Source organism: Centroberyx gerrardi, chromosome 11 (genome assembly GCF_048128805.1).
Source record: "Centroberyx gerrardi isolate f3 chromosome 11, fCenGer3.hap1.cur.20231027, whole genome shotgun sequence".
Taxonomy (NCBI): domain Eukaryota; kingdom Metazoa; phylum Chordata; class Actinopteri; order Beryciformes; family Berycidae; genus Centroberyx; species Centroberyx gerrardi.
This window is the reverse complement of record NC_136007.1, coordinates 27,537,451-27,681,629: the sequence shown is the minus strand read 5'-3', so window position 1 is coordinate 27,681,629 and position 144,179 is coordinate 27,537,451. Positions and strand designations below refer to the sequence as shown.

At 41.7% G+C, this 144,179-nt stretch overlaps 2 protein-coding genes across 2 annotated transcripts; both read left to right on the top strand.

Moving 5' to 3' along the window:
• The first annotated feature begins 32,238 nt into the window (after positions 1-32,238).
• Positions 32,239-110,955, top strand: LOC139931375 (kin of IRRE-like protein 3). The gene is made up of 16 exons (XM_071924865.1): positions 32,239-32,272; positions 37,487-37,636; positions 44,083-44,232; positions 60,105-60,262; positions 73,304-73,454; positions 83,102-83,207; positions 95,296-95,444; positions 95,840-95,967; positions 97,115-97,241; positions 99,866-99,966; positions 101,339-101,537; positions 102,874-102,981; positions 104,087-104,155; positions 106,197-106,306; positions 106,492-106,578; positions 110,479-110,955. Exons 1-16 carry the CDS (start codon positions 32,239-32,241, stop codon positions 110,953-110,955), a joined length of 2,304 nt encoding a protein of 767 aa, XP_071780966.1.
• A 19,309-nt stretch (positions 110,956-130,264) lies between these two features.
• On the top strand, positions 130,265-135,043 carry smfn (small fragment nuclease). The gene is made up of 7 exons (XM_071924860.1): positions 130,265-130,608; positions 132,451-132,534; positions 132,618-132,695; positions 133,473-133,584; positions 133,768-133,876; positions 134,429-134,482; positions 134,695-135,043. The coding sequence occupies exons 1-7, from the start codon at positions 130,300-130,302 to the stop codon at positions 134,822-134,824; spliced, it is 876 nt and encodes a 291-aa protein (XP_071780961.1). The 5' UTR covers positions 130,265-130,299; the 3' UTR covers positions 134,825-135,043.
• Positions 135,044-144,179: the final 9,136 nt, after the last annotated feature.

Sequence of the window (144,179 nt, the reverse complement as noted above, 5' to 3'; positions counted from 1 at the left end):
CAATTGATGTTAGAAGAAAAACATTGTTACTACTACTTGTGCCTTTAAAGCCTCACACAGCCGGTGTAGGGTGGTGTGATGTCACTACCTTTCCTAGTAACGAGCAGTGTAACAAATTACAATTTCAATTTCAGGGCAAATATTAGTTTCCCAAGTTGTTGCTTTTGTTATCACCTCCTCTAAATATCAGATTGGAGTTGAATTATCTGAAAACAGTATGCCACCTTCATCCCCCGGTTCATTTTCTTCATAAATAGTCGTCCTCTAACCCTGAACTAGCTTAGATAAGAGATGGTAGAAAGGTTTACTTTCTTCTGGTAGAAGTATTCCCACTACTTTGATTTTTATCAAGGATGACAAGAACATTGGACGTCAACGCTGTTTGATTTCCTGATCATTCACAGGAGAAACTGAGTTCTCCTGATTTCTGCAGGTAAGAGAGGCTGCAATTGCCAATTTTGGGGGTTTAACAGAAAAGTAATTAAATGAGATGTGTAACAAATTGCTAGTAATAAGGAAAAGTAACAAGAGGCATTTGAGCTGCCTAACGTCCCGCCATAACCACCACAATATATTGAGCATAACCAGTTATGCTAATGAGGCCTTTGACATAATGTCCCACATACCATGTACTATGGTGGTAGGACATACTAATGTTACTTTTGAAATGTCATGAATAATGTATTGCTCTTTTTGTATAAAAAACCTGAGCATCTTTCCAAGTGTTGATAGACAGACAATGGATGGCAACAGCAGCAACTATATCACAATATCAACAGTCTATTTTGATGTTCTGTGTGTTAGGGGTGGAGTTGTTGTCCTTTGTTCATTACGTTTATTGATAGCGGAATGAAAGTCCCTGATGTTTCGCCCGTTCCTTAATGGAGTGAATCTGAATCTCTCTCCTAATGGAAGGGCTTCTTATTGGTTGATGAGTGGGAGTGCAATGTCCTCAGCAATATCGTCGCTCTTATTGATGCCTCTTTCGCTCAAGATGGAAGGCGTGCCCTCACTCGATGTTAGTCTCCGACCGCCACACGGCTGCGTTATCCGTGTCGCTGTGAAAGAAAAACGGACGCATTATTGCAGCAATCAACCTCTTATTGTCTCTTTGAGAGTATTTTCACCTTTCAGCGTGCATAGGTTGTGAAAGTCTCTCTCTGATTTATGCCTGGATGTTATCTACCTGTATTAAATTAATCATTCTTGTAAACCAGCCCTCCGCACACATTTGTCACTGCGCTGCAGCATCTGAATTCATTACTCGATCCACTACGGATAAGGCTCATTTGGTCATCCAAGGATGAAATGTCTCTTCAATCTGTCTCGAGCCAAGCACCTGATGAACAATCAGTATATTACATGTAAGGTCTCCTGGAGGGCCCGAGCCTTGTCTCTGTGCAAATTGGACCGTGTGGGCAGCATACAAATAATTACATGAATAGGTCGGCTCCACTGTAATTAACTGCAGAGGGGAGTAGAGATTTGTTTTTATCCTCTTCAGAGGAGATTCTGACAACTCCCGGAGATGTAAGTCACGGCCACGGGGATTGGATAGGTTGGAGGCTGATTGAGGGGTTGCGGCAGCAGGGGTAGGTGACTCGGGCATGGGGAGGGTCGGTGGGGATGTGCAAAGGCAGCGCAGCGGGCGATGCCAATGAGGCTCCTCAGTAATCATGTTAGAGTAGCATGCCTCCTATCCAGGCCAAGGCACACAGCAGCCAATATGTGGTGCTGGAGTTTGCAGCATACTAATTTGGAATTGTGGAGGTTCACTTTAACAACATGGCTGATTGGTATTGAGCAAGGCTTGGAGGAACAATTGCATGCTGAGCAAAACCAAGCACAGTGAGAGGAGCCATTGTTGCACAGAGAATAATATGCTATTTGCCTATGAAAACAGCTAGTCATGCAGCACAACTTCTAATATTAACTCTGGAGGCAAGCAGACAAAAGAGCATGTTCTCATTTACAGAATCAGACCAGCGGTAGTGAGCGGCCGGGCCAATATGACACAATGAGACACAACACTGAAAATAAAAAAGTAGCATGTTTGTTTTCTTTGTAGGATTTTTCGAGACAAAGATGATAAAACACAAAAGGCTTAGATTTTCTACTTTTTGGCGGTAGCGCTACTTTGCAAAGTAGACATGTCGGCCAACCAGATCCTGGAAATGAATAAATAAATACCACCTGGACAGAAAGAAAGAGAGGAATCGATATAAATAGATAGAATCATACATACAGTACATGCATGCATGCATGCATACATACATACATACATACATTCATACATACAGACATTCATACATACATACATACATAGACATTCATACATACATACATACATACAGACATTCATACATACATAACTCTGAGCCTGAGCCATACTCAGAGTTGCCATATGCATGTGTTACAGTATACAGTATGACCAATTCTACTGAGTTAGCTGTAGATACCAACAAGCCAATTTGAGTGTTTTTATTGGTTTCCAAATGTATACATGACTATAAGTTTTTACTAATTGTTTAATACATCTAAAGCAGTGATCACCAACCCTATTGAACCAGAGATCTAGCCTAAATATGATCTAGTCCATATGCAATGCAAAGTGTAAGAGCCCAAACTTGCTGGAGCCAACATAAATATATTACTATAACATCTGGTATAAGTATTTGAATAAATATTGATGAAATTGAACTTATATGTCATTTAAAAACTTGATGCTTATCCATTTGTACTGTTGTACTGTCAATACATCAATACAACACTACTACTACTACTACTGTTATTACTACTACTACTACTACTGTTATTATTACTACTACTGCTACTACTACTACTACTATTACTATTGCAACTAAAAAAGCAGAGTTTACAATGCAACCCCATACAGTATTAGTCCAGTGATCAAGTCAGTAGGAACATGACAAGTCAAATTAAGTCAATTTTATTCATAAAGCATTTTTAACAGAATACGTTCATCAAAGAGCTTTACAGAGCAACAAAGGACATAAATACAGATAAAAACAAAAGAGAACAAACACATCGCAGTTTTCAGATATGCGGCCAAGTCTTGTGTATGTGTGTGGGGATGCATGCGTATGCATATCTATGAGCGAATATATGAGATGTAGCTGACATCAGGGCAGTGTGCACAAACAATTAAATGACAGTCTAACAAGAGGAGCAGAAAGACTTCTTAACACTATGAGAGGCAAATGGATTTGGTGGGGTCTAAAAGGAGGCCAACAAGCCATCGATTGAAAGGGATAAATAGTATTTCTCAGCATTTGCACAGAAGTTGCAGCTAGGAAAAGTCATGGAGGGGCAAGCTGAGATGTTTCAATGCTAAAATTCAAAACAGCTGTCAATTGATGGTGGCTTGGCCTCTCGTTTTTAGCAGGCGAGGAGGGGAAGGGAACGCAATGGCAGGTATAGTGGGGTTAAGGTAGATTGGGAGCTTTAATAAATAAATGGGTTTCGAGTCTGGACTTAGACGCTGAGACAGTATCTGATTCCCTGACGTTGGCAGTGAGCTGAAACTGGCGATTTTGCTGACAAATTGCGCGTACACAAAACCCGTGCTAAACATTATGCGTGACATGTAGGAAGCAGATAATGTCAGCCGCAGAACAGATGCCGCCAGCGCTAGTGGCGGTTAAGTGCTTCGCTCGAGTGCGGCGCGGCGATAGTGTAGCATTTTCACAGGTGACATCAGCAGTCAGTTTATAGCCCGCTACTTTCAGATCACTTGGTTTCTCCAGGAATCAGCCCAGAGCGGGCACTGGTCCGCTTCGTTGATTTTATTGTATTTCCCATTTGCCGGCTCTGTCAGACCTCACTGTCAGTGCCAGCGTATTCTCTCCACACCCTGAGCCGGTGGTCCCAGGGATCGAACCAACTACTTTCCAATTACTGCTCTGTCTACTTCTCTAACCGTGAGGCTGCCCACCGCCCCCGACAGTCATTAAAACATGACTTTAAGGAACGGAGGAATGGAGGCAGGAACGAGCCATTAACATAACGCTGTTGCGCGCATAGCTCAATAGCAAAAAAAAAAATACAATAAAAACTTCACTCCGCTTCATGACCCAATCTAGCCATTCATGCCTGTGGGTATATTGGCAAGCAGAAGCACATGTGTGGGAGCTGACCAGCGCAAACGCAGGCCTGCGATGCGGGCCACTTAGCAGCTCCACTGGAGCAGTTGGAGAGCGAACACCTGGCTCAAGGGCTCGCTGTCGGTAGTTACAGACCGAGAGGAGAGAGGAGAAAACACTTGTTGACGGGATTTGCCAGTCGGTGCGGGAGCTGGCAAGCGATTGGCTGAATTTGCTTCCCTAACCTTCAGACTACCGCTGCCTGACAATTGCAATTCTGAGCCTCTAGCTCAGGGAAGAGCCTGTGCTGGACTCTTGAGAGTAAGAGAATAATTGTGGGAATCATCCCAGTAGGTTGTTTACATCAGTGGTTCTTGACCTTTTTCGTATCAAGGACCCTTAATTTGGTACATACTAGGGCCACAAATCCCCATTTGATGAGATTTTGTCTCTCAAACCCAAATCTGAGAATATTTTTTATTGTTAGATATGATTTTGTCCAGAATTCCATGACTAGGAAGGGAGATAACAGAGAAACTATGATCAAAATAGTCATTCTTCTACATTCTCTAATTGTGTTAACTTCTTATAAATTAAATAATTTTGAAGTTTAACAATTCATCAATTTGCTGGGGACCCCCTGGAACACCCTCAAGGACCCCTGGTGGTCCGCCGGACCCCATGTTGAGAACCACTGGTTTGCACGCATCGCAAAAGAAGGCTTTAATATTGCTGTTTTCATGCAATCAAGCATGCATTGATTTAATGTGCCTCCTCCCCTATAGGCTGCAGACGACGTCAGTCATTTCCCTCTCGTTGATGAACAACTCAAGGTTAAGTGTCACATGTTGTGGAACCTCTGGCTCGCTTAGAGTGTGGTGCTTAACATGTCCAAAGAGTCACTATAATTATGTGACTAATATTCATAATCACAGTCTTAATGCTCCAAATATGATCTTAGTCAAAGCAACAAAATAACATTAAGAGGAACCTCTTCATAGGTATTTAGAACAGCAAATGTAAATGCTTTCATGAACTGGCTATAGAATGAATCACTATTGTATGGCATCAATTGGCAAAACGGACATTTATTTATATGGAAATGTTGAGGATTATTACAGCAGAGTGTTTATATGACCCATGTGTTATTGGCAGCATTTTCATAATCACATTAAGATCTAAGTATTGGTGTGCATACAAATGTAACCAATGAGTGCTGCTAATTTTACATTTCTCCCTCACAAAGACATGGTCTGCCTGTGACATTTCTCTATGTAGGAATACATTTTTTGCCCTATTTAAAAGCCATTAACCGTGAACGCTAATGCAATACCCCTATAAAGGCGACAGGCCCTTATAGTACTTCACAATGATACAATTAGCGCGGCTCACTGTGGGTAGAGACGGGCAACAGCTGGACCTGTCAGCTGAAATATCCACTGTTGCCGCATGAGTCAGCCAATGGTCTGTTCATAGTGCCACACGGCTAGGACATTAATTAAATAAGCTTCTCTATCAGCCTGACATCAGCGCTTGCTCTACAAGCTTGGTGTGAGATCCTTGATGGCGGTACAACTTCTTGGCTGGAGGTAAGACATCAACAGACAGACTGCCATTTTCTCCCCGCATGAGAAACAAAGAGTAATGGGGCCACTCGCCGTCCGACGTCAGCGCGGGAAATAGCAGAGAGAGAGAGAGAGCTCTCCGGCGGTGAAGCCTCGAACCGAAAAGTCGGGCTGCATCATTTTGCTCTGACAGTAATCTATTAATTAAGCATGGTAATGGCTGTAATTGTGACCATTCACCGAGCCAACCTTGTGGGTAATGCTAGGTTTGCTGTGGTTGCCAAGCATCAGCTGTCTCTGAGGTGAGTATACTTGACTGCTCGGAGGGCCGGGGAGGCTGCGGTGGATTGGTAATAGCTCACATTTTGCCTCCTGCTCTGAGCAGATAACAGCTGCTCCTTGCAATAGGCTCCCAGTCGCTTTAACAAAGGCCTCACCTTTTGGGGAGCGGAGAGTAGGTGCTTCACATTAGCCGGCTTGCTGGCACCCGCCGCAGCCCTGTATACAATACATAAACAGGTGCAACAGAAGCACAACGAAGCACGAAATGCCACTTTGGCAAACACAGCGAGAGTGTACAGTACTTTCACAATAGCATGGCTGTTATTATAGCCATAGTGTCCAGCTGGCTCCGGGTGCTGTCTAATCTGCATTTTGGCACCGCCAGCCCAAAATGGCAGCATGTGTCGTTCTGGGCTCTCCTCTGTCCTGACTCAAATTAACTCGGAAGTCCAACAGATATCAAAGGATTTTATGGGTGACATGAAAGCATGCCAGCCACTTAAAACGTCTGCAGTCCTGCTTCATAGGAGCTCTGAATGCGCTCCCTCTTGAAAACATGCAACCCTCCGTAGGATTTGTTAAATATCCCTGCCTTGTGCATTCACTGCTTAAGCGGTTCTATTGAATAATGAATGTACCAATAACCACAACCACTGCTGTGGAATATTTCGTGCATTGTTTCAGGAGAGATAGCGGACGGATGAAATGGTTGATAAATCACCCAAGTCTGCTAGCCAGCGTAATAAAAATACCACTTTCGTGTCATATATGAAGAAAACCCAGACAGCAGCAGGCGGGAAATAAATGGAGTAGAGAAAACACAATGTTATACGGATGAGGCTCGGACTTATCTCTCGGTTAAATGCAAAGATCTCTTGGCTACACTTTCTGTGAACTCAAGTAGCTAATGTAGTGGATGAAACACCACGGACTGCGTAGTGAGCTTCTTGAATGGCTGTGATTCGATTCGCTAATGGACTCCGGAGGCTGTTTTGTTTAACAACGCCTTATCTCTCTCTCTCTTTCTCTCTCTCTCCCTCCCTCCCACCTTCCTCCAGAACAGCTCACACCGACTCTTTTTCCCAGCATCGTGCCCTGGTGATGCTTCAGCGTCGGGCTCTGGTGTGCTGTGCACATAACAATGGCTGGCGTGATTGGGAGAATTATCACAGGCGGTGTCCATGAGGCAAAAGTAAATGGGAGCTATGGGAAAATGAGAAGCGTAGCAGGTTCTCTTAGTTGTGCATGGGCAGGCTCAAATTAAAGGGGCAATAAGTAAGGTTTTTTACTGCCCCCATAGCACAAAATGACCATAATATATCTGCAGGGAGTTGATAGGCTTGTTGATCGATACCAATGACTCAACAATTACTTAGCCAGGTGCTGAGATTTCAGGCGTCACAAGACATTTCAGCTACGAAGGCTAAAAAGCTTCACTCTCAAGCCAAAAATTCAAATGACAAAGCAGTATTATTATTCCGATACGTTGCATGGTGATATATCACCTCTTCACTAGACGTTTCTGTTGGATCTATACTCTAATTACCTAGATTTCTCCTCTATTGTGCATGTGACTTTGTTTTTGTCAATTACAGGCCATCGTCACCGGGTGCAGGAGGAGACGAGTTCTATCGATGTTGTTGTAATTCCTACTGGTCGCTGATAGAGGTCGATAAGGGTCATGGATTACTTAGTGCCCCTTTAAGATTGTCTTACGAAGATAGTAGCGGAAGGCAACGTCCGCCACATTAAAGCGGGGTGAACGTTGTGATATCAAGGCATCACTCGACCTGTTTTTTCACCTCGACAATCGGCGCGAGGTTCCATCAGGTGAAGAAACTCAAGCGCTCCCAGTCGAGACAGACGTGACATTCATCAGGGTTCTTTCATATCGTTAAGGACAACTGGAAATAGATGCGGTAAAATGAAGTGATCTCACCTCTCCGGAACATTGCGATAATAACAACTTCATCTATCGCAAATTGTTTGCTGCTAACAAAAGGGTTTCTAATTTACACTCAGCCCTTAATTAGCGACAGTTTGTTATTGTTAATTTTGTGAGAAAAAGCAAGTAGCAGAACCACCTCTTTAAGCACGCCCTGTGAAAATCATCACCAACACAATCATCACTAGGAGTGTGTGATTTATCAGCATTGAACTGAATATATTGTCATTTTAGCTTCTAAATAGATCTGATTATCTTTCAGACATCGCCTTCAACTTGTTTGACAGCCTGAATCAAACGCAGTCAACCGAATAACATACACTTTCCTTAGTTTGTTTTTGACTTTGTCTGGAAGGTAAAGGCCTAAACTTGCCTCTCTTACTTTAGAAACAACATTGTTTTCGCTCTGTGGCATCTCTTCTCCTCTAGGCGCTGTGTATAAGCATGTGTGACGCAACTCTTAGCTTGTTGTTGCTTTTTTACACAAAGTCCATGCAAGTTTCGTGATCCATGTAACACAAAATACTTGGGATGAAACCAGCAACTTCCAGCTTGCAGGAAATATAGTGTATTGAGGTGAATGAGGAATCTGGCAAATCAGGCTCTTATTGGTTAAATTAATTCATGACCACAGGCTGTAAACAAACCTTGAGACGTGTTCAATGACGTGCCGTAACTTCAGTGATGTATTTTAATTTTTTATGAGCTGTTTGTATTTTCTCACCTATGTAACAATTACTTTTTAGGAACTTCACTGTGTTGATTATAAGCTGAAAATGACTGCTAAAGGGAACCAAAGGGATAATAGTGGCTGATAATTGCAGTGCCTATGTAAAATTAATCTACCCATGCTAGATGAAAGTGAAGTGCACCGCAAACACTGCCGTTCTTTCATGTGTGAGATGACTGTGATGAGTATTTGCATCATGTTTGTTGGCTTCACTCGGTGCATTACGACTTGGTCTGAACAGTGACAGCTGAACTATGGGCTTTTTGGTCCGGCCGAAACAGTTCAGCTCATGAAATATGTATGGGTGCATTAATATTTTAGATTTAGATTTCCACAGCCAAAAGGTTTAATTTGTTTAAATACTACTTTATAAGTACTGTGATATGTTTAAAAAGTTAAAGCGCAGACATGGGAGAGGTCAAAAGTTAAATTTATTTAAATACTGCAATGTTAGATCTATATTAGGTCTCATTTGTTTAAATACAGACATGAAGCTATTTGTTCCAAACAAACTGGAAATGTAAAATGCATCTTCCAGAAGATTTTTACTTTATATAGCGTACGGCATTATTAGAATCACAATTTAAAGACATATAGGTTGCATTATCAGCATTAAATAGAAAAGTTTGATAAGTTATAGCCTAATCTAGCAAGTTGCATTGAGTCAGTGGTGCCTTTCTCCTTTCTCCACAAATAGCCACTGAATTTGAGGAATATAATCATTTGTATTTTGTTGAAATCTGGATATTCGACCATTATTATTGGAGCCTTCTGTTCTGGCCTTGTAGTTCTCAAGCATCCCAGAGTATACCTTCCCAAATATCCTGAAAGAGATGCAAATTTGATCCTATTTTTAACGTATCAACATCAGGAGCTGCCAACAGATGGCTGATGGACCTGATGGCAAAGCACATGATATATGCCTCTTAACGACGCCGTTTAGACGGTCTGAAATCAGCGTAAATCAGTGCGCCAAGTGTCTTATTGCGCTTATAAAACAGCAGAAACACACCGTTGTATTAAAGAAGAACGAATCCAAATGTTCTAAAAATCTTTAAGCTGTTGATAAATGAACTGTTATGCAGTCACAGATGTGTTTTACATAATATAATTTATATTTATGTTATGTGGTGGAACTAGCCATTTTCTATACACTAAATGACAGCATTTGGATACATCAAACCACCGAATAAATCAACTGTCATTGTAAGCTAAGTTCAATAATAGCTTCGTATGTCCAAATAATTTGTATATGCCACTTTGCGGGGCGACTAGTCTGAGTTTGTTTGATGTGTGTTTGGGAGGGAAGATGGAAAGGCAGGAGTGTGGCAGGCTGGCAGGCAGCAGGAAGCAGCACGCTCCCAGACCCTTGAGTTTCAGGACATGAGACCTTATAAGAGGAAGCTCAGCATGGGCTCTTGTACTGATCAGGCATGCCCTTAGCTAAAGATGTTCATTCTGAATGCTGGTCTTGAGGGATGAATACATAAAAAAGCACATTCATGGGTAAAGGGTCCATATTGCACAACCGCTCTTTTGAAGGCAGCCAGTGAAAGGCGAGATAGGAGGAAGGAGCTTATTAGGTGGCAGAGGACAGGTCTCATCTCCATTTGTGGAGTGCGATCTCGGAGTATAGCTCGGGTTGTTAAGAGGCATTGAGTCACCTCATTATTGACCGCCACACACTCCTCTGTCCTTGCAAGTCTCATTAAAGAATGGCAGTTCCTGTTCATCTGTCGGGTTCAGATGTTATTCTATCAAAAAATGAAGGCATGCGATAGGGAATAGACACAGCCCATAACAAAAGGTAGCGGAACATGTGTAGTAGCGTTGCATTTACTCCGTTTTCAAGCATCACACTGTTAAATGTCAGTCTCAAAAGAAAGTTATTTTCTTGGTTTCATTTAATTAAATCCATTTAATTAATTGAATTCATTTAATTAGATTGCTTAAATAACTAAAACAATTGAAGAAAAAAAAACAACTTTGCTGATTCCTTAAATAAGGAAATAATGAATCAAGCAAATCAATGGTCTGGTAACTTTTCTGACTTCAATGCAACGCTGGGATTTCATCTTTCATCACGGCTATTTTCATTATAAGAAGTAATTCCATAATTTGTATTAATAAACAGCCAATTTAATGACCTGGCAGCTATTGATTTCACAGAGCTGTTGGAAAGCAATAGCTTTGGTTCTGCTCCGCCGCTGAAGCCGGCGGAGGGAGAAACGAGTAGAGAGCAAGACGTGTTGCGGGTTCCTCGGCAAAAATATTTTGCACGTGCCAAATAAAGGGGATCGATAAGTTTGCCCCCCAAACGCCCTCCGCCCCCCCTCCTTCAGGACTTTCCTATGTAAACACAAATTAATTATAGAAAACAAAACACCTCACATTGCTGCAGCAGCTCATTCAAATCGCTGACGACTCGGCCCTCTTCACTCAGGTGACACACTTGTTGAAGGAGGGACTCGTTCTCAGTGTCACACCAGCCCTCCAGCGGCGAAATCAATGGGCTCCCCTCTAACTTTCCCTCACTGTAGCTACAAAGTTCTGCACCGGGCATGTGGGGCTCTGAAATCAGCTGATCGATCAACGCAGTGTTTACACCCCCGGTGGCATTGGGGGGTGGGGGGGCCTAAAACACAAAATTGGTTATGGTCTGTTTTCATCCGGGACAATTGTAACATTCCCTTTGCTGATTACAGCAATCATTGCACTCACAACCGTCCGCACACTTAGCATGCCAAAGAGCTTTCGTCACAATGAGACATTCTCCTCCATTCATCTTTAACTTAACTTTTGCAGAGATGCAATTTTAGCCAAGTACCTTGTTCAAACACCTACCCTGCGATTTTTCACCACTTACCTTCTAGAAAGAATCCCCCTTCGAAAAGCCCTATTGCTTATTTTATTGCATTTTGTGCCCCGCAGTTTCTACAACTGCCTGAAAGATATCATTATGCACCTGCAACCTACGCTTTTACATCTCCCTCTCTGTTCTCCTCTACTCATCTGTTACTGGAGCTGGAAAACCTCGCAGCGGGAAAAAAATGTCAGATGCCTACTCTTCCTGAGACCCAATTGATTGACTGATTGATTGATTGATTGGTTGGTTGATTGATTGATTGGCTGACTGCTTCTCGGGCTGTATTGATAAAACAAAAGTGCTGATCTAGAATCACTTGATAGGTCACATGGTCTCAGATTAGCATTGTTGGTTCCCAGAGTTGCCATCACTGAACTCATTAAAAATAATTCTTATGAAAAGCCATGGCTAAATTGCTTATATAATCTTGCTGTAACACACATGCAGCATGGACAACTCGCAACACAACCTACATTGGCAATGACTGCATGAGTTGCATTGTATTCAAATGAGATTTATATTATAGTAATTGAGCCTCAAACCAGTAATCAGACCCTGATCTCCAGAAAATCATCCCCCATACTGTCATCTTTTCTATCTTTTTCAGTTCATTCTTTATGGAATGGTGTACAGTACATGATGGTGGAAGTCACAACAAACTCTCCTCTTATGTTTCTGGCTATAGGAGACATTAGAGAATGGTCACAAACACCAAAACACAATCCTAGACACATACGAACAACATTTTTCAAAGCCAAAATTCCTCGGTATTGCCCTTTAAGTTTCAACCATGGGTTCATTTCACTTCAATGGCCGGCTATGAAGAATCCAATTATTTCAGTGGAAAGTGAGAAGAGGTGAAAGGTCTTTAAGTGCCTTCAAGCTTTTGCGCAAGTGAAAGAAATGGGAAATGTCAACAAAAGTCAACAAACTTGGGCTGTGCGGTGTGGTGCTGTAGCTTCAGAAACATTTATTTCTTGACGCCCGCTACTATAAATTTGGCTCCCTCCGACACCCCCCCCCAGTACCACATGGAGGCTACAAGACACCACTGAAAATTAGACCAAAGACTGTCAATTAGGGTTAAGAGGCCCCAAATGTGGCAGGGGGTTGGCCAGGCGTGCAGTGCAGCGCAGCATGACACCTGAAGGCTAATGGAAATTGACATTCCTGCTTGGTAGAGTCATGGACTGGGGCCACACTGGCAGTCAAGTGGAGTGGAGCCCGGAGGGGGAACGAAGGCCCATTCCTCCAGGCGTCGTCTCCAATTAGCCAGGCCATGCGGCAGGCCTCTGTTTGTTCCCCATTAAAATGTTAATCAAATGGAACAGCAACCTGCCTGTGGTCAGCATATCCTCCCAGCAAAGCCTTCCACAAATTTAATTAAAAAATCTGCATGTTTTACCGTCGTGTCAGTGTCTCCCTCGCTGCCTCGCCGTACTTCAACGGGAGCAGACAAGAGCGCCGATACTTTGGTGTCAAGAGTTTGAGCGGCAAGCAAGTTTACGTAAAAATGGGTCAGACTTTAAACCGTAACTTCACACAAAAACAGGCTTTGTTAAACCTTTTATGAGCGCTTTAAAAACAATGTTTTTCTTGACAAAGGTTGCTATGTATAAGGATACAAAAAAAAAAAAGAGAAAGAATCTGGGAGACGAGCAATGACTGTATCTTTGTAAAGTTGACATTCTCTGTTTGCAGCTTTTTCAAGACGCGCTTGCCTCCCAGATTCTCACTTGGCTGTCTTGGGTGGGCATGCAGACCGGAGAAGCGCTGTGATACCTTCCAATTTTTTTTTTATGTCGCCGTCGTACAAAGGGGTTTTAGAAGGTTTTTGTGAATATCATATCAATTCACCATCCGAGAAAAACGCACAGGGTTCCCAAGGCAATGAGTGTGAAAGAAAGGCAGGGGGTGAGACCAGGTCCTCGTCTCATTCCTTTTCCTTCATGTAACCTCTGTTGTCTTATTAATGATGACGACCACGGCATCAGAGCCCAAAAGACCTCAAGTATCCTCGAGTCTCTAGTTATTTTTCCTCACGCAACACCAGTCCCCGCCCTGTCAGAGAGACAAACCATTAGAGCTTGAATCTGCCGCCACAGTGTTTGAGCTACACTATGGCCCCGATAGAGGCAGTCCTGTAGATCTGATATACAGCTCTTTTATCTCTGTAGGTGCCCTGGTGCATCAGTCACCAACAATACGTAAACAGGATAGGGGCATAACAGCCAACACTCTCCTAAGAGCCTCCTCTCCTGGATTGTCCTCTGTCATATCTCGTCTCTCCCGCTTGCCTGGAACCACTACAGCTTAACAGCAGGACAACTTGAGCCGTTTAAAGGAATAATCTGCCACATTTTTAATATAAATAAATGTCCATTTTGCTTCTTGCTATTGCAAATGGATAAAACACAATAGTGATTCAACCTATATCCAATTCATTAAAACTTTTACATCTGCTGTTCTAAACACCCAGTGTCTGGTGGGTCTTTCCTGGGAAAAAAGAAAAGAAGTGGTGATGTGTTTTATGTTTCCGGTTTGTTTGGAATAAACAGAAGAAGAGCTGGGTAGTTAGCATGAGCAGTGATAGCCACCATGGCTGAACAGACAAAGAAAAGAGAAACTCAAACTGCATCAACAGAAAATCCAAGGAGAAAGACATCACAGCTCTGCCCACACTGTTTGATTGACAGGGGGTCTCTGGGAAGTGCAGTGCAGAAACACCACAACAATGAGCGCTGAGCAACAAAGATGGAGATATCAAAGTACAAGGAACTTGCAGATTACCAATGCACATCGTCTAAGCTAAAACAGCTTTTTGTCATTTCGAAAAAGATTTTACAATAATCTATTGCCAATAGAAGCACTTGGACCCGTATATAAGGAGTAGCGAGAATGTAGTGTAAAAGCAACAAACGTAGAGTGTTCAGTTTAAATTGCTCTCAGCAGTCACCCTGCGGCACAATGAACATAAAGACATGGTCCATTTTCCACACTGCCTGTCAAGTCAGCTACATTAAGCATGATGCATGATGGGATCAACATGACGTGAAATATTCTGCCAAATGGTGAGAGGGGGACGCGTCTGTGTGTCATCAATGAAATACTTCATCGCAATCCCTTACTTCTCCGATACTTAATTACTGAAGTACAAAGATGAAAACAAAGGATTCCGTCGTTACTCTGTTTCCGTGGGGAGTTCAGACACAGACTGCATATAGGTGACCGACAGTAGAGCTCAAGTCTATGCAAATTTCAGGCGTGCGGAGCGAGCGTTAACAAGTAGAATGGCAGATGTCCGTTTGATTAATGTCTTTTCACGAAACGGCCCTGTCCAAGTTTTGCTTCCTATAAAAATCTGTATTCTCTGAATTTCCTCTAAAAAAAATATCAGTCTTTGCAGGGAAGGCATTTCATTCAGCCTTTGTTGAACTTGTTTCAATGACGATTCTAGGCCTCCAATCATACCCGCGACCCATTACCTTTTTTTAATTAAAAATGAAAAAAAATCTGATAACCAACTTGCATGTATTTATAAGTGGTATTCAATCGAGATTTTTTTTACAGAATTTGTCTACATCCATGAAGCGCCAAAATGTTCAAATGCAGCGTTGTCAGTGGACATTCAGTGTAAACTAAGTTACTCCTTGACTCTCGTTGTTGTATCTGACTCGCTGTTGATGCTCTCCCACCTCTTCCTCGTTCAAACCCCCTTCAATCACCTGCCCAGAGCGGCTGTGGAGGCAGCAGCACGGTGAGGGAATGAGAGGGTGATGAAGGCTGAATAAACGTCCCTGGAAATCCCCGAGTGACGACCGATGAACTGGCGATAACAAACGGCGCCGCCGCCGAAAGCGAATGGGAGTAGGCTGGGTTAAATCCCATATGCGGTGGCTCTCGAGCAATGTTCGGTTTGTTCGCTGGCCCTTCTCCTCTGCCCTCTTTCTCTCCCTCGCTCTGCCTTTACTGGAGGTTAGTGCCAGGCGAACCGCAGAGATGAAAGCTTGGCTGTAGATTGCATCAGTCTTTTCTTAGTCCAGGCCTGGCACCCCGCCTCAAACCTACAGGGCAGCGCACATTCGGCTGAGCTACCGGTCACAAAGTGGGGTTAATATTGGATCGATAGTAGGCTCTGGAGGGGAAAAAGCCCCACTGTTCTTATTAAAGCTTTTCATTATTCTTTCAGCGTAGTGAATTTTTAAAGACCTCTTTAAGGCTAATTTCCCAGTAGCTCATTTCAGAAGTCCAAATCTTGAGTTCACATTGCTTCCAGGGTCTTAGAGAGTTGAAAGGAGAAACTAAGCCAAGACTGTGAGGGGACATAGACATAGCACTGCACAATGTAGTAGATGTGGTTCATTCATAATCAATAATTATAAGGATATGATTATGATTATGCAATAGAATACTGAATTAAATCAATATTAACATGTGGAGAAGGGCAATAGTCCAACTAAAGAGGCTGAACGCTCAATGCCATCAATGTTGATTGGACAAACTTGTAGCCTAATTGTCAGCTAATTTCATTTCGGTGTCTTTATGTTCCCACAGGTCAATTAATTAAGCAGCGGATCAGCCAATACTAATGACATGAAACTAAATAAACAACATATGTACTAAAAGCAAGATAGTATTCTATAATTAGATATTCAGAAATGTCACCGGCATAATTAGAGTGATATTCTAATTGGAGTATTTATGGAGTTTGGGTACCTCTTCCATCACTGGTTAAAATGATTTGGTTTGAATTTCAAAACGGCTGACTTTAAGAAGAATAATAGGTAATAGGAAAATGTAATTCTAACCCTAACCATAACCCTATTATCTTAATCTTCCACTGAAATATGAGAACATTTTATGCAATAATTCCTTTTAGTTTTGATGCTGAATTCCAATGGCAAATACATTAATAGAATTTTCAGAGTGCAATTCTCTCAGCACATTTCTCCATTTATTCATGTAGTGGATTTGTGTGGTTCTGAGGAACTTGGTCATTTTTTGAGATATGTCTCATTGGTAGTTCAGTCTCACATATCATACTTTACAATGAACATGTGTACTTGGTAGTGTTTGCATTATGGCTTCCACTTTAACCAAATGCCATACAGTAAAGCGCGCATTCTAGGAAGGGATTTTTATCATTTGTTTAATCTACCATGGGAACACATGAGCATGCCACACGGACACATGCACGCATCTGTGTCAGTCAAGTGAGAGAGTCGGAGTCAGCCAGTGTAATATCTGTGATCATCCCCCCCACACACATCCCCCCCCACCCCATGTTTGGGCTCCCAATATGCACCACTCTCCCTCCTGAGCCTAATGCCATGTGGCAGTGCTGGCACCTCTCTGTCCAAAAGGATCCATCATGTCACACACAAACACACACACACACACAAACACAAAGCCTCAACAGTCTTGCATAAATTCATTTGATGTGGGAGTTATTGAGAGTTATAGAATTTGAATCTGTGAACCTCCGAGTGTTGACATCTGGAAGACAGTTATTCCACGTGGTATTAAATGCAGCTCAGTAAAATGATAGAAAAATTTTAATCGTGACTGAGGGATACTGTTGGGGAAATATATTTTTCCAAGTTAGTAATCAGGAATTCAACTGAAAACAAAGCATTGCAACCAAATATCCAATAAACTATATTGCAAAAACATTTTGTGGACAAAAGAGGCAGTTTAAATGTGGTGTGGGAAAAATGCCCCTTTACCAATGATACATTTCAATGGTCATTTCAATATTAATAAGATAAATAAGCCACTAGTGAAAAAGGGAAATAGAATATCTTGTTCCTACCAGTCGCGCGTTGTTCAAACCACATGTTCAAACCAAGCAATAAATGCTAGGCAGTCCTGGCGCTTCTGGACATTGACTTTAGCCTTAGCATGGGGTTCAAAAGCCTGGTCTTTCTAGTATTAGTACCTTGAATATAATTCACGCCCATAATACACCCATAATCCACATGGCATTCTTACCTAATGGAAAGGTTACGTCTTTACTTCCAGGAAAATAGCACAAACCAAGCTAGCTAAGCCAAACATTATGCTAGTTAGCCTTGTTGCTAGCCTTATTGACACTCTCCCAAACAAAATATATGCTGTCTCCCACCATATCAAGAACAGCAGCATTGAGTGCTCAGCTGGGTAAATATAACTAGTTTTCTGTGGAAAGTATTGTACTTTATCATGTAGCCTACAAAAAAATAGTTAATTGAACGTAGAATGCTAATGGAGAAACGGGCTCACACCAATTTTGGGAGTAGAAGTATATTGATGAGACTGCAGATGAAATGAAATCACAACACAATCAACAGTCACTACACTCTGACTTTGTAGTTCTCAACAAAAACCTGGCTCATTTCCCCCAAGCTCATTTTAGCAGCCCCCCTTGGAAAACAGCTGCTATTTGGAGATGATCTTAACCACGCAATTTGAAGGGTTGTTTTGATACTTATTGAAATTGTTAAGCCTTATTGCACCTCACTTATGTGTCTTAAAGTCATTTGATGAAAGCCTTGAGAAGAATTTCATTCCGCAGTTTCAAAGTGAAGTAGAGTGAAGGAGCTAGATACTGTATGTCTTGCAATATGAGCTTTTTTTTTTTTTTTCAGTTTTCAAAAGAGACACTCTATGGTGAAACAGTAGCGAGTGCTCAATATGATGTAAATGTTATTCAACATAAGATCCAACAGATAGTCAACATAAGAGCTTTATGTAAAGTAAAAATGATTACCTGGTCTATTACGTGGCTTCTTGTTTCACTGTTAGATACATGGAAATCTATTCAGCTGTTCACTGCACTTTGCAATGCTTGGGAAGAATTGCACCAGTGAGAGTACATCAGCTCTAAAATGGATTGAATCTCTCTTCTCTCTTTAAAACAATACCACAAATCCAACGGAGGCTACGCTTGGCTCGCTGGGTAGAAGTTTTTAGACCAGCTTAGCCATGCATTTCTTTATCATCTTACCCTCTTACGTCACCCGATACAGGGAAGGGCAGCCAAATGCTGCAAATCAACGTGTACCCCATGGGCAAAATCTGTCACCTAAGTGCCAAAGCTGGCCAAGCTATGTGGCTGAAAATTAAAGATGTGAGAGTGGGAATATGCTGACTACAAGTTAAAAATCAAATGCAATTTTCACAGCTCAGGTTTGCTTGATACTTGTAAAACCACAGGATCAATGCGGTTTTATGAGGATGCAAAGCTGGGAGGAGAGGACAGGATTAAAAGGCATTTCCACCCTAAATTTATAATTTGCTCATTTCAGAGAATGGCACTCTAATGTGCTAAATCCATAAAAAAAAAAAAATAGTAGGCTATATGTGATATATATTGTAATTCTTGCTTAGGGCAAAGAAATATAGTTTTAAAAGTAATCCTGAAGAGCAAAGCATAACATATAAATTGTGTTTATGCTCTGTGTATTCAAACAACAATCTAATACGCATTATTTGATTAGGAGCATGTATAGTCATTTGCATGCTACTTTGCCTTGATTATTTTCCTACCAAGTGCATTTCTTTCTTTTTTTCCCTCTTCCTTCCATTATCTCTTAACTGTAGCTGCCCATAGGCATAGATTTACAGGTACTTATGGATAGTGGTGGTATTTCACAATCAAGGGGGAACGGGTGAAATATCCTGACCAAAAATGTTGATCCAAATTAATTCTTATTTATTTCTTATTTCTCATTTTCTCCTGTTCCTTTATACAGGTAGCATTTCAGCATCAACATATTGATAAATGGGATTCTCAGCGATATTTCTAAAATTTTACATTTCACAATCTTAATACAATTTTCACAGATTAACTGGTATGCCCACCGGTTCACCAAAACCCAGTTTAGATAAGGCTGCTTCAGATAAGGAACGCATTTTAGGGGATGCAGATCTGCAATATCTGCAAAGCAAACCTCGTGGAGTTTTAGAAGCTAAAGCCCTTAGGTGTTCCCTCAATGCCCTGCAATTTTTCCTCCTCTCATCTTGATATTGACTGTGCATATTAATTTCTCATCATTTTGATAATCATCAACAGTCAGGACTATTACCTCAGGCACATACACTTCATTTACTCTTTTGTCTGCCCTGCACCTCTTTGCAGGCGTTGCATTGTACAGGGACACTGGGTGGATGATGGAAATAAGGTGCAGTATTTGGTTTGAGCCAGATGTTTGTATGCTTTTCAAAATCAATGGTGGAAAAAGTACTCAAATCCTTTACATAAGTACCAATACCATAATGTAAAAGTAAAAGTCCTGCATTCAAAATGTTACTTAAGTAAAAGTATGTAAGTATTAGCAGTGAAATGTACTTAAGTATCAAAATAAAAGTACTTATTCTGAAGAATGGTCCCTTTCAGAGTGTTAAATTATTGAAGCATTAACCTGTAAAGTATTTTAATGTTGTCGGTCTAACTGCTCCATATACTGTTGGGGTGTTTAAACTCTAACTACAGCCATCAGATAAATGTAGTGGAGTAAAAGTATAAAGTCTCACAAAATGGAAATACTCAAATAAAGTGCCAGTACCTCAAAATTGTACTTAAGTACATTACTTGAGTAAATGTGCTTTGCTTTCCACCTCTGTTCACAACATAAATGGGTGCCAGATGGGGTAAATTTGCACTTTGGGGTAAAGCCTCACCTCTGATTGCACCAATTAACACTGCTATACAAAGGTCGTGGCTTTATTGAACGTGAGTCATACCTCCAAAAGCTGGTGTTTTCTTCTAGTTGAGATTTATAAATTTTTTTTCCATGACTTGGTCACGTATCCTCACCTTATCACCGAACTTCGGCACGTCGGCGCCAGCTCGTGCTGGGTAGCGACGTGCTGATCATTTGACTCGCCCGGTTGCCGAGGCTCCTCTGGTGAAATCTGTATTTTTTTTATTTATTTATTTTTTCTCCAGCCGTGACATTTACTCTGCACAATGAAATATGTAAGAGCATGTAAAACATTCTGTTATTTTGTGTTGACAGCTGGGAGCATATAAAACACAGCAGCAGGAGGTATGAGAGGAGTATGCTCCTCTTGCATCAGTCAAGTCCTTGCCCATAGTCACCAGATAGTTTTCAAACACTCCGTCTACGCTTTGAAAGTTGCAGGAGGTTCACCAACACTCTAAAGAAATGGAAATGAGCGTAACAGAGCAGCATACTAATCGCTCCTCTGTTGTGTCTTGATAGTGCAGATAAATGTTAAAAAGTTCCATTATTAAGCGAGGAAATGAACAGAGAGCATGGGAACAGTGTTTTATATCAAACAAAGAATATTGAGTTCTGTTATTGTCAAAAGAAATTTACTGGGAATAGAATAAAACCCTGCAGAAAGGAACAGGATAGGCTTCTGAAATGACTAAAAAAAAAGTGAGTGATGATTTGGTGAGTAAAAAAGTAAAAGTATGAACTGCCACTCATCCCACAGCTGAGCATTCTGACATTGATGCTGCAAAAGATCAAAAATCACAGCGATTTCCATATTGGTTTTCAAGACAGGAGAGGGAAACATTAAGTGCGTTGTCATGGTTTTTAGGTCCTTATGTTCATATAGAAACAGTAGAAATATGAAGCTCATGTTCTGTCCTTACAATCAACATTTGCCCGTCCTAATTAACAGGCTTGCATTTGAGCCTGACAGAGCAAAGACTGATTGTCAAAATGTCTGCGTAAACCTCACTGTTTGTCCTCTGAAGTTTATTTAACTGAACCGTACTGACAGTGTTCTTTGCAAAAAGCATAAAGACCAATTGACATTAGCCCTTGAAATTACCCATGCCAATTATTGCAAAGAAGAATTTTAATTAGTCTTCCACTGATGAAAAAACGCATTGTGTTGTATATATATTACATCCTCTTTCATGGAAGATATCTTGATTGATACATCAGCCAAGGTGCTTTGCTTTGTCGCTTCATATGGTATCTTAATTTAAAGCAGGTTTGTTCGAGTCTTTTTCCGGGTGCTAGGAGAGTGAGGAATCAGAGGCTTCACGAAACCCATTGTGAGATTCCTGCAGCCTGTTGAGCTGCAGTTAATCACCAAAATGATGTGCCTAATTTGCTCATTTGCAGTCCCTATTAGCATACCAGCCCCGCTCCCAAATTAAGGGGTTCATGCAGACCTCCAGTCACTCATTTCCTTTTCATCCCATTTTCTTCCTGTATTACAATCATTCTGTCTCATTCTGTCAGAATTTGATTGAGGTGTAAATTGGTCTGCAGATTTATAGTGTACGAATGTAATGAAAAGCTCACCAAATCCCAACTATGTGCAAATGTTAATAAAGGAAATAAAAAAAACTAGCTTGTCCCCTAAATGCCTTTTCAATGCTTTCTGCTTCCTGTCTCCTATTTGCATGCTTTTCAGAAAAGATCCATCATTTTCCTATAACAATCCATCTGTAAGTCCCCTTTACACATTATGCATTAAGCCCCATTTGCACAGGACTAGAACTATGTGGGGACCTTAGTTAATTAATGAATTACAAACCCAAGATTTGTGTTTTGTGAAAGGCATTCGCACCGGATAATGAAATTCACTGAAATCGCCTGTGCCCACCAGTGATATAATTGTATAAGGTCAAGACTTTACAATTTGTCACTTCTGGAGTTAGCAAAGCAAAACTTTAAGTGTGTGCTGTCCTCTAGAGATTCCACTACTGCCTCCATTTTTCATGACAGGTGGAAGATAGAAATCAGAAAAAAAAAACGTGCACTAAAAACAAATTACAACTGAAATGACCAAGAGCTCGGTTTGCACAGGATTCATGTTGTCAAGGGACCTCTGTCTTCACCAAGAAACAGTAGTTAATTCGTGCAGTTCATTAATGACAGACTTGGCCGATTCGCACGGGATTAAAATCGCAGACGATCTTCGCAATTATTTCAACTCAGCGGACATCCCCGGGTAATATCAGTCCTGTGTGAATATAGCTTTAGAAGCAGTGGCAAATGAAGTAACAGATGAGCTGTTGGAGGAAAGCCTTGGGAGGAACGAGGAAGAGGAGTTGTTCTAAGCGGCGGTGCTCCTCCTAACACCCTCCACCCGGGCGGCTTGCGAGGTTGTTGCTGGTTGTTGCTGTACGGCCTCCTACACCGCTGAGGATTGTTTAATGAAGCAAGGGCAGGCTCACTGACAAGCATGGTTAGTGAGAAACTGACAAGTGTGGTTATGACATGCCTTGTCTTACCTACCTTGTGGGAGACGAGGGCAAATGGGCTTATTCTTTTGTGCGGTTGTGTGTGTGTGTGTGTGTTATGTGTGGGTGTGTGCGTGCGTGCGTGCATGCATGCGTGATTCTGTGTTTGTGTAAGTTCCGGAAAGGGAACGACAAGGGAGGGGGCTGGGAGATGGGGAGGGGGCGGGGGGGGCTTGCAAAGACGGCGGAGTGTTTACGAGTCTTGACATTTCTATCCAAGAAAGCCTGGTCATAACTGGTCAGGTGTGTCAGGGTGAATGGCGCCTGAGTCGGTGTGCCCACATCTCAAGAGGACATGTTACTTAACCTGCCTGAGTGCCCCCGCTGACATTGAAGGAGCTCACGGCAAAAGGCCGCAGCACTCCACCTAAGATTGTTGTCTTTTCTCCCATATAGTTGTCCTCGTTCACCGAAAGACCTCACAATCACTTTTTTAAATGGGAATTGTATGTATTTGTTCATCATAGAACTTGAAATTGATGTGAGAAAGTTCCCAGTTCTATGCTATTGTAGCTCTTAACATGCGCTCTTTTCATTGGGCGACAGTGGAGAAAAGCTGCGGATTACATGTGGAATCTTTTCTAGAATGTACCGCTGCGTCGCTGGCAGCGAGAGGCAACTGTTTGAATAATTTGACTTCAATACCGAGAAATCTTGTAAGGTGACGTCAGTAAAGTGCACACAGTATGCTCATGTTGACCAACCCGGCCGGTCTAGGATGCTTCATACCAAAGGAAAGCAAAGGGACGAAAGAGGCAAAAGATCTTAGGTGACGGGCCAACTTTTGCTGGACGGAGTGCTCGCTTGCTGCTGTTTGGGAGAACGTTTTCGCTCTTAAGTTTTGATTCGTCACTTCTTGTGGGCAGAGGAGATTTCCCACCAGTGTCCATACCCGAATTTCATTTGAGCAAATAGGGCTAATCTACAGGGTCTCATTGAGGGAGAATGCGACGCTCTTCTCTTTTGCCCCACTTCACGATTTAAGCCGATGCCAAAAAATCTCATTCGCCAAATATGTTCGGAGCTCACTGTTGGCTACAAAGTTTGCCATTTCTATTGCGTGTTCACCGTCCCGTAACAGTGCAGATACAGCCCCGTCTAGTCCGAGAACTCTCCAAAGCTATCTTCGTATTGCTGTCCGGACTAATGTCTCGCTCCCTGCGATGAAATCAATGGGTCATCACACCGTATGAGCCCCGCGGTGACCTGCTGAACTTGTCGCCTCCGGGGTCGTTTCACACCCTCCTCAGCCCGCCCACACCCTACTACCTAGGTGTGGAGGTGACAACAGAGACGGCGGTGGTACATTAGTGCTGATAAGGTCAGCCTGTCAACAGTAGAGTAGGCCATAATCTTCCCTGACTTGACCTTTCCAACATAGATTAACTCCATTAGCCATGCAGGAGAGCCACACAGATGAGCAACCTGTCACCACAGCAATACTTTCTAGTATTGAAGGAAGGAAATGGGATTGCATACATATATATAAATATATGAGTACAGGGATTCAGGAATGAAAAGCCCTTGAGCGTTGCGGCTCTCTGGCAGGCAGAAATAATGCAGTCACACCGATTGTGCAGAGGCCTCACCCTAAGGTATGCCTGGATGTGATTCATGTGTCACAATGAGTCTGTGTGATTTCCACTACATCAGCAGAGGGCTTAAATTTACCTGATTTCTTTGCTGCATTCATGCACCTGTGACTCACAGAACCAATGAATGGTCCGGGAGACGATGAGGAGGAGGTCAGGGAGGAAATTTTGCATCTTGCCTCACAGCGGGGGAATTATTCGGCTTCACAGGAAACGAGGGAGTATCTGGGGCCTTGTCTCAATGCCATCCATCTCCGCGCTTGCTTTGACAAGCCAATCGAATATTTCCTCCATGACTACAGTGCATTACGAGCTCTGATTTCTTTTCGGAATTCTGATCGTTGCCCAGAATGTGCTCGAAGGAGCCGCTGCGCAAATGCAATGATACACAAAGCCAACATGTCACTGAGAATAATGGAAAATAGATAGGCATTCTGATTTATATTGTAAGCCTAATTTGTTGGATGATTGGGTCATGCTCTTTTCATCCGCCACTCTTGGCTCTACCTCCTGCTTTAATTTATTTTTATATCTCACTGCATGGTATGTCTCCAGCTAAATGGGAAAGCTCCACCAAAGCGTCTCTCTTCCTCTTTCTCTGTCAGTCTGTCTGTTTGTCCTCTTCCCTGTGGTCCAACACTAATTGCCTTGCCCTGTGTCTGAGTGAGTGTCTGAACAACAGCAGTGTTAATGAGATGGGACTCGCTACTTTACTGGTGTCTCAACCCAACGTTAGTGTCATAATGGCAATTACCACCTGCCACGTTTATGTGAGACAGCTGGCAGTCTCTCTGGGCCTGCGCAGATGCGAATCAACGCGGGCTGAAATTCTCACCTCCGCCATGCGTGTTTACACCTCATTTCCAGGGATCATGAATGGAGTTGGCGAGGTGCCTGCGTGTTTCTTGCAGTGGGGCCATCAGACGTGCATTGTATACTGCAAGAAAACCCTACTCGCACAATGTGTGTCTACGGGTGCGTTCACACTATTCCACTCGAACTGTTACCGTCTTCCTTTCGTTTAAAGATAATGGGGAGCTGCCTCACGGCGGATGGAAAATGCCCGCTTTGTTGAATGCGCTCAGCTTTGCCTCCGTGTTGGCATAGCAGAGCACTTTCTAAAGTTGTGTGTGAAGTTCAACTTTGTAGAGGAGTGCACACGATGTGGACCGCATTTTTTATGAGCTGACCAATGTCAGTGAAGAAGTGGCGGGATTTCACGGTACTTAGGCAGCTGATTGGCTCATCTACCTCCATTGCCAAAGCCAGCTCAAGCAGTCCTTTCTTTGTCATGGTAAAATACACAGAAACCCAAACCAGTGGTACATGCGTGCATGTATCAATTGGTGGTTGTGTAGCCTACGTCTATTTTATTATGGAAACACAATGCTACACGCCATCAGCAGCTGAATAGAACTTCTGACAACCTGCTTTTCCATATTATCAGCACAAAATGCGGTTGAGGCAGCGGTTTTCCGACAAAAAAAGTGCAATTGTGTAAACACCCCCGGTGTGTGTATATGTGTACGGTCGTGCATATGTGTGTATGTGCATGTTTATGTATGTGTTTTCAGACCTGCTGCATTGGGCAATAGTTCACAGAGAGCCCAGGCAATCTAAAAAGCTGGAGAGTGGCCTTTGGCAGTGCCATAGGCAATATTCCCCTTAAGGACAGAAGGGAGAACAGACGAGCATGCAGGAGAGAAAGAAGAGCACGAGGGGAGTAGATAAAGAGGAGCTGTGGGAGAGGAGGAATGGGAGACGGGTAGAGTGAGGGGAATAGAGAGGGAGGGCGGTTTTTACCTGCAGCCTCAACTCTCCTCCTCCTCCTCCTCCTCCTCCTCCTCCCTCTCCTCCTCCTCCTTTTCAGAAAGTACTGGTGCTCCCAAGTTGACAGCTGAGGTCAGACAAAAGACCCAGCAAAAAGCCCTCCGGCATTCTCACCGCGTGCTGCCCGTCAAAAGGCCCATGAAATAAACACAAACATGAATGAAACACTGAAAAATAGAAATCAGCTAAGGCTGGGGGAGCGGGAAGCCTTTTAAACAGAGAGAGAGAAAAGACAGAGAGAGAGACGGAGCAGGACAGCAGGTCGAGGCTGGCAAAATGTTTGTGTAATGGCTGATTCCATTAGCTGCGTGCGCATTGTTAGCGCATGGGTTTTGAACTGCAGAAGTTTGATAAAAGCATTTTAGAGGATGCGGAGGGTGAGAGCAGATGATAGAACTGAATGTACCCAACTAAGTTTTTGAGAAGTTGGCAATGCATTGTGTTTTACCAAAGCCATTTTTCTTCTTGTGTGTGTGTACGTGCGTGCGAGTCCGTGTGGGTGTTAATGTGTGTGCATGCATTCTTTTCATGGTTGAAGGAACAAGTAAATGGAGTTAGGGCCACAAGTCATATAAAGTGTAAAAGCAGTTGCCTTGAATTTGAATTCGCTCGCAGTCCTGATATTGGAATACAAGAATGCATTTGTGGTTAGTCCTTAGAACTTGTCCCCACTAACTCATCAGCCAGGGAAATAAAGAAAGTCTTGCCGTCGCATTGATCTAGGATTGTTTTCTGTGAAAATACATGAAGAAAAAAAAAAATGGAAATGTGTGAAGCACTTCTCAGAAATTTCTCAGAAGATCCGAGCAGGAAGAGCACACAAAACAAACAATGGACAGTCAGGATGCTCATGGAGGGGGAACAAGCGAGGCGAGGCGTTTACTGTCAATTTCAAAGGACGTGAATATTATGAGAGGTGATAATCTGCGTTGTGTTGAGGGAAAGAGAAATCGGACTTCATTGTGTATACCAGAGGAGCATTTTAAAGCTACAGTGTGCTACTTTTTTGTCTTTGTGTATAGTCCCGGCCACCTTCTCCGCACTTGGTCAAGTTCCTACCCCGACACTTGTCACTCATCTTGATGCGCTGTTGTCTAGCCTGAGGCTGAGGTAACCAGCCTCTGTAAAGCCTCTATAGGTGTTGAAGAAGCAGACGGCAAACACAGGGAATCTGCAATGAAAAAAGCAATGCTTATGTTCACGTTCATGTTTTTTTTTTGGGTCTTGCCTGCCATACTGTAGCTCTGCTGCTCTGTAGCACTAGCCTCACTTTGATATCCACAAGCAGCTCATCACTGGCCACGCCCATAAGAAATAGTATACACCCCAAAATGGCTCCAACATCACTGAAAAGGCAATTTCAAGCAAACGGGGGGGATTCAGGCATGAACACACAGGGTCACAAACATTCACGGTCTGATAATGTATAATATATTCTATTTATTTATTCTTATTTAAATGTCAAAAAGTTGCATATTGCAGCTTTAATGCCAGGTGTAAATATTACCCAGCTGCATCAGATCTAGACACAGTGCGGATACGAGGCGCATGTTAATGCAGAGTGCAAAGGGGGCTTCTGATGGTCTTTGTGGCTCAGAAGATTACTAGTGTACCTAACCCCCGCTTGGCTGGAGCTGTCCAATACACTGCGCGCTTCCAGTTACATGATGTACAACCCCAGTTACTGTCTGCCCAGCCATATGACCTCTTTCTTACCCCTCGCAGATCAGCTGCGCAGCCTGCCGACAGACCGCAAATGCAGGACCCGAGCCACCGTATCCGGAACATATCGACGCTCAGTGGTGTAACACAATAGCGTCCCTGTTCCCCTACAAATAGCTGTCCTTCATCGACTGTCATGTTTTCAACACCAGCAGCCGTTGCAACACAGACATATTTCAATCCCAATGTCACAACATGACGTTTGAGGGCACTGCAAACTGTATGCCAGTCCTTTGCTGAATGTTAAGAGGCGGTTTTCTTCCTTTTTTCTGTTTTTGAAATGATTTGAATGTTCTCCTGTTCATCAAATAGTTTCAAGGCGTGAATTATTATTTTCAGGGATTGATAAGTCACAATGCAACAGCCATACTTGGTGACAATATCCTTTTTGATATATCACTAAGACCACTGTATGTGACCTCTATCCAAACATGAGAAAGGCTCTCTCTCTGCTTCAAGAGCACTATAGGCTTGACAGCATCCGTTTTCGTCCATCACCACAACAGTTGTCTTATCAATCAGAGTGACAGACACCACAGGCGTCGGCTCATGGCTTCATCATCAGTCACACCGGGTTTGGATGAATGCGCGAGAGCGAAGCCGGCGTGTTTTCTTCGCGGTTGATTTTGCCTGGGTTTCCTTCTGAAGAGTCTATTACAAACGGAACAGGATTCATGTTAGCTCTCACCCACGGCAGTTGCAGAGAAAATCTTGAATTTTGCAAGGGGAAGAACAGGAAATCAGAACAACAGCGGTGTGCGGCTGACGAAAAAAAAAGTAATTCATTTCGAGCTGATCTTTTTAGTGGATTGGGGGTAATGATTGACCCCAGTGACTCGTAATCAAGGGACTGAACAAGTTATTAGGAGAGTTGCCAGATAGCAGATAAGTGCTGTGAAGGGTTGTGTTGGTTTTGTTCTATATAAAAGTGCAATGACATTATCTGTTTATTCACTTCATTATTGTTTTTTTTTTTATGTGACCACAAATCAAGCGGCCCTGACATTAACACGAATGTACCAACAGGCGCACAAGCTTCACTGACTGAAGATTTTGATGTCTCTGTCTGTACATTCCCCTCCTCTGCTCCTTCTTATCTTTATAAAACAGGGACAGATTTTCTTTCAATGAATGGAGACCATGTAGGCCCAGCGACTCTTGATTCTTACTCACCATCTCCTGTTCTGTCTCACATCAGACTCTGCCCCGCATTAGGCAACGGGACAAAATAAACATCCAAAATTGGAAGATTTGCTCTTGTTCTACAGTACAAGCGAAAACGAATTACATTTTCCGGCACAAAAGGAATTATTGTAGGGGAGACCGGAGCATGTTGTCACACTTTTTACTCATTGGTGTATTTCTCAGCAGTGCCTAGAAGATTAAGGTCTTCTCTAAAAATGGCATTTTTACATTTTGATTAATTTACTGGAAGCAAAAGTTATTACTTGTGACAACTTGCCCCATGTCAGGGCGTGTGTGCTGTGTTCATGCACTCAATTCCATCTCCTTTTAAGTATAAATACCATAACAACATGAAAAACATATTCTTATTCATATTGAAAACAATATACTTAATCTCAGAAATGGACATCCACCACACATCAGGTACAATAACTTTTTTAGTTTCAGAAATAAAGCCACTGAGACAACTTACCCATGTGACAACTAGCCCCACTCTCCACTACTTTGGCACCTTAAATTTGCTTAAAATTACTGAGATGGCAATTAAGTAAAGATTAAATGTAGGACTCCATTACAAATCACTATGAATCTATTTTGCTTAAACATTGTTAACTCATCTTATATTGTATATTTCAAAAATAAAGATGGTTTCATATTCCTTTCATAAGCAAAGGTTTTAAGGTATATTCATAATAATAACTTATTCAAAGTTTGAAGAAAAGCATAGCCAACTTTTTTTGTGTGTGTTTTGCTTCATTTCATCTGCATTATTTTTCCAATATTATCAAATATGAAAAGAACACAGTTATGTGTTGCTGACATCCACAGGGAACCCCTCGGCAACCTGCATCTCCCAAATACATCAAATACCTCCAATCCAATCCAAACTTTAAAAAGTATGGTGAATTCACATTCATTTACTGGGAAACGAAGCGGCAAGATACACACAAGTCAGAAAACGTCACTCTCAAAGCTCTAAGTGAAGCTCAAGGCTGTCATGTCCACGCTTTTCTCCTAAACAAAGTAGTTAATCTTAAAGGAAGTGGTTGGCCATAATTGCTGTGAAATGTTGTTCCACTAAGATAACAAGAAATGACAACAGATATGGACACAGAAGCGGCTTTTGACACTCCATACAGCAGGCTTGGTCTTTCACTACATCTCATGGGCGAGATTAGTTTTTCTCCCCTCATCTCCTTTGGCAATCAATCCCACCTTGCGCACGTCCCCACATACAATCTTTCCATTACTCCCGGTCTCCGATGGTAAAAGTTCGGTGTTGTGAAAGAATAATGGAAAGGGGCTTCAAGCATTCAATACCTCTCTTTCTCTCTGCACACTCTGTAAGCACAGTAAACCTCTGGCTTCGCAGCAATAAAGGCACCAGTGATGGAAGCTGCGGCGCTGCAGCACAGTGTGCGAGCGCAACGGCAATGTGGCTGAACACAGAGTACGCCGCATTAAAATTCTCCTATTGCAATAGAGCGCAGAAGTGTGTGCTTTTCATCTGGAGAAGTTGGGAAGTGGAATTCATTTTTTGATTGGTACTATTTGGGTTTCTTACCCCCCCCCCCCCCCCCCCCCCCCCCCACACACACACACACACACACACACACACACACGCACACACACACACACGCACGCACCTCCGTCTTGTTCTCTGCCTTAGGCTGTGCTTGCGAGCCTTTTGTTCATACAGAGAAAGGATCAATCCATGAATCAAAGATCTTCTAGATCCATTTTCCCTCCCCTCCTTTTTTACCCTCTACCCTTGTCGAAGCCAGGGAAGACACATTTATTTTCCAGTGCGGGGAGCTGAGAAACTCAAGAGACCTGAAAGGAAGGACAATTTTCCACATTGTGTCTTTTTTCAAAACCCACACTGTGATCTATCAAGGCCTGTCTGCGACATACAGTAGCAAACAATTTCATTTTTCACAGGGAGACCCAGGGGAGTCAGTACACAGTGTTTTGTGTTTGTTACGTACTGTATTCCTTTTCTTTATCATTTTTACAGAAGATTAGAGGGACTTGGCTGTTTTTTTTTGTTGTTTTTTTTCCTATCTATCTCAACAGTTTTCGTTTAGCATCCGGGGCTGCGTAAGGTCGAAAATCCTCCGCAGATATTTCACAGCACTGTGGAATGCTTGTGGACCATTGCAATCCGCTGTAATAATTCTATTATGCACGCTAGATTAATTCAAAACCGGTTTGTTTCATTTATTTCCTTCTCATAGGTAGACTTTGATTCTCATCTCACAATAACAATAATAGGGAAGGCGGGAATGACAGTGAAATGTAATCCATTTTGTCACAGTTGTTAACAATTCTCAAATTACTGACAGCTACTGAACAGAGGTAATAGCACATTGGTTTTAACCCTGCGCTCATATCCCTTTAACGGCCCTCTCAAACACAGTAGAGCTCACTGTAAGGATTAATTTGTAAGGAGTAATGAAAAATGGTTATGAATGGTTATGAATGGTTATGTTGTTAACAGCCCTTTCAGAGTGTATCTGGCTTTTCATATTCCCAGGCTCTCTCAGACAGAGTGACTCAGGTGAAAACCCTGTAACTCCGATTTCATCGATTTTCATGTTTTAACTTCATTGGAAATGTGGGTTGAGATTCTACCATCCTTGGGCTTACGAAGCCCTTTCAAAAGCTTTTTGATCGCCTCAAAAAATGCACAGCGGTAAAACTCAAATCGAGGCTGGTTTCCTGGAAAGTCGGCAAGATACAAGGTTTTCACCCGACAGCGATGATAGGCTCATATGATATAAATGGGATACAGACGAAGTCAGTAGAATTAGCTAATTTACTCAACAGTCTTCGACAAAAAAAATAAAAAATGAACAAAATAAATCTCGAAAGTTATTATCTGGGGCACCAATGAAAGGATTTTTGGAGGTAAACTCATTTTACTCAGGCAATATATCTAGGAGTGACTGAATGAAATGTTCACTCCACTGCTGCACTGCCTACAATGGGAACAGGGATGCATGACTGTCCTCTCCTGTGCCGTAGCTCATGGCAGTGCTGAGTCTCAGCAGAGCTCTATGAAGCGATGGCGGAGTCTGCTAACCATAATGAGACTAAATCGCTCTCAGCACTCTTTTGCTAAATTGCTGAAGCTGTTTAAGGAACACATTTCCATCTCCCCAGCAGACCTTCCACAGACCACAGTGGCATAAAGCTGCCAAATGGCCCCCGCCCTCGCCTCAGTCTTCTTGGCAGGTAAGGGAATTGAGAGCCCCTCATAAGCTTAATTGCGTTTCAGTAAATCCGCGAGCCAATGAGAGGATCGATTCCCCCATCAATGGCTTGCAAATTGAGCGAGCAAACATCGCGCCGAGTGCGCCGCTGATCTTGAGATGTGTATGAAGCCGAATTAAGATTTGTCGAGGGATCTGCCCTTCAATTTTCCGAGCAGATCCACATAAGTAGACTACAGTTTAGTTACTAGCAGGCGGCTTTGCCTGGGCTTTCTTTATTATCTGCTTAACCCTCAGTACACTCTGTTGTACCACAGTCATAACCAATTATCCTCAGCACAATTATGACTCAACATGCAGTGCGACACGTAACTGCTACTGACGACCTGAAATATCATTCACTTTGAATAACGGCAAGTTATATTTTATTTTCCCCTGGCAATCTCAACATGGCTGGAAACTTGAGGTTACCTTGGAGTAGTTCTGCTTCAAGTGGCTCTCCTGCTTACCAAGACACTACACTGTTGTCGTTTATCTCTAAATTGCACCCATCTAAGCTGTCAACAATCTCCAAGTCAACAACTAGAAGAAACTATTTCTACGCAGGCACAATTTGCCTTTGCGCCGAGTGGCCCGAGCAATTTGGCAACTTGAAAATCGAAGAGTAATGGGAGAGACCTCCAGGCAAATGAGGGGAAAGCAAGGTGAAAATATCTGCAAAGAGATATGTTTATTTGTTTTGATTTGACTGAGACCGTCCTCTCCCACTGTGAAGCTGGGAGATGTAATGATGAGATTCATTTGTTCTATTCATCCTCCCATTAGTGCTTGCCCTGCTGTGCAGACACACTGTTGCGAAGACGCAGTGGAAAAGACAAGGTTAGATTGTCACATTACAGTGCGCCCCATAGAGATGTACAAACTTAATTTGATGGAAGGATACACAGATATGTACATATATAGATCGCCCCCCACTGAAGTCCCTGTTGACACTGTTTGCTGCTTCCGCGCTTATTGTGATCCTCTGTTTTCTGTTTGTGTGCTGAACCCATATTTAAAACCTCACAGACTTGATTATTCATATATGTATAGTGAGAATGCGGGAATTGCAGCCCCACACAGTGTCAGTGTGAATATTGCTAATGATGCTAATGCTGGCGGAAGCAAAGCGGCGGCGCATTGTTTATCAAAGACTGGAAATGGTAGTAGAAGGATTTCAGACAGTTTTTTTGGCTCCTGCATGTAGGGCAAAGGAGACACATTCCCTGCAAACGTAGGACCCGGTATATTAATCAACTATTCATGACACACTGGTAAACAGGGAATAGACTGCTTTATAGACCAGCAAATGTTGTTGTTATTGTACAGTACGTCCTTAATTTCTCCTGAGAGCCCGAGACCTCCCCTAAAGTCGGATCCACCTGAATAAATGTTAAGTTTGCTTCTTTGGAAAAAAATAATGCCACACAGAGGCAAGTCATCATCACACCCTATTAATTAAATAAGGTGCTGTTCAAAACAAATACGAAACGCTCTAGTGCATTACTAGTCAAGGACCTAAGGAGGAAAAACAAAATGAAGGTGCTGTAGGGAGATAAAAAGCATGTATTTGCTCAATGGAATGGATGAATCACGGAAGACCGTGGCAAATACTTTACCCGTTTCTTGAACATTCCCGGAATTCACTGTGGCTTTATCATTTATGCGCTATTATACTGATTCAGTAAACATTAGAGGTCTCATCGGCAAAACAGCATGATTTATCAGCACAAGTGACATTCAACATGTCATCCGTCTTCTAACCTGAAATTAGCTTATATGCTTGTTGTGCAAGACTGCTATGAAATTTCACTCAATGCAAGCAACAAGAAATGAGGAAATACTGTAATGGTGAATTTAAGCAATGGTTATAACATGGATGGAAGAAGCAACATTTGTGTTTGGGTAAATATAGAGACTTCTGGCACAGTCAGTTTGTGGACGGAAAGCCGGTGACAGGGAAATAATCTTGTTCACCTCAAATATTACGCCATGTTCCTCTTCTCTATGCTTCCCTCCCTTAGGAATGATCAATTAATTTTCAGTCTAGGTGTTTATGGAAGCCTCTAGCTCATAAGTTGTGGTGCCTGCAGAATTAAAAGACCAAAATCAACCAAAGATGGGTCGAGCAAGGGGTTCATGAAGAAAATACAAATAATATCTCAGACTGGCGGCCTCTGAAAAGCCTTTTGGACACAGTGTACTCTGGATGGTAATAACCTTGAGAAAAAGTTTTTTTCTGTGTGACTTTAACAACTCAGAGACTCCTTGAAAGCATGTTCCTTTCTCCACGAAGGCTTTCCAATTTCTTCTCTGAGACAAAAATGTTGGTTTGTTTTTTTGTGCTGGCCCCATTTGAAGAAAATCAAAATGTACTCTGTAGCAAATACTAAGAGTGCTCTAGCATTCTCAAGCTGTGACACTGTGTCCAGTACAGTGGCTAACGCTAACGCTAACCCTTTGAATTCTGATGCAAAGACTTGTTTTTTCATTATTTAACACAACATTGTTAGCTAATCAAGAGCTACCTGAAGCTTGTCTTTATTAAGTACAATAAAAAAATTTAACTAAAGGCTTAAAAGGCTTTACAAATTAATTTACCTTCCACCTAGTGAGTGGAAGCTAACAAATTATACTGAGAGATATACATTTCCCCACCATGAAAGTTTCTATTGTGAGTGAAGTTTTAAGTTTAAGCTAGTTTTTCTAGCTTACAGCTACAAAGTTTCTGCTGTGAGTGAAGTTTTAATGTTAAGCTAGTTTTTCTAGCTTAAAGCAAAACGTTTCTATTGAGTGAAGTTTTAAGTTTAAACTAGTGTTTCTAGCTTAAAGCTATAAACTGCGCCGCCAACAACTCAATAAGCTACAACTCAGAGTGTTTTGAAGTAGACACTAGGACTAAAGATAAGACAGTTTACTGTGTATGGTTTTCTTAATCCCGCTCCCGCCCGCTCCCGCTGGATTTCTGACCATTACCGCCCGCTCCCGCAATGTGTGTGTTATTGACCGCCCGCTCCCGCCCGCAGCAACGTTAAAACCGCCCGCTCCCGCGAGATTTGCGTTGGGTCCCGCGGGACCCATGGGATCCCAATCCCAATGCAGTCCTCTACTGCAAAGCCTCAATAGTGACAGAGGGACTTTTAGTAAAAGAAAATGTAAAGTGTAACTACTTTCATGCTTCACCTCACTTCCCCTGCCAGCAGCACTGATGACAAATACAACTGGGAGCTGGGAGCTGGGCTGGAAGGAGCCACACAGCCACAGCTGACCTCTCCATCAATATTTATAGAAGACTGTCTGTTTACCTTCAAGCGGGAGGTGCTGGCTTTGCTGTTAAAGGGGGGCGGCAGTGTGGCCTAGTGGTTAGAGAGACTGTCCTGTAAACAAAAGTCCTCAGGCTCAGTCACATTGGATAAGAGCAATGTAAATGTTAAATCTCACCACCCAGGCTCTAGCAATGGTGAATTCTTTTATCAGTTCCTCTGTGTTCCTTTTAAATTTCTACTCTTGAAAGATGTGATGGTCAAACACGACACAGTCAAAATGACAGAAGAGCAAGTAGTCGTCTCTAAACAGTTTTAATGCATCAATTTATTCAACTTTATTCTGGGTTGCACCAACTACTCATATTTTCATGATGATACTGCTGCTTGTGTGCTTTGAAATGGTTCCTTATGTTTTTTATGTGCACAAGCCATCTCTTCTCTGGTAAACAAGCCCCAGTAATTTTCTTCCAAAAGGTGAAAAAGTAAATAACAGATTTAATCAGCACATTTAGAATGGATTAGTATGATCTTCTGACTATTTCTTATATCTGTCAGTTGTAAATGTCTTTATTTTGAGGGAATGCAATATTTTCTAATCTGGATTGGCTCTATTTTTACAAGCTGTCCTGTCTTGTTGGTCTTGTCTTCTGATTCATTGGCAATGTTACCTTTTTGGAAATTTGTTTAATTTAAAAATCATCTATTCCATTTTTGTCTTCTTTTTTACTCTGCTTTGGGCATTTCTCGTTTCTGCACACGAAGCACACTGTCAAGTTAGAATAGTCCATTAAATTGAACTTATAGCTGTTTATTATTATGACAAGCTCAGTGGAGTACAACTGACAAACAAAACTTTCCTTCCCAAAAAAACTGGCACCTAGTCTACTCTTATAAACTAATGGCTGGCATGGAAGTAAAGCATGTTGCAGGTTACTGTTAAAGTTACTAGCAATATTAAGATGTGATCATAAAATAAGACTGTCAGCCTTTTTATGGATGATTATCCAATTCTATGGATATATTTACTTTTTGGAGACTTTTATCCCCAGTACAACCTTGTTAACCTTGGTCCCCTTGTCCTTTAATTTCTGACATTCAAGCATCTCATCCAGTTCTTACTGCTGCTGCTCAACTATACGAGTGTAATAAAGTTAAAGAGGGGTGACTGAGGGGGAGATCAACCATTGGCAGGGGACATATAAGGCGGGCCTGAATATGAAAACAGGAGGCCAAGGAGAATAACTCCAGAAAAAATTAAATAGGAACAATTATTTGAACAAAATTATGTGAATTCCAAAGGCCTATGATGCCTTGTGGCCCCAGGCAATTGCCTGGCCAGCCATATGGACAGTCTGCCACTCAACATGCCTCCTAAATGGGGTTAGGATCTGTCGATAACACACATTTCTGTGAGTTTCCCTCCAGTTTCCAGCTGCAGGCCAATCTAGTGCTGCAAAACACTTCTGTTTCCCATGTGCCTACAAATGAAGTGTTGATTTATGTGCCTTTCAGGGGTGGGAATCTCACCAGAGGGCTCCTGATAAAGCATTGCCGCGATGCAACAATATCACAATTAAATAATATTGTGATTCTTAATGTTCTGCAATGTTCTGGTGTGAGGATATCAACTTCTCTTTGTAACAGCGGTAGCCCTAATGATTATACTGTAGGCTTTCATTTGGCGGTGTTGAATTCATTAGGTACTATTTCCTTCAGTGCTAGAGGCAATTTTACAAGCCTGACTTGACCTAACAGCTATGTAACAGTGGAGTTGTCCAGTGTTTGTGTAATTTTTTATCAAGGCTACAACCTTTTCTTAATCAGATGCTTACAAGAGCTTACCTGCTGCTTGCTTGGTGTCAGTTTTTGTCCTGATGATGCTGTGTATCGTATGAGTTGAGCTAATCACTCCATTGTTTTCACTCTTCCAGGGAGCAGCGCTGTGTTCACCCAGCAGCCCACGGACTTGGTGGTGGTGGCGGGCCAGCCGGTCACCCTGCCCTGCTCCATCCCCGGATACCACGGTATGGTGCTCTGGCTTCGGGACGGCATGGCCCTGGGGGTTAACAGGGACGTGTCAGGTAATGTCTCACAGTTCATCTGTGTCGTCTGACTGGCTGCATGTGCATGACTGTTGGTTTGTCTTGCATGCTTGTAGCAACTGATAAAAACATTCCAATACACAAGTCAAAAATGTAATAGAACCTGTCAGTGTAATAAATTGCCATTGCCAAACACACACTCGGCCGTCTCCGAGATGTTACACCATCTTGCACATTTGATATAATATTATTGCAACAGTTGTGAAGGCATCAATTTCATTTGAGATGACGGTTTGAACCACAAGCAAGCAAAATAATTCTATGCAGCATTTTAACGATCTCGGAGACGCCCGAGTTTCTGTGTTTGAGATGAAAGATTATTGTGATTTACCTTGATTTTCGCTCATGTCTGCGGCCACTGAGAAGAATCTTAACCTGCTTTTTGCTGGAACCTTTCAGCTGGATTGGGAAACGTTTCAATTATTCATCCCCCTCCGATTTTACTCCCTGAACACCGCTGGGGTGCGTTCCAACACTGCTTACAACATTACTGAATTGACCTTTACCCACACCACAATGATCTTGTCCAGGTATCTGCAACTGCAAAGCCTCTATAGTGATATCTAGTCGTCTGACTTCGAAAAACTGAATTGACGCTTTTTTTTCTCCATAGCATGGCTGACCCTAATGTTCCCTCATGCTGATTATGTACCTGCGTTGTGGGTGTCAGTCAGTAACCCTAACTCCATATTATAGCCTGATCTTGAGTCAAGCTATCTTGTTAGGCTGGAACAACTTGCACCCAGTTGTGCACACTTGTTAAATGGTCCATGTTTTCTGTTTTTCTTGAGATTCTGTTATTCTGCGGATAAATTCAGATAAAAACCCATAGTGGATATTTTCTTGTTTGGTTGCATATGTTGAATGACACTTTGCCAGGTGCCTTTATTTGAGCGGCGTTCGTCTGGCTGAGTGTGTTGGGGACGTATCGCACGTTGGGAACGCGCTCGTCCTTCATTTCTCCACGCAGCAGACAGGCGTCTCCGCGTCTGGGTGTGCAGAAATGTGGAAAACCTCCTCATCAGTACGTCCAACTGGGTTACAGAAAGTCAACATTTGAAAGTTGCAATTTATCACAACATCTGCTCCTCTGGCAGATGGTTAATCGTGTTTTGCTCATTTTCCAAACCGCCCGCAACTTCCTCCCCCCTCGCCCCCACCCCCCATCTTTCCCCAGGCTGTTTTGAAGACCAGAGCTGCCTGAGGAAATGATTCCCTCCAATCAGCCTTCTGAGTGGAGTGTGTTTGTCTATGTGGAGGGTTAGGTCAATAACAGCAGACCTCATCTCCAAGTTTGCCAGCTACAGCATTACTGGAGACACAACACACACACACACACACACTCCATCGCTAGGGCGATATAAAAGCAGGGAAATTTCTCTCGACGCTGCTTCTTTGAACGCTTTGAACAGTGCTAGGTATGCGTTGTCATGCAGTCATATTTTAGCATGTTAACATGATGTATTCCCCAGAAGACTCCGTCTGCCTTGGCCTCTTTTCTCGGCTCCCATTTTGTCATAGGCAGTGTTCCCCTAATTGGGCCTCGGAGGACAATTCCCTCCCATTACATCTCTTCTATCTCACTCCAGGGCCTTTCCCCGGTGTCACTGAAAGAAGTCATAATGACCGGGCCCCCAGGGACCCACCGGTGCCTAACCAAACATCACTATCGACTTAGCTTGGCAGAGGTAGACAGACACACAGAAGACAGGAGCTCTGTGTGCGTGTGTGTGCGCGGGTCGGTGCGCGCCTATGTATGCATGTGCGTACATGCATTTGTTTGTGCACATGTGCATGCCCGTCACGGAGTAAACAGCACTTCATTCTTGATTGCACATCAATGACAAGGACTTGTGTGAACTGGAAAGGCTCTCTCTCTTCCCCTTGAACTGTGAGTGTTTGTTTTGAGGTGACAGTGTAATTGGCCTTTTTGCCAGGACAACAGATGAGAGCCCTTCCTGCTGACACCGCACTGCTGTTTAAACAGGTTATTATTATAACTAGCCTATTGGAACGGGAGAAAGGGAGAAAAAAAAATATGACCCTTTTGGATCTAAAAAGATATTAGCACTAAAAGATAATAGCACTTGCAAAACTAAACACCATTGACTGTATGGGCACTGAAGTAGCATATTACAGTAATTTAAATTAGAGGCTAGAGTCAATGAGGGAATGAAGATGGAAATGTAATGCCAGCGCAGTGGAAATGGGCTCTTGAAGGGAAGGTGATGGGGGAGAGTTCAACTGTCATTGTCATCCTAGACTCAAGCTCACTCAGTCTCCCAGCATCGTCTGCTTTCCGCGATCCCGTCTCTTAATCAGTGTGAGGGCATTTTTCCACTTTGCGCCTGGCCTTTGCCTCCCCGGGACTGTGGCTGTGAGCTCCCTCCACTCAGCCCGTTCATTTCTGGTGCCTGCTATTGATATATCAGTTACACAGTAGGTGCCTGCACTCATCCATACCAGGCCATATCAGCAGACCCTGGCACAACTTTTGAACACCAAATCGCTGCAAAACATTCGATTAATAGTCAAGTTACAGCATTCAATAGCTTCTGTTGTTATCTTTATAGCTCTCAATATGAAATGCCTGTAAAATGTCAGATAGGAAAAATAGCCGACCTCTGATTTTCTAAGACATTACATCAGAGAATTTTTTCCTAAAGAGTGCATTCTTCATGGAAAAATGAAGAATGGAAAACTTTCCAAAAGATGTATTTGCAGTTTTGATACTTGTTGCTTACTTCAATCCAACAACGCAACAAGTTAGAAAGCGTACAGTAAACATACAGGCTTGCCCGTACAGTGAAAATGTGCAAAATCACCTAAAGGTGTCAACGTCATCATGGTGATGATGATAGTATAATAGAGGCTTTGCAGCTGTGTCACCAGTCTCCTATCAACTACAGTTGTTGCCATCATGGAGGTCCATTGGAGAATTGACTGTTCACAAATAATGGCAACATATACAACAACCAGGCAAGGAAAAAGGGAGATTTGCTTAGTAGACAATGTGCTCATTCGAGGGACTAGCTTCTGTGGCAAACTTTTTCTTGGTGCAGGTCCCAAAGAATTACACAAAACTATAAGCGCGGACAATTCATTTGAAGTATAGAGTTTTGAAGAAAAAGGGAGGTACCTGGAAAAAGATTGTTGTCATGTGATTTACCTTAAATACGCAGTGCCAACTGGGAAAAAACATTCACGTCAGCCCTCTAGTGGTAATTACAAGTAGGACATGTGGCATTTTTTTGTGGGCCCCCACTTGGCATCTCGAATCGCAAAAGTGTGTCAACACCAGCGGCAAACACTGCAGTGAAGCCACCAATATCGGCAGTGCAAGATAATAAAAATCTAAATTCTAAGTTACATTCACGCAAATACAAACAACTCTACATACGAGACACAGATAATGTCTGCTGCTTCGTTTATGGTTGATTTTGAATCCAGGGTGGGTGTTCCAACGAGTCAAACACTCTTCTGGCTTGTGAACACCTCCAAGTCGTAGCAATGAGATGTCATCCTGTTCTTTCTCCTCTCACAATTTGACTTGAACACGGCATTAATGCTGATATGCAACTACTCCACTAATAATACATTAACTAGTGTGCAAATCAGCTGTGTTAACAAGAAGACACACGTGGTTAGCTCACCTGAATATTAGCTAGCTAACAAGCTAACAGTAGCTAGAGACAATATCAATCACATTTATCAGTGAAATAGTTCTAGCACAATCTGAGTGTATCCTTTGTTTGAACAATGAATGCTTTGGAGGCAGGAGAAGTTTGTGCTACATTTCTCGGTGCTGTCCTTTTCCGGTATTATACCATTGACAGTTCAACTCTCCCCATAACCTTTCCTTTCAAAACCCATTTCCTGTGCGCCAGTATTGCATTTCAATCCCCAATCCTTCAGCTTGATATGCAGGACACGGGTCAACAACTCCCAATGTGTAAATGGTCTGTATCACTGGCGACTATCCTCCCTTCTCCTCTCCTCCTATTGCCTCTCCTCCCTTCTCTCCTCCTATTGTGTCTCCTGCCTTCTCTTCTGCAAATCAACACTGATCTAACACCGTCCAGGGAAGTTCTGAGAGATTCATCACCTTCAACAGGCGCTATTTCACATTGTTTGCTTTAATTGGCACTCCTCTCTATTTCCAGCCATTCGTTCCCACACAATCTCTGCTCCTAATGTTTCTCTTACATCTATTCAGCAAAATGTATTCCGATTACTTTGTGCTTTCCGGAGCCCCAAGGGGAAATTTACTTCCTCTCAGATCATAGGATGTGTATTAGCGATACTTAATGATGTTGCTTCACAGAAAATGCAAATGAAAGAGTTTATACAGGTGGAGTGTGTATAAGGCACTGTGGTCCAGACTGTGGTTTACCCTCAGTTCACTTTGTTATGCTAGACTTTCCAAGCTTGAGCAACCGCTGTCGTCGACATCCATCTCCTTCTACCATAAAACCTTGTGTTTTTGGGTATTACATTTTTAAGTATTAAGAATATTAAATCAACAGTATATAACCCACTAATATCCAAACAACAACGAAGCAAATTCACCATGAATTTACCAATGATGGAGTGTGGTTTTAGTTAAATATGAGCCATAAAAACGTATTAGCTGCTGTATTCCAAGGTAATGACAGAGCATTTGTCATAAGTCCTGTGTTATTACTATGGGCCAGTGTTAGTGAGGGACTTCCAAAGTGCCCTAGCCATTGATTGTTGGTCAGTAGAATAAATAGCTGTATTTTAGATGGAATCAATAAGCATTAATGTTATTTACTTTGCCCATTTGGCTTTAATGGACTCCCTCCTCTCCGCCTCCTCCCTCTCCCTCCATCTCCAGCTTGCTCTCTCTCTCTCAATAAGCTGACCTGCATGCATACTCATTCCCTCTCCTCCTCCCTCCCTCGTTCTTGCCACTTCTTTCATTCCTCTCTCTGACCAAGCACGCCATTCCCTTCCCCTCTGTCTGAACTGTATCCATCGACTGGACTTTGGAGAATGGAAGAGGGATTATCCAATTTTGTCAGTATCTCTGATTCTGAAAGGAAATTGTATACCTGTTCATGTGCTGGTAAAAGGAGGGAGCGAGAAAGAGAGAGGCCTGGTCTTCACATTGCTACCAGTCATCCCTTCTTTGATACAATAAGAGGATTGACACATTCATTTATTCTTTTAAAAGAGGATCTCCTACTTAGCTATGCTCTGGTGTTGTTTGTATCTTAGTATGGTTGCAAAGTAATCTCTGGAGTATCACAGAACATGTCTTTTTCTCTAACTAGAAAAACACCAGGGTTCTTTTACTATACAATAGTATAACTGAACGTAATCCAATAGTTCTTTTGCCACAAGTCATTCAGTATTTTCATTTTCATTCATGCTTTATTCTATTGCAAGCAGAACTGTAATTAATATTACACATATTATATTGCCATTGTCATTTTTACCTCTGGGTGGTATTTGGCATCTAATATCATCTGTTTTCTAAGGTAAATATACCCCAGACACTGTCCTTTCCTGTGATTATAGGAATGAAGGTGATGCAATGGCATCAGCTGCACTGAAGTACCAATCACAGCGCTGCAAGTAGTAGGGAAGGAATGTAAAAGAATGTCCTCAAGGACGTAGCTTTCATACAGCGGATACCACCACATGTATACCGTATGAAGTTTTCTTGAAAGAGGTACACAGTCGGTCCATACATAAGAATAAAAGGCAGGAGAAAACTAGTCCCCCGGTTACCACTAGAGTTGGCATAGCAACCAATAAAGCATGGCTATCTGTGCTTTATGGGAATTTCCAGCATGATTGGGACACATATTGGACCAGTCAGGTTGTTTGGCTGAAACGACCTGCTGTATAATAGAAATTAAGACTTGTTCCACATTAAGTTACACTGGCAGAACGTACTATAATTCCCGCTGCTGCGGCAATCGTTCAATTAATGCACAGAGGCAAATTAAATCATTTTATATTTCCTTGTTATTGGAAAAAAGAAAACTCTCTCTCTACCAACCAGCCCAACGCCATCGAACACAAATGTGGCCAAATGTGGAGGACAAAATAACAAGGCTTCACTCACTGGAAAACTAATTGTAATTCTGTATTGTGTTTCTTCTGCTGCTGTAGTGATATCTAGAACAAGTAGTAGCACTGTATGAAAAGACTTTGAATGTAATACTGAGAGAACTAGGTTTGTTACCCAATGACTTGCACTACTGTCACACAGTTGTGTTTTCTTTTTTTAAATCATTGAGTAGTAATTAGTAATTGCTATGCTTAAAAAAAATCCTAAAATATGATGTATTTGTGGATGCTAGTATGTGTATGTGTTGTGGTGCAAATATGCTTGTGCATGCATGTATGATGTGTTACGGCTAACAATGTGTACTCCAACCATGGTGTTGCAGGCTACCCACGGTATGATATTGTTGGAGACCACAGTAAAGGGGAATACCACCTCTTGATCCAGAGGACAGAGATGCAAGATGACGCTTTCTTCGAGTGCCAGGCCATCCAGGCAGCTATCAGATCCCGACCCGCCCGTCTTACTGTGCTGGGTAAGACCTAAGTCTACGCTTCCTGTGTCACTTCAATGTCTATGTGGAAACACAATGCTTCTACTGAATCATGAATCATCCCAGTCTCATGAAATTTTGTGAAATGAGCACGAACTCTGAAACGCAGATTGTGTTGTGGAATTCTGTGAACATTACGTTCCTCCAAACTGAATGGTGTGACAATGCGCTGAATGGTGTGACACACAATTTTCTATTGTTCGTCACGTGAAAAGATTAGTTAACAGTTAAGTTTAGGCAAGTAAAACAACTTTGGTTAGGGTAAGGTTTTGGTCAAATAAGAAAGACTTTGGCAAAAAAATGAAGACTTCACTCACAATAGAAAACTTCTTGGCATGAGTTGGGAATTGGACCCAGAGTTGAAGGCAAAAGTATCCGCACATCCACCACCTGTTTCTAATCGCACCTTCTTCACATAATCCTTTCATGGTTGGAAAACGTATTTCTCGCACTTTTCATAGACAGACAAGACATTGTGCTCATTTCACGAAATTTCGGGAGACCAGGCTCAGTTCTGTAACTCAGTGGGAACCATGATAGAAGGCATCATTGCATTCCAGGGAGAAGATTGGCATCTTTGCGTACAAGAAAAATTCAGCCGAACAGCAGACATGCAAAATAATAAAAACTGTATATAGATGAGGCAGAGATAAATCAGCGATACATGCTTAAATCAAAGGCTAATCTGCTAATACAAAACTCCTCCTGGATCTGTTCTCCATCAGTTTGTCATTTGGTCCTGAATCGATCGGAGCCCTCCAATTCACAAAAAAAAGGCTCTGCGTCAAAGAGCTGCAGCCTGTGGGCAAGCAAGGAGAACACTGATTACCATTATCGATCCAGCCCCCCCTTATTTAAAGCATGATATATTCCAGAGGTATCAGTTCATTATCCCACCACCCCTGCTCCAAACTCCCTCATTAGCTGCATTTTTACCCACTAATCTTAAACTGGTTGCTTAATGGGGAGAGCAATGGAAGGTGGGGGGGGGGGGGGGGGGTTAAGATGTTGGCGATTGGGGTCCATTAAAATGATTAATTATAGATAAGAGGGCTACCATTTGTTTAGATTTTTTTCTTCTCCTGATTAGAAGGTGGAGGAGACAAATCATTCAGACATTAGCCTGACATTTAATCCCAGTCAAATCAGCCTGCTTTGGGAAATAGAAATTGCACACAAAGCTACTGGCATTGTCCCAAGAGTGAGGTAATAGAGTTAATACATGAAGTGAAATGCGTTGCATAATACCCAAGACGCTGGAGAATCAACGTGAATGTGTTTTTTAATTTTGTAATAGGGGAAAAAAAAAAGTATAAATCTGTGTTCCTCAATTTGATTCAAAAAATATTCCCAAATGAGGAAATATATTTTGAGTTGCATATAACATGTAACAAAAACTCTACACAGTGACACGGCACATTCATAAATACTCACTCATTCCTTCAAGTTGAAGTTTGTTTATTTCTATAGTCCTTTATTACATGCATGTCTCAATGGACTTTGAGAGAATAAACAAGTAACAACAAATAAGCAGAGAATAAACCTAACTAGATCTAACTGATCAACAGTCTACCATAGAACAGAATGATACAGGACAAACATCAAGTACTATAATACTTATATACGTAGATGACATATGTTTTTTAAATAAAAGTGCTATGGGCAATTTCTTACTGAAATCATGCCCTGTAGTTCATCATGTGTTGTGGTCTGCTTGCCAGACATTGTGGTCTGAAACTACTAAAGCTGTCTGGAATTCTGCGCCTGATTTATCTGTCATGCAAATAAGGCTGGCACAATGTTGCTGCTTTCGGGGGCTTTGATTGTGCTTGAAATATTGCATGAGGTGGAAGTGAAAGGGGGGCAATACTTTTGGCCAAATTGAAAGTAGACATGTAATAATTCAATATTTAATTATCAGTTTTTGGGAATTTCTATCCAATTTTTAAAATGTATGTCAATACATATATATAATATTCATAATTAGCCATCAGGTGGTCGATACTAAAACTACTCTTTTCTTTACATTAAGATTAAGGAGGTGTGTTCTTTAAGCTTTATTAAGGTAATGATTTCATATCAGAATCTCAACAATATTGGATCCCTTTCTTTCACACATTTCTGCTCCTGCCCCTGACAGAGTCTGTGCATGCCACTGCCATAAGTACTTCTCTCGCCTTTTTAAATTATTTGCTTGACATCATTTTGGAAATGCTCAACCAAGCTAATATGATAGCGTTGAAATATAGCAATCTAGCAATACATTTCACCTGTCGTGACATCACAGACCAGAAATTAAAGTGTAGCTGATCGGTAATCAGCCATGGCAGAGGCAAAAGTTTTGCATTGGCCAGTTTGTTTGCCACTTGGATTGGAAACCTTCACTTGTCAAAGCCACGCCTCAACTGGCTGAAAAAAGAGCAGAGGACTACTGCCTAAAATAGTTCAGTATTCATGGTCAGTAAGTACAATGAATTGCTCCACTTTCCCTCGCTCATCAGCCAAGCATTCTATTTGCAGTCATTGAGTAATATCCCCAACAGCTCACAACTCCAGATAGAGGCAAGGAACATTAACACGGGCCCCGGGCCTTGGTGACTCTGCGCAATACCGCTGGGATGAGAATGACCTATGAGCATGGACCTGTGACCATTGACCCTTGTTTTAGTGTGGCAGGGTAATCTATGTGGCCTTGGAGACAGTGGGCCTATTGAATAAGGCATGAGATGGAGCAGGTAGCTGATCCACTAGGGAGAACCCTAAAGCTAATTAGATCCTCAGAAATCCTTCCTGTCTCATACATATATATGACTGAACTGTATACACACACACACGCACGCGCGCGCACACACACACACACACAGACACACACAAAGCAAATGCTTCCACAGTCAAGCAAGGTAAAGGCATTCAGTCTAGCCATTTGTCCAAAGACTAAAAAAGCATATTGGAGCCATAGGTCATTGCTATTTTAAATGGGCTTTAGTGGCTGAGGAGGCAATTCTCACAGTACTATGTACGGCATTTGGCTGCTGATGAATGAAGAAATTCATGGTAACATATCACAGCTCTTTGATCTCTTTAGTAAAAACTCAAAAATATCATATCATCACAATGATTTTTTTCCAGAAATGATTCAATTCAATTGTCTTCTCCTCCATTTTTATAAGCCAAAAGGACACATGGCCTTTGACTGTTCATCTCCTACCAAAGAAATTGAGCTCTTTATTGCTGGAACTTTTTGGTCATTGGAAATCCAAGGTTGGAGTCTGAATACAAGTAGCAAATGGGTTTCAAAACACCTTATGTATTTGATATGGCCCAGAGGGCAGAATGTCTCCACTCAATCGCATTTTAAGTGTTGATTATGAGCTCTTGTACTCACTCATGGCAGCTGTATCAAGGGCAAGGAGGGAGCCACACTCAACTTTTTCATTTAGCTTGCTTCTTTTTTGCATGTCTTTATGAATCCACACAAAGCAGAGTAGGCCCTGATTTACTGGGACTGCGCTGTGTGGGCGCATCGCATAATTCTTCTCACCTCAGCCACTTGTGCAATTAGCGCAAAGAGGACAGAAAGAGTTCACTAAGAACTTTATGCAAATCAGGTCACCAACAGAGCACTGTGCATCCACATGGACTCGCTCAATCACCAGTTGCATGCACAGTTTGTGCACGGTGTCTTTAAGACTAATCCACTTAGGGCTGCCAGCCATAAGTGCAATGTAGAGTTCAATGTCATCGAACAATAGCCAGGTTTCCATTGACATATCCAACAAAACATGGCATATTTTATGTGTGGCAGCAAACAACAATTGTATTTTAGTTTACTCACTGTAGTACTTCGGATTACTCAAAAAAAACATGATATATTTGTCAATAATTATTATTTGTTTTACCTGACCAGAAGTCCTATTTATTTACTGTGGCTGGCTTGACTCTGGTATTAGTTCACTTAACACTGAATCTAACCCTGCCTGGCAGGTTCACTACAATACCAATAATAATCACAAAAATTACAATACTGGGTCAGTTGCCCAGTTTGAAAATTAAAAACTATCTTGGTCTGCATCTTAATCTACAGTGGCTAAGTTAATAAATCAAGAATATGCCAGGAAATTATTACTATTAAACAAAATGCTGCGCAGCTTTTGCTGTTTTATTGGATTTGCTCATGATTTGTAGTTAACCTGAAAATCTAGCCTATGATAGTAGATGGTAGATGGTAATTTGATGACCGACTTGTAACATTAGGTATTTACTAACAGAGCATGTGACTGGTAAGTCTGAGACAGGGAGGTAATAAAATGACTACCATATAAATGTAGCCACACCAACTGGTGGCCATCAACTGGTAAGCACAGAGCTGCTAGATGAAGGATGGCTGGTCATGGACGCTCAGGCAGTTCTACCATAATGGTGTGACCTGCTGGGAAGTGCTGGATGAATAGGACTTCAATGTCCTCAGCCCACCTCAGAGTTCTTGCCTTAGCCCTTCAGAAGGGTCAGGCAGGCTGCTGTGGTCATGGCTGAGAGAACTGTTTCCATGACTTGGTCCACAGAGCCTGCACTGTTCTCTGAATTGCTGTGTCCATGACGTTTTATAGTTGCACTTCTGCTGGAAAAGTCTTGTTTGTTATGGTGAGGTCGTACTCAAAGAGGTAGCGCGTCTTCAAAGTACTTTGCTCCAGCACCTTGTTGTTCCAGCCTAGCACTAAAGACATTTTCAAGGATCTTGAATTGTGCTCTGGGAATGTGCCTGAGAGCCTTATTTAATACTGACAGAAGCAGTCCTTGGCCTTATTCTCTGACGGTGAGGTTGGTGCTTAAGCACTGAGAACAGTGGCAAAAGGTTTCTTGGCTGAAAGATACAGAGAGGCAAACTTTCACATATGTCGACAGGCGTTTCAGTCAGATGAGCATATTCTTGCTTGCTTCTTGCTTGCCAGTCCGACACCAAGACTAGACTTTCCAGAAGGGGATGTAGCCCTCTCCTCCTTCTTTCAGGGATCCTTTGTCCGAGTCCAGGAGGGTTCTGCATTTCAGGGTTCTACCGGTTTCAGTTTTTTTCCTTCTTATTTCATATGCAGGACGGAATGTCCTGATAGGTGTGGCAACCTATCTTGGAATGATTTGAGTAGGCTTGACTCGGGGTGAGCTGTGTGGTCTCTAAATAGGGTTGCTCAGTTACATAAGGGTCTGCCAAGAGCATCTGTCACTCAACCCCAGCTGCAACTATCCAAATACCTTGAACCACTGACACGCAGGGGTCTGGCTATAGGTCTTTCCGTTTTATTCAGTCCTGCATCCGACACCAGACACCTCATCGCCACCTGACTCTGAAGGCCAGCTCCAGACGTGACATCACCAAGGTCAGGTGTGGAGACCTGTCTATTGAGGTATCTTAGCACAGTCCCCTGTAGTACTGCTTTGGTGTAGGAGGGTGGATTCCAGTGGGATGTGGTTAACCCAAAAAGTCCATTGAGGTCCGCCCATGCTTTTCTGTCAGATATGCTCCCTTAGAATTTGGCCATTGGTCGGTTATTGCCAGGGTGTGTCCATGTGAGGTAGATCTGCACATCAATGCTGGGAAGCCCCAAGGCTTCAAGATCCTCTGCCATGTTACCATGTGTAGCCATGAGGAGGCCTAGGAATCTTGAAGAGGCTGTGTTCTGTCAGGGGAAGACACACAAGGTTGCTGCCCTTTTCACCACAAAGGAATTGCCACTGGCATCGGGGAAGATTGGGAATGTCTTGACCTTCCAATAGGCAGGGAGTGTTTCTTCCAAAACAGAGTACGGGCTGGAAAGTAGGTTCCGAAAGCCAGAAATCTCAGCACCTGGTGAAGTAATTAATTGGTATTGATCAAAAATGTTATTAAACCCACACAGATATACAGTATTATGGTCATTTTGTGCTATGGTGAAGTACATTTTTTCTTCTTGTGTCTATAATCTTCATGAACTTCCCTCCCTACTGTTTTCAAAGTGAGTGACTGGACTATTTCTGTGTGCTGTCTTATTGTAGGATCAGATACAGAAAGATGTCCATGCATAATGACATGCAATATAGAGTGTCTCTAGCTCTTATTCATGCTTAGTGCACTGAAAGCTCAATAGTTTATACATACAAAATGACGAGTGTAGTAACATTTAAAAAATGTTTGACAGGTTATAAATTACAATTTCAGGATAAATTTGGCATGCCATTCATATGTAATATGTTTTAATAAATATTGGCCATTGATTCACATGGGCAAGAACCCAGAATGTCCGCAAATTGTTTTTGTCCAGGTGTCCTCTTTGGCACGCTGTTAAACCTGCATGAAAGACAAAGAAGCTGTGATAAAAGGTTGTGTGCCTGGCTGAGCGCTGGTTAACATGGGTCTGCTCAGGGTGCTAAAGCCAGAGGGCTGAAATAAATTGTCCCTTATCTCCCGAGCACTTAGGCCGGTTACATCCTGTATCTAAAGTAAGCAGTTTAATTAAGTTCGCTGGCATCTCTTATCTGGAGAAGGAACAATCACTAATTTGAGTCCGTGGCAGACCAACTGGGCTCAAGTTCCCCATTCTTAATTTGGCTTGTTAATAATGGCACGCACGGACACAAGTGCAACGCTACTGCCACTAGTGCTTTGCTTATTTTGTTAATGGTAGGAACTCGGTGCTGGATTACTGAAATTGGGTTTGATTTATTTATTTTCGAAAAAGTAATTATCAGTTTGAGGTTTTGGGTTTGAGGTACAGGGCATTGTCAATGCAATTGAAGGTCTAAAGTGGCAGGGCTAACTAAGAGAGTTCCAGAGCTTTGTTCAACCAGCAGAGACTCACGCAGAATACCTTAGAGACCTTTTCAAGACGCACCACAAAAACACTAATGGAATAGACTGGCTAGCCGCAGTAAACACCTCATGGAAATTATACACCTTCCGGACAGGCACTGCAAGACGGCCATCTAAGAGCAAATCCAGGTCAATTCAGAATGATAGGTCACATTTTTCCTGACCTGCTTACCTTTCCTCCTCTATCTACCATATTTACAGCTCTGCCTTTTCCTTGTTTTTCCAAAATTGCTCTATCAGTGAATTATATCAGGACTTGAGGACTGAACCACTGCTGTAGTCTACATTAAAGTCACAATGAAATGACATTTTGAGAGCATCTTCTCTTCATTTGATGTATTTCCTGGGGTGTGACATAATGCAGGGAGGGATCATTCAAAAGTGTAAACCAATGGGATATCAGTTAGGGAGAGATAGGTGGTTTTATTTGATGGGAAGGGCGGAGGGGGGAAAAAGTCATTTTTCATTTAATTGTGACTTTAATACCCTATGCTGAGCAAGTCATGAGGTTCAATTGCAATTTGCTGACATGAAATTAATAATAATCAATTTTAATTCCATATTGCAAATGAAAAGAGTCGATTTCGTCCATTTTCGTCCATTTGGCTCATGCTGCGCCACACAGCAGTAGGCCACAGTGTCATAAGGAATAAAATTGAGTGTTCTGTGCCCTATAGGCTATAGGTGACAAATGGAATCAAATTGCAATCTTGCTTCCACTGGTTGCTTTCAGCTCAGAAAATTGATGATTCCTTTAATCGACTTGTAATGACTTTCGGCGAAGGGATTGTTGAAGTTGATCTTTAAAATGTGTCGTCTCAATATATTTGGGAAACAGTGAAATTTTCAAGAACTTTCTTGAAATGGTGCGTGAACTATGTTGTGAATTTTCAAGATCATTCGCTAGTGGGAAACTCACCCCAGATGTGTCACCAAAAGCTTTGGACGTCAACACATGAACATTGTTCCCCATGGTCAGAAAAAGTCACTAGATTTCGTGCTAGTCACTTTTGAGAAATAAAGTCACTGGGTGGGTGTAAAAAGTCGCTAAATCTAGCGACAAAGTTGCCAAGTTGGCAACAGCGAGGATGGGAGCTTCTGAAGAGTTGCTGGGGAAAAGTCTCTCTCTCTCTCTCTCTCTCTTGAATTCACTCTTTCTTTCTTTCTTTTTTTTCTCTGTCACAGAGGTCAAACACCATAGTTGATTTGGGGAAGTGAGTCCTATGAAATGAGTCATGGGGCATTACCTTTCCCAGTGACCCATAACAAAATGGCAGCTGGTACCTTAACCTCAGTCCTTAGTGACTTCTTGTTAACATAACCCAGTGCAGGGAGAGAACCGGAGGAATCACAAGGCAACGGAGGTCAAGTTTAAGATTTCCATTGGCAGTTGCTGTCACTGTACTACACTTTGTATAGGGTAAAACTCATTGAGTGAGCCACAGAAGGCAGCACTGCACAGATGGCTACTGCTGGAGTCTTGTTGAGTGTTTAGATAATGTAAATGTGCATGTATGTGGTATGTGGTTTCACAGTCAGCTGTACTGTGCATTGATTTAGCATCAAAGAGCCAGAGATATTGAAAATTGTCACTCAGTCAGAGCAGAGAGGGGAGAGCTTCATGATTTATTCAGAGCATCCAGAGAGACCGAAAGCAAACCAAACACATCTTGCCACCCTGACATTATTGCTTTCTTACTATTCTCATTAGTTGACAGAGTCTCTGTTATTATCTTTGCATGTTTTTACGCCAGCACATAATATTTGCCCCTGCCTTTCATAGCTTGGGAAGAGCTCAAAGGTTTTATTATGTATAAGATAAATATCTTCTATCCTAAAAAAAAAAAAAAAGGCATTCGTTGTAAAATTCATGGGACAATACACAAAGCTAAATTCATTTTAGATTATATAGTACTTGAAGGGATACTTTGACATTCGGGGTTTGTTGCTTTTTTTCACTACTTGTCACTTTTTGGGACAAAAAGTGTTTTCTACGTTGGTGCTCCAATTAACTGGAAATGGCTTTTAAACATTGTTAGTATCAAAGCTGTAACTCCACTTTTTATGTAACGTGTACATTTCACTTTTTCAGCACATATACATCTGTCGGAGTTTGTGAATAGTCCACCACTGTAGACCTGGAGTCACTAGCTAATACTCATTTTCTTTTGTTTTAACCTTAAAAAGATGTGAAAATCAGACCATTAATGCATTCCTTGTCAAGCTGTCTGTCAGCTAGTTATATAATTGTGTTAATACAGCCTTGCTCCCCCATTAAATGTAATTTACCAGGTTGTGTCACATATTGCGCTGGCAAAAAAGCTTAAAGTTCTATGGATCCTAAGTTCTTCTGGATCCTGAGTGAAACTTATGTTACAGGTTGGCCTTGCAACTTATTTTTGGGAGTATTTTTGGGTGGGGCTGTCGCTTAACATACAAATGTACAAAGAAAAATAAGTGAACAAATTAACTATTAGTAATTAATTAACCTAAATATTCTAAGAATAAAAGTGAGTTAAAGTTGAGTTAAAGTTAATTGCATTCTAAGTGTTTCACCAGGTTCTTAACAGGGATAAAAATAACGTAACTATGAATTGCACATTTCGTGGCCGGGGTGAAGGGTGATGGAGTGTGCTCTTTTTACTCCTTTGCTCTCAAAGCTCTGATAGCTTTCTTTTGATGATAAGAACACTGCACCGGGACTCATTCAAGGCTACAGAGCTTAATTACTACTTTGTGTGTGCCGTAATATTTGAGTTTTTCATCCCTATGTGCCAACTTCTCCTATCTACCTCTATTTCTCCCTCTAAACATCTCAGAAAGCATGGCCAGCGGGCGTCCAAAGGGCTTCCCAGCTTCAGAGTTAGACCTTTAGTTTTCCAGCTGCTTCACAGAACCTTTTTCCTTGAAACTGTCCTTGCAAAGATACTTATTTGTAACTTTATGCCCCCTAAAATCATTTTCTCTCAATGAATCAAGTGTCAATGCCAATGGGTTGGGAGGATTTCTTCCAAAACAGAGCATGGGCCAGAAAATGAATTTTGAAAGCCAGAAATCTCAGCTATCATTGAGTCATTGGCATTGATCAACAACCCTATCAGCCCCCTGCAGATATATTATGGTCATTTTGTGCTATGGTGCAATACAAATCCTACTTATTGCCCCTTTAACACAGTGATCAGATTGATTTCAAAATATTTTCAAAAGTTTTAGCCAAATATGAAAGTATTTGGCATATAGTTCCCTGCAGTTCCCCCAGTTTTCTCATGTCAAACTGCATGTCAAAATCCCCTAGTTAAATGTTTTCTTGCTCACCAGTAATTATACACACCTGTTAGGTTAAGACTTAAGATTTAAAACTTTCTAATAGTGTCCACTCTTTATTTTAGCATCCAATCCATGAATCCCATACAAAGAGAGGCAAGAGGCTGTATCAGGGCTAAGAAATGTCTAGCCATGTAATTGCTATACTCTATGGCCCAAATGAAAATTTTCATTAGCTTAGATTAGATTAGATGGAATTTAAATGGCCCCTGTGAGGAAATTGGGTCACCACAGCAGCAGAGAGGATATAGATAAGAAATAAGACAAACAGAGAGAGTGCTGAAGAGAATAGAAGTAGTTACACAATCAAATAAATGTAGAATAATACAACAAAGAAATGAATAAAGACAGTCTTTGTTGACACATTTACAGGTTTGAGGTGCATGTGCATCACTGACTGTTCACATTAACAGATTTTCTTTTCTTTTTTTATTTTCCCTTCTTTTTTTTCTCTTATTTTTTTTTTTAAGTAAAATAAATAAATAAAAGTGAACAGATGGAGGAACATATATAGACAGAAATGAATCTGGAAGTGCAAATGTGCATTGTTCGCATTTACAGAAGGCAGAAGCATACATACAGAGATGTGTGCAGAAATATGTAACTGCTCACATACAAAGATATACAGGAATATTGGTATAGGTTGAATCTCTATTGCATGGCATCAATCTGCAACAGAGTCGCCAAAGAGACATTTCTTTATATGAAAAAGTTGTGGATTATCACTTTAAATACAGTGTGAATTTGCTCTTTTCAAGCTTATTTTATGAACATAAAAAATTATTCTATTGCGCAAATGTCTTGGTGACAGCAAGATAAGGTCAGCAGCGAGCAGCGAATCATAAATGGTGCTATATTCTAAAAAAGATGAATTAACAACACTGATTCTTTGCTATTTTTGGCAAGTAGCCAATGTGCATAAAGAGCCTGTTTCTGCATTTGTTATTCACAAATATTTAGGCTTTATATTTTATTGTGGATGTGAAATTACTGACTTATTTTATGCTGACATGATATTGGTTAAAAATAATCATGCTCTTTCCATGAATCTGCTTGACTGGCATAAGTAGTAATGTAATCAGGGGAAAAAAATCTTATGTAAAAAAAACATTGCCCTTCACTGTATTCAAATCTAAAGTTTGGATTTGATTGGTGCATGTTGGTGAGGCGTATCACATCATGAATTATAATTCAAGGGGGGGTTTGCACTTTGTATACAACATTTGGTAAACACTTGGTATACATGTTAGGACTTTTATTTTGAAAGTGCTTATGAAATACATACATAGGCTGCAAGGGCAGGCAGGCATGTTGTTGCAGTCCTCTTTTCCATTTACCTCTCATAGAAGTTGATTAGGCCACAGCACATTCCTCCACTTCAGCCCAACAGATGAAATTTATTAGCCTTTCTGCAGTACTGAAATGAAAAACAGTCAAGCAGGTAAATAGCATTCATCATTTAAGAAAAGCCTTTAGTGTGTGGCCCAAATTGTGATGCATTTCCTTGGATGGACTAGGAAAATGCAGAATACACATCCAACATAATTTATGTTATTAGGATAAGCCTACTTTAAGCTCAGCCGACAGTGGTCATAAATTAATACTTTATCATGTCCATATATACTTAACAGTAGGTCAGCCTACTACAGTCACAAATGGACAAATATGCTTGTGAGTAGTTGATGTTTTGCATGGCATTTTTGTAAAATCTGATCTTATGTTTTAGCCTGTTTGCTACATTATTATTAGCTGTCCAATTTTTTAAACGTCCACATTTTTAGAATCAAACATAGTTTAAAGGCTCAACTTTTTAAAAGGGATACACATTGAAACCCCAATTCCACAAAAAAATAACTTCCCCTGGAAACGGCTTGTTCACATTTTCTACACTGTCCAAATTCAGAGCCAAGTAACTTCCCCAAAATGTAAATCTGTCTCCTCGAGGGGAAAACACACACATAAGTGATTTAACGAACACCCCAAGTGCTTGTCTGGGAAGCTCATGTAGAAAGGCCTCGTTTTGTGAAGCGTAGGTGCCTTTGCAGAGGGTCAAGGTACATGAAATCTGGGAAATGTGACCCTAATGAGTCCCACATAAGTAAGATATATACCATATGCATCATAACATCCTCCTCCAACACGGTCTAAGCAAAAAAGATCAACTGCTGCCGCTCATAAAGGGACCGCTGCTCTTTTATAGTGAAGCCAATAACGAAGCTGTATGTGTCTCTACTGGAGAGAGAGAGGAGAGATGAGCAAGTTAGAGATGAGTGAGAAGTCTTTTTACGTTTTGAAGGTTTAATTTCTACCTTGTGTCAAATGGCTTCGCTGCAGTGTGTATGTGTGTGTGTGTGTGTGTGTGTGTGAAGATGGCCACCAATTGCAGCTTGTCAGGAGGGGGCTGTAATCAGTAGAACAAGAGTGATGAGAGAATGCCATTGGGCTCACTACTATACCTTTGTCCTCTGTACACACAATATAGCTGGATGTGAGGCCACAATCAATACTGCCACAAGGATGTTAGCGTGAGAGATTACTGATTTGTCGGTAGCCACGCTTCCAAAGTGGCGTATTTATTATCCAATCAGTGCAGAGCACGCTGGTCAATGAAAGACAATATGACTGGTTAGAAGAACCAGGTTCTACCAATCAGATTTCTGCGTCTTGCCTCCTTCCTCGCTTGCAAAGCACTGCTCACGCGCTCGCAAATCGTTTCGGCTGGGGTACGGAGGGTAAACGCTGCCAAAAGTCTTTGCGCGCTTTGAAAATATAGACATCATACATGCGGCGATATCGCATCTTTTTACATTTTCGCAAATCACTTATTACACTTTTGAAACTAGTTCTTTGCGAGGACAAATCCATTTTTCTCGCTCAAATCTTTTTACACTTTCAGAAATCATCCGTTACACTTTTCAAAAATAGTTGTTTTTTGCGAATACAAATCCGTTTGTCGCACTCAGATGATTTTGGCACGGAAATACCTTAATAACAGTCAGTCTGGATCGGTGTCTGCCCTGAATTACCCCTCGAAAAAGAAAAAAACCCTTTGAGAAAACATTGTGCCAAATAAAGTGGAAGCTGCTGCTCCTCGCTGGCTGTGTAACATGGTAGCAGGGGTGTCTTCTCACTGTTTCATGTAATGTACTGCAAATGAAGTGCATATTGAGTTTTAAAGGGCGAGAGCACGCCGTCTTGAACTTGCGCTCTCCCTCTCTATCACTCTCTTACTCTCTCTCCTTTCCATTTCTCCCTTCCTTTCTTCCAAGCACTCAGGATGTGCCATCTGCATGTTGCCTTTGATTTAGGCTTGCCCCAGATCTGCTACCTAATGAGCTGAGTGCTCAATCAATAATTCACTCAAGTTTGAATAAAATCCAGGGTGATCAGATCCAGTTTCATACAAGAATGTAATCAGTGCCTTTCAGCAGCCTCGATGCTTCTTCTGCCATTAGCTTTGTCACTCTTTTTGTCTCATTCTTCGCTTTGAGTTTATTTCAATCTCTTTTACACGGCTTTCCTTTCACTCGCCTGACCTCTTTGCCATCCATGAAAGGAAACCGACAAAGTTGCTGGTTGTCTTCTTTTTGTTTTTGCCTCCGAGTAATGACTCACCTGTGGGAGTTAGCGGTGGCATACAGCGTTAATTTCGGAGGTGGAATTAAAATAAGAAAGATATCACCAAATGTGTGATGTCTCACAGCAGGGTTTGGGTCAATTCACTTTTCAATTAAATTCAGAATGTAATCTGAAATCGCAATCCACATAATAATGACGGGCTTCATTCTCAATTATTTTTCATAGATTGGATATAAGAAGCTGTTATGGCAATAGATTTGCATATTTTTTCATTTAGAGAAAATCTACTTCCAGAATTTACTGCATTGGAAGTGAATTGATCCCAGCCTTGGTATACAGGCTTTTTATTGAGCAACGTTTGGACCAGGGATGAAAAACTGCATTTGTATGCTACTGATAGAGTTGATCCTATTAAACTTAGTGGGATGTAAACCTTCTAATGCTTGCAACATAGTCAGTTTTAATGATGGAACAACTTAGTATTGCTCATATTATATATCCTAGTTATATACAGCTTATTTGCTTGCCATCAATGTGGAAATTAGCTGCAAAGACAGCTTTTATACTTGAAAAATATAGTTCCAGTCAAACTTAGAGGTAGCTCCAGCACAGTGGAATTGGTCTATGCTGCATGAGACCTCAGATGGAAATTGAGAATGCTCACAGTCTAATGGTAGATATGGGCAGTTGAATTGCTGTTGTGAATTGCGGTTTCTCTGTAAAGTCCTTTGAGACCTGCCTCTGATACAGAGCTATTTAAATAAATGAACTTGAACTTGAACTTAGTTTTCCTGAATTAGGAGGTAGTTTCTACTCAAAACATCCTTTTATACAGTCATTCATCATTTCAACAACAGCAAACCAAGCATGCATTGGGTGGTGTCAGACACTCCACTCCACAGTGATCACCATAGATAGAAAATGGAAAAAAGGCATTTTCATGGGTACAATACCTCTACAATTTTGAGCACAAACTGGAAATTTATATTCCATTTGAGGGGTTACAGCAAGATGACTTTCTTTGCACTTCATCATGCACTCTAACCAAGAGTTGAAATCATATCCATGTACCATTATGATACAGCTATTCTGGTGAGAAAAAGCATAGATCCCAGGATTCGTGCCTACATCTGTGTCTTTTCATTCCCAGAGAGTAGTGTGATAGCACAGCTGATGCTGACAAATGAGCAAATAAAGTTCTTCTTCTGTTCTAAAAACAAAACTCTTTACTGTAAACGACTGTTAGCTCAAGTGCTAATTAGATTACACTAAGTAACAGAGCCTTAGGACTCATACACACTTTCAGCTTTAAACAGTATGGAAAACCTATCAGCTCTAAAACCGTCAAATCCACACCTCAAGGGGATGCAAAATTGCGAACACCAAGTGTTGGAAATATTTAGAAAACTATTCAAGGATCTTAGCTTTGGGTGCATACAGTGAACAGTTATAGAGATGTTTTCCTCTGTATAAGGCTCTCTAAGGCTAGATTAGGACCCTAAAATCACAGTTCAAAGCCCCCTTCCCTCCAGAAAGTTGGCATGGGACTACAAAGACTACTTTTGGACTTTTTTAGACTGGGCATGCACCCAAGTCACCCTGATATAAATCTGAATTAGTATGGGTTCACAAGAAAATGATTCTTGACTTGTCTTTGAGAGGGCAAATTAACTGAATTAATTAATTGATTGTTCTATTAGATCACTCTGCCATGTCATACTATTGATAGGAACTCTAACCTCATATCGGCCTGGCTGACAACATTGTTATTGTTGTTTTGTTGATTATGTTAATATTGTGTATGTGTATAGTGCATGTGCACAGTTGCAAAATCATGAAAAGTATCTAATTAAAAAGTAAAAAAAACAAAAAACTTAAAAGTGTGTGTACAGGCTGAGATGTTTTTTAATTTGTGTTTTGTTTTGTTTTTATTTAGGAAGCTAACATGGTGGCTAGTTACTACCAATCTGGCTGTTGTTGGCATTTGAACATGCTTTTCAGTCTTGCTCAGTCATATTGCGTGTTACAACATTCATACTGTACTCGATGTCCACAAAATCATCAAATGTACTAATATTTCATTTAAACTCATCACAATCTCCCTCCACAGTTCCTCCTGATGACCCGGTGATAGTGGGTGCCCCAGTAGTGAGTCTACGGGCCGGTGATCACTTGAACCTCACATGCCATGCTGACAATGCCAAACCTGCCGCCTCCATCATCTGGATCCGCAACGGCCTGGTCCTGAGTGGTGCCATGTACTCTAAGGTATGGAACTAGAACAACACTGCACTTTTTTCAGTTTAGAAGATTTCTGAACGGTTTTCAAATTTGATGATTTCTGCTAGGGTCACCAAAATTCAATGTGATCTATAACTAGTGTTTCTGTGCAAAAGTAATGGCCACACCACATTCCATGCAAATGTACGCGCCTTCCTCCACGCTTGCCAAAGGCTCCTTTTATTGCCTTTTTGAGCAACAGTGTCTCCTTCCAAACTCCTTCAACCTCACCCATGCAAGCAACCGCCACCTGCAAGCGCCTGTTCCGCCTCCTCATCAAAGAGGATAAAGAAGAAAATCTATTGCAACAGCAAAACATCGGGAAAGCTACAAAGCCTGATGGAGCCTCACCAGGGAGCCACAGGCGGCCCTGTGTTCACCAGTATTTTTAACCAGTCCTTGTCCATTAGGCTAGTGAAGATCATTTCTACTTTACTAAATATTTCATCATTGTTTCTGTGCCTAAGAAAGGTTAAAGATAAGGGTGCTCCGATCAGGATTTTTGGGGCCGATCAACGATCACGGATCGCTGGAAGAGTATCGACCGATACCGATCACCGTTCACGGGGTCTATTTGAAGCCTTCTATTCATCATGTAGCATTATTTATTTATTTAACTATTCTTAACAACATTGTATATTAAGTATTAAAATTAAGGGATGAGAAAGTATCATGAATTGACAACTGTTTATTGGCAGGCAACATGTGCAACATATTCCACTCTCTCTCATAGAGACACAACTTAAACCAGCAGCCTACACTTGGTTATTGGGAGCAGCTTAGAGCTTAACAAATATAACTTCCCTGTGGAATAAAATAAATAAAACTTTAGAATAAAAGCTAACACAACACACCAAGTTAGAACAATAAATTATATATAGGCCTACTGAGGCAACAAAAATCAATTCCAATAGACGGAAAACACAGGGCCTTTATCAATTTACTCCAACTTTAGAGACTATAAAAACTGCAGCATAACAAAATATTTTTCAATATTAATCTGGATTGAGGGAGAAAACATTCAGGGTCAGAGTTAAAAAGTAAATATTAACGTTTTCAGTCCACTCAGTGGATACTGACTAGCACCTACAGTAGCCTATATACAGCTGATCTGCTAGTCTCGGAAACCCAGCTGTATTCCGAATAACGTTAATAACCCTTGGTTCTTCTTTTTGGGAATTCAGTCGGTCGTCTTCTTGGCATGGAAAAAAAAATATCCCTCACGCCCACGTGTGCAATGGGAGGCGAACAGACGGGTCCGGTGAGAGAGAGAGTGAGCGAGACAGACAGACCGAGAGAGAGAGAGTGAGCGAGACAGACAGACCAAGAGAGAGAGAGTGAGCGAGACAGAGAGCGAGAGAGAGCGCGACACAGAGAGAGAGAGAGAGAGAGAGAGAGAGAGAGAGAGAGAGAGAGAGAGAGAGCGAGAGACAGACCGCACAAAGAGACTACTTCTGTTTGGATCTCTTCCCAACTTGTCTCTCCCTAACATTTTTGCAGATTTATTGTCTTTTTCAGACACCTGGTAGAACTGCCAGACCGGTGAAGCCATTTTAGCAGCGCGTAGAGAAATTGTCTCGCGTGTTTTGCGTCATCTGATCGGCGCTTCTGATCGGCCTTTATAGAGACCACCGTTCAAATTATTTAGAACGAATATCGACCGATAATGATCGGTGGCCGATCGATCGGAGCACCCTTAGTTAAAGACATCAATGATTTCAGACCAGTGACATGGACCTTAGTTATAAAAAAGACCTTGCCTAGTACTATCTCGAATATGTCATAGATCCACTTCTCAGTCCCTTGCAGTTTGCCTAGAGGGTAAATTAGTCAATGGAGGATTCAGTCAACATGGGCCTATATTTTGTCCTGGAACACCAGTACACCCAAGGCCATGGATCCTGCCCCCCCAAGATCCTGTTTGTTGATATTATTTCTGCATTGAACACCATCATCCTGGAATTGCTACACAATAGATTGTCCCAAATGAATGACACTTCCTCAGTCTGTGGGAGGATACCTGACTTCCTGACAGATAGAAGCCAGTTTGTGCAGTTCTCAAGTTCCCTGTCAGACCCTCTCGATGTGAGCACAGCTCCACCACACAGATGTGTGCTGCCTCCTCTCCCCTGCACATCAATGACTGAAGCTTCATCAACTTGCTTAAGTTTTCGGACACCACAACCCTGGAGGGCCCAATCACCACCAAGTACAGGAAAGAGGTGTAGCGGCTCGTGTCAGGGAGCGCCATCAACAATCAAGAGCTGAACACAGTCAAAACTGTGGAGCTGAGAAGTGACTTCTGAAGTAGCCTGCTCACAACCCCTTGAAAATCAATGGCTCGACTGTGAACTCAACTGAGTTGTTCAAGTTTGCACGGCCCAACATCACCAACCATCACCTTAAATGGGAGGACAATTCCTGCTTAATCAAGAAAGCCCAATACTGGATGTTTTTCCTGCAGCAACTGAAGAAGCTCAACATCTCACAACCAATGCTAATCCAATTTTTACAGTTTAACAGTTGAAAGAATCCTCATGTCCCTTATCACAGTCTGGTTGCGTGCCACCACCATCTGTTCCAAGGACAAGATCCATTGTGTTGCCTTTACCATTGCCATTACTGAGTGGGTGATTGGCTGCCAGTTGTTCTCGTTAAAGGAATTGCATGCCTAGGTGAACAAAAAGGCAGCAAGGACTGGTAACAACACTGCACACCCAGGCAACCATCTGTTTTAAAAACCTTCGGCCTACGGACAGTGGTGGTCCATTAGGCTGAAGACCACCCAACACCGGATTGACAGCTTCTTCCCAAGAGTGCTCACCCTACTCAACCAGTGCTCATGAGACTCAGCCCCTGCACAACCCACCATCTCTAGACTCCTCCTCTCCACACTACAGATCTGTCTAAAAACCTTCCACTGTTACTGTGTTGTTGTTTTTTACCATACTATTTATTATTACCCTTGCACTTACATTGTCTGCACAGCTTTGTATAACTTTAAGCTTTGCCCAAAATGGAATGTTCAGCCTCAGGAATGATCCATGGCCTATAATGTGCATAATTTATTTCATCCTTCCACCTCATCCTATCCTGTTTAACTGCCTCATGGCACATTTGTCCAATGAACTACTGGACACCTCCGCTACAGCTGTACTCATACCGTGCTAACTGAATGCAAATAGTAAGTGAACGTTGAATGTATAATTTTAGAGTAATATGTGTAGTCTACTGTCTAGAGTCCTATTGTCCTTGTACCATGTCATTATTGCGTTACTATATAGATTATTGATATGTCTTCCCACCAGTGTCACTGAGACAAATTCCTGTACATTTAGGACATACAGTAAATTGAATGTGATATTGCAGCTTGGTTAATCACAGATAGGTTACAGTCTGGTTAAGCCTATGGTCTCGGATAGCAATCACCTCAAAATGTACACAACTTAATTACCAGCTAGTGGACCAGGCAGACAGGGAAGTAATTATTTCATTCTATTAAGCCTTGTAGCTGCCTACGTAGCTTGTCAAAGTAGCACTTTATGAATACATAAATTGGAAGCCCACCCCAAAACAAACTGACAGCCATTACTCAGCCATTACTCAGCATTACATAAAATGTACATGTTGATTTTCGCATTTTCATAATACAGTGGTGTGCAATGGCTTTTAGTAATAATAATGTGATATTTTATGATCCTCATAGTAAATTCTCTTTTCCCTTGCCCCCCTCCACAGGGAGGTCAGAGGTCAGGGTCAGCTACAGGACAGCAGTCCTGCAGCTGGTAGGGATTCAGTGTCTGGCTCAAGGACACTTCAGCAGGGTGGATGCTTGTTGAAATTGGGTCTGGTTTCTCTGACCATTAGATCACCCTGCGGCCCAGTGCCGATGCCCAACCAGCATCGTAAAACTGGGCCCGATGCGGCGTGTTGTCATATCAGATGAATTAGATGTTGACTTCAGTGAGAGTACTTGGAGTAGTGATGACACCACTCATGCAGAGAAATTATCCTCCCGCTGTCTCTAGTGGGGAGTCTATTGACAAGCATCTGTGTCTGTGTGTTTAGCTGTAAAAAAAAGAGTGTTGTCAAGACATCTAATCAATAAACTGTTGTTGACAACCATAAAATAGAGGGCAACAGCCAATCTATTTGCCTCTTCCTCATACACTCCACCGTGACACCTCAGCTTTTTAAGTAAAGGACAAAATTGGACATGCAGTATAATAACCATAAGAAATAGAGTTTGTGATTGAATTTGTTGGCTATTTGTATGTGGCTATTGCTACTATGTCTATGATATTATTTAGCTCTTAATAACGCTTCTTTCAAAATACCTCTATTATGATTTGATTTTTTTTTTCTCCATTCCACAAACACAACGAACAATGGCCACCAAGCAAGGTAGTTCACGATATAAAAGCATTCTATCAGTCGACAGATTCACAGCAACAACCATTCAGTACATTTAAAAAAAAACAACTTTAAAATATAAATGAATAAATAAATAAATACGTATGCTGAAAACGAATACAACCCTGCTTTACATCAATATTATGTATCATTTTGCTGTATTTCTGTTAGTCTGCCATTCCTTTTAGAGCAACAATTGATAATCTAAGATCTATATACTCTCATTTTGTAAATCATAAAGCAGGACCTACAGAGTAAACAATCTAAAACACTATCACGAAAACCCTTTCTCCCAAAATTTACCAGCTCATGCTACCGAAGCAGATGTTTGCCATGATTAACATGATAGTCATCTCTGATATATCAGTATAGAACAAGCACTTAAAATCAATTTTTAATGGCTTCAAATATTGGAAACTCTTGCTGGATGAGATCAGATAAGCAAACCAGATCAAGCTCTGGACCGGCCAACAAGGAAGTGCATTTGATTATAAGATCAAGTTTTTACGAACCATGATGAAAGGCAGACTCTCCTCCCTCCTTAAAGAGGAAACCGCATCCCTCTCTCCCTCCGCTGTTCCTTTGCCCTTCCTTCAAACACCTGTCCTCAAGAAGGTTTGCTATATCAATTTAATGACAGCTGAGATTTTTAATTTGATCCGCAGGGCAGGACGGAGCGCTCCCGTTATGCTTTAAACATGACAAAAAAATTGAGGAAGCGTTCCAACCTGCTGAATTATGGATGTCTTCTTGGGCGGTTTGTTCACTTTGTTCAATCCTGGGCTGGAAACAGAGAAAGTGAAGAGGCACATTTAAAGGCATATTCCCCACGTGTGCAATCTGGGTGAAATTCAACTCGCTCTGGGGTCCGCCTTAGCTGCGGCAGGTCACTGGAGAGCAGCCCGTGCTCACTCACTTGATTCATTAGAAGCCCATAAATTAGACAGAGTCCAGACACTTAAACATGTTTATTAAAGGCAGAGACATCCTCCCTCATTAATATTCCATACATGCCACTTTACATCACTCTGTATGGCAGTATGAACGTGCCATTTTGTAAATGGGTTGCTGGGAGAGTGAAGGTTGGGTGAGTTCTTAGTGCATTGGAGTGTTTCATGTAATGTAATGTATGCATGTATGTATGTATGTATGCATTTGCTCTCACTGATTAAATAATCATCTGAGGTTTGCAGAATGATAGATATTTGGGATCGAAATTGATTTTGCCTCTATTTGAGGAAGAGATCATTAAGAATTAAAATAGCTTGCTTCGTGTCAATCATTTGCCATATATAAATGCAGCCGTGTGCAAGAGGATCGCTAGAGGATCATGTAACTACAATGCATGCACTTAGTTGTCCAACTCTTTTTAGTGTTTGAGGAAATTCAAAATATGACTTGTGACCAGTTAAAAACCTCTTAATGGATAAAAAACATATTGTGTTCTACGGTCTTGTTGATATGTGGTGAAAAGCAACAGTATGTCCTCCAACAACAATTCTATTGCTGCCTCAGTGGCAATTTGTTGTCCTGTTTCCTGCATCATGCCAAGCCCAGCAGCAGCTCTAGTGTTTGATCTAAATCCTATCAACCTCTCAGTAGCCTGTTCAGCAGATAAAAAAAGCAGAGGTTTTTCTACTCCTTGATACCTCTGTTGTCCTCCGTCCAGTATTCTATCCGCTACTTGAACAAGTTTTTTTTTAGTTTAAATCTTGACTATGGCCTGGCAAGCTACAACTACGACTCCCTTTTCACCAGTTTTCTAGATTTCATTTACATCTGATGTTAAAACTGCATCTTAACTATCCACATGACCATACACTTTGTTTCACAGGAAATGCGTAATTATTAATCTTGTGTACAAAATGTAATCTTGCAGGCTGTAGTTCGGTGGTAACATTGCATTCACTTATTTTTATACTTCTTGTTTTACAGCAAAGAGTGTGTTCACATCTTAGATCCAAACTCCCATTGACATTGCATTGGACTGAAAAGGAGGAGTGCCAAATTAGCATCAGCGGTACATAAACTGCTCATGTGACCTGACCCAGATTTGAACTTTTCACCTATGATCACACCACTCCCCGAGGGGTAGAGAAAGCATTTTACTACTGAAAATGGGCAGCATTCCCCTTTAATTGACACTTAACGCGCTCGTCATGCTGCCTGAAACTAGTCAATAAAGGAAGGAGCACGGACTGCACATTAACCGAATCTGAGGGGATTCCTGATGCGGCTTCTTCAAACGCAGCGCCATTACCACGAAACAGTCGGAGGCAGATATTACGAAGCTGGAAAGCAAACATTTATGAGGCTGAATTATTTGCAGTAATCAGGGATTGTCATATGATAATAGAATTTAAATCTCGTCGCAAAGCGTTTCTGCCAAATTTGACTTGCTTAGCATTAGATTTGTTTGTGCACGCTGAATAAAATATATGTACCAGTGCATCCTCACAGACAACAGGGTAAAGCGGATGTAGGCTCAGACTACAGTAATCACACACTGTTATTAGCACCATTCATCACTTTGTCATTCTTTTTGTGTCTTTTCATATTTGATATTACACGTCCAGTCGTTCCGTTCCAGGCGTGAGTTTTAAGGTTCCAACCTGTGTGAAGTGACGGGATCAGGATCGGGAGGCAAGAGATTGAGTTCTTAACCTCTCTCACGTTGTAGGAGTATCTGTACAGTGAGAGGAGCTCCACAGATCGGTTCACAACCGCAGAACAAAAAGACAAGTATTTTCATGTCGCTGTCTCACCCTAGCATAGAAAATATTTCGGGGCTGGCAGCGAGTGCGCGCGGGGGGGTAAACTTCAGCAGCATATTCATGACCCGAACAAGAGCCTTTTAAACTGTTGCATGTCACACTCATGACAAGTGATGCAATCCTTGTGTCAGCTTCCATTTGGTATTCATGTGAAGGGGGAAAAGCATGCTGAAAGGAGTAGAAAACAAAGTGATGGAGCAGCAAACAGCATGTGTGAAAAGGCAGTTTCAAGTTTCATATTTGTACGGCATGTTTTTCAGTTTAAAAATGTCAACATCCAGCTGGACTTTTGCTTTGAATATTTTGCTTTATAAGCTGCACTCCTGTATCCCACATTATGAGAACTGATATAAGGCTTGAATCCGTATTCATGAATATGGCATGTAGCTGATACAAAGCTCTTGTTTGGGTGTTAGGAATGTGTTACAAACCTGAATTCGTGTGAAGTGCTACTGGACGGTCTATGGTCAGTGAAGCACCACATGTGATCACCACATGAATCACTGATCTCTTCACAGTGCTACTGGCTCCGGAGCGTTTTCATCAAATAGGCCCGATAACAAGATGCCGTGTCGTAGGCTGTGGCTGCACTGTGAGTTTCATCATACGCTCACACCGGGATGCATTAAGTGACAGGTCGGATTTTTTGCTGAGAGCGGGAAAAGTAGTGCCAGTACGGATTTGAACAAAAACAGTCACCCGAGACGCAGAACAGCCGTTTTCAGGCCGAGTGTGGACGCACAGCGATGTAATCTCATGAAATCCAAACTTAAGAAGCAGATCTCCGAATCAAAATGACAAGTGTGCACAGAGAGCGGCTCAAATAAACACACAGAAGAGGATGTGCTCTCTTGCCTCTCCATTCCCCGATGGCTTCTTCTGTCACACAAGGCCCTGCAAGTGATGAATGCTGGGGTGAATGCTCTCCCTTCAGGACACCTTCTCCCAGGGGATTGGAGCGGCTCTCAGATATGGACAGGCAGGTTGTAGAAATATTCACCATCAAAGAAAGCATTGTTCTGTGTTTTTCTTTTTTTTTTTACACTGGGCAACATAGATGCACCACAGGGAGTGGATGCTCATGCCCATCCATGCCCCAAAAGCGTACTTTATGCCTATTTTTCCCAGTGGGGCCGATTCAGCCCAGCCCATGTGGAAAAGTGTGTGTCAGGAGAGGCAGACCGTGATTATAGCGGTTCCCAGTTGGCCTAAGAATTCACGGTTATATGCGATAATTGCACTATCTCACAGATTCTCTATCTCTGCTTTGTTGCCCTGGCTTCTCCCTTTATGCGAAGATATTTCTGATTCAGATCCAAGAAGAAATTTGGTTCCCTAGATCAGAACTTTGAAACTTGTGGGCTTGGCCCCGGAAGAAAATGATCATTTGAAGGCAAAGAACTCGCCTGCAAATGGCATCAATATTGTCCAGAGTGCTTGTGTATCATCCAAGGTTATTTTTTTTTTTTTTTTATTTTTTTTTTGCACTCAGCGACTTATGAGAGACAGAGGCATAAGATCTGATGCTGGTGAGTCCGGCTTTCTCTTGTAGGAGACACTCTTGGATTTTGCTCTTTCAATTTGTTACTTCCCGTGGACAGAGAAGATTTCCCACCAGTGTCCATACCCGACACCTGAGTTTCATTTCAATCTACAGTGCCTCTGTTAGCTGGGATGGGACGATTTTCTCTATTGTAGCCTCTCTTTGTGATTTAGGCTAAGATCGGTGTATTTGTACATACAAATCTCGCATAGTACAACTTTAACTTGGAATATAGATACACCTAAAGTACCCAGCTTGTTCTATGAGGCGCCAGCTTTTAACTTGGATGCCTTTGCTCCTCTTCCTTTTATACCCAAGGAACAAAACATGCCCTCTGAACTATGCAATTTACACACATGGGAGGAACTCCATTCATACCGCCAGCTGTTTGTATGCTTTTGCCAAACCCGGCTAAGGGCAAACCCCTTGTCTAGGCAATGTCTGCCTCTGTAATTAATTCTATACTTGAATGCCCAGTCACTGAGAAGTCCACTTCCAGTAAGCTCTAGTTTGGACAGCGTCACATTGTTTGTAATTTTGGCGACCGCACTCTTTTGGATGTGCAATCGCTCCATAACAGCCTGTCCACTTCAATTTTCGAGTATCTTCAGCTATACCAGATGAACTACAGATAATGGGTTGTTTATTGTTTTGCTATTTATTTGGATCCCCACTAGTTATCACCAGGGTAACTGCTATTTTTTCCGGGATCCACAAAACATTAGCAATATTACAAACTTCAGATATATACGGAGTGCAAATGAGACCAAAACTGCACCCCACACACTGTACAGATCATACTGAGATAATGAGAAGAAAAGAATAAACACAAATATGTGGGGGGAAAATAATGAATGGCAGGTGATCAAAAACGCAACCGAATGATGCTTTTTCACCAAGTAAAAACTTTTCATTTGACTTATAATGGACTGATGAAACTATTTTCCATGCACAGACTGCTCAACGTATTACTGTACTACATAGCACAATTGTTTTGAGGAATAATTTTCGATCACTGGTGTTGGATGCTTGAGAAAACAAACACCTTGGAGTGCCAAAGCCCTTTTAACCCTTTTAACTCCCATTCTGATATAACATTCAGATTTTGAATATTACATGAGGGCATGCAGAGTGTGCAATCATCAGCATGCAGCGATAATTGCTTCATTCGGGGCTAATGAGTGATCATTGGTGGATGCTGAATAGAGCAAAGGACCAAAGCAGCTATCCTGAGGGACTCCACACTGTATATGTTTCATTTCAGAGAAACTATTATTGAAGCAAACAGGATGAACTAAAAGCAGTCATGTTGTCATTTTTCATGTTTCATGTGAAATGCTGTTCTCTAAATGATCTCTAAAAATCTGCAAGTCATACACATTATCAGACATCAGGTTTTTATGTCCACAGCCTTGATGCATTTCATTGTATCCATGCTTTTGCTGGGGCTTTAATATTGGCATGAACTGCAAATAGTTCTTTCTCCCAGCTAATTTCCTGCTGACCTCAGTGGGAAAATTAATAGAGAGAAAAGAATCATGAGACGCTGCTGGAGGAGCTTGGTGATTCAAAGCTGAATTGATAACACCCTTGTTTCCAATTTTTTTCTATTTCATAGCCCTATAGAGTCAAATGAAAACAGGTAAATCAAATAACGTGCACAGGATCAGGTTAATTGAAAGTATTTTGTTTTCATGTTCTGATGGTTGAGGTGAGATTAAACAGGAGCTGAGTTCTTCATCCATTGTGTGTATCAATGAAACAAGAAGCTGTTTCTGCATGTATCTATTAAGTCTTGATTTTTGCATACATCTACTACAGTGTTATATTTGATAGGAAGTGATTTTGTGCATGTAACAATTAGGCAAAATGTTGAGATTTAACAGAAGCTAGAAGTGAACAAAAGAGCGTTACTAGATTTACGAAGTTGTACAGGAAGATGGTTTTCTTGCTGCCTATCTGTCCCAGCATGGTGAAGTGAGTTCATGCTCCCTCTCTTCTGTCCACTGGCTCTCCTCTCTTTCTTCACCCAGCACCTATTGGGAGACTGTCCCGTCTGTCAACTTACCTGTCAAGTGATGAGAAGATAGACACCAAAATCATCCATGTGTCCCCAGTAGATCCTTCACTCTGCTGCTCCATGCTAACACTTTAGCATACATGTTGAGTGATAGTAGATTCCATGCTAACACTAGCATATACTATGTTGAGTGATAGTAGCCTCAATGCTATAACACTTAAGTATACACTATGAAACCTGACTACATCCTATATGTTGTTTGAATAAAGTAATCTTCAGGCCATATAATAAAAACCATGAACAACTTTTTACTTCTAAAAGGTAAATCTTCTTAATTTGGATGCTAGTCACTTACTATCACTCAACATAGTGTATGCTAAAGTGTTAGCATGGAGCACCAGGGACATGTAGATGATTTTGATGTTAATTTTTCTCAACACTTAACTTCTCAATGATAACTTGGTGGCAATCAACCAAAAATGTGCTGTATTCCTCGAAGCATCTCCTCCTTTGGGTTGTGACTGGTGTCTATGAATATAAAACACATTATTAAACATTTCACCCAAAAAGTAAAAAAAAAAAAAAGGGAGCTAAAGAGAAAATTGATTAATATGGTGTGCATACGTATGTGTGTGAGAGAGGATTAAGATTGAATATCGAAGGTTTCAGTCCTTGAAACTGATATGTGTTTGTTGTGTTCTGTGGAGCCCAACACTGTTGACAAAGACACATCGCATCCACTCTCTCCTCCTCCTTGGTGAACAGTTCAGAATGGCTGATGTCAGGAACCAAGTCTTTCTCTCCGTCCTCCTAATCCTGCTCTTCATTCACAGCCAGAGAGTCATTTTCTGTGGAGTCATAGCTCCCATAAGGATTAACACATAACCGGATCCATATAAAAAAAAAAAAAAAAGAACAGGTTTTCCTTTCTACTCTCAAGGAGGACTTATCTTTGACCTTTTGGTATTCCCGTTTGCATTTCAGAGTTTGCTGAGCACTTTCTTATTTCCACACGAAAACCATCCAGTTTATTTTGGGTGGACTTCTCCGCCCATGCGGTCTTTTGATGTCTTTCTTAACAATTTAAATGGTAGCATGCACCAGTATTAACTTGCTATCAAAAAGTATGAATTAGCTAGTTACCTTAGCGGTAAAGCAAGCACTTAAACACGACCCTTGGGGAAAAAAACAAAAAACATCACCATAGCGATGACCATTTTTTTTTTACACAAAAATGATACAAATTTCATTCTGAACTCAAACCCTGTTTCACACTGGAAACAGTTAACCATTTATTTACTTGACTTTCGAGGAGTAACTCTGAAATAGGGGCGCTAACGTTGCTCTGACTAACTATATTCCTTTTAATCCATTTTGAAATTGGAGTCTGTGAAACGCTTTTAAGGTGAGGGTTAAGAGCTGAATTAACCCAGATTTAATGGGACAGGCAACCCTGGGTTGAATAAAAGAATGTGCAGTATGAAAAGCTTTAAATTCTGAAGGATTTAAAGCTTCTTCAAAGACTATGGACAATCAAAGACTTTTTTTTTTTGTGTTTCGTTTCGGAGCAATTGTCCAGCACCAACTGATTAATTGTGAATTTCATTTTAACTTGGAATTGCAGAGGAATATTCAGTTCTGTACTGCATTAAATTGTTTACCATAACCTATGGCACCGAGGTGGTTTCTGCCTCAGCTGGCGGCAAGGTTCGTTCTCCTGCCGCTGCCAGGCTTTGAGGTGGATTTATTGGCTAAATGGTGTCTCCACTTTGTACACTTGTGATTATTATATGGCCAGCCCCGTTCCACGGCCTCGAGAGGGTTCAGTGAAGTGCAGGATTAAGCGAAGGGGAATAAGAACCTGTAAATGAAATAAATGTTTGAAGCACTTATGAGCGGGAGTGACAGTAGAAGACTGAGGTTCTACTGGCAGCTCCCAGGTACGAAAGCATGGGAACTACCCAGCTTTCCCCCGAGAATGAATAAACGATCTAGCTATTTAAAGCACGGCATTGCTCAAAAAAGAGCATGCACGCTTCATAAAACCTTCCCTGGATAAATAAAAATTAATTAAGAGACACTCAATTAACTCCGTTTCAATGGTCCATGACTATCCGGCGAAAATAAATCAGGTATTACTTCTCATACACCGCAAACTCGAGGTCAAACAGGCCATTACCAAAGTTGCTTGTTTACGCCATGAATCGGTGCTCTTGCATGAATTAATGCAGGAATAGCACTTTTTGAATAATTTGTTTCTTTTCTCCTTGATTCCTCAGACTCTGTTGCGCGATGGAAGGAGGGAGAGTACAGTCAGCACGCTCTACCTGTCTCCCTCCAACATCGAGACCGGCCAGCAGATCACCTGTCGGGCCTCAAACAAGGCGGCGCCTAACGGAAAGGACGCGACCGTCACCATCGACATCCAACGTGAGTACAGCTGAAAGAAGATCCAAATTTGAAAGAGTGGCTTTACTTGCATTTATTTCGTCATACCTATAGCAGTATGCAGACTTCTCACTCACACGCTGTACCTTTCACTACAAAAGGATGATTTTAAAATAGCCCAAAAAGCTCCAAAAGAACAGTGAAATTTGCAGTGAAGTGGAAGGAAAGTGCAGGAACACAATGGCACAGATAATTAGTCTGATGAAGATTACAGATGTTGTTATGCTCTCAGCCAATGACAGCGTACAATGTGATTCAACCTGTGTGCGCTTTGTTCATGCCTTTCTTTTCTCTTCCTCCTTCTACCTCCTCACAGTGGCATCCGAAAACAGAAAAGGGGGCCCCCTCTATGAATAATTAAATTGTCAGATGATATTATTTGATCACAAAAACTATTTGCCGCAAGTTATGGATTTGGAATAGAGGGCTTTCGCATCCCTCACAGCTCCTTCAAAGCTATTAAGTATGACTAATAAAGCAGAAAATGCTATTCAGAGATGCATTTCTCTTGACAGATCTATTCTTCCTCCTCATGCATTCTTTTTTCCGCTTTATTTTTGCCACGCAAAAAGGAATAGAGTCCATAAGCTATAGCTGGGAGAGACTGAAATGCGTGAGCTAACTGATTAACGGTGGTTGTGCTCATTGTCAGAGAGGCCCTTAATCCTTTTTTCATGCAAAACAATGGCAGCGCTGCCGTTTTTCATGGAAAGTCAACAGTTGAAAAACAAATGTTTGATACTACCCCTCCACTCCTCTGTTTGAGCAGCCTTGAACTACAGCAGCAGTGGTGGTAACAGAGCTCCACCGACAACGCTCCACAAAACACCTCCAGAGCCACTGAGATGTGCCTATCTTCGGGAAACAGCCAATCCAGTCTGCCTCCACAGCAGAGTGCGGGCTGTTTTGAGTAATGCCACTGCCATTAGTTTTTCACATTAGTCTAAATAATTTCCAATGAGGCGTTGGTGCCAGACGCTTAAACGCACCCCCTTTGTTCCACTTAACATGCACATACAGTTTGTGAGGTGAGAGCGGAGGGGGTGAGGGAAGAAGGATTAAGCCACAGAGGCAATTCAGCGAATTTGGAAAGGCAGCCGTGAGATCAACTGTTTGGCGAGGTGTGTGTGTGTGTGGGGGTGGGGGGGGTGGGGGGGTGGGGGGGGTGGGGGGGTGGGGTGGGGTTGACAGGTGTTGGATAAATAAGTGATGATGGCGCTGTCAAGGTGGAGAGGCTGCAGAGGCTCCTGGGGGTCCCGGAGAGCACGGCGACTCACCGCTGGGGGCACCCAACTTTAACCGCCGCCTGTTAATATTGATGGGAAGCAGCTGTTGCTCTCTCAGTGAACCGCTCCGCGCCCAGCACCCAGCACCCAGCACCCAGCACCCTGCGCTGCCCCCAAGTGCACCGGGCAGAGGGCAGGCAAACACACAGGGTTACTATGGGACTCGGGTTCCCAGGCATGACTGCCATTGGTTGCCTAGGCTGTAACTGGGAATTAGCATATGCATCAGTGCCCCCCCCCACCACCACCACCTCTTTTATCGAGTCTCTGACAGCGATATTTCTGCTCCAGCTCAGCCATACTGGCCAAACTGGATGAACTGGCCAAACTGGAAGCACTGTTCCTCTACCACTGACAGCATCAAAATAAAATGTGAAAAACATCAATTTAAACATAATCCAATCTGAATATAAAAGGCTGCATTTTCTGTGTCTGCCAAAGCAACACTCAACTTACTGCTCTCTTTTCGCTTTTTGTTTTTAGGCTAAACAAATCAACATGGGAGTAATTGTCTCATATTACGGCCTTGTTTGGTTAGCACATAGTTTAGCACGCTGCCTAAACGGTTGGCCTTCACTGGTCTTTCCTTTCTTTTCGTGCTCTCCGAGCAGGAGTACTGAATTATTACTCCCGCTATCATTATTAAGTATTCCTCAAATAAAAATCAACTCCCGCGAGATAAGTGTACACTCATTGCAAATACAATAGCCCTGCTGAATGAATGACTAAACAGAGCTGAGTTCTATGAGGTGAAGCCGTGTCATGTATCCTTCACTTCCTACATTCCGGTAAATGAGCACACCTAATACATATGTATGGCAGATCTATCTTTTATAATGGAATATGAACTGCATCACAATTAGTCCTGAATCCAGCGTAACAGGTCCGGCAATTAAAAAAAGCTTGTTATTTTTTAGAGGCCCTTTAATTTTCAATGGTTCTTCTTCCGACGATAAGCCGTAGGAGTCAGGGCACAAAGGAGCCACGAGGCGGAGGCTGTCCCGGGGTGATTGTAAGAGAAGGAGAAGCATGGAGGGTAATTGCAAGAAGAGGAGGAGCATGGGCCAAATAATGCACTTTTTGTTTGATAATTAATAGCCAAATGCAGATGCGGTGTGTCCACAATGCTCCCCACAGGCATCATAGGAACACAGACACACACACACACAAATGCTAATGCGCTCACGTGTACACACACCGCCGAAGTAAAGACACCTTCCGTGCAGCTCAAGTAAAACACAGAGCGGTTTATCACGCTGTTCTCCCAGGAGTCTGATTTCTGTGACAGAGCCCCATATTTTTGCATTCATTGTACAGGCTGTATCTCTATTAGGCTGTGCCAAGCTTCACAGTTTGCGTTGATGAAAGCCACAGACCAAAGTTAATTACGTACAGTACTAGAAGAGGGTGTCTCAATGCACCGTGGTTGCGTTTTGAGACTAGGAAAAGTAGAGCACTAAAGTTGAGAACTCCGGCAAGATAGGAAAGGTACAGGACTAAAAAGCTGCAAACAAAGAAAATGAAAATATGCATGGATACATAGACAGATTTTGTCTGAGAAAACTGTATGCATGCAGACAATGTCTAGACTAGCAACTTCATAATTAGCTATGAATAGTCGCTTGGTGGTGGCAAGGCTTTTGGGGGTGAAGGGGTGAAGGGGTGTGTAGGCATGGTGCTTTCAGTCTCTTAAAGTAGGAAGCAACTAATAGCAGTTTCATATAAATAAATGTCCGTTTCATCCTTTATCACTGATTGATTTAACACAACAGTGATTCAACCTATATCCAGTTCATGAAAGCTTCTACATTTGCTGTTCGGTGTCTGGTAGTGATGCGTTTTATGTTTCCGGTTTGTTTGGAATCAACAGAAGAAGAACTGGGTAGTTAGCATGAGCAGTGATAGCCACCATGGCTGAACAGACAAAGAACAGAGCGCCACCTACAGACACTCAAACTGCATCGACAGAAAATCCAAGGAAAAAGACAAGCACAATCACAACATCGCCCCCAGCCCCTTAATACCACCGCCTTTATTAAGAGGAAAAGCAAAGACAGCCCCATGCATTTTTAAAGGTTTCTAGCGCATAACTAAACAAATGATCCAATCCAATCCATCTCCTAAAACACACCCCAAGCCTCCTTAAACCTGAAAAAGTCATGGGTGTAAAAAGTAGTTAGAGGTTTGATTTGCTGGGAAGCTCAAAGTAAACCCAACTGAAGCCAACGATGAGGACCGGCTCGCTTGTTCTGCCCGCGTTGACCTCGACTGTGAACTTATGCTAATGTTTGTTTTAACGCCGCATTTATATGCATTCAACTTCTCATTCGCCTCATGCATTAAAAACAGTAAAAGCAAAAAACATAAAATTTCAACAAGCTCGACCTGTGGATTTCAGGTGGATTTCATGGCAAAACTGTGGATTTCATGGCAAAAGAGCAGACGCGCTCTGTTACGATGCAAAGAGTTCAACAACTGCATTTCTTATTGATAGCATGATCTGTGCTATTCTCTAACATCCTGATGTGGTTTTGGGATACACTGAGTGTTTTCAAGGTTCCATGCATGAGCCGTTATAGTCAATATCTGTTGTTAGCACTGTGATAATGCTTTAATGCTATTCTACAATAGATTGGAGTAGGATCCTTGTTGTAAGAAGTGTTCTGTGGTCGGAGTTGTGGCAATTTTGTCACATTTAAGTATCTAATGTCAAGAAATTATAGTGTAGATTTCTAGTAATTGTTTATTGGCATTTACACCCTGCAGTATGTTTTAACATTGGAGGTAGATAAGAACAAAGAAGATTATTTGATGGAAAGTTTTGTTTATTTTAACATGAAAGTAGTTAAAAAAAATCTTATGATGTGCGCCTATGAATGGGTCATTGTCATTGATTTATCAGTTATTTTAAAAATACTGAATTGAAATCATCAGGGTGTCTGAATGTGATAACACTTGGTTACCACATCCATAATCTATTTTATAAATAAGAACAAACATCTTACAATATCTTCATTTTACAGCCCCAATTTGCCACTGTACATTGACTTCAGAACAAATTTAAAATGTGTTTTTTGGTGCCTATACATCCATAGGATGTTATGAGAATATGCAGTATTATTCTATCATACTGAAATTGTTTCTCTGAGCAATTATGTCAATCATTTTAAATTCAAATGTCACATCCTTAAGGTGCAACTTGCCCAACAAAAGGGCAATCAATCAATCAATCAATCCACACACTATATGTTGAAGTCCACAGTGCAGCGCTGTTCTTTTTCTGCAAAAGGTGTTTCATTAGGCAAGGTGCCTGCTGCACGCACTTCACTCCACTGTAGCCTGCAGCCTCATTTGGCTGCACAGTCAGACCTAATTCAGTCTAAACTCCCTGGAAACTTTATGAGGGAGAATGAACAAGGCCGGCTGTTTTACATTCTACAAGTAGTCAGTGGTCCAGCAAACATTACTGATGAGTTTTATAATAGTCAGAGTCTGTGGGTCATCATTTTAGCTGATGTATTAGAGTTTTGGATATTGAACTGAATTAACAAATTCAGCCAAGTCTCTATGAAGATGTTGCAGCACAAAGCCTTAACAACTGCTTTCCTGTAATGTAGTGAAACTATGTACAGATGCTCAGTCACACAAGCTGCGAAACTGCTCTGTGAAGTCTTGAGCTGTGCGAGAACCGCGGCCAAATTATACGGCGACGCCCAATTTGGGGCGCAATAGCGCAGGTGAGGAACGGCGCAGCTAGAGCCTTGTTCTCACAAACAAGGAGCGCAGCAGCTGGATAAAACACCTGCTATCCTGACTGAAATACGCCTTCGAGCACAGGAACGACGTCAGCGAGAGCACGGCAATAACCGAAGTCGGCCACTGTGAAAACCCACCAGCAACACTAATGATGATAAACCATTTGTGATGTGGATGTAACATCTGCATCGACAGCAGACTGTCTGACTGCCACTTTTAAATCACTTCTTAAAACTTGTATGGACTTGCTTTTATGTGATGTCACTTACGCTGTTTTTTTTGTTTTTTTTACCCTCTGTTCTTATCCTTTTATCTTGTGGTGCCGTCTTGTTTTACTTTCCATTTCTACATTTCTCTCTAAAGCCCAACAATTACATACCAAGAATATAATCACAAAATGGGGAAATCCACCAACTGAAAAAAGTGACACCTTCTCTTGCCAAAGCTCGCCTACTCTTACCTACGAAATTGCTAATAATGGAATTTCAATTAACAGTTTTTTCATAAAACAGGATCATTTAAAAATAGACACCACAATGGCTAACAAGAAAATAACTAATATTCCTATAGGGATTTATAGTGTGTCTGTGACTGTATCTGTACTAGTGAGTGACCTTATTGAACTTTATATTTATTTATTTATTTATTCATTTTTTTTTAATCTCCTATAGTATTATTATAGGATTTTCTGTGGTTCAGTTTTGGCTGTGATATCTGTATATTTGCCAGGAATTTATTTTGGGAGTTTTTTCTTTCCTGTAAGGGATACCGTCGCACATTTCAGTTATTAATGCGGCGTCATTCAACATTAACTTCTCATCTAAAATGCAAGAGTTGAGAATATAGGGCCCGGCGGTAGCCACTCTGACACCGGAGAGCAGCAGCTGGACTCGTTGACAGCTGAAAGCATGAGGAGTCACCCAAGGGTTCCTCACGTGTCTCCCATCTACCCCGTCCCGTCCCATCTATAGCCGTGCTGCTATTTTGTCCTGCTGGAAGCCCAGTGGGAAGCTCTGAAGCTCCCAGACCGCTTCAGAAAGTTTCATGTCAGGGTATCCCACCTGCATAATGTCTCTACTTCTTCAGCTGCTGCTGTAGCTGACCCCCACGTAATGCTAATAGGACATAAAACTGTAATGAGAAAGCCTTTCATTTGTATGCAACGCTGTATTATTTATTGTCTTTACTCAATATGCTAATTTGAATTTACTTAAGCATAATGCATGCGCGAGTAATTGTCTTGTTTTTATTTAATACAGAGCTATAAACTTTTACTGCTTGTACACACTGCGAGCAACTTGGCTCCACTCTGACCGATTGTTGAGAGCGTCACAGGCTCTGATTGCATCTGTGTACGTTTTGACCAAGAAAAAAAACGCTATGCATTTATACGTTTAAATACACGCTCACAGTGATTTCGTGTCATGACCTTACATCATTTTGATGAGTTAACATGGCGAACTAGAAAGCGCTAATTAGGTAGGATTGAACTCAATAACATGACGATGGATGCAACCGTTCCCCAAGCATCGTTTTTTGAGACATTTATTCCTGTACTAAGCTTTGAATGGTTGTAATCAACCTCTCGTTTATTTTGCACTTGCCAAGCAGAACTATTGTTCATGAAGCGAAATCACATCAGCAGGGAAACAAGGAAGCGCGGAAATCTGATTGGCTGTTGACGGGCGATGACCACAAAGTTCAGCTGTGGCCAACTTTTCTTCAAGTTTATAGACTGTCAACACATTGGCCGAGTTTCCCTGGTTGCTCAACTCTATAGGAAATGAATGGACTGATTGGTGGTGATGTGTTGATGGTCTACTATAGCTGTTATACATGAATAGCAGTTATAGGAATAAAAATGAGAAAGACTAGAAGGTATAAACCATATTGAGCTTGGTATAATTTATATTCTTTAGTTCTTAAGTTTTTAGCAACTGCTCTGTGTATACATGAAGCTAATCTAATTATCGGTTTCTTGCACTCGGGGTAAATTGTACCATTTTGACCAGTGCAAAGTTTGGCACAGGAGGGCTTTTCAGGGACTACGCTGTATTGTATTTCCATAATCCATCACACTTATGAATACGGCTTAATTAAAGCTATTATCAAAAATACACCGCCAAGATTTCTAGGTAGAAAAATATCTGAGGCCACAGAAATTGATTTCCTTAATCTCCCTGCCAAAGGCCCTCAAATTCTTCTTTCCACACAAGAATGTGCTTAAGAGAAAACTGTTACCGATTAGTCATATGCGGCATAATAAAGTCAACTGGCAGACTGCAAGGGAGTTCTATTGCCGGAAACAAAGAGCTTTTGGTTTTTGAAGTAAAAAAGATGGCAGACAGAGACTTTTAGAGGTGGCAGAGAAGGGCCTTGACTGCATACCTGAAAGGCACTTTAGCACTTTGAGAGTCACTGAGTGGGAGTTTTTGATAATGCCTAGCATTGCACCATTCAGTCCATTTTTTCTGATACTGAGTGGCAGCCTTGACTGTACCAGAGTTGATTACAATGAATAATACAGCCTGTTGTGCTAAAGTCCAACTCCTGTCAATTGTATAAGCAGTAAAAGCAAGTTTTTTTTTCTGAAACTGCGTGAACTGAACTGAGTGAAGCTTGGTGAAAACATTACTCCCTGTGAGGGTGGATTTGTTTGAAAGTACCTTTTTTTTATTATGCTTAAAAGGGCATTTCGCTCACAATGCGTGTGAAAGTTATTTTGTCCCAGCCTTTGATGCAATCGATTCTCCCAGAAACATTTCTGTATAGGATCGTTTTGGCAAATGCAGAAATGTGGCTTTTGGTTGCATGGGCATTTTGTTGTAAGACTTTGTTTTGCTCCATAAAATAATTTATGAGGCTAATAGTGTTGCAGGGTCAGTTGGCTCCATTCAATCTGCCTGTTAGCCGGAGCTCACCAGGGACAATGATCTGCTGCCCTCGCTGTGCAGCTGGCTTTGGCAGGAGAAAAAGCCTCATGGATACTGGAATTACTGGCCTTTGGACTAAACGGGCACTAGAGCCTGCTATCTATATGCTTGTTTATTTGACTGGATGAGTAGAGGATCCAAAGGGAGTTTCTTTCTTGTTTATATTAAGTACTTTTCACAATAAAAGACCCTGGCTATTGTTAAGTAGAGGTCTTGTCTTAATATATTTAGATTTTTGCACAATCACACTCATTCAACCGGCCTATTATAACAGCTTACTAAGTTGAAAGTTGTGTTTCCCCAACAGTATCCCGATGAGACTTTGTGGCCAATGCTACATTTTACTTTGATTATTTAATTGAACTGAAAGTAAGACTGAACGGCATATTCTTCAGATGACATCACTCATTTAACCTCATTAACTCTAAACAGCTCTCCAAGCAAATTAATGTGATTAAGACTCAGTTTTGGGATGTGGGTGCTTTGCTTTTAATCTATGTGTTGCTACTCTCAACAACAGTCACCTTATTTTTTAAATTCCCCCGTCCTTAAAAAGTTCCCTAAGATTAATGCAGCAATTAGCAAGTGTATTACAGCGTGAATTAATGTAAGATATCATCAGCGAACCAGAAACATTTCCATCATGTTTGCTGTTTGCCCTGCTGCCACTTTCAAGTGCTGTCGGAAATATCAGATTCCGACTTGATCGCACATGAATGAGCCAAGAAAGTGGTAAATATGGCTGGGAAACTCTGCTTTTGCTAAGATACATGAGACACCATGTAATAAATGAATTAAAACTTCAGCCACCAAAATAAATACTTTTGTTACAAGGCTCATTTCGTTACTCTTTCCAACTAAAAGCACGTGACTGCGCACAAAGTTGCATTTACGACTACCGAACTGGGAAGTAGGATCTTACAAGGAGCACTTGAAGGCAGCATACAACTCATCCACAACTTCAACCTCCCCAACTGTCCCGTTCTTATAATGTCTTTGTAAATGATATGATACGTAAACTGCACTGGCATTAGAGGCTGAGATTGTGTTAAATCACCTGGTTTGATGGCGGACCCATTTGCAAAAACAGACTCTTGGCTTTAGTGGGAAAAAAAAATCTGTCTCCAGCAGCCCTCACTTTGTCAAAAATAAACCACTACAAAGACAAAAATGGACTATTATGCAAAATTTTCAGCATATTAATATCAGCAAAGTTATTTCCTCTAGCAAGGCATAGTGCTGCAACTGTAGTGATCACAACCCCACTGATCTCCCTTTTTTCTCATGTAGCATACAGTATATACACCGCCACTGATTCTTCTGTTGATATGACGTCCCAGAGGGTACCGGCTCACTTTCAGCTTCGATTATAAATCAAAATAACACAATTAGTTGACTGAATAAGTTGTTGCAATGAACGTTTGTGTCGTGTATCACACCTGGCAACACGATTAGTTTGATACTTGAGTACTTGGGTAACACTTGGGAGTTCTCTGGGCTTCTCTGGGCTTCTCTGGGCTCTGTGCTTTAGTTGTGGGTCTTTACCTGCCCATCTCAAACTCTCTGATGACTTTACAACCATAGTTCCTGCCTTTATTGGTTTTCCTTCCACCATCTTAAATTGTTATAATCTTTCCCCCATTCTGCTGTCCAGATCTGCCCCTCGTCAACCTCACTGTGGAGCCGCAGCCGGTCCTGGAGGGAAACCTGGTCAAGTTCCACTGCTCTGCCAAGGCCAACCCACCCGTCATCTACTACAGGTCAGCTTCACTCTGCTCACGTATTTTTCCCTCGTCTGTCTGTCTCTCTTTCTCTCTCTCACACACACACGCGCTCTCTCCCTCTTTCTGTTTATCTTGCCGGTGCACACCTACTTATGTTCCCTGCGAAATCAAACTGAACAAATATCGCTCCAATAGGGAACTAGCAAAATAATCACTTGAACAAGCAGCTGAAGAAAACACAAGTGGGTCATGGCAGGAAAAAGAGGGTTTGAAAAGTCAACAGTGAGTTTGCTCACCGAGCGTTGCAAAGTGACTTCAAATCTTTTCTAATATACACCCACCATGAGTGTCCACTAGCAATGTCTAGTATGGTTCAAAACAAAACCCAAGCTAAAGAAAATGAAGAAGATTCAACAAACAGAACGAAATAGAAATGAAATGAAACAGCTCAAGTATGAATAATGTACAAGACTGTAACAAGTGTATTGCTATTGTACCAGTTACGACTCATTTCAAAGGCCTATGATTTAGCTAGCTAGCTAGGTTAGCTAACATAATGCTTTCTCTGCATGACCAAGCAAGCTAGCAATGACAGTGACTGTAGTGAGCTTTGTACTGTAGCTAGCTTGGGAATTAGTAGCTATTGATTAACAGCTAACCAAATAATAGGCTAGAAAGCATGAATCCAGGAGAGAGGATCCAATTTCAGAAACACAAATGGTTCCCAAGGAGGCAAAATGCTAGAAAAACAAGGACTATGGAACTGCATTAATGCATAAAGAACACTATTTATTAAAGCTAACAGTCGCAAAGATGAAAATGCATAATTATAGGCCATGGAACAGTAAATATGGTTATACATGCACATGCTACCATAATATGTTTTAACAAAGAGTGCATCTACTCGTGCTGCCTAAACAGCGCAAGTAATATTTTGGCCAGAAATTATATATATATGTATATACATATAAACCCCTGACATGTATTGTATGACCATATTGTCTCTTCCGCTGCCTATGTATTTTCATCTTTGTGACTGTGATACCTGGCCACTCTCACACTTTGGCACCATGTACAGCACTTCAGAAAATATCTTTCTGTAAATCAAGTCTGTTCATCATCGAGCAGAAGCTAATTAATAAAATAAAGTAAACGTTGGGTGTCAGTTGGCGAAGGTGCATACCATGTAGCCGCAATATTCTGGGTCTGAATCCGGCCTGGGACTCACCCCCCTCTCTGTCCCCGCTTTCCTGCCTCTCTTCACTGTGACCATCAAACAAAGGCAAATATGCCAAAAAACAATTTTAATTAAAACTTGTATTATTGTGAAAATTTTACTTTATGAGACACTTTAGCCAAAAATTTTCCCACAACTCCCTTGAAACTCTTTGCATATTCAGAAAGAACCATATGCCATGGGCACAAATGCACCATGGGACTGTACACAATCTCTACTTACTTCTTTTTGTTCCCCTGTCCTTCTGTTTTTTCAATATGACACGTGGCTGTTTGAAAGCTCTTGATCAGCTGTTATAATACAATATACCAGAGTTCATATAAAGTGTTCCCATCCATCATCCTGTTTTATGTAAGGAAGTTTTTTTTTTTTTTTATAATATCATCATCAGATGTAACCATATAATAATCACATAATATACGTGTCTCACTGCTGTGGGCTGTCAGGGGCAGGGCAATCACTTACAGTAGGCTGTCTAAAAAAAAATGTCAAACATACTGTACCACTGGCTCACCTTCACCCGTAAACACTCCCACAGCAGCTGGCATCTCATTGATTATAAATGGGCAGACCGCCCCGAGATGCTGCCACACATTTCTGCCATCTGCCTGTGTGCCAGGGCAGGGGCAGCCGCCATTCGCTTACCGCATTAACAAAAGTAAGAGAGGGGGTCAGGCCGACTACACTCATACACTCTGTGAGGCTCACACGCTGCCGCTGAGCCAGGGGGGTTATGCAGCCTGGGAACAACATGCCAGAAACAGATAACAGAAAAGATGTCTGGCGCAGGGGGGACAAAGTTGACCGGGTTCATTTGCAGAGCGGAATTACCTGTGTAGAATAGACAGCAGCCGAAACAGGAAAACAAACACTAACACAGCCACTGGAAAAAACACCCTCATCTTCACCTTTCTTTTTGTTTTCATGCTTGGGAATTACGTTCAGGCTCATAAACCCATATTGATGGCAGGCCGCATTTAAACTTCTCACTTTTTAAGACCTGCGTTGTCGGCTCCGTTTACCGCTGGCGTTAACATGCACCTTGTATTCGGATTATGTCTAGGTGTGAATTATCTGGATTACATTAAAATGCACCCCAAGTATACGCACTGAAATTTTATTTTTCTCTTCCTTATCAGAACCCAGGTTGCCGCACACGTCACTTCCTCTCTTAATATTTCTGCCCTTTAAAATTGACAGTTATTTTGTTCCATGTCACCGCCGCAGCTACCTTCCCCCTCATTGGTTTGCCTGCTCTTCCTGGTTGGATCCATGCTCTAAAGGTTATTCCCAGTTACGCAGTTGCAATATGAATGAAGACACATATTGCATTTACAGATTGTCATTAATGTGGCGTAATGCGGCTCTGATCAACTCAGGAGGTGATTGGAGTTAAATGCATCTTGAGTGCATGTACACCTGGATTCTATGTGTTTTCAGCCCATCCAATTACAATGTGATCCTCCAGGATGCAAGTAGTAAAGGGTCCTAAGATCCTATCACAAATCTGCTCATAACATCTGAACAAGCACTCCTTATCATTTATGAAAACAGATTTAATCATTTGTGTCAGCTTTCATTAGATGTCCATGTGATGTAAAAGCAGTGGAGCAATGTCTCAATATGTTAATAATAACAATCTTAATCATCAAAATCTTTTTACTGTGCATGCTTGCTCTTACTCAGCACAGACCTGCTTCATATTCATGCAGTTACATGGAATTCCCAACTGGGAGCTAACCCAGCCACAACCACAGTGAACCACAGTGAACAGCTTGACTGGAGCAAATGCCAAAGTCCCTTGCACAAGGTTATCTCAGCTGTAATTGCTGAGGCGGAGAAGAGTGTTACTTATACTTTTAATTCAGTTTCCCTGCCCGCATTTTACCAACAAGTCTATGTATTCAAACCAACAGCCTATTTCTCTTCTCAATTCTTTTCTCTTTGGAGTTACAGGGCCCCGATTGCCATTTTAAACTGAAAACATCCCTTTGGGTTAAACCGTGATTTTCTCTTCTCTCTATTATTACTTTTAATTCCTGGAGAGAATAAATAGCCATGATCTTACTTTTAGCCGTCATTAGGAGGGCAAGAAAAGACAGAGGCGCGGACCTTGATAACATCATTTTTTATGGTTAACCCTAAACCCTTGACACATTATTGTAAGTGTATTACGGGATCACCTAATGTATTACATGAACACCTAATGGAATTTGACACAGTAATATAATTAGTGTCCTTGAATGAACCATTTGCAGCTGAACCTTTCGGTGGCATTATGAATGTGGTGTAAGAGAGTTTCAGTCTGGAGTATCTGTTTGAGCAGAATGCTCAATGGGGCTGTGAGACAGAAATAAATCCATAATATTTTTCTCTTTGGCCTGAAGGGGGCGCTAATTTTAGGAATAAAATCTGAAATGTATACAAAACTCTGAAATAGTAAAAACAAAGGGATTTATTTTGCCTTCAAAATTTGGGGTATATTCTTTCATCTGAGAGTTTGTACTCGGTTGGGGGCAAAAAGGCCCAAAATTTTCAAGTTTAAAACCTGGAGAACACAAACTTTCATGGTTAACCCCAGTGGCAACTGACGTGTATTTCGACTTTATTTATTTGTTTATTTTTGCTTCAAAAATTCACGCAATTCCTCTGTTGGATGAATGGATGTACTACATTAATACCTTGTGAGACTGGAAAAAAAGAAGCATTGAAGAAGAATTCATGGATTTGCAATGTAGTTTATGAAGCTATTGAACAAGCAATATGAATGTGTTATAAAATACTAATACACCCACATGTGCAACTCCGTCAAAGTGGGTTATATGCAGCCAACTTTGCTCAAGAAATTTGTCTCTTTGAAGTCCGGCGCGATAGAATTTCCAAGAATTATTGTTCATTTTTGTTTCAAAAACAGTTGTTTCTAAGGTCTTTCATTTTGTGAAACATTGTTCACATGCCTTACAGCCAAGTCAAAGTACATATTTGGTTTTAACTCCATGCATGCGTGAGTGCGTAGTCAATCACATAATCGATTTTAAGACAAGTTGGGTTTGGCCTATCATAAAACTTGTAACACATACTGGGAATTGGATTTTAAAGGTGCGTACCAAATTTCATGAGTTACAAAGGCTTAGGTGCTGGAGGGCATTCAGGATGCTTCTGCCTTGGTTCACTGCATTTTTCTTCTAGGAGCTTTTAGTCTTTAGGAGCTGCTATGTTGAGGTCTGTTCTGTATTTTTTCAGACTTTTATTCAGATTTCCTTTTAATGGTCTCATTTAACAGCCATTAGAGTGTAAATAGAAGTGTTACTCTGAAGAAAGTGCCAACAGGTTCAGTCCACCTCCACATCCCCTTTGGTTGGATTGCTTAAATAAATCTGCATATAATTAATGGTAAATGTATTATTCCACTTGGCTTGACTCACCTCCCTGCAAATTGCACGCTGGAGTTTAAACGGTTAAACAGCCTTACCTAAGCCTTATCTATTTACTGTAGGCTAACAAGAAGAGATAAGTTATATTGCTCTGGAAATATCACAGGCATACATGGATGAATGCATTATCACTCGTTGGACACAAAAGTGCTTATGCAAAAACAAAAATGGACCATTGCCTTTGATGGAAAGCAAATGCAAGGCCTGGCTGAACAGATTTTCTCTTACCTAAATAGTAATGCTTGCAGAAACTTCCTTTGATGGGAGGACTTTTTTTCATCAGCCAATATTGTTGTTTTGTTTTCTTTTATGTGAAATACCACAGTCTATTTGATGGAAATAATACACTGTCGGTGTTATTTCTCAGTACTTCTGGGCGATACTAGATGGATGTACTTGAAATATACTTGAAATAGAGTTAAGAGTTAATATTGATCTCAGTTAATCTCTCTTTGAACAAGTATAGTCTTCGGAGAAGCAGCTGGCTGTACACAGAACCTCTGTGTATCTGCAGATGAGTGTGTTTTCATCAACCTTAGGAAATTGGTAGGACAGCGTGGAATTGGTCACAGCGGCTCCTAATGGGAGGATGGGATTGGCTGGTGAGAGACAGCGCTTCTCATCATTTAATGCTAAAGTCCTTTCCTTTATTTCTGCTCTGCTCCATCACTCAGTGTGCCATTGCCTCTCTTTAATACTTCCATGCCAACAGGTTCATTCCTCAGAGTCTTCTTAATGCCCTCTTGGCTGAGCACGCTATTGATCACCTGAGATCTCGCCTTTTCACTGTGAAATGAAGAAAATCAGAGTGCCTGAAGGCTGTATGCAGCTGATGAGAGAGGGGGGTGGGGTGGGGTGGGGGGGTGGAATGCGTATGGAGAGGAAGTAAGCGGGTTGGGGTTCCTCCTTATCACATAAGCTCCAGATGTTCTTCTCTCTTCTGTGCCTCCACTTCTCCTCTCTCTCATGTCCAAGATGGGCTAAAAGAGCATGACTCTGAGGAAAGAAAGAAAAAAAAAACGATTGGAGACTGTCAGGAAATCATTGGCCGTCCGTCTATCTGTCTGTTCGTTCGTTCGTCCATTTGTCGCGCACTGATACTGATCGGATTTGGATGGAACTTAGGAAAATGATGCATCTCAACACCGCATTCCAGCAATTTCAAAATGACATGGATTGGTCCAAGGGGGGTGCTATATTGTTTGTTTATTCATTAATTTGTCTTTGCGTTAATGCACGATATCTCAGGCATAACTGATCAGATTTTGACAAAACTTGGGAAAATGACGCATCTCAAAACTGCGTTCCAGCGTTTTCAAAAGGCTGCACTCCATGGTTACTTTATTCACTGATGTCTCACATGCAATATCTCAGACACCACTAATTGGATTTTGACAAAACGTGGGGGAATGATGCATCTCATCACTCGTTTCAGTATTTTCAAAATGACATTGATTAGCCAAAAGATAGTGCTACATCGTTCATTCATTTATCCATGGGTGATGCGAGATATCTCAGACACCACTGGCCGGATTTTGACAAAATGGAAATGATGCATCTGCATTCCGGCATTTCCAAAATTACCCTGATTATCCCAAGGGGGGCGCTACATCATTTGTCTGTTTGTTAGTTTGTTCGTTCATCCATGCGTCACACATAATCTCAGTCACCATTTACACAACTTTGGCGAAATGATGCATCTCACCACTGCATTCTAGCATTTTCACAATTACACTGATCGGCCTAAGGGCCACTGCTGCTGTGTGTCACTGCTAACATCTTTCATACAGACTTGATTGAAGAGGGAGAGCTACTTTATATGAAGGACAGCAGGCATACAGTATATCGTACTTCACCTCATCAACAACATACACGGTGATAGAGAGTAGAGTTTCTGGTCCTGTCGTTTACGCAGTGTGTGCATGCCTCTAACCGCGTGTGTCTGTCAGCCTGTATGTGTGCGTGTGTCTGTTTGCCCATACATTATTGGTGTCTATGTCCTATCTGTGTATGTTTGTTTGCACACACTCGGGGGTGTTTGGGATGAAAGTACAATGCCGGCTTGAGAGCAGCATCGTGTCAGCAGACAGATAGATACAGGACAGGGGGGGACTATGGGGTGACAATTTATCTCAACAACCCTACACAGACTCCCACACCTCTGGCTGTCTGGCAGGCTCACAGGATGAAGAGATTGGGTGGAGGTGGAGGTGGGGAGGGGAGGGGGGGGTAAGTCTGGGAGCTGACTCATTATTGCCTGTTTGTTTTTCAAAACATTGCGCAGGAAGTGAGCAGGAATGAAGTGATGGATGGAAGAGGGGAAGGCGAAATGGGAACGGAAGAGAATGCGCGGGAGAGGGCGAGAGAAGAAGGGGGAGTCGAGGGGACGGATTGAATTGTAAGGAGGCAGGGAGAAAGAAGGAGGGAGAGAAGAAAGGTAGAGAGGAGGAAATGAGCTGGTGTCGCTCGCAAATCAAGTGCCTCCCTATTCCCACGGGGAGCCGCGGCGCCGGTGTCGGCTGCCGCTGTTGCCGTTGAGGGCTTTTTATTTTGAAGCAAAGTTGTCATCTCTGGTTTCTTCATTTGTCACTTTAGCGGTGTCTAATGAGAGACTCAGTTGTGCTGGTTAAGCTTGGCCTGTCATCCATTTGATGCGAACACAAGGGCACAGAATCGCTCTGTCTGTTTTTGGACAAAAACCTGTTTGACTGTTTTGGCACTGGAATCTCCTGGGAGTATGTGTGTGTGTATGTGTGTGTGTGTGTGTGTGGTGGGGTGGTTATATGTACTGTTTGTGTGGAATTTTGGGCCCATCAGATGTATGGGCACATCCCTTTTATCCACCAATATTGTCCTTTCACAGATATATCTTGATCAGAATATACTCTATTGAAACTAGAGAGGTAGCAATGAGATTGAGCTTTGAGAAAAAGAACAATTTCATGAAAAGACCCAGATATACTGTATGTATGTCTTTTATTTCCAGGGTTATGTCTATAATGATGCTGCAGCTTAGGCAGCAATAGATTTCAGAGATGAAAGAGCTCTTTGTGTTGCTTTGTGACACTGATTTGTATGCATCGGTACTGTAACATCTTAGCGAAAGTTCACCAAACACCATTTTATTTTGTTGAAACGGCATTAAAACCCACTTAAACAGCATCAATAGCCAACATAAAAGCCATATAGATTCCTTTGTTTGAGCTATATGTTAGCATTTGTCATGTATACACTATTAGCTTTGAATAATTCAGAGGTGACTAGAAGAGGATGGGTATCAGTCTAAAAATGTTGTATCCGGCTTAAAGAGGCAGAGCAAACAAAAGCTCATTTGAATTGAGAATGGCAATGTTGACAGCAGCAATCCTTTTGCATTTGTCTTCCGCCTCCTCCGTGAGTTTTGTTATTGCAACGCTGTTATAGTGGAGACAGCAAACCATTCCTGGATTAATGAGATTCCACCGACTTGAGCTCCACTCAGTGACAGTGTCTTTGGCCACAGCGCTGGCAGATTAATTATTTTTTGGCTAGGATGGAATCTGCAGGTTTCTCGACACAGGAGCGGCCCGTGAATATAGAAATCAATCTCTGCCTTTGGGGGATAAATCATCACAAGATAGTATTTGGCTTTGATCTATGATTTAGATAGATGAGGATCTGTAAAGGGTAATATTGTTTTAGATTCCAGTTGTGTTTTAAGTGAATAGGATAGTCATTCAGTCCTCTTCATTCATATTCATATTTGCCAAGCCATCACTCCCCTAAAATTCATTCTGTTTTTCTGTTAACACTCCACACAACTCATAGTAATCTCATAGTACTTTGTGAATATGGTTTTAATAAGATCTGTGTCCTAAATGACTGAAAAAATATAGCGAAAGAGCAGCAAAGAACAACAGCAAACAGGGTTGTTAGCAAGGCTTATGGTTAATTCAGTGTATATATGCACAAGTATTCTGCGACACCATTGTGATCACTCCCCGCGCATCTTGATCGCCGCGCTATATAGAACAACACGATCTTGCATTAATAATGTTTTGTGCTTGAAAGTGGCTTGAAAGTGTCGAAACGTGATCATATATGGGCGCTTTGAGTGCATTTTCTTGTTTTGGAGCAAATCTAGCCTTGTTCTGTTGTGAGTGGACTGACAGGGGAAATCTTTAACAAATTAGAACAAAACGTATTATAAAATCCATCTAAAATCACAAATTACACAGTTGTAAGTGTAGTTGTAATCCTTATAGCTCACACTCAAACTGATAAATCCAGAATTATGTATGGTTTGTAGTTGGGCCACAGTGCTGCTCTTTCTCTAGAAGAAGAGATGATCAACCCATCTTTGGATGCAATTCATTCTTCACCATATTGTGTTCCATATAAAGGATGCTATGATAAGCAGCATCTAGAGATATTCCAACCTTGTTGACCTGTGCAACACCAGGTATGGGAATAGACCATCACATCCCGCTAAAGCCTGTGCAGTAGACAGATGGGAGATGAGTGGTTGTACTCCATAGATGTCTGATAGAAGCCTGAAAAAGTATATAACATCCCTGTCTTCACACTACATATCAGACAATAGGCCTCTAGTCCACTGGCTTCAGGGAACCGGGGTCATATATGTGACCTGTTTTGAGGCTGCCACTGTATATAGAGGCTTGCAGAAGTGGTCTTGTGGGATGTAAAGGTGTTTTTTGACTTGAATTAATTTAACTTGAACTGTTATTCTTAATCTTATTATGGTTCTCGTATTGGAAAATGAAACATCTTGACTCAAGAGGTGTTCCTCAAGCGTTTGATCTGAAAGTTGTAAGGCTAAATGCCGGACCGTCTCTCGCTCATACAAACTCACCTCACTCTTCGTTAGATGTCTCTACTGTAGCTGTTCCTTTCTGATTCCTATAAAAACCGCTTTCAAATAGGCTATTACATATTTACACAGCACCCATACACAGAAACTCCTCATATGCCAGCCATACAGCTTCAAATACGCCTCTATTTTGCGGGCTATGCTTCAAATTCTAATCTTAAAAGAAGGCTTAATTATAGAATTCCCATTGTGCGCCACAGCTATGCTTTTATAGTGTAGCTTGCATTCTTTTAGTTTTTGCAGCAACAAATTTGAAATTTAATGAGTTTTCAGAGAGACTCTATTTTTCCTTTTCACTATGTGCACCTATTCACTTTAAGAGTTTTGAATTATAAATGTAAAGAGTTGCCTAGATGTCTATGTCTATGGTATACCAGCAGACTAAAGCATGCTGGCCCGCCTTTTGCTTAACCCATCACATGGCAAATGACAGACAGACTGACTGAAAGCATTGTTATTTACAGTCCCAATGAACTCATTTTTCTCTCCACTGTCGAAGTACCTGATCCAGAAACGTATCCTTGCGCTGGCTGACATCACCGCCAAGCAGCCAGGGGAGGATGAAGGAGAAAGGAGGAGGCAGAGTCCTGTGGTCTTTTAAGGACATGCACTCATAGTCGGGCATCACAGATCACTGCGTTCTTGACTCTGCCGTTCAAAAGCTACATGGTGAAATGTTACAGTCACGGAGCAGGGAGCGTTCCCACTCCATGGCAAGCGGCAACATTAGCAGCAAAGCATGTGTAAATTTATAGATAATGGCCTAATATGCCACAGGCCTTCATTCTCCTGTTCAGAGACAGATAATAACACCAGTGATGAGGCGTCTGGCCTTAAAGCAACTGATGTTGGAGATGATGTGACTGACTTTCATCCATGAAAGACGTCTGCGTTTCACACACGCTGCACAGGAGGTCGTTCATGAAACATGGACGTGAAAAGGAAGCGCGTTTCTGACAGTCTGCTATAAATCAATAAGAACTAGTGATAAAGGCTCACACATTAACCTGCCAGTGTCGCCAGGTGGGACAGCGAGCTGACGATAATCAGATCAGTCTCGAAGGCAGCTAGAGATGTCCTTTCAGAGCCGCGTCGTCCAACGCCACTCACATCAAATGAGCTCAACGTTACGCAGGAGCTCTGTGATGCTCTGCGGCCCTTTGAAGAAGCCACAGACAAAATGGTATTCTGACAAGGTGGTCACCTCTGTTTCTGTCGCTGGATGTGTCAGGGGACACTTTGCTACGCTATGGCAGACAAACGAGTGACAGGGAGCGGGAAGCGTGGTTCAAACAGTGAAAACCTCCGTTGAGAAGTGTCTGGTCAAGTTTTAAGGCGGGGGGCGGGGGGGGGGCTATTTTGGCAAAAGTCCCTTATGCTCATTTTGGGCGCATTTCCAGCAGCCAGAAAGAGTCTCTGATTTGATTCGCTGGCAGTTCTAGAGGATCTAGAGGGTCCACCCCCCTCTAGAACCCCCTCATGTAAGGTGATTGGTCAACTCCAGTGAAGTCAGCTGTCCGACCACGTTCTGATTGGCCGGTTACAGAGGCGACATTTTTTCTATAAGCAACTTTGTCAAAACATCAAATCGCAGAATTTTCACTTTTTTTTTTTTTTACTAACATCCAAGAGTGTAAAACCTATGAAAAACATTACAATATCCATTTCTAAAGATAACCTTCCCCCTTCAAGATATGTAGCACCTTCAGATGGATGCAACACTTGATCCTTGTTTGAAGGCGGATCGGTGCAGGTATGGTAATGAGAAGAGCGCAGTCAGAGAGAGCTGCAGATGAAGAGAAAATTGCAGCAACTCCATCCATGCAGATGAGCATGCCAAGCAATTATGAATGAAACCTTTCTCTTTCACGAACAACCTATGGACCAAGCATACCTGAGATTACATCACAGTGCTCTGAACCACTGGTGTGATGGAAGGAAACATGAAGCCACCTACCAGCTCCAGCAGTCCTGGAGCTGGTAGGGATTCAGTGTCTTGCTCAAGGACTCATCAGCAGGGCGGATGCTTGCCGATAATGCAGACTTGAACCCCGTTTCTCCCGCTCAAGGACTTTCTCCCTGCACAACACACCACTCTGCTGCCTATTAATATGTTTAAGGCCCAGTGACAGACCGCATTCCTGTACTGTAGATAAGATTCTTTCTTGAAACTGTGTGTAGGACAACCTTTAAAGATGTAGTCAGCTGCACTTTGCTGTTTGCTATTTCTTAACTAGATTCTCCAATAAATGCTTTGTAATCTTGAGAGAAAAACCTGCGTATGTATAAAAGTTGCATTTGCAGACCATGTCGTGTGTTTTTTAAATTGTCAGCTCAAGTTTGTACATGTATTTAATAACAATGTACTAATTTGGGTCTGATACATTAAGTTTGCATTTGTCACAAATTCTGAAACGATCCACAGAACCCAGAATCTGTAAGAAACATGTTTCCCATTGCATGTTGAGAACACAGCTGGCCCTCAATAAAGCACAACTTCAGTTGATTGTCAAAAAATAGAGGCTGCTGGTTCATTTGTCTAACCCACATACATTTTTGTCTTGTGATGTGACCCATTTCCAGGTGGGCCAAGGGGGGCAACGTGATCCCAGAGGTGGTGGGCGACACCTACGAGGTGATTGTGGATCACTCCTTCTACACTGAGCCCGTGTCCTGCGAGGTCACCAACGCCCTGGGCAACACCAACATCAGCAGGAACGTGGACGTCTACTGTGAGCGTTTCCTCAGACTCAATCAATCAAACACCTGCGCACAGATGACATGAGATATCTGCTGCGTTCATTTCATATCGGAAGATGGCATGTTGTTTAACATCAACCATAAACCGCAGCAGAAATTGCTTGCTTTTGGCCATTAGAGTTGTTTGTATTAGTGTGAATGTAACTGATCATTTTGATTAGGCTGAGGCTGACGAGAAGGCTTTTTTCCCAGCATTTACAGCAAATCCCATACAAAATGAACACAGTTATAGAGTTTAAAGGCACAATATCCCATGGTACATAAAAGAAAAGAATGCATCATCCAGCTTTCATACTGATCATTTATACATGAACCATATCTGCCATACCATTTCAAAATCTACTGTCTCTGTGTTGTTGTCTTGCAGTCGGGCCCAGGATGGCAGCGGAGCCCCAGTCCCTGCAGGTGGACCTGGGGTCTGATGCGGTCTTCAACTGCGCATGGACGGGAAATCCCTCCCTCACCATTGTGTGGATGAAGCGCGGCTCAGGAGTGGTATGCATTATTCACCCACACATGACCTCCACATTGCATTCAGACGCAATATTCCATCGCGAGCATTTCTCCAGCGCATCGATGCGGTCTTCTTCGGCAAAGTGAGCTTCACTTGTTCAAAGTTATCCCCCGCACCGCCGCCTCGGCAAAAAGGGGTGGATTATAAAATAGATGCAGCGAATTACTTCCCCCATGTATTGCATTACTTTTCAAGATTCAATTCTATTCAATTCGCTCTCGGTGTGCTCAGGATAGAAACAAGACAGGACATCAGGTATATATATAGGCTGCTCATACCCCCATTCAAAACCCATTTCCAGCAATAAATACACAAATCAGCCAGTCAAGGCCAGTTACTAGACCTACAGAAGTGCTAATAATGTAAAATCAACAAAATATAATAAAGTGCTAGAGCCAGAACTATTCATTTGTTCAGTTTTTTGTTACGTTTGGCTGATGTCCTATGAGAAGTAACTTGCCTATAATAATCCTAATCATAAGAGTTTTGCATTAGCCTTCCCAAACATGCTATGTTATATTATGCACCTGACGGAAACGCTAAAATGAAAGGACAATGTTGAAAACATTTGAAAGAGCAGCTCCAATAGTCATGCAGCTCATCAGACAAACCCAGCTATCCTTGGACTATCAAAATATGCCATGATAGATTTCCAACAATCTTAATTTCTTGGAAAATAATTAATTCTGTTTGTCGTTTTTCAATTTTGAGCCCGTCTCCAATGATGTTTTATTTCAAGGTAGGCTACACAGAGCGTGCACGGCTCTCCCTGAAGGCTAAAAAAAACAAAAACACATAGAAGCTCGCCTAGATGAAAAGGTTCTAATAAAGCGCCCAGAATAAAAAACAGTTTTCAGCACAGTGCATTTCTATTCGCTTTGAATGACATGAAACATACCAATAAAAACATAAAGAAGACAAAACCGAACCAAAATTGACAAAATTCCTGAGCTTGTCCCTTCTTTCGCTCCGTACGCTGTGTAACATCATTAACACATTTTTTTCCCCGGCGTTCCGCATGCCGCCTAAGTGCCGCTATCCTTTCGGGGTCAGTGTAATTGGTGTTCGGCTCGACGGGAACGACCAGCGTCTCCTCTGACCTTTGAATCCATTTCCCTCAACACATAGGTGCTCAGCAACAAGAACACTCTGACACTGAAAGCGGTGAAGCAGGAGGATGCCGGGAAGTATGTGTGCCGGGCTGTCGTCCCCAGAGTCGGCGCCGGGGAGAAGGAGGTGTCGCTCACTGTGAATGGTAAGCACAGCGGTGTGGCCCGCGCCGAATGCGAATGGGCCGCTCTGTCCACACTGCACTTGATCCGGACTAAATGTTAAGCAGAGGAAGAAGCCTTTTATGAATAACAGATGCTCGCTCCGCGCCCTGGAACAAATGACTTTTGATGAGCTGAGGAGGGGGAAAAAAATTTGGCCTTTCAAACAGTCAGAACCTCCGTTGAGGTCAAATTTTAAAGGGGGGGGGGGATTTTGGCATCAAAATGACTTAGAGCCTTCCAGTCATCACTCAGGGAAAAAAAAAGTCCCTTATGCCCGCTTTGGGATTAAAAAATTTACCGGGATGATGTTGTGTGAATGCCGGTGCAAATCCGATTTTCTTGTTCTCCTTTGAAAAGCTAACTGTTCTACCTGAAAAGTTGTGAAAAGTTGTGAAAATGAATAATGTATTGTATCTGTGTTTGAAAGAAGTAGATTTAAAGTAACAATCTGCATCATCTTCATATAAATAAATGTCCATTTTGCTAGCCAGTTTATGAGAGTTTTTACATTCACGGTTCTAAACACGGGTAGCTCGTTCCTGGAAAAATTAAGGAATGAAAAGGAAAAAGACGTCACAGTCCCGCCCACACAGTTTGATTGACAGCTGATCTCTGGGAAGTGCAGTGCAGAAACATCACAGCAATGAGTGCTGAGCAACAAAGATGGGGACAAAAAAAAAAAAGAAAAAAAAAGAGAAAAGTTAATTCACTAGCTTCAGCAGGTTAGGACTTAAAATTGTATTAGCTGCCCTACAAATTACTTCTGCAGGCAAAACCGAACAGGTCAAATGTTATGGAAAGTTAATAATGCATTATTACATTGATTTCTAATGGTCAAATCCCGCTCCCTTATCTCAGCCCCGTGATTGCCAGCGAATGTAAAATGAAAAATGATTGCAACCTTTTTGAATTAATCAGTACATAGCAAACACATGGACAGCTGTTTAGTACAAAGTCTCTGCAAGGTCACCGGGTCAACAGCCAACATTTTGACAAGCTCCTCAGTAGCAGCTCACTTTCTGCAGGCAGGGAGGGTACCATAGAATTCACTGCACAATATTCAGGTGGGCAAGTGGCATCGACGGTGTTTCTCAAACTAAAAATGAGGAGTATTTTTCTGCAGTGGAATTAAAACATGTCAAACCATTCTGCAGGAATTAGTTTCAAATGCTACTGGCTATGTTTCCTTGTCAAAAGTCTTCTCAAGTCCCAGCGAAGTACTTTAGGTGGAACAAAGAACTGGAGGCTCGCAGGTTAGCCCAGCCGAGCCTGTAAAATCCATTTCAGGTCCTGAGGAAAATCAGGTCCCCAGACAAAAATATTAAAAAGCGGTGACAGTGGCGTCATCCGAGCGACCGAGCCCAGACGAAAAGCGACTTTGCGCAGGAACAAAAAGTCTAAGGAGGGTAATTATCTTTGGAGAGGCAGCGGTGCACAGAAGACGATCGTACAATGCAATTAGTCATATCCCCCCCCCCCCCTTAACTCCACCTCTCCTACTCCACGACTCCCACTGTTTCTTTCTATCTGTGTTGTTTGTGTAAACGGTGACAGGCCAGGCCCTGGGGTCTCCTCTGAGGATAAAAAAAAAAAACACGGAGCGCAGTTGAAAGGAGAGAAAAGGAAATATTTGATTTCTCATGGTCAGCGGTTCTTCAATTTGCGAGAGCCTCTCGAGTGTCGGGGCTGTCACTGCGCGTCGCAGCGCAGGAGCCAAATGTCAGGCCATTGCAGAGAGTCTCAATCTCGTCCGAACAGCGGTGGTAGGGAACTTGCTGGGGTGACGGGCATGGAAACAATGTCGATTCTAAAACCTCTTATCTGATCCTGGAGCCCCTACTCCCCCTCTTTCCCCCTTGCTCTTCCTCCTGTCGTCGTTTTAGGCTTCTGTCCATTATTGAATAGATAGTTGATGGCCTGCACTACATTGAAAACCTGTAAAAATGCCAAAATTGAAGTTGAGACGACAAGAAAATATGTGTTCCCATCCCTTCAAAGCGTTTTCCAAAGCTGTTTTAATATGAAATTTTACCATGCCATAGTATCACATTGTGAAAATCTGGTTCTGGATTTGGGTTGTCTCTATTCATCCAATGCTTGCTGGGAAAAAGGTGAATTCTGATCATCACAAGGCAAAAGAACCACTAATAGAAACCAAAATCAATTATATTTTCAGTAAAGAAAAGCATTAATTCATGCTTTCTCCCCCCCTTCAATGACCCTACCTTCATATAACTTACAATGCATCACTTTGATACTGCTTAGTAAGATGTATACTATAAATTTAGATCATAAAGATTTATATCGGCCTATAAAAGGTGTGTGAACTCTATTCTGTAAATAAAAAGATGGGTATATTGAGTTTAGGTAGGTTCATCCCCACATCTACCCCAGCAAAACAAATTAAAATCAGCAAATGAATAATGTCACCGAGTTTTTTTTTTTTTTTTTTGTACTGTAAATATGATGTGAGCGTGCCTCTGCCCTTGGTGCTGCCCCTCCCGGAGCAGTTAATGCATGCGCTGTGATCGCCAGGAAGATGTATGGCCAAGTTTTTTTTTTATTGTGATGATTGAGTGTTTCTGCCTTGGCTGTGCCTCCACAGGTCCTCCCACTATCTCCAGCACCCAGACCCAGCAGGCGCTCTACGGGGAGAAGGGTCAGATCAAGTGCTTCATCCGCAGCACCCCGCCCCCCGACCGCATCGTGAGTCGCTGCACCCCTCCGCTGCCTCTCACTCATTCATTTCAGCATGCGAGAGATAGTCCAAAAAAGTCCCTGTTCTAGGAAGGAAGAATCAGGAGAGGACATGATTGTCACAGATCAACATAGCCCATCATAACCTTTAACTCTCATGTTTAAAACGTAAAAAATGTAATGTAATAAATGATGGATAATGTAATAATTGGTCAAAATGTACTGGAATGTCTCTCTAAATGGGTTGAAAATTTAATAAAACCTGCTCCTGCAATAAATAGATAATATAATAATAGCTTCAGACTGATATTGTAATAATGAAACAAGAGCCCCCTTTTTTAATGCCAAAAAAACGGCAGGTAATGTAATAATGTATGACATTATCAAGAAATATCAGTCTGAAGATGTTATTACAATATCCAACAATTTTTATTGCATTTTTGACTCATTTAGAGGGACACTTTATTACATTATCAGTTGCTACAAGCCTTAAAATGCATGGTGAGCTCATATTCAACTGTCACACATTGTCAGTGCATGTATACTAAAGCTCAGACAATACATTTCTGACTGGGAAAAACATTAACCCAACAAAAGCAGGAGGTACCAGAAAAAGGTCATACTGCACAACATACATAAGGATTTAGCTCTTCAGTGAATCTTAAAATAAATCAACTCAACTTAAAATTACATGGCAGCCAAGTGACTATTTTTTATGTTGAAGCAGCTTACAGTTCTTTACAGTAGTGAGCGGCAAAGGAGTTGAAGTGTGGGACTAATAGGGGTAACCAGGCTCTGTCCAACAGGTAGAACACCATTTAAAGCATAGAAACATGAGCCATTGATAATTACACTGTCAGTCAACCCCAGAGTCTGGCCAATAGCTATTAAAACTTGGTAACATGAACCGATAGGTTGAGGAAATTTAAGTTCACATCTGGATAACACCTAGAAAATTTAAATATGGCTACACAGGAGTAAAAAAAAGTGCCTCTTGAGAAGGAAAAGGTGATTTAATTTCATTTGCACTGCGCTAGATGACACTGAAGAAGTGTTCAGCGAATGCCATTGAACACTGGTAACACTTTGCTTACAGTGGTGCTCATAAGGCATTATAAGGCATCATTAGTGCATTAAAAGCACATTGTGCATGAAATTATTATAGTCAGTGTATGATACACTATGCAAAAAAAGGGGTAAAGTTAATTATTTATGGTGCAACTGTATAGTGATTGACATGAAATTAAATTGAATGTAACTTTCTGATGTTTGCCTGATAATTAAGAAAAGTGATGATTAGTATTGGATTGACAGTCTGTTTGGAATGCATCACAATGCACTTCAAGTCAAGTGTTACCCTCCCATGCTCCCCGCCCCTCAGGCCTGGTCCTGGAAGGAGACGGTCCTGGAGTCCGGGACGTCTGGGCGCTACACCGTGGAGACGGTCAGCACAGAGGAGGGGGTCATCTCCACGCTGACCATGAGCAACATCGTCCCCGCCGACTTCCAGACCATCTACAACTGCACCGCCTGGAACAGCTTCGGCTCCGACACCGAGATCATACGCCTCAAAGAGCAAGGTGAGCACACTGACAGGAGACACCCTCTGTTTATGTGAGTTATAGGTCTTCTGGAAAGGCAGCGACTGTGTGTGTGTGTGTGTGTGTGTGCCTGTAGCCATGAGAAATGCAATCATATATCAGGCACGTCTTGAAAATTTGATCAATCTTCATTAAGGTTCGACCGGTTTTTCAAAGCCGATTCTGACACCCATATTTTTGGATTGAAGCTGCCAATAGCCAATATTTTGTGCCGATATTCAGTATCTTTAGAATTTACCATTTTTATTCCAAAACTTTACAAGTATTTAGTGCTTTCCCCATAAATGTATCCTTGTCAGAGTGGAAAAAGCATCTGAAACAGCATTTAGACCATCACAGGACACTATAACTCTACACTTGCCATAGACAACCAGTGTAATATTGATCACTAACAAGTTACATCATATCCATCATATCAGAGATAGACGACACTGACTGTCCGATATTTAATAAAAGGCCCATATTGGTGCCATATGTTGGCCAGCCGTCTAACCCTAATCTGCACTGTTTATGTCCACCTGTTACTCACTGTATTGATGCGGATATAAATAAGTGTGTGTGTGGTGGGGTGAGAGAGAAAGGGCGACTGGATGAGATAAAGGAAAGAGAGAGAAGAGAGGTTAACTCCTGGAGGTAATGTATCTTTTACCTGGGAGAGTTTAAGAATATTGCGGAGATAACTGGCGGCGCGAGGGCAGCGACTCTGTGATAAACCTCTTTACTCGGGGAAAGGTCATCCAGCTCCATCTGTGAAACTCACACGTTCTGCAGCTAGGTGCAATCGCACCTTCCAATTACAATCTCACTTGCATACGAGCTCTTTGATATCTATTATTCCACGTCTTCTGATATTCTTCTTCTCCTCTGTTATTGATAAGGAAGCTCAAAACTATTATGCTTTCGACATTTAACGATCGAATTCGTTTTTTTTTCTGTTTTTTTCCCGGCATCGCTTCCGAATCTCGACCCGACCAAAGAGGGTCGAGCTCTAACTCGCATCTTCAAAACGCCGCACTTGAATTATATTTCCTGACAAGCCTGTCAAACCCACTTAAGGATACACAATTTCCAGCTGGAGGCCTTCCAGGGCTCCTATCATGATATCCGTGGAATGATATCAAGAAAAAGCTTGGCAGAGGCCCGCGTGTTGATGGTAATGGTTCTTAGCCTGTAAAGAGTAAACACGAGCCTCATAAATAATGAAAGAAATTATGTTTGTGTGAGCGTGTGTGTGTGTGTGTGTGTGAAATAGCAGGAAAAGGAGGGAGTAGCAAAAGCGGACTCCCTCTGAAACGTTCCCCCTGTGTTTCCTCAGAGACGCTGCGGCTGGCTGTCATCATCGGCGTGGCAGTGGGGGCCTTCCTCGCCCTCACCGTGCTCATGGGGACTTTAGGCGCCTTCTGCTGCGCCCGATTCCAGAGAAGTAAGATCCCGCCGAGTTTAAGGCTCTGGGCCAGACAAAAGAGAAGAGGTTTTTTTTCATACTGTAGTAGTGTTTTGGTGAATGAGTTTTTACTGTTTATTCACGTTATTCACATATTTGATTTATGTCATACTCAGGGTAGGAAATCCTACCCAGAAGACAGCAAAGCTAATGCAAACTCAACTGAAACCCGCTTGTTTCAACATGAGAGAATGTCTTCTTTGCATTGCTGCCACCCAGTGCTTCATAAGACATTGTACCTTTTATGCATACAGCCTGAAAATGCATACATAATGTGACGTGGCCATGATAAAAATCCATGATGGATTTGCATAATCAATTTCGTCAAACAAGTCGACTAATTGTTGCAGCCCTCGTCCAAATCAAAGGTTACAGCAACTGGACTGAAGGGAACATCCATGATGTTGATCCATAGCGTTAGCTAATGTTAGCAGTCAGCTGCTTCACGCTGTTAACGTCATAATTATCTCCAAACCAACTAGGCTGAATTCTTAATAACTGTCAGTATGAACAGTCTTTCTCGTTCGTATCAGTATGCTAACATTATGTTTCATATTCTTGTGTTTCTTTGACACTCAAGTTGTTTAGATTAACTTTGTCTGTTAACCTTTTCGCTAGTTAAAACTATCCGTTGGCTACAAATAACACAATTCGACATAGTTGGCTTGAAGATAAATGTAGCATAATATATAATGAAGTAGCTGACTGCTAACATTAGCTAATGTTATGGATCAACAGCATGAATTTTCCTTCAGTCCAGTCTAGCCTTTTATTTGGACCTTCGTGGGCAATTTGGCCTCCGGCTCTGCTCGTCTCTTGAGGATTTCAAAGGATAATTGTGGTGTGTATTTTTACAGTTTATGTCCAAAGACCAATTGAGTTTGCCATTGTTGCATCACTGTCTTCAGGGCAGGTCTTCCCACCCTGCGTGTGACATAAATCACTATGAAATGTGCTGTTACATAGAGGTTGGTGGTCTAGTAGCTCTTACATGACACCCTGCCATTGGAGTAGAATGGGGAAATTAGACAGATTTTGTGTTAGAGATAGTTGCTGTTAACTGTTTTTTTGCTGTTTTCCACAGAGGATGTCCATCTGGTCATGTCGTCTTTGCCGGTGTCCCTTTCGCGACAGAGAGATATAAAAACAGAGAGTAAGGCCCTTAACAAATAATCAGTCATTTTACTCAGCACACAGCATTGCACCCATTATACTATCATCAGTGTTGGTGATTCATTTTGCTGCCTTTATCCCCTCTATAGCACCTTAACACCATAGTATCCCTTACATACCTAATTTGCCCACAGGGAATAATCTCAATGCTTACAGTACTTCTGCCTTTGGTAAAGTACGCCTACTATAAATACATGCAATTGTGACAAAGATAAAAATTCTACCATGAGATTAAATGGCATGTAAATCACCTGCAGCCTACAGGCTCTATAGATCAAGTTTGGTTGTCAATTATAGCAGATGGATTGTAGCTAAAAAATAGTGATGAACATGTCAGATACAACAACACATGTTAGACAAAGGTGGCAACATGTACTGTGAACACCTTTAGATGTAGTAATCAAAGTACTGTCCCCTCCAATATGGCATGCATCACTTTGAATTAGGAATTATATCCCGAAGATTTGTTCTATTGTGTTCATGACTATATTCACCCGGGGCTATAAAGCTAGATTTGAGTGTGGTGCTGTTGCAAGCATTGTTATTGTGGTATATAACCATTGTTATTGTGGTATAGTTACAGTTGTTTGCGACATTTGATAGACAGTGATTACAATTATGCATTCAACTGTACCTAAATACTGTATATTGTGGTTAGGCCAATAGGCTGAATGAGACACAAAAGAAAAAGTTTCACAGGAAAATCTCCATTTCAGACATTTAATTAGTGGTTATTTGTGGTATGAATTAATGGATCGCCTTTTGAATTTTGTATTTTTCTGTAATGAAATATTATTTATTAAACAGCCAGGGCAACTGCTTGGAGAGGCCCGAGGCAATTAGGTTGTTGGTCTCTCTTGCATAGTTGAAATATATAATGAGACCACTTATGGAATAAATACTTGATGGCTGATCTTGCCCGAGTGAAAAAACTGATAACTCTATGGCATTATTCTGGATTGCATAAAATATAATCAGACAACAGAGACATTGCCAGGCTGCCCACAATGACTGGGGTCAGTCCTCGTTATTTAAATCACACATGCAATGCTACTACTGTTGATGACTGGTTTTTCAAGTGTACCATACATTGTTGAAGTTGCAGAAAATAAGTTGGAGAACACCAAAACTTAACAAACACCAGGACTAAATGAAGAATGGGATCTCAATTATTTCTCCAGAAAATGTTCAAATATTGATTTATCCATACCAGACCTATAAAACCATGAGCCAGCTTTACTGCAGTGTAAGGGATAATACCTTGTGAGATGTTCGTGAAACAGTTAAATGAATGATACGGAGGCAAAGATTAAAACCTTTAAAGCACACCCCAGATGTTATTAAAAATATAGTGTTCATTCATCTGTTCTCAGATATAATGTTATTTGGGCTTTGTTTGGCTGCTTAAACTTCAGGAGGAGTAGTTGTTTTGCAACTTTATGATACCGCTCTAACCTCCCTACCTGTTGATGACATCCAGCGCTTGGAGAGCACTCCCAGACTAAAAATGTTTGTCTAGTCTTTTCTAATAAAAAACTTCAGTACTCTATAGAGAGTTTCAAAAAGTAAGTAAATAGTTACACTCAAGGAATACTTTGCCAAAAGGAAAAAGGAGCTGCAGTAGGCGTAGAATCTCCTGCTGCCGCTATGAGCAAAAGACAACTAATCACTGGCAGGCCGGGCCATTTTATATTCATACTCTTAGCCCAGGCACGAGCAGCTGCATTATTAGATTGCACATACTGATCATGAGATTATGGGACAAGTGAGCGGGACAAAGATGGGATTTATTCAAGCGCTCAATGAGCAAGCTAAGGCCACATCAAAATAGATTGCAGGGAGTTTTGCGTATGCGTTGCACTCTTCATCACGCTCGTCGCGGTAAGATCTGAGGGAAGCTGTGGCTTTTGAAGCGGCCATGAGGGCATTAGCAGGGGGATACGGTGTGATACAGGGCCAACGCCTCTATCAGCCGCTGCCAATCAGTGGCATCACTCTCTCTCTCTCTCTCTCTCTTTTAGATCTCAAAGGAGTGGTCTCAGCAAAAAACGACATCCGGGTGGAGATTGTTCACAAGGATCACAATGCAGCGCGGGAGAGCGAGGAGCACACCACCATCAAGCAGATGATGGTGAGTGAATGCACTTTGACACGGACCTTCGTCATCAGCCAGTAGATGTTTGACAAATCAAAGCATGTCAAGGTTTTCTCATTGAGGGTTGGCACCCACACGACCGTCTTTGGTTCTTGCACTCATTTAACATCTACCAATGACCTAATGAAGACCCTGGGTACCGTTTTTGCTGTGTGATCCAGATTGACCGCAGCGAGTTCCAGCAGGAGCCTGTGCTGAAGCAGCTGGAGGTGCTCCAGGAGGAGGAGAAGGAGTTCCAGCACATCAAGGTGGGGGCGAAGGAGAAGAACATCCAGGGCAAATGGCAAACACTGGGAGGGGGGGGGGGTTTGGGGACCCAGGAGGGAACAGCGTGGCTCAAATTCAGAGAGCCCGTTTCCCCATTTCATTCGCAAGAGCAAAACACAGTGGCATGCTTCAATAAGAAATTTATGCATATCAGGCTACGGCGTAAACACAACCCCTGTTTCCCCCTTGTGGGAGCAAGTAGGAGTACATAAGCCTCGCAGAAGTGATAGCGCAACTGGGCTGTTCTCACATCACAGCAGGTTTCTGAGGCCTGTTCAGTCAAGTTATGCTGGGAAATTCAAATCTTTGGAGTCATTTCAGCTAATTTAATTTTCACTGTTTTCAGGAGCCATTTGTCACCAGTAATTCATTGCCACTGAAATGTACTATTTACTAAACAGCATCCAAGGCATCCAAGGAAGACTTTAGGGATAGCTGGTAGAATTCCAAGCACTTTTTACCATTTGCGCCTATTATTCAGTTCACCGCAACAGTACTTAACTCGAAACAATTTTACACAAACGGGTCACATGTAATGGTAAAATAAGTTCCCCAAAGGCTCGAAGCACAAGTGTCATAAACATGTTATTGTTCAAATCAGTAGTAGGTGAGTGGTACATACATATTCTCCCTGTCCAAAAAAAATCTCAAATTCAGTTGTCTTAAGAGCCTGCAGATTGGGACCTGCACACAGCAGAGGTAGACAGAGATTAATGGTTGTTTCTCACTAGTAATTTTCCTACTGAACTCTTTGGGAAAATTAGTCGGGAGAGATAACCATTAAGGTTATTTATGTCTATATTTCTTCATTAGCTCTGTAGCGGGAGCGTGATGATTTAAGTCCGGTTTGATAAGTCAGACCCTTATTATACTCATTTAGTCAACCATGTACTGCCTGCGAGTGATTTAAAGCTCAGCGTAGTCACATCTGAATCCTCACGAAGAAGCGCTCCAGCCAGTTTATTAGGGACGAGACTGGAGCTAATGAAGTTGTCTGCAATGAGCCCGGCCATGGTACCGTAATGTTGCGCTGCGTCGCACCCGCTTGCTTGTCTGATTCCTGACATTCTTCTTCAAACCCCCCCTAGTAATTGTCATGCACGGAGAGCCCAGAAAGGCCAGCCACTGCACACCGGCTTTCGCAATTACAATCACACTCACACTCCCCAAGTTGCTTAGGTCACTCATTTTGCCCATTTTAACATTCAATCAAACAGTAACCCAATCCCTAAATGTCCATCTGGCTGCTTTATATACCAAACCGTGGGCCAAGTGACTCTCTCATCATCGGAGCAATCCATTTACTTGAATGAGGTGGTATACCTAATTAACTGGCGTCTGAGTACATTTACAAACCACTTTTGAAATGAAGCCCAGCAATACACTTTGGTTCCCCCCCCCCCCACGTCTCTGGTTCTGGGAGACGGAGATAGGGGTTAGACGAGGCTAATGTTCGCAGTCATTTTAAAATCCGCAGGGTAGCTGCTATTTGTAAAAGCCCTTGGCATTGGTCCATAATCCAAGTTTCACCTCTAATTGCTATACAAGCCACAATCCTGTCCTCATCTATCCATGTTTTACTTCACTGCATCCTATTTTTCAATTCATTTCATCATTGGAAGTTTTACAGTCGGTGTCACGTAGGTGGGCGTCGAATTGCAGGAGTCCTGCACCACGCCGCCGTACCTACTCACTCCACAGGGCAGCGCAGTGTTACGAAACATAGCGCTTCCCTAGAGAAATCGGAATGTCTAACTGTTAAACCATGGGCCGATGCCAAAATGCAGAAATAGACATCGGCATGGAAAGCCGCGGAATGCCGGAATCATTAGGAACTGACCGGACACGCTGTTTTGGTTTAGATTTATGTAAAGGAGACATTTAGCCCTCTGAGACATTTCGCTTCTGCGGTTGCGGAGTCGACGCGAGCCTGTGAAGCCCGTGACACGGGGTCGCCGGCGGGTCGGCCGACGCGAGCGCCCGCGCCTCGTTGTGAGAGCGAGGGGATCACCAGGTTACGCTGCAACACTGGAGCTGAACAGAGTTATTTTTAAAGGCTGCACTGTTTTCCCAAGCGCCGATCCCTAACTCCATCATTTTGTGGGCAACTTTTAAAATTCACTCCGCTCACTCTATCATATGGCTCAAGAGGGAAAAGAATAGGGAACTAACATTTTCCTGTTATTTCTTTTTTTTCTTTACTTTCTCTTTAAAGAGGCTTTTTTCTAGTAATAGAGGTGCAATTTAGCAATAGATGTAGCAATTAGAGCTTCAGACAAGGCTATTCAGCCAAAGATAGGTCTGATTCTCAAATTCATGTAAACAGTTTTCATGTCCTGATGCCGGAGCCACGTATGTTTTAGTACCATTATTCTACTTTGAATAGACCACTCTCCCTCTAATCACTGTTTATTCTACTTTTGAATTCGGTACAGTTTAAAGAAAGTGCAAGGAACAGGGATTGAATGTCTATAAGATACAGAAAGAGAATGTTTGTTTTTTTGTTTCCAAAGCAGGTGGACCGCTTCTCGATTCAGTCTAATTTCCTCCCTGATAATAGCATTCTTATTTACTGAAAGGCAAGGTTGCTGTTTCAGTCTATTTAGCCCATTTACAAATTAATTCGCAGTTTTGGAAATTGACATTTCCGTGATGTTTTGTGCGCCTGAAAGGAAGATTACATTCATGGAGACGAAGGGATGAAGTGCAGCATGAAGGAGAATATAGGAGAATTCTGTGTTACACCTACATACTGTATAGGGCAAGAATATGTATCATAATTCTTTCAACATTCAATAATGCGACTATCTTTTTGGATACATAAAGTCTCAAGACTTTCTGTCAGGAGGCTTTCTGGCCATTCTTGTTCTGTTCATTCTTTTGAGCCCTTGAGCTCTCGCTTTTTTTTTTTTCCTGCGATGTGGATCTTCTCCATCTCCAAGGTCAAATGTGTCACGCACTAATATGTCCTCCTAGACATTTCTCACTATTCCACCCGATAATACGATTCCTTTCTATCATACGATCCCTATTACAGTTTTTTTTTCTTTTCTCTTCTTTTTTTGCAGTAGCCCCCAGCCACAAATGAATATAATCTACAGCCGTGACAGCAAAATTTTGCGGGTTTCTCCCCCCTCTTTTTTTTGAATGGCGGCAGGCATTGACTTGAACAGTTTATTTCAATGGCAATAATAGAGAGAGAGAGAGTGGGGAGAAGAGAGAGAAAATAACAGAAAATACGACGGGACAGAAAATAAATGTATCAACAATCCTGCAGTATATATGCTGCACAAATAGTGGATATTGCACATCATTAATTAACAGAATGGGCTTTCTGAGTCACAGGCAGATGACTCACACCACTAAAGCATGTTATCTGCTTTTTCATGTTGCACAAATTAGCCTGTTTATTAATTTCTCATATTCATCATCCCATTTTCTAATTAACGCCAGCTTGTCTACTTTTTGACCTTCAAGCGGGGAAAGTGAGAAAATGTACAGACAGCTGAGAAAACCGCACGACTTCTTGATTTGCAGTTGCATGTTTTCGGGTTTCAGAAATAGCTTTAGCCACATGAGGAATGATTTACTGTGAAGACTCAAACAGAAACTACTGTGCAAAAGTCGTAGGCACCCAAGATTTTTTATACGAATTTTGTCTTTGATGATTATTTATTTGTTTTCTGCATTAGTGTGTCAGTAGACTGCTCTTTATAGTATTTATTTCATTATTTTTGAAAGCATCTTTGCTATACAGATTTTTTTTTACAAGACTTTTGCACAGTGCTGTAGTTCCATTTTTGCTCACGCTTGTCTCTTAGCAACACTTGTAAGTAACGTGTCTTTTTTTTGCTTCTGCCGCATGTGTTCGCACATCACAGGACCCCACCAACGGTTACTACAGCGTCAACACCTTCAACGAGCACCACGCCACCCCCACCATGTCCCTGGCCACCAGCCAGACCGCCGACGTCGTCCGGAGCCCGCCCAGCGGCACCATGACCATGGGCAAGCAGCGGGTCCCCACCGGCATGTCCTTCACCAACATCTACAACACCCTCGGCGCCGGCCCCAACCGCCTGTACGACTACAGCCAGCGCTTCGTGCTGGGCATGGGCAGCAGCTCCATCGAACTGTGCGAGCGGGAGTTCCAGCGGAGCTCGCTCAGCGACTCCAGCTCCTTCATCGACACGCAGTGCGACAGCAGCGTCAGCAGCTACAGCAAGCAGGACGGCTACGTGCAGTTCGACAAGGACAGCAAGACCTCGGCCTCGTCCTCCTCCCACTACTCCCAGTCCTCGTCCCAGAACTCGGACCTTACCAGGCCTCTGCAAAAACGCATGCAGACCCACGTCTAACGCCTGGCTGGGGGAGAGCGGAGCGGGAAAGAGATGTTTCAAGGAAGTGTCTCGCCTACCTGGGGGAGATGTTTTTTTTTTTTAAATCTGCATTTGGGTTGGTATTCCGACAGAGGGACATGACACGGGTCGCGGATGCCAACTTCTGAAGCTACACGCGCTGATGAAACAGCCGGAATCAAAAAGCAACACCATAATCCAACTTGAAAAAGAGAAAAAAAAAAAAAATGAAATTCATGACAATCATTTGTCTGCTTTCTCCACTCATGAATCGACGACGAACACAGTGATTTGCTGCTGTAACCCATTTTGTTTCACTTCGCGGGCTGCCTTGACATTATGCACCTCTAGGTGCCAAATTATGGTTATGAGAAGATAAAAAAAAATAACAAGCAGCTTTTTTTATCACTGAGAAAACTCTGGGTGCTGTGTGTTCAGCTGCCCTTCTGGCATTTGAAGCACAGAGGGTATTGTTAAAAAACTGACGATGGCTTTTCGTGTACCTAATAAAGAAGCGGGAGAGGAGTATTGAAGCCTTGGAGGGAACAATGATGTGAGCTGGCACAGCAACAAGCTCTACTAGATGTCACTCATTACCTGTAGATCTGTTACCACCACACCTTGGCAACTTTTAATGCTTGCTGGATTACACTTTTTCTTGTACAATGTGCTGTATTTTGTTTTTCTTCTTTACTGGCTATTTTTCTTTTTCTTTTTTACTTTGTGAGAGATTTGGGTTTTTTTTGCCTTTTGCTGTATGCCTCGTGAAGGTTCATAATGAACCGGCAGATCACCAGTGAATGCATGGAGAAGCGGATGTGCCATCTTGTGCATCACACACAAGGTCGACATTGGGATGCTCTTGTTCAAGTCCACCTGCCGCTCCTTGAGGTATTTTAGGTTTCCCCTCCCCGAACGGACCTGATGATGTTTACAAGTGTAGCGTGGGTGCGGGTATTGAGATCTGTACTTTTCCCATTTAATGTGAGACACTTGCAGCTTGCGTGTGTGTGTACTGTATCTCTGGGAAGCACTTTTCCAGCTGCCAGAGCGGTTTCTCATTTCCATACTTGGCTGATATCGTGTTGTTTACACTAGAGCTCTGTAAAACCCAGCATTTTGTGTACTGTGATTTGACTACTGAATGACAAGGGGTGAAGATGAAGTAAGATTCTCGCCGTCTGACATTTCCGATCTTCCGGTGACTTTCATGCCCACTGTTTTAAGTGAGCCAAAGTGCTAAAGCTAGAGACAAAATGCTATAATTAGTTTGAAGCCTGACAATTAGATTGCTGCACTCAAGAACAATGACTGAAAAGGATGAACAAACACGTGTGCTTCGACTATAATCAGTTGGAGTACTACTATGAGGAAATTAAGATAAGCCTATCTGGAATGATTATGAGTGCCTGGGCTGTTTCAATAGGCCATCAGTCAAAGCAGCTATACAATAAAGTCATGCTACAACAAGCAAGTAGGATCCAAAGGGCAATCAGCCAATACAAATGGCAGACAACTCCGGTATGGCGCCATTGAGTAAGAGGAATAACATGGCTAACGATCGCTAGTGAGGGATTAAAAGGGTGTGAAGAAAGCACAAAGTGGTACATTGCATAGCTACTCATGTTCTACAACTGAATATAACTGAATAGCATGGGTTGATGTACTGTCATAACTAAGCACTTACAGATGTATTAGGCTCACTCTTACTGTGTAATAAAAATGAATCTCATCACTTGTCACGTTTGACAATCCTACCTTACTTTTTGGGATTTCTGTTGTGAACATGCATTACTGTACAGAAGGAAAGATTTTGTGCCAACATCGTGTTTTGATTAAAGAAAACTACAATATACCTCAATACCAGCTGATTACAAGCATTTTTTTTTTCCCTCTATGATGAAAGTCACAGATTTCTGAGTTGATTTGATTTGGGAATTAGAAACCTAAATGAGAAAAAGTCAATTCATGTATATTTTGTGATTTTAGATTTTTCTCTATGATGAAAGTCACAGATTTCTACATTGATTTGATTTAACTTGATTTGACTTGATGGGAATTAGAAACCTATATGATAAAAAGACAATCCATGTATATTTGAGGATTTTAGATTTTTCTCTATGATGTAAGTCACAGATTTCGGATTGGATCGGACTTGATTTGACTTGCTTTGGGAATTAGAAACCTACAACATAAAAAGACAATTCATGTATATTTGATGATGCCAAAGGTAAGCACCATTGTGGTCGTCGATGGAAGACAAAATAACTTGACATCCAACACATAACACAATAAAAACACAATCAAAAGATCATAAGATTAAGACCTGGAACTAGCTAAATTCTTCTCAATTTGGTCCAAAGCAATGTTCTCACTTCCTTTGGTCGGACAGTGTTCGATTTCCACAAACTGATACCAAAGAAGCAAAATGAGCTTTTCACATTGGGAATTCTGCTTGACTCAAAGCTTGCATGGGTATTGTAAGAATGTCGACTATGAAGCGGAGTAATCTGAGATTTCCTCTTGCCTCATTTTCAAAATTGCTTCAACAAGCTCTTCACGAAACACAGAGTTCTCTTCCACAAAGCACCAGTGACGTTGGAGTCTTTGTTTACACGCCGGTTCGACTTCTAGCTCACACCACCCTGAAATTTTGCACCTCTCCCCCTGCCGTTATCTTGTTTACCAGATGTTCCTTTGTGAGTCTGGATCCTGAAGATCAGCAGGTGGACAAACACGTACTTAAGAGAGGCTTTGTTGAGCTTCCAGTGTGCCAGCTCTAGCTTCTTGTATTTGATATAAAGAAACAACACAGCAAGAGTGAGGATATACAGTGCAGCTTAGCACACGTCGGAAAAAGACAGACTTTGACACGTAACTCAAAAACCCCTTCGTTGTTTGCGCTCGTCTTATCGTAGCTGAAATTTGGTTTATATTCCGCTGAAGTGATTAGAGTCAAACCTGTGCCACAGATACAGAAGATAGAAAAGTGTATTCCCAGGATTAGACTGAGTTTAGCCTCCGTTTGTCGACAAGTAACATCAGCGGCTCAAAGACAAAGTCTGAAGCTGGAGGGGAATTCTAGGAGGAAATATTAAAACGATATTTCATGACATTTTCATACCTGGACAGCCCATGTTTGTGGTTTACTGCTTAGGAACTTAGTACTAAAGACTATACAGTAGATGCCATAGGTAAGTCAATGATCACTTTATATCTTCTTCTTTGATAGGCAGTGATAGCGTCACTACTGAGGACACGGGAATGCTGTGATTGGACCATTTTCTGTCTGATTTGTAACCAATAATGTCAAAATGTCCCTTTAAATGAGTTGAAAATGTAATAAAAAAACATGAATGTAATACATTGTCAGACAATGTAATAAAATCTCCTGACCATGTTATTACATTATTGGGTTGTAAACTTTTTCAAACCGATAATGTAATAATAGTGACTAATAATGTAATAACTGGTAAGAATCAGTGGCAAGTCAAGGGAGAGTATGTGCAAAATGCAAGATTCAAATGAGAGATTTTTTTTTTTCTCTCACTTTTTATCCAACAGTGATCTGATCTTCACTAATACAAAGTTTATCTTATGCAAACACTAAAACTTTAATATTAGCATTCTTTTAATATCAGGGACACGACACAACACATTTGTGAGTCAGCTGACATCCAAACCATTGCTTTTTCATGATATGAAACTGCAAATCCGAGAAAAAAAAAAAAAAAGTGAAATGTACCTTTCTTCTAATCAAAGGGACAAAGTTTCGTACTCCAAAACCTCTTGTAACTCTTGAAAGAATACCAGTGAGATGTACTAAAAAAAAAAAAATGTGTTTGTGTTATGAAGTCTTACTCATTAAATCTAAGGCACAAATAGTTGGATTAACAATGTGACAGTCCCTGTGTTTTGGTTTGCTCCTGTTGGCACGCTCCTGCTTTTCAGAAAGAGGGAAACATAATTAGAGATAAGGCAAGAAACAAAAACAAATTTAGCAAGAAACCCATGTGTTGCTATGAGGAAAGTCTCCTGGAATGTGGCGACTGGTGGACCGAGGACTGGGAGTGTGAGGACTGAACGCAACTTCAACACATTTTGATTTCCTATGGTCATTCAATGCTTTATAGACAAGCTGCAGCATGTCAGAGTCGATCCTATTACAATATCGGTCAGGAGATTTTAGAACATTATCCGACAATTTATTACATTATCCGACAGTTATTGCATTATTGGCTGCCCCCGGTGCCTGCGTTGTGTACAGTGGTTACCGCGGCAACCGCTCAGCTGATGTCAAGAGGGAGAAAATGTCGACAGATGCGACATTACAGTTGATTCAACATGTACAAGTTTATGTAGACTGTGCAGGCAGAACTTGAAAATAAGTGGCACTTGACAACATGTAAAAAAAAAAACTTTTTAAAAAGCGACATAGACGAGGAAGCGATTGCAGGGCGGCTTTGGCATCAATATTTACATCGGGTAAATTCCTCGTTCCTTCCCTCGTTTGAGTGACATATCCGGCAGCCAATAACATTCAACGCTGAAAGGCTGAGCGCGTTCCCATTGGAGCATATTAGGAGGAAATGTGTGGACAGGAAGATGATGAAATCTCTCTACTGTAACTGAGAGGTATTGTATCTGCTGTGTTCTGATGAAGTGGGGTTATTCGCAGCACTCTATCTGAAAGCTGTGATATTCATGTGCGGTGTCTATTAGATTCCCTGTGCTTGCTTGAAAGCTGCCACTGACCCCTTCCTCCTCTCCCAGGGCCACCGGTGACTCATCCCAATATTTTTAAACAAAAGCCCCATCGATACCAGCCGGCCGGGGCAAACCGCTCGGAAATTTATTGCTCCACGATATTTGCTTTTCTATTAATTAATGAAAGGTTGAGGGCAGGCGGGGCTTTGGTCCAAGGGAAATCAACCGGTGACATTTCCTGCTTCCAGCCTTGAGGGGAAAGCAGGATGTGTTCCAAGTCCAAATAGGCTCAGGAGCCCCTCTCCTCCTGCCCTTTGCTCCGCACTGTTCATTTATTCATGCCTGGCTTGCCAAAAATATTCCCCCCCCCCCCCCCCTTTTGATTTTGATCTCGTGTTTAATAACGGCGATAATTGAGCCCCGTGCTAACTTGCCAAACTCTCACTATCTGCCAGACGGATAAATCTAAGTAATACGTACGACTACATATACTTTACTTTTTCTTTTAATTAGCTTGCTTCGTTAATGAGTTCTTGTCAGATGTCGGGCCGGATCGCGATGTGTGTTCTTCCCTTCCACGGTGAAGTCTGATGATATTCATGCTGGGTGTGCAGGGGGGATGTTATGATGGACTTTCATCGATCCGTCCCTCCCGCGCTTCGCCGAAGAGAGGCCCCCTTTCCGTCCCGTCCAATTGCCGGCAAAGTGTCTCTCCCGCTGCCGATCTCTTAAAAACACATGTATGGTGAGGAGAGAGAGAGAGAGAGAGAGAGAGAGAGAGAAGACGCGGCCGGTAATCGACGAGCGAACGCTCATTTAGAAGCCGTTCCTCGGCGAGAATCCTCTGAAGGGAGTAAACATCAAATAGACCCAGCTCATTATGCAGCAGAGCCTGGAGGTGAGGGAAGTGAACACACCGCGGTCGACACTTCTTGGTATAAATTGAAATTAATCACAGAAATTCGACTTTGTGTTTAGCAGTAGGTGCCTCTAAAAAAGGGAGGGGGGGGGGCATGCTTTTTGGTTTGGTACGCTGCCCTGGAAATTCTGGGAAATAAAAGTACGGAGTGTTGTGGATCATCTGTGGAAGTCAAAGTCAGATGAAATTGGTTTGAGAACACTAAAACTCACTTTTACTTTGCGGTGTCTTACAATAGAGGACAGGTAAAGAGAAATTCATTGTTGCCTGTTTTGATATCCGTTTTCTGGTTCACTGGTTGCTTTGATGGAGTGGGGAGAAAGTCTGGAAGAATGTTTTTGACTGTGCAATGAATGGATCTCACAACTTAGAATACTGTATTATTGCCTATTTAAAATAATAATAATAAGTAGGATTTTTACTGTCCCATAGCACAAAGAGACCATAATATATCTTGGCATATAAGCTTTTTCACTCCTCCACCTTTCCAGGAAGTAACATGGAGGAGGCGAGGGGAGGAATGGAGTGGAGGAGAGGAGAGGGCGAGGAAAAGTGGAGGCCATTTGGGACAGTTTATTTGCTGCTCTTGATCTGCTATTGATGAAGTGGCCCTATCATAAATGACATAGCCCAAGCCCATAATGCACCTCACTGCCAATCAATATGACTGACTACATGACTGAAGCTGCTGACATTAACTAGTAACGATACAAGTTAGAAAATAGCACTGACTGTAGCGTTGAGCTGGTAATTCCCCAGCCATGTTTTTTCCAAGTTTTGTCAATGATGTCATATTGTGGGCGTGGCCACAGTGAGGTCAGACCGAAGTAGACTTCAGGAACGACTTCTCTCCTCTCTATCGGGTCAGAAAGCAACAATGGCGGCACGGCGATCAATTTCCAGATCACGGAGGAAAGTGGGAGGTAGTGCAGGAAAGGAGGAGTGACTTCTGGAGCTTTGGGATGCACTCAGGCCTGTTGATCAATACCAATGACTCAATGATTACTTCACCGGGCGCTGAGATTTCTGACTTTCAAAACTCACTTTCCGGCTCATACTCTGGTGGAGTACTGCCCCAAAATGACAAAGCAGTATTGTTATTCCAGTATTTAGCAACTGTATCAGAGACTTGTGTAGGAGGTTCTATCAGTATTGTTGCAATTCCGGCTGGTCGCAGATAGAGGGCGATAGAGGTTATACATTAATTAATGCCCCTTTAAAACTATCAATAATTTGAACTTCGAATTTGAATTCCTCAAACACAGAGAGGCTTGGTTCAACAGGGATAACAAAAGGCTACAACTAAGTTCAGAATCCATCAATTCCCAGCATTGTTCGATACTCCCGACAGAAAAAAATTGATACAGCCAATAGTGCAGATATTAAGACCATAAGTCTAAGTTTCTTCTTTGCTAGTCCAATTATTCCAATTATGGTTTAGCATAGAAGTCAATAAAGACCCATAATTGAAAATTGACAGTCTTCTTTTGCCTCATATTCACCTATTATAAAATGACACAATCACTGTAATTTAACTATAAGCCTACAATTGGATTACAATAAGTATACATTTTCAGCTCCAATTTCAGCCATGTACAAAATACAGCCTTTTTTTATTCATGGTCCGCCCAAGTGCCCAATATTATTGGAAAGATGAATAGGCATATGTAGTATCAAGTCAAAATACTTACTGTTCTGAAATGCATAATCATCCCTTTTCCAAGTTCTATTTCCAGCCTTTTAGAATTTCAATTTATCTCTATGATCCTTCAACTGTGACTCCACTGTGACTCTAAATTATTCTCAGGCAGTATACAGTACAGGTTGGGGTAAATGAAACCAGTAAATGGACTGCATTTATATAGCGCTTTTCTAGTCTACCGACCACTCAAAGCGCTTTACAATAATGCCTACATTCACCCATTCACACACACATTCATACACCGATGGCGGCAAGCTACCACACAGGGTGCTGGCACAACCATCGGGAGCAATTTGGGGTTCAGTATCTTGCCCAAGGACACTTCGACATGCGGACTAGAGGAGCCGGGGATCGAACCACCGACCTTCTGATTAGTGGACGACCCGCTCTAATATGTCACATCTCTCTTTATCAGTGGGCAAACAATGAAATTTCACCCCCTTTGGAAGTCAATTTCGGTGTCAACATGGTGGCGTCAACGGAAGAGTGACGTTGCTGCAACTCATGGACAGAGGCTTTGCAGTTTCATTATATATCTCCTAGCAATCACATCTGGCACCATCATGGAGGTTCACTGGAGAATTGGCTGTATGCAAATAATGGCTAAATAACAACCAGGCTAGACAAAGAGAGATACCTGAAAAAGATTGTTGTGGTGTTGATGAAGGTTGGTTCATTAATGTTCTAACTAAAAGTGAGTAGTCTGATATATTTGTTTCTAAGTGTAGGTTACTGTGATACAGTAAACTGTCTTGTCTTTAGCTCTAGTCTCTACTCCAAAACACTCTGAGTTGTAGCTTGAGAAGCATCAGCTCAGTTAACCAGAACCTGTTTTTTGGCTTTGTTTGCTAGCTAGCCAGCTAATTTAGTAACGCAACAAATGTTAATGTTAAAGGTCCCATATTCTACACTTTCCAGTGTTTTATTTTCTGTCTTGAGGTCCATTCAAAGCTGTGTGTGGTGTCACGTACCAAAAACACTCTCAATCCATTTTTACACGTTCATTTTCCAGCATCTCTCTGAGCCTTACCAAGAACAGGCTGTTTCTGTCGCTGTGTCTTTAAGGCTCATTAATATTAACGACCCCTCTGTTCTGATTGGCTAACTGTTTCAAGAGTGAAATGTGAGACACCGCAGCCCGGCAGCTACAGGTAGTGAAAACTCTCCGGTAATAAACAATGACAACCGCTCAACCGCTTTGAAAAAAATACTTTGTTAGCCTATTATTTCTTACAAAAAGATAAAGAGCGAACCTTTGTGACGCCACAAAGTTACGGATAGATTAGCTAATGCACATACCAGATGTGTTAACAAGGCAGTGATGGTTAGCTGATACTATGGTTAACTAGCTAACATTATCTAACAGGCTACTTTCTGAAACGCAGCAGCTACTCTCACCTCCACTATGGCCGCTGAAAGCCCTCTATTCATTGTGAAAGCTGTGGATGTAAGAAGAAGAAATTAAGAAATCATTAATTGTTTAACACAAACATTATACATTTGGCATTTAGGCCTATAAGCAACTTTGCAAACTTTCACCATGCAGCGCTATCTGATGCCCTTGTAGCACCTGACGCTCTCACTAATACAAGGGTCAGAGTTGTTTTCTAGTCCCGAAACAGCTACAGGATGGACTAACAAGCTAATGTTATGTGAGTGTTAATGTCACACTGGCAATCTGTCAACAGGGCTTGACAGCTAACTAGCCATTTCATTGTCCCCCAAACAATGTCAGGGTTGTTTTCCTCATCAGATTGTAGGCGATATGTCTGCAGTCTGCCAGGTGTGTGGCATCACGGTGTGCTGGATTGGAAACACAGGATGTATGACGTGTGCACTTGTGACATGGAAAGCAACTTTGTTTCCGCAGAGATCCTTAATACCAACAGTCATACATTGGTGCTGGGTTTTAACTGTGCTACTGATTAGTCACTACTGTCAAGGTGTTAGGATGAGGATGTCATTTTCACATAAAATGCACTTCACATAAAACAAATACCCACCTCTCAGTCAGAATCAAGTATTCATTAATGCCATTATGTATTAAAAGAGAACACATATCCATGCAAAAATCCAAGGCCCTACCCTACCCGACACTTCCCGACACTTTCTGTGGAATCGGACGAAGTCAGATGAAATTGATTTGAGAAGTTCTCCTTGGGTGAAATTAGAAAAACAAAAATCAATCCGTACGGGAAAAAAAAGCTGATAGATAAATGATTAGGCAAATCAAAACCAAGGCAATTTGGAGAAAGTGTAGCCGATTTTCCTCGTAATTACGCTCCACACACGGCGCTCCTTTTCTAGAAGACCGCAGACCGACAGAAGTCTTGTTTCTGCCTCACATAAATTATAGGTTTCTAACAGAGAGCACTAACCAACAAAAAGTATTGACTTGACATAAGGCACCCCTCCATGGGACTAGTAGATAATTTACTATGTGCTTATTGACATTTTGCAAGTGCCGGCATGAGCAGAATGCCACTGGGGTGAAACACCAAGACTTCTCACAGTTGATGTAGTGTTAAGAGAACTGTGAAAGTGGACTCTGTGACGGAGTGGTAACCACATAAAGCCGTTCTCTCCCTCGCTATAAATAAAAAAAAATGTTTCAGTCCATGAAATTAATTTAACATCTGTAAAATACAATTCATCAGAAAAAAAAAACTGTGTGACATATGGCCAGCGTGAAAAAAGAGCCAAAGAGGCTGAGCTCAAAACTTCAACAGAGGTCTGCTGAAAGATCATCAAAAAATAATAGCGCTCTCAATGAATACTTAAAAAGTGTTCTTTTTTTCTCTGCCATTTACAATTTAGTCTTCTGTTTAATGATGACATTTTGAAGAATGGCTCGAAACAGAACTGGAATACTGAATCACACCAGCATGGAAAGCTTAATGGAAAGTGTCATCTCTTTCAAATGAAATAAGTGATGTTATGGCGGTGAACTTGTTTACATAAATCAGGGTTTCGCCTTCATATAAAGACGTTTACACAGTTTCATCAGTCAGTAAAGGACTCTGAAGAAGCGCGCTCAAGGCCTGATGGATATCCGCAGAATAGGATCCCTTTATCTCCCACTGAAAGTCTCCCTATTATTCAGCTAAGCTTGATAGCATTTGGCAAAAGATGAAGAATTTCATCCAAGAAAGCAATTGTCCGTGCATTTCTATAAACTTCTAACACCATCATAACTCTTTGTGTGAAATAATTTCTCCAGAGATAAATGCTTGTATGTGCTGAGTTTTGACTTTGTGGCCAAAATTGCTACATATATTTTCAAAGATTAGTGGTTACAAAAGTCTTCATAATGAGTAATACCTTTATGCAGTAATACCTTCTAATTCTTCTAGATGCTATGCTTGTTGGTGAATGGATTATCAAAGTTTTTGCTGGACCCGCTTTATTCCAAGCTTGTTATTGGAAAGAGTGACCAAACAATTTCTCAACAAAATGTTCACATATGAACATGTGTGCGAGACTTTAATGCTAGAAGACAAGTTATGTGAAACGATACAGTACATAGGCCTATTTGAGAAGCTAAATGTGAAATTTCATATCAAAGAGCGATGGATTCTCATTCGCCTTGAACTACCAAGATGCCCCGGGATTCATATATTGTGAAGCGATGCCAAAGTGAGTCCAAATTTGATCGTATATTTTTTATCATTATAATGAAGAACAAATATAAAGCAGAAATTGGAAGCTATATCTAAAATTATTCACACCGGGGAGCATCCAGGACCAATGTTCCCTCTAAGCTGATAGTTTGGTGACCTGCATCTAATTATCACGCTGACCAAATAATAATATTTTGTCCGTCATGAGTCCTTGTCCTACTTTGTCCCCAGAAAGTGAGTGGATATAAGCGGGTTTGGAAGTTGGTGGTGGTAAATGATATTAGATGCAGGGACTTTGCCATGGATTAGGGTTTAGTGAATTGATGCCCCTCCAGGTATAGCTGCTCTATCCCTTCCTCTGCTCCCTGTAAACCAATGACTGTGCCTCCTGCAACCCGCCCATCAAAATGCTTAAGCTTGCGGACAACACTGCTCCCGTGGGCCTCTCCTGCAACAGTAATGAGTCCATGTACAGACGTGTACAGACTGTCCCGCACTCTATGGTCTCACATCATGCTGTGGCACCAACCGACTAGGAGCTCACCAGCCTTAAATGGGATGAGAACATCTTCTGAAAGCCCCATAAAAAAATGTTCTTCCTCCCACAACCAGACATTTTTCCTTGACTGGAAAGGCTGCGAGTGCTGTAACCTTGCCGTTCACAATATTAATTTGGAGTCTGGCAAACAAGTCTGTATCAGTGTTGTGTTCTACATCTATATTTAGCAGCGTCACTTCAGGCACCTCTTTATTAACCCTTTCATTAATTGGAAGCGACTCAATTTCCAGCAATGACTGGCTCTATGCTGCCTTCTACTGGTGCTCCACTAACATGACATCATTCACAACCCCCCCCCAGAGGTCCATTCAATCTCTCATTCATGACTTGAAGGAACAAGAAAGTCAGCGTTGTTGTCTCTACACCGCTGCTGTTGTTGTTGTTGATGTGGTCTCTGTATTGTGTTGATGAAACGCCGCAGTTTACAGATGGATTTACAAACCAATTATTGAAAGGCCACTCGACCGTTTAAAGGTCTCGTCACATTACCTATATTGCTCTGTGGGGAAATTAATAGGTAGAAACAGCTGCCAAAGTCATCCAGGCTCATCTTTAAGGTTTACTGCAGGGGCCGCGCTGCTTTGATAACTCAAGCTCTTGCGTATTCGTGGGCATTTAGCCGATCATTGCTACTCAGCGCTGTTTTTTAGCATCAACTCTTCACAGAGATTCATTCAAATGCATGTAAGCATATCAAATGTGGAAATGTTGACTCCTAGGTTACATATTTAAAGAGGACTTTTTGAGAGCTTACAAAAAATACCAGTATTTGTATCTCGCATGGCTGAAAATGCGCCCAAATTAAAACTGAGCTTTGGCATTTCAGCCTCATCTGCATTGCATTACATCACATCTACTTTAATAAGAGTATGGCACGAGAACATTCAAAATGTGTTAGTGTCCAACTATTCTTGGACCTCGCTGCATTATGTAGCACACTGCCCATCCATCGATCCGCATTGGACCTTCACTGAATTTAGGTTTGTATTATGCATTACTCTTTTCATTTGAACCTCTACTATATCTCGGTTGTTACATTTAGCTTGCGTCTTTTCTCCTGTAGGGTGAGGCATTCAGTTTGTTTGCTGTTAATGAAAAAGAAAAAAAAAAAAAAATACCGCAACCTATGGAGGATAAACGGAGGCTAGACTAAACAATGTCCATGAGAGAAAACAAATGCCGGCGGCCAGTCTTTTGAATCAATAACTAAACAAACAAACAAACAAACAAACAGTCCAATAAATGAATAAATAAATTGGTAAGCATACAGATAAATAAACTGATAAATAAATAAGTGGATAAACAAACAAACAAGCAAACACATAGATAACATATTGCACAAACATATCACTCTGTCTCATTTCCACACGTCTAACAGTAATCTTAAACATCCCTAGTTCCTCTACTGATTTACTGCATATTGAGTGATAAGTGCTCGTGTGTCATCGCACACCGACATGGATTTGAATTGCGCACCTGTCAGTCTGCTCCCATCATACGAGACAAAGCTATTACTGTTAAATGCCAACACTAATATCGATAGGAGCATCAGAGGAAGAGCCCATACTTTCCCCTGTAAATGCTTGGGGTGAGTTACTCTCTGTTTCATCACTTTTTTTTCCTACTCTGCCTCTGAATTATGAGCCCGCTGACTGGTTATAAAGGAGGTTACTGCCCACTGTTGGCAAATGGGAAGAACAACCACCCACAGTCAGTGCAGCTGAGGGACGGGGAGGTGGACGGCTGCCGCTGACTTTATGAGAAGGAAGGGCTCGTAAGAAGCCCTTTTACATGGCGATTGTACTCATTTAGTGCTATACTTGCACTCGGGGAAAGATGTCATGGTTGAAGAACAAGGAACTGGCTGGTGTCTCTTAGGTGTGGTTGGGTTTTACCTCCTGGCAAGTGCATTATTACTATTATCAGTAGTAGCAGTATTAGTAGTATTAGTAGTAATTGTAGTAATAGTAGTAATAATAGCAGCAGCAGTAGTAGTAGTAGTAGTAGTAGTTATCCTGTGGTCCTTCACTCTCTAAAGCCTAGAAATAGACTTGTGAGGGGGAAATTGGCTGCAATATCTCTCAAGGTAAAAAACCTATTGGGGCAAAGTGGTGTTCAGTTGTAATTGATATCCACTTATATCCAACAGGTACCGCTGATGGCTCGCTGAATGGAAGGTCTTGCAGTGTCAACCTCTGCTCAGTATATGCTTTAATTACAGAACCGGCGCGAGTGCTAAGAGCAAACAACGCAGCAAAAGGGAGAGGGCACAGACCGCTTGTCCTTTTCTTTCTTTCTTTCATTCTTTCTTTCTTTCTTTCTTTCTTTCTTTCTTTCTTTCTTCAAGAATAATTATTGAATATCATTGCAACTATAGCCTTGTTTTCCTCATGCTTTTGCCCCGCATCATCTTTGAGGTTTGGTACATCTTCAGGTTTCCATTTTGGCCATTTTTGGAGTGGGGTGGGGTGGTGCTTGTATTGCAAGTAGAGGAGTTGAATCTCTTTCACAATTTCACCCCCCAGTGCTTCTTCGAGGACGTGCGTTATTACTTTTTAGCAGACCCCTGGGCAGTGATCTGTGTAAATTGAAAGCATGTTCTTGCGCGGCAATGATAGCGCTGCCCGACAACTGGAAAAGATACACAGGTCGTCTGCCATGCTGCAACATGAGGGATGCATTAGAGGCCTTAGAGGCAAATGGAGACGGCCCACAGAGATGGCGCTATCTGCACTTATAATAGCATGACCCGGGGTTTTGTCGGAATGCCAGGAGCACTCTGAAATTAAAACTCTCTCAAATTAAAACACGCCATAAAACACCATCAACGCTCCTGACGTCCCGGGTGCAACCTTTTCTTTGTGTCTAGTCTTGCTGTCTCAGATCCATCTCGTTTTATCATCTTTCCTCTCCTCTGATTCTCATGTTCCGTCTTGCTCGCGTCAAATCAACTTAACGGCAAAGGAAATGTTCTGCCACCGGGATCAGAAGCACCAAAGTGAGCGAACAGTGTTTTCTTGACAAGAGTATGGCGCCTGAAATGACTTCCGCTTCGTTGTTGTCATTGCAAACATTTGCTCTTGTGCATCGCATAGCTGCCAGCGCACTCAAACAAAGAGGAAGACGTGTGCAGTCGAAGAATGAGAGAAAATGCTTGGGTGCTTCAAAAAATATCGATTGATGATGAATATCTATAGAGTGGACTAGTCAAAAGATTGTGCACTTTTCATTGTGGTTGGGCATTAATTTCTCACATAATATGACCTACTGACAAAGAGCTTGCAGCACTGATTGTCACCTATGAAAAGCCTGACTATATACCAAATGTCTACAAACACTAGAAAAATTCAACACAGAAGTAGAGGATGCAGGAGCTTATGCCTCCCAACATATCTTTGGAGGACAAAGTACTGAGATCATGGAAAAGGCTTTGGCACCATCTGTAGGTAGATCAAGGAAACTATCCTTCAGAAATACAGCACTAACACTGTAAATCTGCCTCTAGTCAAGTTTACAGACATGCTGCTTTACTTGTCTAAGGTCTTGTCTTTACTTGTGTCACTGAAAGGGTGAAAGGGGGGCGAGTGAATCCGTGCGTTTATCTGTGAAATGTAAATGCGGAACAGCGACATTTCAAGCGTGATCAAAATCGCATTCAGCGAGACTGCCTCTGAAGAAAATTGCTTGAACTCAGCATAATGTAGAATTTGTTGTTGCATAAACCCCTACCTTCTGGTCCATTGAAGGTGCAGCACAGACATGAGTAGCAACACTCCAACCCGGCTGTCACATTGCGCTCGTCATGCTTCAAAGACGAGTTACAACCGACCGTCTGTTGCAAAGCTGCTCCATTAACATGATTTCTCCGACTCAGTGAGCCACAATCTTGCAATAAGTATGAAGTTGGTCAAACTCCTTCCTTGAGTACAAATAGGTATATTTCATCAGATTCAAGAGCGCACTTTTAGAACAGCTGTCCATCTACAGTGTGATATGTGTGTGTTCATGAATGGGAAGAGACCCAGAGGGGAAGCTCCTTGCTAGCATTAATGTAGGGATGGGACGATATATCGCAATTCAATATATCGCAATACAGAAATGTGACAATACATATCGTGAAGCAGAAAAATGAATCACGATATTAGCTCCATTTTATTCTGCTGTACTAATCACAAATGAGATGCTTGACCATCACAATTTCACAAGCTATCCATCCAAATTATATTATTTGCACTTTCTAATGACATTTTTAAATTGTTGTTTACATTCTAGCAAGCCAATGCCATCGCTAGAAAGATTTGCGGCTGAGAAATAAACAGAATTCTGCAATAAGATGCTTCTGAAATGACTGATGAGTTGCAGTGTGTTACACAAATGAAGAGACACATCCTGAGAGCCAGCTGTGCTACACCTTACACAAACCCAGTTAATGCACTTACTGCCGCATGTGTTGACTTGTTCTAATATTGTGAGGTTTGAAATGGTGGGAGTGAGGGAGGAGGAGGGGGAGGAGTGACGCTGGGGGAGGCTGACAGGATGCTGTCACGCTTCCCGTACGCACAAGGAATGCTGACTTGCATGTGGTCAGTGAAAACCCCACAGGGCAGACTGTCAATAAACCGCAACAGATTTGGGTTTCAACTCTTCATACAATTCCAGACATTCAGAGGGAATTAAAACCGGACAGGTAAAACTAAACTCACGGGTTTGACAAGACTGATTTCAGTTTTGAGAATGATGCATTTCATCCTGGGTAATCCAGGAATCCTGCATTGACCTGACATTTTACATGATGTGGTTCAAGCCCTATATTAGCCAGTAGTCTATTCTAAAGAGGGCATTACCTGTGACCTTGCTCTATTTAGACTTAGCCTGCCTATTGCTTACTACTGCTGGCTGCCTGACTGCCATATAGACTTGGGTAGGTCTACATTACAAATCTCATCATGATGTCTTACTTTTGTCATTGTGTACCAAGCAGCTTTTTCACCTCGTTCACTCACTGTCCCACTATCTAAATAACTACTGACAACATTCCCCTTCCCTGCAGTAGGATATGCCTGGATGCACAGAAAACCTGTTTTGAGGAAAATTCAGCTCCACACATCATTATTGTGCAACTTATGGCAAGGATGTCAAGTCATGCTCACCTGATTTGTGCCATTCTTTCTTTTATGTAGGAGAGAGTGTCATACCAGCATTTGGCAATTTAATGTTTCCTTGCCAACATCCATATAAATGTAAAAACCCAATTTGCTTGTTGTTTGGGTCTTCAGTTAAAGTCACAATAAATTGAAAAATGGCTTTTTCACCTTGTTAGGTAGTTTTCCATATCATAAGGTACTTAGCTATTTAGCAATAAAGGGCAAAAAATTTGTTTATTTTCTCTGATTTTTATATCAAAATCCCATTTCTTTTAATTAAAATGACATATTTTTAGTGATTACTTCATTGTGTACCAGTTGGAGTACATGAAAATTCCAACAAATTTCCTTGTGACTTTAATTTACGAATAGACAGGATGTGATGTAACAATAACTTCCGCTAGTGCCAATGTAGAAGCCTGGCTTGAATATTAGAATAAATTGTGGTGGGTTAGAGTGGGAATATCAATGGGGTTATCAAGTGGACTCCTCCCATCACATATGTTTTATTGAGTTAGACCGACATCACCTCCAGAAGAATCACCAGTGGGGTTTGGCGTCCCACAGCCGACTCGCCCCACACCTACTCTCAACACTGATCACGACCTTACTCCCCTACACACTTCATGTGACCCTGGCACTGGACCTCTGCTTAGGCTTACACTGAGCTCACAGCATCTCACCCAATAAATTCCAACCTCATCCTCAATCTCGAAGGCTAAGCCTCAATCTCGACGGTCGAAACGTCCCGCTCAGCAGTTCAGAAACTGTGTTGTACCAACAGTCAGAGGCTAATGGGACGGCTGATCCTGTCTGAATACATCTAATCCTCCAAGCAGCACATCAGAGTTCAACTTTAAAAACTAGGCAGTTGTGATTGGCTGCTTTTGGAGTGCTGATTAAGAATAATGAATAACTTCTAACTTAATTCATACTGTTCATGCAGTGTGGGAAAAATATCCACTTGCTACCTGATTATTTCAACATATGACGTTTAAAACATACTGAACAAATACTGATGTGTGTCCAGCATTACATTGTTGTTTGTTTTTCTCCAGCGTTTTAATGTTATCATCATTCCTGTCACACAGCATTATTACTGGACTGATTTCTTGGTAGCATTTTTCAAATGTCTACTCAATCAAACTCAATCAAACAAAGAAAACTGTATAATATATTGTTTTCGGGTACTACTAAACAATTTCAACTTCAGTATGCTCAAATCAGCAGGTACTACACAGTGTATTGGATTGCTGAAGGAATGTACATGTTTAAAATAAATATATTTCTTGGTTGCAATTTACTCTGTATACAAGAAAGGAAGCTTGGATCGAGACTCCCTTCTGACTTATATTTAGACCATATCATTATTATCATTATTAGAGTAGAGGTACTGAACCATGTCTGCAGAATTTCACTAAATTTGTTGCACATGATTTAGAGTCACGAATTAGTCAAAATACTATGTTTGGTTGTGATTGGCACATGTGGGTGTGGCCAAGGTGCATTAGCTTCCACATAATGGCTTATAACTCAAAGTAGATTTGCACAGTCACTAAACTATACATGGTGGGCAAATGCCTCCCAACAAATACTACCCCAATCGGACAGATGGGGGCGCTGTAATTAAAGGTCAAAGCGTAGAACTGTGAATTGAATAAAATAACTTACTATTGCTCTACTACTACTAATACTACTGCTGCTACTACTACTGCTAGCACTACCACAACTATTAGTACAAATTATATTCATTATTATGGGTTTAGATTCAGCACCATTAGTCTTCTCCTTTTGCTCTCCCCTTTTCTCTTCTTGCTCATTAATCCATTCCTTTATCTAACTCAGTTCTTCTCTTTATTCTGATCACCCCCACTCTATCTTCCTCTCCTCTTCTCTTGTTCTCTTCTTTATTCTGATCATCTCTCCTCCATCCTCCTCTCCTCTCCTTGTCCAGATGAGTGCTGTGACTGTGGAGGCCCTGAGGAGAGTACCAGGCATTGCCGTGGATACCAGTCTCCCTCCTCCTCGGCTGTGCTGCCCCACAGCAGCCTCATCAAGACCTTTGGCACATTTATCCAGGTCCAACTGGACATCAGTGCCAATCACATGCCGTTGTTGTTTTTTCATACAATACAGTGAGCGCATGTATTTTCTGCATGGATGGTCCCAGTGTGAGTTGAACCCTTAACCTCAGCAGTGTTACTGCCATGCTTTACTTACTGAGCTTCATTGGTTCATTGGTTGGGGTCAAAATGTATGGACCACAAAAGACCTAAGAGAAATCTCCATCTGTACTGGGTTCAGCTGAACCAACCAGAATCATCTCCTCTTTAAAACAGGACAGAGCTTTAGTGCGGGAGTCTACCATTAGCCTCATAGTCAAACTTTTCAAAGGCCAAGAAAAGACCATCTACCAGCCTTAGTAGGCCTACCTGCAGAAAAAAAGAATTTGAAAATGAACTACTACAGCACAGAGGCCAAAGTGCCAGAAATTATTTCATTACCATTTATTAAAATGAAAGATTTATTATGCGTACGTATGCGTTCTCTTTTTACTACAATGCTTGGAGTCGTGCTTTTAGTTGTTCTAAAATCACGGTATATAAAGCCCAGCCTGTTAAATTAACTGTATTCATGCCCTGTAATGATGACGCATTGTTTTTACGACAATTCAGAGCGGAAGTCGGCCCAGGATGCCGGTGTGCGTGCGGGCTTCGGCATGGGCTTTCACTACTTTGGAGTTTCTTTGCAGGAGGCGGCGGCCCGTACTCCGATTCAGCGCGGGAGCGTACCATTCACTTTGTAGAAATACAATTTTACAGAATAGTACGTCGTTTTACCGTGTGAACAACAACCCCGTGGCTGTACTGGGAACAGACCTTAACGTTACCTCGAGACTGCTTTCGGTTTTCGACACTCCGGTATCCAGAAACAGCAGCATGTCATCCAGCGGCAGATCAGACCCTGTGATGTCCCAGAGGATGGTGTGGGTGGACCTAGAGGCAAGTTAAACAGCAGCTTGTATGTAGTGTGTAGTTAGTCCCAGCTGCGTCAAGCTAGCCAGCGATAAGTTAGCCAAAATGAGGCGGTTAGGCGGTTTTGCCGTAAAATTAAAAGCGTAAAATGCACCACTCTTGGTATAAACAATAATAATTTGTTGATGTTTACAAAACAACAACACGTATTTAAGACTCAGTGAGTAGAATTGTACGTGTAATGTAAAGTCTGACAATATTTATATGACAAAGACGATGTTCGTCACTTGGGGTTTTATTTTGAAAATAAAAACCGGAGGTGCTGTCCTTTATTCTGGCTTGCTTGACACTGGAGACCAAAAGCTAGCGAAGAGCTATTTAACTAGCTATTTAGTTTGCTAGCTTACCTAAGTTAGCCAATCACAGAAACTGTATTTCGTGTCTGGGTTTGAAGACAGCTCTATAACCTTAACTTTGCCCGCTCAAATAGTTTTGCTTTTTCATAACACATCACCTGTAGTTCCCAGGAGTAAACGAGGAAGTGCTAGTACAAAATGACACACACATACTGTACATGCACACACTTTGTACGCGAGGAAGCGTCACATCAAATTCCATGCCAAAATCGTCTGGCTAATTGCCAAAATCAGTTGATTTGCTCATCTGCAAACAAATATACTCTGTACAATATAACTTACAATGTAACCTATTTGAAATCTATAACGTCCACTGGTAAACACATCACACATTGGGTCCCCAACTAAGCAGCAGCACTTATTTCAGTGCAATTCAACTGTCAAAATGTCACGTTATCTGAGCTAAGCTTCTCCATATGCGTTGACAGCAGCCTCAAAATCTAACTCTTAAAGACGAGATGAAATGAAAAATGCCTTTTTAACCCTTTTAGATCACATCCCCGGTCATACTGTGCACCTATTTAACAATATATGCCAAAAAAAATACCAAAAATCAATTTCATTGTATTCTTATATCAAAATTCAATCATGTTTTCTTCCTGTAAAACAAAATATGCCATGTGCTTACGTAAGCATGCCCGTAACTAATTTCAACCAATAATATCATGACATCCACCCATCAATCAATCTTCAACTTTTAGCGCACAGAGCTAAGAGGCTAAGATTCATTAGTTAGCTAGCTAGCAACAGCACACCCACTTTTCAACGTTCAAATCAAATTCCTCCCAACGTTATGTCCCGCCTGTCTTTCCTGTTTCACTCGGAAATACGTCACGATACGGAAGTTAGATACTCTCGAAATGCCGTTTCATCTCGACTTTAACCCACAAGCCTCATTGGCTGTTCTCCCTGTCATGGAATTTAAAATTAAGGTCCAGCAATATGGGAGTGCTACCCCAACAATATGGGACCTTATCTGAAAGTCATGTTTACATGCCTGTTGGATGACCCTAAGACATATGCTGCCTTCATATCATAAGGGAAAGACCGTAGATAAGAGCAATTCCTACTAGAAAATGCCGTTCACGTCATCTTTTGAGTGGTAAATACTACTTGGAAACTCTGGGTTTGGTGATGGACCCTGATTTCTTTGACTTCCCAAACTCTGATGTCGCCAACACAGATATACCTGCATATAAGCAATGATATTTCAAATAAAACCAACAAAATGAACAATTTTCATCTCATAAGTGCTTTTGTGTCACATAAGTCCTTTTAAAATTCCATGGGAAGACATGTTGCTAAAGGTTAAAATGGCTGCTTCCGTGCCATAATATGCCAAAATGACATAAAACACCACATTTGATATATACAGGCCTACTTATTTGGAGAAAATAAATACAAAAAACAGTCTATTCTTGTGAACCCATCTGTGGCTTTTTTGTTTTTTTAGATGACAGGCCTGGACATTGAGAAGGACCAGATCATTGAAATGGCATGCATTATCACAGACTCTGAGCTCAATATCCTGGCTGAGGTAATATAAAAATCTATGTGATTGCACTGTCTTCTGTTATCCATTTGTCTTGTGAACTACACTCATCTGTTTTCCGATGGCAGGGGCCCAATTTGATAATCAATCAATCAGATGAGCTGCTGGATGGGATGTCAGACTGGTGTAAAGAGCATCATGGCAAGGTAAGCTGTCTTTGTGGTCAGGGCCTTGAGCTCACTTTTTTCATGACACTGACTACGTTTACATGCATACTAATAATTAATTCACATGAAGACGAGGGATCACACACACTACCTGATTCTGTCATTAAAAACGTTTACCGATTCATCCAGAACAATTCACTGTAAATACAATTACAAAATGGGTGTTCTGTCGTTTTATGCTCCAGGGTACAGAAGCTATGTTTACATTTACATTACAAATGTATATTGAAGTGACATTTATTACAAGATTACAAGATAACTTTTATGAGGATTTTTGTATTTGACTTCTTTCACTTAATTTGTAATTGCATACTTATGTGGACTGATCCAGGCATGCTGCTTTGTATGTCCCACCACCATGATACATGGTATGCAGGACATTATGTTGTCATGTCGTCTGTCTGTGTGTCTGTCTATGTGTAGACACATTCTTATGAACACAATAATTCAAGAACAATACATGATATAAACTTCATCCTTACACCATAGATTCCCCTTATAGAGTAGATGATCTCATTAGATTTTGGAGCACCTTGCTGCATAAATTTGCATATTAATGCCCACTAGTGGCAACTTTTGTTTACTAGTGACCAAAATGTCGTTACACATCTTTAAACCCTATTTGATACCAATTATTGATTGCGAATCATAAATGAACAATGGATGGTCGCTGTCACATCAGCAAAATATTGGTTGCAGAAATACAGAGCAAGTGGAACAGCTGACTAATAAGAGTTGTTAATTGTTGTGTCTCAGTCAGGGCTGACCCAGGCAGTAAGGGACAGTAAAATCAGCCTGCAGCAGGCCGAGTACGAGTTCCTCTCTTTCATCAGGCAGTACACCCCACCTGGACAATGTCCCCTTGCTGGTGAGTTGCTCTCTGCTGTGTTTACCTTTTAGTTAGAGCACGTCCCATGTCCCACATACATGTCAACACATGCTTAGACTAGTTGCTTTTCAGCATCAACGGCAACATCATGCTGGTGGTGTTTGCCAATAATGTGACTGATTGGCCTCCTACAGTCATGTCCACTGATGCCTCTTCCTACAGGTAACTCGGTGCACGCGGACAAGAAGTTCCTGGACAAGTACATGCCGCAGTTCATGTACCACCTCCACTACAGAATCATCGACGTCAGCACCATCAAGGAGCTTTGCAGGCGAGTTTTGTGTCAATGTCAGTGGCTGAGAGATTGCGTACTTCACTTTGTGCACAAAGTTGTGGGAACTTTCTCCAACTCTTGACAATTTTCAGGACTGCTCTATCTTGTTCAGGTGTGATTGTATCAGTCCCTCTGGATTAGCATTTGAATATTTTCCAAATCTCCCTTTGCCAGGGCACCCCTCTGTGCTGCGAAGGTACCATGACATGGGAACAGGCCTATGAAATGCAATCTATTGTTATTCGATTTTTATTTTCTAGTCTATTTAGCCTGTCTAATGGGTACTTTCCTTGCTCATCTCATTAATGCCTCATTATTTACTCAAGCCCCACTAATGAACTTCTCCGCCATTCATCAATTTGCATGTCAGAGGCACATTTTTAATATAGCATCGCCGACTTTGTTTTGTATTTCAATGAGGAACGTGTCCCAATTTAGCAATGTATTAGATGGATTCAAATACAATATGGCATGCAGTTGAATGTAACCGGGATTTGACAAGTTAATTTAATGCAAACGGAGATCAGTGTGTGTTTGTGTCACCTTCAGACGGTGGTTTCCAGAGGAATATAAGATGGCGCCTCAGAAGAAAGCATCCCACAGGCAAGTCTTAATTAAAGCAGTGAGCAAAAGACATCAGCTAATTCTGAATGGTGCATTGTTTCTGCAAGTCCATTAATTAAATTAGTCTGCATTGGCCTTTAAGGTACATGAGCACTATGCAGTTGAATGCATAATGCAAGAGGTACAGATAACACTTGCAGAAACTGGTCGTAAGTTAAACCTTTACATCATATTGTGGTTTTGCTCTCCAGAGCTTTGGACGACATCACGGAGAGCATCCGAGAGCTGCAGTTCTACAGAGCCAACGTCTTCAAATCCCCGACGGAGGAGAAAACGCGCAGGATCATGGAGAACGGAGATGGCAACAAGAGTGTGTGCTGATTGAGAGCATGGATCCCTCAATGTTTAGTGTGCGTGTGACATTTGCAAAAGAAAGCTGTTTCATCGTTTAAAGAAATGACACGTGATTGTCTTCATTGTTTTTAGTTCCTGTTGACATGCTGCTCCAGAATGAGCCTTCGTTTCAGCGTGGTCCAAAGGTTTAATGTGAAGGTTTCATTGTTTGGAGCAAGATTGTTGTTGAAGCTTATTGAAAAGAAAGCTACTTGTTCAAAGTTGAATACTGAAAAGAAAAAAAAAAAAGAAAATTGCCTTTCACTTGTTGCAAAGATTGCAAAGTCTTGTATTTATTTAGTCATTTTTGTCTGGGATTGGCTTATCATTTTGCCTTTTTTTTTTTTTTTTTAATGAAACCAAATAAACGCAGTGATTCCTGAGAAAAATGATGTCTGTGTTATGTGTATCAGCCTACCAACCATATATTAACTGTGTACTAACATATTCTGGGTTATAACACTAGGTGGCAGTGTGCACCTTTGAAAGTTCTCAACAAAAAATGCAGCAGTGTTGTCCTGCTCAGTAAAGTAGAAGTAAGAAATTAAAATGCTGGGAATTGGATGCAGCCAAACCACTACATGATGCCAAGACGTATGATAGAGAAAAATCATGCTTCAGCACATGGTGCATAATTCAAGAGTAGTGTAATTAAAAACAGTTGTTTCTGACTGATGTTGAAAGGATGAAAATCAATGGTTTAATTCAGTTAAAGTAAATTGTACACCAGCAATCAATGCTGGGACTCTTAAGAAGAAACACTCCTTTCCATCATCCTCAAAGCATTTCATAGCAAGACTGTCTTGACTATGCACATTAAAAAATTATAGGTGGGCACCAATATGAATTTCCCATGCTGATTGAAGTTGCATATTTACAATATTAATAGCTATCAGTTCGAGAGAAAACACAATTCAGTAGGCTGGCACACTAGCTCAACTGTTATTAGATGCAAACATCTTGCTTATTGTAAAGCATAACCTATCTGTGGTTTCATACAGTATGCCAACTCAATGTGATTTAACTTGGCCTTTTCACTTTCACTCTGTCCACAGCTCTATACATGTTCCTCATCTCATAATGTATGATATATTTGTTCCCTATTGATATTGGCATACCACTTAAGTTATTGGCCTAGAATTTTTACAGTTCAAAGATTTTGTGTTTGCATCATCTGCTAGCAAAGTCGTACTCCCAATGTCTCTCAGGTTCTACTGGATTTTGGTGAAGTCATTCAGCCAAACTTGTCAGTCACATGTTCAAGAAGCTAGCTTGTTAGTTGGTGCACAAAAAGAGTAAAGAGGACATAACCAATACTGCAACCACATAAATAGAATCAATAGAAAGGTCCTTCCACTGTTTGCCTTGGTAATTTGGCGAGTACATCATAAAATGGTGATTATGTAATTTTAAGGTTTATTTGCTATAGTGACAGTGCAAGTCTGGGCATTATGGCCGTAAAGTGTGTTACTCCTGCTTGAGAACTGTGCAGATGCGTCTGTTCGCAAACTGTCAAAACTCAACTGAAAGCTAACGTTAGCGACGAGGCTAACTTTATCAAAGACTGTACTTCTCTCTCTAGCTCTTCTAGTCAACATTAGCATGTTAGCAATCCATGGCAGCGAGGAGACAGAGAGGCTCCTTTGGTCCTTGCTTTAAGTCAGTATACAGAAGGTAGTCCAACGGTACGCTTGAAAATGGCCGCCACTCCGACCGTCCTGCAATGTTGATTTGAATGGGAATGACCGTTCTATCCATTCAAGTTCTGTGACTGCAACTTTTATTTTGTGTCAGCTGATAAACATAAATCGAATGCACACCGATGCATTTCCCAAGTTCTTTGCTCTGTGTCGTGGTTGGGGTGTGACGGCAGCTTATTTAATGTGCCTCCGTCCTTGTATCCATTCCTCTACGCTCCTTCAGCTCGACCTGGCGGGCCTTCAGGCATTCGCGTGTTTCTAAACACATAAAAGAGTCGACTTGAGGGTTCCTAGCCTACGTTACGAGGCCTTGTCAAAGTGCCACGCAGCACACAAACTCGCATGCAGAAGCCTCTTCGGTGGAACAAACAGTATTTAAAATTGATGAGCTGAGGATGACTGCAGCCCACTCCAGGTTCACACACACACACACACACACACACACAAGATACAGCAAACACCGCTGGTAAATCAAGTCCCGGCCTAGACCAGTGTGGACTTGAAGTGAACTGGGAACTTTTGGAGGCAAGTTTTGTTACTGCTGGGTTTGTTTTGTAGAACAAATGGTTCTAAATAATCCTCCCTCGCTTTCACAGATCACTTTACCTGGTACAGTATCTGAAAGAAATGGCTTTTCAAAGGTGTGTGTGTGTGTGTGTAGGTAGGTAGTGTGTATGTAGCATCGCCATTTCATTGTTGATTCATCCCAGGTTCTCCATTCTTCATCCCACCTCTGCCGCCCCTCTGGTGCCGGTTGTTTTCTCAAATACAAATCGATGGAGCAGCAGCCAACTTGTGCTTTTCACACAACCACGCACGCACACACACACACACACGCACACACACACATACACAGTGTGTGAACATGTGACAGCCCTCAGACTCAATCTCAGCCTCCCAGATTTGAGTTAATCTGACAAGGCAGGTCATGAAAGGGAAGGCGAAAAGCATCCGCTAACCCGACTTCAAAGAGAGGCGGAGGCTGTGTGGATGGATAGACGGCGTTCTGACCCGGACTGTGGGCCTGTGAAAACACTGTGGCCGCTTCTTGACCCCTGACACGCAGCCGAGCCGTCAGTCATATCTTTGTTGTTTCTCTTTTTCTTTTTTCTCTCTTTTTTTGCTCGAACACAGACAGGTTGAGACAGGTGCTTACAGTGCATCGCTGAATCATTTATACAGTGTCAGGGGCATCAATTCGCTAAACCCTCCAAGCTAAGTCCCTGCATCTAATATCATTTGCCACCCAAAAACTCAAAACCTGCTTCCATCCGCTACATTCCTGGGGACAAAGTGCAGCGATTACTGAGACTGAGATATTACTGAGATATTATTATTTCATCAGTGCGATAAATTATTAGACATACAAGACCAAACTATCAGCTTAGAGGGAACATCGGTCCTGAATGTTCCCCTGATGTGACTTTTTTTGGCTTCCAAAAAGATTTTTTTTTCTTGACATGACAAGAAATAAATAATAAAGTTGTCACAGTAGAGATGAGTGAGCTGGCTAATGAGAGCAGAGATCCAACAGAAACATCTAGTGAAGAGGTGATATATCACCATGCTAAATACTGGAATAACAATGCTGCTTTGTCATTTGCTGTGTTGGCTTGAGAATGAGGCTTGTCAGCCTTCATAGCTTCCAATGGGTGGAGAGTTTTTGTGTTTTTGTACCAAAACAGTACGGGCCGGAAAGTGAGTTTTGAAAGGCAAAAAAAGCTCAGCTGCTGGTCAAGTAATCGCTGAGTCACTGGTATCGATCAACAACTCTATCAACCTCCTGCAGATATATTATGGTTATGTTTTGCTTTGGGGCAGTGAAAACTTTACTTATTGCCCCTTTAAAGGGTCATGGCATCCTCAATTTGAGCCTTTCTCTACCGATTGTGCGATTTTGAGGATGAGGTGCGAGGAGAAAGGGGAGGGGTGCAAAATTCTGTAAATTTGTTCAGTCAAGAGTTTTTTCAGCTGCAAGTTTGAGACAATAAGCTGGGATTCGCACAGAAAACCCAGGAAAATAAACATTATTATGTGATGTATTGTCAAGATTATGACCAGGATGGTTGTGTTTCATCATAAAGTTGCTATGAACATTGACTAACAGCTGGAAAAAGCGAGTTTACGGTTTCATACTCCTTTAAGGAAAAACAAAATGTTCGCTCACATGCATATCACCTATTCTCTACCTCGAAATTCAATCACACTTTCCTCCGTAACACTCGAAGTGAAATGATCCCCAACCCGCATGTGTCCCACCCAGCTTCCCACTGCCGTTGTGTGTGGCTGGCAGCACCTCAGAGTGCGCTCACCACGCCGAGGAACACACAACGCCGCTCTGTAATTAGATCTTAGATCTCAATGAGATGCACGCCTCGAGGAAACTCCCAGGCCTCCCAGCGCGCATTCCACCTGCAGTACAACAGCGAGCGGAAAGCGTCTCGAAGGTGCACTTGACAGGGCCGCACCCCCGCCTGGGGTGTTTGATTATTCAGATTAAGAGCGGTGATTACGGGGAGGGGCCAGGCCGCGCGGGCTGTAACGGGGGGAACGGGGGAGACGACGTGCCATATGTCCCGGCCTTGGAGAAACGATTGTTTGACGTCAGCGGGTTCTCTCGCGCTCAGCAAGTCTTTGATCACTTGGGGTTGTGTGTGTGTGTGTGTGTGTGTGTGTGTGTGTGTGTGTGGTGCGTGCGTGTGTATCAGTGCATATGTGCCGCTTAATGATAATGAATTACCTGATGTCAACACCACCAAAGAGAGCTGGTGATTCACATCTTATTGTAAAGCTGTAGGACCATAGTGACCCATTTACAGCACACTTGTTTTACTTTCCAATGCATTTCATACTCTTTGCATTGCTACTCCAATGCATTTTTTTTGTTTTATTTCCCTCACAAGACACGGCTGCATGAATCAAATTTTTTATCACAATGCTCTTATTATGGCCTATTTCCCAGAGATTTGTTCACGTTCTCTCCTGTGGGTTTCTTCAAGTGTCTTGTGAGTGGCAGTTTTTCTCATTGCTGCGACACATTACCAGATCACAAAGAAGGAAACCGCCGTGCCCCCCCCCTGGCAACTTTGTCAAATGTTTACTAGGAAGCAGGGACATAGTGGAGGGTAAACCCACTTCAAGTCAGTTTACCCACCTTTTTAGTGGTGGAATAGAGACACCTTTTCTGGCTAAATCCATAGTAAGTTGTATGTCGTCCAAGTATGGATGTTTTTCTGAAAATATAATTGATTTTTGTTAATTCTGGTGGTTGTTTGCCTTATGATGATCACCGACTGGTCTTTGTTTACCCAACTTTTTTTAATAACTGCAACATCACTGCTGGGAAGATAGGTGTTATTCAATTGAATTGCACCTACGCTTATAATAATTCTAATAATAGTAATCTTTATTTTTTACAGTTCCAAAGTGCAAAAATAGATAAAATCAACAGTAAAAGCAAGGCAAGAGATATAAAAGCAAGGCAGGAATCATAAAAGGGAGGTTGAAACATAAATAGAAGATCATTAGGTAAAAGAAATTCAATAAAAATTAGTTTTAATATGTAAAGATATACAGATGTAGCAAGCCTGCGCTCCTCAGGCAGATCGTTTCAAAGTCTAGTAGCCTTTACTTACTTGCTTTCGTGACACTCGATCACTCGGCAATAACATAATTCTGCCAACAAACCGCCGCAGCGTTGGAGTTGTCAGACTCCCCAGCAAGGCAGGTCTCTCCTTATCTCTGCTGTCCATCACCAGTCATCCTGTCATTCATCTCAGCGGGGGAGGGCCGTCCGACAGCCTGCCAATCACCTGTCACACCTGGCCTGTCAAGGGGTGGACAGTCTTGGCCACTCAGCTCTTTGCAATGGAAGGCCGGCCATGCTGTAGTCACCAGTGGTGAACGGCGCATGGGGAAAGTGTGTTCCAATGAGTGTGCATATCTGCCTGTCAGTGAATGGGTATATGCTGATGTTGATGTTATACTGATATATGAGTTGGTATCGGCCAGTCAGTGTCGCCCCCCTCCTGATATGATGGATATGATGCAGTTTCTTTGATTAGCCTACATATTTATTGTAATAATTGTAATTTATTGGTAATTGATCAATACTACACTGGTTATCTATGGGAAGCCCTGAGCTGATTCTAATGAGACATTTTGATCAGATTCATGCATGAATGTGTGTTTAATATCCTGGGGTTCAATGGAGAGTTTTACTGTCTTTTGATCTAAATGCTGTTTCAGAAGCTTTTCCACCCTGACAAGAATACAATTCCAGGGAAAAACACTGAATGCTTGGAATTTTTTTTTAAATCTTTTGGCGTGACAATTGTCAAATTTAAAGATACTGAATATCAGCACAAACAATGCTAAATCAGCAGCTTCAATCCAAAAATATTAGTATAGATATCGGCCTTCAAAAACCCACATCAGTCGAACCCTATAGCTGATAACAAGTACACACGCTTGTTAATATATGACTGATACACATTTCACATTGTTTACAGCGGCTCTGTATTTTTAGATGATGATATTATGCTGGATGTCTGAAGAAAGGAAGTTAAAAAAAAAAAGGTTCCAGCACTGTATTTGTATTTTCTGAATCCATATTTATTCATCCCTACTGTAAATGTTTCCCAGTGGGACACACAAAATGAGCTCTAACTTCCATTTTTATATCTTTTATAAGAAGTCAAGTCTCAGGTGAATACTTGTTGTTGCTTGTTAAGACGTTTGATAGTTGTCGGCTTTCATCTTGTGCAGTTTTCTTTCCCTTGCATCATGTAACATCAGCCACCAACTTACTTGTTTATCATGCCAGAGGCTTTGTCACCACTGTAGATGCCTCATAACTCTGTTTATTTAGATGTAATGACACTAGTATACAGGCTACAGTGTGAAGATATTACACTCCAACTCTTGACTGCTGGAGATGTCTGCAATATGCTGTGACAAAATGTTATATTTTGTCCTAAACTAAAATCTAAATCTACAGCACAATAGCAGGCTTTTACTGTATGTAAAAGAGATAAAATAGCCCAAACAACACATAATAAATTCTCCTTCATACATTTACAAATTTTGCTCACATAAATTTGAATAAAATGAAAGATAATTCCAAATCACTATTATCTCACACCAGTTGCACACATTTGAACGAGGCAAACATCTTGCCTCCATTCATTGTCTATGAGAAGCGAGTAACCGTGTACACAGGGCATGACGACAGGTGGCGACCTGGACGTGATGAACCGGACGATGACAAAAGTTGAAAAAGTGTAATATTATGCAAATGAGATATGACTAGCGTGGCACAAGAGCCAATCACATTTGGGCAAAATTACAGTTCTCAAACTCTCCTGGCCATTACATTTTTGCTCCTAGTTCCACTTCGTCTTTGAATGGAAGACGGAAGAAAGAATTATTATGGCTGTGTCAGGATTTCCCGAATGAAATGACCAATTTCTGTCAGCTTATTAAAGAATAATTAAACCCCAAACCCAAATCTGTGTAAAATCTGACATCTAATGGTGAAAATTTGAATGCTGAACTGGCTATCTGCTATTGGCTGATCTTTGGCGCCAGGTGATGTCACCTTCTATAGAGTTCAACAGGTGGTGACAGGTGACAGGTGGTGACATCACTAGCACCTACAAGCAATGACTTTTGATTGACGCAAAGCAAAGTGGTTGTGCTCGGTGTGCATGTACCATTTCTCTTCCTTCTAATACCATTCACTACTAAACAGGTGCCTTCTATTGTTTCCACAAAGAAGAAACGCTATCAAATCCCATAAATGCCATATTGTGAATATCGTATACTGTAGGATACTGTATGGTTGCATGCCCTCCCATCCATAACCTGCTCAGAGAATGTCAAGTCCTGATATAAAATTTACAGCAATGCTAATACTGACCTTTCAGCCAATGCGTTTCTCTTCGTGAACCGTATGAGAAATTAAATCATGGCCATAGAGGTAAGACCGCATTTCAGGACTGACTTCAGGCATTCAAGCAACGTGAACCGCTTTTCTGTGCTATGCAAACACTTGCATTGATGTATTGATCAACTGGAGTCCGGAGTCGAGAGAGGGAGGCAGGCAAAGGGAAGAATTACTGGCGAAAAACCGGGCAGAAAATGGCTCCAAATGAAGACAGAATGGAAATAATTGTTGAGCCTCATCTGTGGGTAATAAATAAGAAGTCGCTTGTGCGTTTATCTTGCTTTGAGTCCTCATATAATTAGCTTCGTGTTTAATTATCTGCGCCGTTTTGATGGATTAGCAGGCTCAGTGTAGAGGGCTCGGTTTCAAAGGGAGATGATAATGCTGACAACATCACAGGATTAGATAGTGGAGGCGTTCAAGACATTGTTGTACCAACACCGCACTAATACAACTCAGTGATATGTGTTAGTATTCTGTGTTTTGCCCCTGTTTTTGATCAATGTTCATTTAAAGCAAACTGCAGGAGGTTGAGGGGGTGCTGGTCTCTACCATCGTAACTCTGGATATTGATTGGCCGAGGCTGATTAATCTCATTTGATGTCAAGCAACCTGATTTAAAAACCTGTGGCGCATGTCATGATCGAAAAAGCAGCACTGGCTTGCTTGACCGAAATGATTATATTCATGTTGTGTACTATCTGTTTACAGTAGAGATTTTCCTGGTTATCCAGTTAAAGTAATACTCTGCAACATTTTAATATAAAGGTCTGTTTTGATACTTTCTGTTGCCAACTGATATAGCACAATAGTGATTCAATCGCCAGTTCATGAAAGCTTTTACATTTGCTGTTCTAAACACTCGGTGTCTGGGTCTTTCCTGGAAAAATCTTCTGGCACACAGGAAATTATGTTTTTATGTTTCCGGTTTGTTTGGAATAAACAGAAGAAGAACTGGGCAGTTAGCATCAGCAGCAATAGCCACCATGGCTGAACAGACAAAGAAAAGAGAAGCTCAAACTGCATCAACAGAAAATCCAAGGAAAAAGACAACACAGTCCGGCCCATGCTTTTTGATTGACAGGTGATCTCTGGGAAGTGCAGTGCAGAAACACCACAGCAATGAGCGCTGAGCACCAAAGATGGAGATGAAATTTACAAAAAAATGAGGATCTCGAGGATTACCACTTTAAATAAAATGAAAATAATTTTGCATTCACAAATGTACCATCTCACCTGTCTTTGTATTCGCATCTCCCACAGAATCGGAAAAAGTTGCAAGGCAGCAGTAGCTTAAAGATTAATGGGACGAGCTTATAAGTGGAAGGTCGCCAGGTCAAACCCCACAACTGGCTGGAAGATCGACCAGGACATGGACAAACACAGCTCCCCTTCCTCTAAAATCACCATCTGTGTGCTCTGGAGCAAGAACATAACCCTTAGTTGCTCCACAGTAGAATATGTGCATTTCCCACAAATGAATGTGTGAGTGTGTAACTGGGTATTACTAAAAGTGGGCTTAGTTAACATGCAGTGCTCTGGATAAATAAAGGTAAAATAGTGTACTGGGAATACAAAAAAGTAGAGGATGAGAAAAAACAGCTTTGAGTCTGGGCTTCCTGGGTAACTCTTTTAGTGGAAGGAAAGGACAAGTTACATATGAGAAACACTGGGGAATATTACAAGGGGAACAAGA

Bases quoted from the DNA above. Each gene is read 5' to 3' on its own strand.
- LOC139931375 (XM_071924865.1), top strand. From the start codon at position 32,239: ATGGCCCCCGCCCTCGCCTCAGTCTTCTTGGCAG. The intron at 32,273-37,486 runs GTAAGGGAATTG...TCACTCTTCCAG, and splicing joins CGCCTCAGTCTTCTTGGCAG to GGAGCAGCGCTGTGTTCACC. The intron at 37,637-44,082 runs GTAATGTCTCAC...ATGGTGTTGCAG, and splicing joins GGTTAACAGGGACGTGTCAG to GCTACCCACGGTATGATATT.
- smfn (XM_071924860.1), top strand. From the start codon at position 130,300: ATGCCGGTGTGCGTGCGGGCTTCGGCATGGGCTTTCACTACTTTGGAG. The intron at 132,696-133,472 runs GTAAGCTGTCTT...GTTGTGTCTCAG, and splicing joins GTAAAGAGCATCATGGCAAG to TCAGGGCTGACCCAGGCAGT. The intron at 134,483-134,694 runs GCAAGTCTTAAT...TTTGCTCTCCAG, and splicing joins CAGAAGAAAGCATCCCACAG to AGCTTTGGACGACATCACGG.